The following is a 101,409-nucleotide window of genomic DNA, read 5'->3' on the forward strand; positions in this document are numbered from 1 at the left end:
CGCCGCGGTGCATTGTGGGATATCCCGCCAAAATTGGAGGACGTCATTTTGGACATGCGCAGTAGCGCTTCTCCGACGCCATTTTGGACATGCGCAGTAGCGTCCGTTCTGCCGCGGTGCATTGTGGGATATCCCGCCAAAATTGGAGGACGCCATTTCGGACATGCGCAGTAGCGCTTCTCCGCCGCCATTTTGGACATGCGCAGTAGCGTCCCTTCCGGCAATATAGTTTTATTAGTTGTTAGTTTATTAGTTTATTAGTTTATATTTCCGAAAATATAGTTTTATTTCAATTAGTCTTTTTGATTGGCAATGGAGTCTCATTTATGGGCAATGGAGCCTTACAATCAATACACTCTTACTTATTGGCAATGGACTCTTATTTAATGGCAATGGACTCTTAAGTCTTAAAGGAGTTATATTTATTAGCAATGGAGTCTCATTTATTAGCTATATAGTCTTACTAATTAGCATTGAAGTCTTGTCTGTTGGCAATAGAGCCCATATGGTTTAATGGGGCCCATAGGGTATAATGGGGGCCTGCAATACCATTAACAGCCACAAGGCGGTGCTATAATGGAGCCCATAGGGTTTAATCGGGACCATAGGGTTTAATGGGAGCTGCAATACCCTCAGCGGCCACAAGGTGGCGCTATAATAGAGCCCATAGGGTTTAATGGGGCCCATAGGGTATAATGGGGGCCTGCAATACCATTAACAGCCACAAGGCGGCGCTATAATGGAGCCCATAGGGTTTAATGAGGCCCATAGGTTTTAATGGGGTCCATAGGGTTTAATGGGGGCCTGTAATACTCTCAATAGCCACAAGGTGGCGCTACAATGGAGCCCATAGGGTTTAATGGGGCCCATAGGGTTTAATGGGGCCCATAGGGTTTAATGGGGTCTGCAGTCTCCAGTCTAAAGGGGCGGAGCCCCATATGCTAATGAGCCATGAAGCCACACCCCCGGTAGGCTGGAGTCCAAAGGGGCGGCCACCAGGTGGCGCTCTAACATAAGCTATATGGGACCCCATAGGGTTTAATGGAGCCCATAGGGTTTAATGGGGCCCATAGGGTATAATGGGGGCCTGCAATACCATTAACAGCCACAAGGCGGCGCTATAATGGAGCCCATAGGGTTTAATGGGGCCCATAGGTTTTAATGGGGCCCATAGGGTTTAATGGGGCCCATAGGATATAATGGGGGCCTGCAATACCATTAACAGCCACAAGGCGGCGCTATAACGAAGCCCATAGGGATTAATGGGGTCCATAGGGTTTAATGGGGCCCATAGGGTTTAATGGGGCCCATAGGGTATAATGGGGGCTGCAATACCATTAACAGCCACAAGGCGGAGCTATAACAGAGCCCATAGGGTGTAATGGGGTCCATAGGGTTTAATGGGGACCATAGGGATTAATGGGGCCTGCAATACCATTAACAGCCACAAGGCGGCGCTATAATGGAGCCCATAGGGTTTAATGAGGCCCATAGGGTTTAATGGGGCCCATAGGGTTTAATGGGGGCCTGTAATACTCTCAATAGCCACAAGGTGGCGCTATAATGGAGCCCATAGGGTTTAATGGGGCCCATAGGGTTTAATGGGGTCTGCAGTCTCCAGTCTAAAGGGGCGGAGCCCCATATGCTAATGAGCCATGAAGCCACACCCCCGGTAGGCTGGAGTCCAAAGGGGCAGCCACCAGGTGGCGCTCTAACATAAGCTATATGGAACCGTATAGGGTTTAATGGAGCCCATAGGGTTTAATCGCGGCCATAGTGTTTAATGGGGCCCATAGGGTATAATGGGGGCTGCAATACCATTAACAGCCACAAGGCGGCGCTATAATGGAGCCCATAGTGTTTAATGGGGCCCATAGGTTTTAATGGGGCTCATAGGGATTAATGGGGCCTGCAATACCTATAGCGGCCACCAGGTGGCGTTCTAACATAAGCTATATGGGACCCCATAGGGTATAATGGGGCCCATAGGGTTTAAGGGGGCCCATAGGGTTTAATGGGGCCCATAGGGTTTAATGGGGCCTGCAATACCTACAATGGCCACAAGGTGGCGCTCTATCATAAGCTATATGGGACCCCATAGGGAATAATGGGACCCCATAGAGTATAATGGGGCCTCTAGGGTTTAATGGGGCCCATAGGGTTTAATGGGGCTCATAGGGATTAATGGGGTCTGTAATACCCTCAGCGGCCACAAGGTGGCGCTATAATAGAGCCCATAGGGTTTAATGGGGCCCATATGGTATAATGGGGGCTGCAATATCATTAACAGCCACAAGGCGGCGCTATAACGGAGCTCATAGGGTTTAATGGGGCCCATAGGGTATAATGGGGCCCATAGGGTATAATAGGGGCCTGCAATACCATTAACAGCCACAAGGCGGCGCTATAATGGAGCCCATAGGGTTTAATGAGGCCCATAGGTTTTAATGGGGCCCATAGGGTTTAATGGGGCCCATAGGATATAATGGGGGCCTGCAATACCATTAACAGCCACAAGGCGGCGCTATAACGGAGCCCATAGGGTTTAATGGAGCCCATAGGGTTTTGGTATGGATAGGTATGGATAGGTATTGGATAGGTATTGGCGCATGCGTATTGTGGTTCCGGAATTGGCGCGTGCGTATTGCCGCTTCGCCGATTGCGCATGAGTATTTTCATGCCGAATCTGGCGCATGCGTTTTTACTTTCCGGTGTGGGCGCATGCGTACTGCTGTTCCGGAATTTGCGCATGCGTAGTGCCGTTTCCGAACTGGTGCATGCGTATTCTCGTTCCGGAATTGGCGCATACGGACTTTTGTGCTGAATCTGGCCCTTGGGCGCTCTTCTGCTCTTGGTGCGTCACTGCGGCAATGCGTGTTTTCGTTCCGGTACCGCTGCGTGAGCGGTTGTATTCCGACACCGGAGCACGATGCGGCTGTTCCGCATTTGACGCATGTGTAGTAGCGTTCCGAAACTGACGCATGCGCATTGATATCCGGAAACTGGCGCATGCGTATTGCCGCTCCGGTTTTCACTCATGCGCATTGATTTAATAATACTGGCGCATGCGCATTGATTTAATAATACTGGCGCATGCGCATTGATTTAATAAGACTGGCGCATGCGCATTGATTTAATAAGACTGGCGCATGCGCATTGATTTAATAAGACTGGCGCATGCGCATTGATTTAATAAGACTGGCGCATGCGCATTGATTTAATAAGACTGGCGCATGCGCATTGATTTAATAAGACTGGCGCATGCGCATTGATTTAATAAGACTGTCGCATGCGCATTGATTTAATAATACTGGCGCATGCGCATTGATTTTCGGATTCTGGCGCATGCGCCGTGTTGTATGGCTGGTACATACGGGTGTAGTGCTGCAGTTTGGCCACGCGGTGGCAGCAGAGACCGCGGAAACGATTCGTTCGGTTGGTCGCGTTGCTGGCGCAGCCCGCGCCGGTCCGTTCCGTGCTGCTGACTGAGGCAAAGCACGCGGTGCGGTAAGCGAAGTACCGGAGGAGAAAGAAAAGAAGAAAAAACAAGAAAAAATACAACTAAGAGAATCAAGGAAGAGTTCTCCGAACACAGCAAAGCTGTGCGAATTGCCTGTGAATATCTGTAAATAAATCATCATCGAATTGATGTTGTCGTGCTTTTTGTTTGTTTCTCGCAGCGTCTGGGGTGATGAACATTGATCGTATCAGTTGGACAGATGCGTGCAGTGAAGCCAGGGATGGTTTGGAACGATTAAAAGAGCAAAGCATCGCAGCTGAGCAAGAGCACTACAAAATAAAACATCGTGAGGTCCAAGATTTTCAGGCTGCTCAGACAGCAGCTCCTCTACAGAGATCTGCTTATGGGGTCATGGAATCATTTATGTTGGAAAAGACCTCCAAGGCCACCAAGTCTGACCACCAATCCAGCACTGCCAGCTCTACTACAAAGCCCTGTCTGTGGCCAATCACCTGTGACACAACACCCACCTTTTGTGGCACATCGTCCTGCTGGGCCGACCTCGTGTTGCTGGGGCGCAGCTGCAGGGACTCACGTGGCACGGCATCTCCTTGCTGGGCTTGATGACCTTTGAGGTCTTTTCCACCCTGTGTGATGCTGGATTCTATGACAGTGGGATTCTAAGACTCTAGATTCCCTGATACTAGTTTTCTAGGATTCCAAGTTTATGCATTTTTAGGGCTGTAAGGTTCTGGGTTTCCAGGGCTGTAGGATTCTGAGGCAGTGCCTGGACACTGAAGGGGCTGCACGAGGACGTTTCTTCTACATGACATTTTACAGAACTCTTACACTTTGTTTTACAGTCCGTAACTTAAACTTGAGCCTGGAAAGTGATGTTACAGTGAGAAAGATGTCTTGATGTGTTAACGTTTAATTGACAGCAATGAGCACAACTATGAGATCCCTACTGGACTGATTTGGAAGCACAGACCTGGATGACGAACCATTTCCAAAGGCATTTTCTCCAACATTTTTGGGGGCAGCATCGTGCTGCCGAGAGGCTGTTCTACAACATTGACAGCGGCTCCTTGTCCTACAGCACTGACAGCAGCGGCTCCTTGTCCTTCAGCACTGACAGCAGCGGCTCCTTGTCCTTCAGCACTGACAGCAGCGGCTCCTTGTCCTACAGCACTGACAGCAGCGGCTCCTTGTCCTACAACACTGACAGCAGCGGCTCCTTGTCCTTCAGCACTGACAGCAGCGGCTCCTTGTCCTTCAGCACTGACAGCAGCGGCTCCTTGTCCTTCAGCACTGACAGCAGCGGCTCCTTCCGTTACCTGGGCGGTGACAACGAAGGGCACGGCCGCCCCGTCCCCGCCCAGACCCCATCACGGCGCACGGCGGGGTCTCGGTGTCCCCGCTTCTCTTCGCAGCCCGTGAAGCAGACCCCGCTGCCATCCTCGTGCCCGTGACCCCTCGTAGCCCACGGCGGGGCTCCTGTCCCGGTCTCTGTCTCCACGTTCCCTCACGGTGCGGTCCCTTTTCGCATCCCTGACCCCGCGGCCCTTCGCACCCCGTCCCGCCGCCGTTCCCCTCCCGCCCGCCCGGTACGGCCGCACCGCCGCCATTTTCCACACCTAACGGCGGCTCGATGGCGGCGGCGGCTTCAGGCGGTCGAGGGCCGCAGCGGCCGAGGGCGCCGGGGCGCAGCCCGTCCCCAAACGGCTACCCGAGCTCCAGGCCGCTCGGCCGGGACGGCTTCTCCCTTCGGCGCCAGGAGGGGTCGGTCTCCCCGGGCCCTCGGCGGGAGCTGCCCGGGCACCGTCGGGGTGAGGGAAGCGCGAGGTCCCACCTCGGAGCGGGGCGCTGGGGACGGAGATGGGCCAGGGGACGGACCCCCGGCCGGGGCCGTGCCGAGCGCTCCTCGTCGGTTCCCGTCCGCAGAGCCCCCCCACGGCAGCGAGGATGAGGACAGCGAGGAAGAGGAGCGAGGTGCGTGCGGGCCTCGTTCGGGCTCTGGGGCCGCGCGGCCCGGCGGGGCCGAGTCCGAGTCCCGGGGCCGGGCGGGGCGCCGCGTTGCTGCGGGCTGTGGCGGTGCGAGGGGCCGCGTGGCACAATCTGCAGGTTTTTCACCTTTTTTTTTTTTTTTCCAGACATTTCACACATTTTTCACAATTTCATTTGTTTTTTTCATTACTTTTTCATGAATTTTTTGCATTCGCAAATTTTGCACGAAGTCATTTTTTCATGTTATTCTTTTCTTTTACAAATTCGCGGCGTTCCTTCGTTAGCAGTTTTCATCGTGGTTTCGGCTGGTTTTGGTTTTTTACCCGGTGCATTTTTTGCTCCCACAATTCCCTCGTGAGGCTTTTCCTATTTTGCTGTGGTTTCACACAGTTTTGTTACACATTCACGATCAATTTTTCTCACGCTGCTTTTTTTCAGCTGGCTCGACCCTTTTGCATGGATTCATTGCTGTATGTTATTCTCAGGAATGTATCCATTTTTTCCACGCACGCATTGCTTTTTACAACGCGTGTTTGTCCCCACTTTGCAGAGAACCTGGCTGAGAGTTCACTGCTCAACAAGCTGCTCCACACTTCGCTGGTAGAGAACAGCCACCACGTGGAGGTGCTGCAGCAGGACCCCTCCTCCCCACTCTTCTCCATCAGAACCTTCGAGGAGCTGCACCTGTGAGTTCCCCAGCACCCGGCCTCGCACGCCCCAGTTCCTATAGAACGCCCCGGGTTGTGCTTTTTCACAGGAAAAGGGAGCTTTTACAGGGCGTGTACACCATGGGCTTCAACAGACCATCGAAGATCCAGGCGAATGCTCTGCCCATCTTGATGGCGCATCCGTGAGTCCTGACCCCACAGGAAGGGATGAGTCAGCCCCTGTGTTCTGCCTCCCCTGTGAGGTGCTGGCACAGAGACCCCAGACTTTCACTGTTAACATTTCCATTGCAGACCCCAAAATCTGATTGCGCAGAGCCAGTCCGGGACGGGGAAAACAGCAGCATTTGTCCTGGCAATGCTGAGCAGAGTGAGAGGTGCTGAGAGGTATCCGCAGGTATGCAGCAGGGGCACGGCCGCTGGGTGAGGGCGGAGATCTGGGTTTGCTCCTGTTATGTGTGGCTATGGGGTGTCTGCAGGAAGAGCTCTGGGTTTCTGTCCGTTTTATAATTGCTGTTCATTATAATCTCAAGCATCGTCACTGCTGCTCTTCATAACCTCAAGCATCATCATAAACTCAGGTATCCTGGTTACTGCTTACTGTAATCTCGAGCATCCTGGTTACAGTTTATTGAAGTCTCTAATATTGAACATCATAATTGACACTTATTATAATCTGCAGCTTCCTCGTTGCTGCTCATTTATACTTTTCAATGCTTTTTGATGCCTGGCTAATACTTCTCTCCACCCCCCAGTGCCTTTGTCTGGCTCCCACCTATGAGTTGGCCCTGCAGATTGGCCATGTGGCTGAGAAGATGGGGCGGTTCTGCAGTGACATCAAGGTCACCTATGCTGTGCAGGGCAATAGAGGTTAGTCCAGCCCTGATGAGTGATTACAGCAGTTAGCCATCCCTAAGTGAATATAGGGATCCTTCCTAAGCCCTGAAGTGCCAGGGGTTGTGCAGTGCTTGCTGATGGCGGCTGCATTCATGTGCTGCTGCTAAGGAGCCATCCTGATGACCTTGGGCTTCTTTTTGTCACAGACACCCATGGACATTACCATTCCATGCATTTCCCTTATCTGTCCCATCTCTTTCCTATTTATTTTTGCCCGCCCCTCACCTGTCTCCCATTTTTTTGCCCACTGCTGTGTCTTTCTCCTTTTTTTGGCACCCTTTGCCCCTCTCTTTCCCTTCTTTTGCACCCTCTCTGGCAGTGTCTGCAGGCACTGTGCTGGAGGAGCAGATTGTCATCGGCACACCAGGCACCATGCTGGACTGGTGCTTCAAGCGGAGACTGCTCAACATGAGGAGGATCTGCATGTTTGTGCTGGACGAGGCTGACGTCATGATTGACACACAGGGATTTTCCTCCCAGAGCATCCGCATCCAGAGGTGAGTCATGGAAATATGCTTTTGGCACGGGAAAATGCAAAAAGAGGGAGGAAGAAGGTAAGATTTTTCACAAAGGGCTTGCTTTCTCCAACATGTGTTGTTTTTTTTTTTCCTTTAAGACTTGCATTCATTGTTAAGTTATTCATTGTTAAATTCCTAGTGTAAATGTGTCATCAGTGCTAATGAATTCCATGGGCTAACAAACTGTCAGTGCTCAGGTCCACAGTGCTATGTAGGGTTAGGGTTAGGTCCTCTTTTTAATGAATCCTTAGTGCTAACGAGCTTCTAGGTCTGACAAACTCTTGTCCTGTCCCAGGGCACTCCCGAAGGACTGCCAGATGCTGCTTTTCTCCGCCACCTTCAAGGAAACTCTCTGGAAGTTTGCCCTGCAGATTGTCTCCAGGCCCATCATCATCAAGCTGCGACAGGAGGAGCTCACTTTGACCAACATTAGGCAGTACTATTTTGTCTGCAGGAACTGGGAGCAGAAGTATGAGGCCCTCTGCAACCTTTATGGCAGCATCACCATTGGCCAGGCCATGATTTTCTGCCAGGTACATCTCATCTGCAAGCAACGAGTAACCAGTGATCTGTCTGCCGTGGTCAACCCAAGAGTGACCTTTGCTGCTCCACAGATTGCCACAAATGAATGCAGAAGAGGGATGGGAAGCACACTGATAGCATTTAAAACTCAGTGTGGTAACAGCACCTAGTTGTTGAGACCACGTTTACTTAACTGCCATGGTGGGCATTGCATGGAAACTATTCTGTGTTTCCTCAACCTTTAGACTTTGTGTCTAGCAAAGTCTGCATCGTTTTTGCTCCTTTGTGTCCTAACAAGGCACTTTGTGTCCCAACTTCTTGCTTGTTTTTGCCTTATTTTGAGGCTCTGCCTATTCCAAAGCACCAGGGGCTCAGTGTAAAGGAGCATGATCATTGGGAATGTGAAGGACTGGCACTGAGCAAGCAAGAATTTGGTAAAGTGATGTATTGGCATTAAGTTAGAGGAGTGGTAGTAAGGACTTGGGGAAGTTGAAAAGTTGTCGTTTGAGAGCAGCAGATGCGGAGCTGCTAAGGAAGCTCAGCCTTTTCCCACTTATGCAGACCCGACGGAGTGCAGACTGGCTCTCGATGAAGATGATTCAGGACGGGCACCAAGTGGCCATGCTGACAGCAGAGCTGTCCATTGTGCAGAGAGCTGACGTCATCCAGAGGTTTCGTGATGGCAAGGAGAAGGTTCTTATCACTACCAACGTCTGTGCGAGAGGTCAGTCCCAAAAACAGACACAGTGAAGGGTGGAAATCCACTTGCTTCTCCTATGAAAATTCCTTTGCTCTGAGCCTTGTCATGTGGAAATCCCTTCACTTTGAATGATTTTAAGCACTTAGGTTTCATGCTTCAAGTTTCCAATCATGCACTGACAGGCAGAACTTTATCACGAAAGCTGAGGCTTTTGTCAGTATGATTCTGTGAACTGGGAAAAATTTATCACAGTGGGGACTCAAAGGCAAAAGGGATGATCACAAAAAGAAAAAAATGATCAGAAATGCAAGGGAAGATTGGTCAGAAAGGCAAGGAAAGAGGGATTAGAATGGGAATTGTAGAGAAAAAGTGATCAGAAATGCAAATGAAGCAGTGATTTTGTCCAGCGTGCACAGCAATTAAGAAGCAGCCTTTGGAAGGGGTTGGGAGATGGCTTTTAGGGTGGTAGAAAGCTCTTTTTGAGAATCCTCTGTCACTCAGGGATTGACGTGGCCCAAGTCACAATTGTGGTGAACTTCAGCCTTCCCGTCAACCGTCAGAAGCAGCCAGATTTTGAGACCTACTTGCACCGCATCGGGAGGGCAGGGCGCTTCGGGAAGAGGGGTATCGCCTTCAATATGGTGGACAGCCACAGCGTACACCTCGTGCACTGCATAGAGGAACATTTCCGTGAGTGCCCCCTGCTCCCCGTTCCCTTGTTCCCCTGTTCCTCCAGTGCAGCCAAGGACTAAAAGCTCACCACTTGGTCATCCAGTTTTCATTTCTGCTGTAGCTAGAACATGAGTTTCTGACAATTCTATTCTGTGACTCTGATTCAGTTCCCTCAGCCTGCCCACCCCAGGTGTGTTTTTCTCATGCTTTTCCCAGTTATGAAAGGACAGGGCTGTCTTACAAGGATAAAACATCTTCCAAACGTTGCTTGCTTTTAGGATAGAGCATCTTCCAAATCTTCTATTTTTTAGATTAAAACATTTAATAATGTTTGTTGTTTTGGGGATAAAACATCTTTCAAAAATTGTACCTTAATTGCTAGTGTGTGGAAGCCCGGATCACATCCCACCCAACCCAAATTCATGCTTTTCTATACGCTCTATACAAATCTTGGTTTTTTTTAGCAGTCCCAAAGCAGTGGCACCTCGCCATTGCCAGGAATGTTTTTCCTTCTTGCACTGACATTTTTGCCTTTCTACAGAGACAAAGATCGTGAAGCTGGACCCAGACTGCATGGACAAGCTTGAGGAGCTGGAAAATTGAGTAAAAAGCATGGCTTAGCTCCAAAGAGCTCACATTTTGGTTTAAAATGTATGGGAAATCCAGGAGAAAATCTCCCAGTTTTCTAACTTCCTGGTGGTACCTGGTTTTGTTGTGACGTTTTAGAAGGTGAGGAGGGGAAAAACCCTCAGCCTAAAGAAGTATTCTGATTGGTTTCCTCAGTGTTTTGGGGGAACGTACCTTGGTGTTTTGTGAAAATGCTCCTCAGTTTTGGGGCACCGTTTGCCTGTTTTGGGTACTGTTGCTGTTTGGGATACCATTGCCCAGTTCTGGGCTCTGCTCCTTGTTTAGAAGTGGTGGTTTATGTTCCTGGGGCACTGTTTGTTGTCTGAGGGCACTATTCCTTGTTTTGTTGTGTTGCTTTTTTTTCTCTGAAAGAAAGAAGTTTACAGCAGACAAGTCCCAGCTCAGCCATCTCGGTGTCTGAGGTTTGTGCAGAAACTAGTCTTGAACAGAAGCAACACTGCTGTGTAACGTGGAAATTTCAGGGAGGCGTGAAGAGAAAATGGAAGCTCTGAGGAGCCAAAAAGCAGTTTGTTAAAGATTATGAACAAAAGGGAAAAAATGTTATTTTCTTACTGGTTTCTTTTCCTTTTAAATAAAAGCAATTCAGTGCTAAACGACGCCTTTGTTTTAGAGGGGGTTATTTTTGATGCTGGTACACAGACCCAAGTTCAGTGAAGCAGTGAGAGGCTGCAGCTGCTTTAAATTGGTTTTCCATCAGTAAGAATGTGCTTCCTTCCTCAGTCTTTCCTCCCCTATCCATTTCAGTCTGCTTTCAACTATTCCCATCTATTATCAGGACAATAGATGTAGTACACTTGCTTCTTACCTGTTTTTGTCATTTTAAATTCTTTCTAATGCATTCCTTTCAACTTCCTCATAAAAGCCACGTTTCATGCAGCTCTCCCTGAGCTGCTTCTGCTACTCCATGTTTTTCCCAATTAAGATCTTCAAACAAGTGGACGCTCACTAGTTCGCAGGTGTTCCTCCTATGCCCTGAGCACCAGGTGTTCCTGTGCAGACCCGTTTGGACACAGACACCTTCGCACACAGACACCTGCCGCCAGCGTTCGTGCCCTGCAACCCGCACGCAGCACAATGGCGCCGCCACTCCCGCCCTCGCAAGCAGGGGGCGGTCGCCGCGCCGTGCGTCATCACACCGCGCCGGGTTCCGATTGGCTACGCTGCCGCTCCGGAGCTCTGATTGGACAGCAGGCGCGCGTCGGACGGCGGTTGAACGAGGCGCGGGCCGGAGCGGGACTCGGTGCGCTCGCGCCATTCCTCGGCCCTGGTGGCTGCTGCAGGAATCCTCGAACCGCTCCGCATCATTCTGCATCATTCTGCACCATTCTGCACCACTCCGCATCATTCAGCATCATTCTACACCATTCTGCACCACTCCGCATCATTCTGCACCATTCTGCACCACTCCGCATCATTCTGCACCACTCCGCATCATTCAGCATCATTCTACACCATTCTGCACCACTCCGCATCATTCTGCACCATTCTGCACCACTCCGCATCATTCTGCACCACTCCGCATCATTCAGCATCATTCTGCACCATTCTGCACCACTCCGCATCATTCAGCATCATTCTACACCACTCCGCATCATTCTGCATCATTCTGCACCACTCCGCATCATTCAGCATCATTCTACACCATTCTGCACCACTCCGCATCATTCTGCATCATTCTGCACCATTCTGCTGCCAGCCCCTAGCTGCAGTTGCATTCCCCACCGCAGCTGTGTGCCCCCAGGGCTCTATTCATCACCCAGAGCCCCTGAGCAGGGCACAAAAGCACGGCACAGAAGCACGGCGTTTCAATCAGGAGATAGAAAAGATTGAGCCCGAAGTCCCCCCAGGCCCGGTGCCAGGGATGCTGCTGGGACACTGAACAGCTGGTGGTAGCGTCAGCAGCTCAAGGGGATGAAAGATTTGGATGATGAATATGGTTCGCTATTAGCTGCCAGGTAGCTGTGACTCATGTCAGCTGCAACTGAACCATGCAGACAGCTGGAAAAAGATATTTGCATATTAACCGTGTTATCAGTTGTACAGCTCTGGCTTTAATGGCTTTGCTGGTTTTTTTGTTTTCTTTTAATTTTGTTTTATTTAAATGAATGCTCACAGAGTAATAAGACGCCAAATAAAATGTACTTGTAGCTTATAGCAGTTCCACGTTTACAAAAGGTGTTGACATTCATTGCCCTTCACCTATGGGTTTTTGCACTGCTACAAGCTTGTGCAAGACGAACCTAGAAAGAGAAATTCATCAATAGCCAAAGAGATTATAACCCACAGCCGCTTCCAGTTTCCACCTGAAGCAGAAGACACCTTTGGTTTCAATTGAGTTTTTCAAAATGCTGACAACAGTTATTTTTCTACAAGTGTGACATTTTATCCCTCCTTCCCTTCCCAGTTCATGCTTCTTTTCACCAGGGGTAGAAGCTAAGATACAAGACTTGAAATAGGAAGCTTCAGTCATAGCTCAGTAGCTCTACAGTTAAGGACAACAATTAAGGACAGAAACAAAGCTGCATTACAGCTTCAGGTCTCAAACAGAAAAAAAAAAGAAACAGACTTACAGATAGCTTCTTCATAATGCCTCGTGCCTCCGGATTGAGATGAAGAAGATTCTTCTTGGTCAGATCATCTGCTGTTAAACGAATGCTCTGCAAGAAGCCAAACACCAGCAACTGCTGTTTAGCTGCAGCAGCTAGAAGCAGCAAAAATAAAACTCCACGCACACGAGGAGACTATGTATGCGCCAAGAACCACATCCAGCTTGACCAGCTCATCTCATACCTGCCCTTGGTGTACCAACCGTGAGCAGAAGGTACTTAAAGAGCAGCAAAGCAACAGTCTGCATTCTGCTTAGACCAGATCAAAAAGATCCTGCTTCTGACTAATAATTTCTTCAGGTTCCTTTTAAGCAACATTTACCTCCTGTGGTGGCACAAGTAAGCGGGCAAGAACGGATGAACAGGAGTCCCTTGAAACTGATAAGGCCCGCAAGAAGGTACAAGCTCTCTCTTTGCTGCATGGATTTTTACAGACCCAAGTTTGATTTTACCTCCCCTCCTCCAACAGGAACAGTAATGAAGACATCATTGCCATCAGCAAGGGGGCTGCCATTAGCAGAGATGGTGTAAACACGTTCATTTACTGCGGGCGTGCGCAAACCCGGCGTCTTGAAAACTCTGGAAAAAGCAACAGGTAAGGAATTTTTCTACAACTGCTTAAAGCACTTGGACCAAGTCTTCCATTGCAGGTTCAAGATGCTGCTGGAAAATATTCTGCATATAGACAGCTGAGATGTAAGGAGCAAGCAGCAAGGCCCTCCTCTGTATAAGAAATTAACAGAGAAATGCAATAGTATACAAACCTGGAATCAAACCTGGGTGTGATGATGGAGGTGCCTCCTCGAGCACAGAGATCAAGATTTCTGCCAGTAGCTGGAGTGACAAAGCTGCTTTTGCTTGATCTGCTTAAAAGGAAGCAAATGTAAGTAGAGCCACGCTCTCAGAAGAATAATTTTAACAGATAGGTAAGCACTGTTGTACCAAAGACTTAGATGAAACAACCCAAGGTTCTCACAGATCGCCCTACAGCACAGCATGCCTACAGCATCCAGCATGCTAGGCCACATGCCATCCTATTCAGCAGCTGCGTTAGCACTGCACCATTACTCTCTGGTTCTGAAATCCTGCCACGAAACTCATCGCCATTACCTTTTACTCACGCGTTTCACTCTTGCTGAAGGAGCTCTTCTGCTCCTGGATGCTGGTGCTTTTTTAGTGGATGTCCTCACCTGAAACACATTAGCTGCCAAATCAGTCACTTCCTTCTCCTGTGACAGCCAAGTCTGCACCAAGCAAATGCTCCCATATGTAATACTTGGCTCAGCAGGCTCCTTCCTGCAGTGCGAGAGTCTGAAACAAGCTGAGAACTTCCCCTTTCGAGTGTTATTCTCACATCCTTTCCCTGAAGTTCAGCTTTAGAACTTCAGGAGGATAACAGACCACGTTAACTTCTACTCTGACTCAGGATGGCTCACATATTTATTATTGCCTGCAGCAGAATTCATAAACTAGAAAAATGAAAGGCATTATTGTGAAATATTTTCGACGTGGCCCAGACTGTTCTGCTCTAGGGAATATCACTCCCTACATACAACAACACTGAACACACCTGCTCAGATGAGAAGGATGACTTTCACATGCAGAAGTACAACAGGAATAAGAGCAGAGGTAACTCGCAGCAGTCACTTTGCTTGCCACAAGTAACTGCACTACCTGCCAATGAAAGCCAGCTTCCAGCGTCACCAGAACAATCAGGAATCAACAGCTTTTTCAAAACCACCCTTACAGCATCCTGCACAGCTGCCCCACCATAGGCATCAGCATCATCTCACTACATAGTTTATATCCTGGGAATGAAAGCCAGCACAAAGAGCAGCTACTTACCTTTCCGTTTCTTGGATTAGTGCTCACAGCTGCTTGCTCCAGGAGAAGCTGGCTATCATGTTTCACTTTCTTTGCTGGAGGAAGCAAAGGAACCTCTGCTGCTTCTTCTGTAGCTTCAATACCCTGCTTAGATTTTTCTACAAAGAGGAGAAAGCATTTATTCAAGTTGACAGGAAAAAAAAAACTAACGTGACATAACTGACCATTAGCTACGGTAAGGAAATATACTACAAGCTTCTTTGGCAACAGTTTGCTTCTAAAATCTGAATTCTGATGACAACAGTAAAGAGAACACGGCTATGAATTATTCAGAATACTTTAATTAAAGCAAGTAAAACTACTTCAGGTTGCAGGAGCAGAGGTAGAATTACATCCCTGTCTTTAAACATCTCAAAGGCTGTAGCTAAGAACCAAATCAGTATTCACAGAATGTTAACTACTGACCTTTCCCGACGAATTTTAAAGGAGTCTGGATAAATTCTGCTGTTAGCTTGTTTATTTCTGATATTCCCAAGTCTGCCTAGGATTAAGAAGCCATAATATTGTCAGGATGATCAGTAGTGTGAGTTTGCGGTAAGTCAAAGTTGCAGGCAAAATCTTTATTTCAGCAAAAATATCTTTATGTTCTGTTGTGCTCAAACGAGGTCCTTCCAAGTTATTCTGGACATAATAGTCTCGGTGCCCTTCAGAGGCAGCATGTCCTGCCGGGCAGCTGCAAGCACGCTTCACCTACTCCCTGCTGCTCAACCATCACAGCAGTGCTTTCGCTTACTGAAAGGCACATGCTCTTCCAGAGACCTAGGAGCAAACCCCCACAGTTGAGGACACTTCAGAATGACTCCAGGGAAGCAACGCAACCTTACAGATAGTGGGAGAGAAGGGCTGCTGCATTAGGCAAGTGATCTCCATGTGTGATGATGGAGCAACCAAATGAAAGTGATTACATCGTGTTTAGTTCTTTTTTTCCTTTACGACCATGAAGAATGTTAAAATGCAAAGAGCACTGGGAGAGGTGTACTGGCAGAGGCAGTACTGGGTGTACTGCCCAGAGCGTGCATATATAGCAGAGCACTAAAAGCACAGCTGGGATACCCGTCTGGTGTTTGTAAACAACATGGCATGCTTTAAGCCTCACAAGTTACACTCCCGAGAGCGCTAATGCTTTTACTCCCTCACTGCCTTCCCAGGGAATCTGTCAGTCTCTCCGCTGAGAGATGTTTAAACAGGTTTTCAAGTTTCCCTCCTCTCGCGCTTTTCCTTTTCTCCCCCTCAAAATTTCTGGATGTTTCTGTAACATTCAAACCAATGGAATCACACTGTTCACATCGCCATGTTTTCAGAACGTGCTTTTCATCACCAGTATTGGCTGGGGATCTTCCCCAGAGCTGGGTAACACTGAGTGGCACAGGGTGTGCAGGAACTACGGAGAAAACTTCAGTGGACGCTCCCAGTGCCACGGAACTGCCCTCCTCAACTCCTGCAGAACCCTGAGAGGCTTGGCAGGTATTGAAGAGAGGAACGCTGCAGCCCCCGCAGACCTACGGAGGCATAAATTATTTGGGGCCTGGTTTAACAGCATTTGATGCAGGTTGAGGAGCTGCTTTGTAAACAATCAGTATTGAAGCTCAGCTCCTTTTAGCACCTTGACTACCAGTTCAAACTGGATGTTGAAAGGAAAGGTCCCCTCCACACCACATGCTTCTGATGCTACTTAGAGTAAGTGTGTTGTGGCGATATCACAACTCAGAGGGGTAACCCCGATCACCCAGGAATTTTGGAAGCGATCTGGGAGGTCTTTTCCAGCCTTAACGATCCCATGAAGTAAAGCAGGCCTGGAAAGCCAGGCAAGGAGCAGCACGAGCACACAAACCCTGCATTAGACACCACACAATCTCCTCCTGCTGAGTCTTAACGCGGCACCTGCACGCCTAACCCGCACTATCGCAGCAGCTCCTGCAGATGCACAAAGCCTTCGTCTCCTACCGGAACACACCACGCGCTCGGGAGTTTCCTATTAGCGCCGGATACGTACCGACACCGCCTCTTCCAGGACTCGTCGGCTTCCCCCTTTACCTGGAAAGAAGACATTTCCTTTGGAAGCGGCACCAGCACCCGCCGTAACGCTGTAACGCCGTACGGCCGCGGCAGGAGAGGGCAGCGCACAGCCGGCCTTCCGGACAGAGGGGGCGGCGCTCCCGCCCGCGCCCACGCGCGCGAGCCCCGCGTCCCAGCGCTCCTCAGCCGCAGCCTCCGAGCGCCGCTCCGGGGTCAGCCCCGCCCGCCCCGGTACCGAAGAACTCCAGCCAGTTCATCTCGCGGAGCTCCACGGGCAGCCGGAGCAGCTCCACGTCGTACAGGTTCTCCATCTCCTTCACCAGGCGCTCTCCGTTCGTGCGCAGCTGCTCGATCCGGCTCCTCACTGCGGGGACGGACAAAGCGTCGGACGCGTCCCGGACCCGAGCACCGACGTCGGCCCCGGCCTCGGCCTCCCCTCCCGCATCCCGCCCTCCCGCGGCCTACCCTCCCGGTCGAAGTCCTTCAGGAAGGCTCTCAGCTTCCTGCCGCGCGCGCCCGCGGCCGCCTTCCTGCGGGCAGGAGCCATCAGGACCGAGGAACGGCGCGAGCGCACCGAGTCCCGCTCCCGCCCGCGCCGCGTTCAACCGCCGCCCGACGCGCGCCTGCTGTCCAATCGGAGCTCCGGAGCGGCAGCGCAGCCAATCGGAACCCGGCGCGGTGTGATGACGCACGGCGCGGCGACCGCGGCCGTTGTGCTGCGGCTCTGCGAGGAGCGAGCGGCGGAGCCGGGCCTGGCCGGGGTGCTGCGGAACGGGCCGCGCTGACCGTCGTTGGCCGACGCGCTGGAGGGCATGGGGAACGCGGAGCGTTACTGCCGGCGCCTGCGCCCTCCCGCGGCGGGGCTCCCCGGGCAGCGCTGGGGGTAAGAGGAGTTTTCGGAGACAAATCAAAGGTGTCAAATCGGGGATTAAAGTGCGTGTGTTGGATTAAACACTGTGTGTTGGATTAAACACTGTGTGTTGGATTAAACACTGTGTGTTGGATTAAACACTGTGTGTGTTGGATTAAACACATATTAAACATGTGTAATGACACATCACACAGGGACCTGCAGGACCCATAGAAGTGCATAGGGTAGCATGCTGCCCTGTAACAACCCATAGTGTCCCATAGCCAGTTGTGCTGATGTTCACTCACCATGGGCCAAGATTCACAGCATTCTGGGATAGCCTGAGTGGCCAACTCACACTCTTGGCCACCCTCCATCTCCCATGGCTCCCACACCACCCCCACTGCACTACTACTAAGCCCTGCCCCACACACGCAGCTGCTGCTGTTCAACAATTTTTATTGGCTGAAAGCAGGAGAGTTGCGAGATCCAAAGGGAATTCATCAGAGGTTGGAATGCAGAGCAACTGGAGCTTTCATTCCTCATTGAGTCCTTTCTATTGGAAGAGAAGATGGAGGGAGGTGATGAGGCACATGAGGGACAGATACGGGGTGAAGCTGCGGCAGGGATGTGGGGCAGGAACCCACCTTGTTGCTGATGTCACGGCTCCGTGCCCGCAGCTTGTTAACCTGGGACTCAGCTATGTCGGCACGTTCCTCTGCCTCATCCAGCTCGTGCTGCGCCTTGCGGAACTTGGCCAGGTTGGAGTTGGCCTGCTCTTCCTGCGGGGTGAGGCAGTGCCATCTTGGCAGCTGTCTTGTCATCTATCCATCCACTGGTCAAACATCCATCAGGCACCCAGACATCCACCCAGGCTTTTTCCATCTACCCAGTGATCCTCCAGCTACCCTTTCCCACCCATCCATCTTCTCTCTCCTTCAGTCCCATCATCCTTGCAGCCATCTCAGTGTCATTCTGTCCATCCACGCTTCCCCATCCTCTGTCCTCAGTGCAGCCATCCACCCCTACTCTTCCATTCATCCATCTTCTCAACCACCTGTTTCTCCAGTTTCTCCACCTGAATCTTTATCCAGTGTCTCCATCCATCAATCAATCACTTTCTCCATTTCTACATTCTCTCCAGTTCCTCCATCTTCTCTCATTTCTCCATGCATTCTCCTCCAGTTTCTCCATCAATTTCACCAAGCAATTTCTCAAATTTTTCTGATTTCTACAATTTATCCACCCAGTTCTCCACCCATACATCTGTCCATTCATCCATTTCTCCAACCTTTTCCAGCCAGTTCCACATTCCTCAACCATTTTTTCTAGTTTTTCCAATTTCTACATCTACTTCTCAATTTTTCACAGTTTCTCCCTCCCATTTTCCTCTTCCTCCCCACTGAACTCACCGCTTCCTCTGCCTGCCTCTTATAGGCCTTCACCTTCAGCTGCAGCTTGTCCACCAGGTCCTGCAGCCTCACCATGTTCTTGCGGTCTTCCTCTGTCTGGGGGGAGGGGAGAACACCAAGGTGGGAGACAGTTGGTCCAGGCCCCATAGCCTGTCATGGATCTCCATGCTTTTGGTAACCATGGTGGCAATTAGAAGTGGAGATTATTTAGAGGTGTTCTTGGGAGGAGTGTGTTTTCCCTACAAGCTTGGATGTAGAGGCAGCAAATGGCCATGGTTGTCAGTGTCCACTGGCCACAATGTTCTCAGGCACCCATGTCCCTGTGACCACCAGGTCTATGCTTTAGGTCATCCCTGTCCCTACACATAACAGGTGAACCATGTCCTAGGTCACTCGTCCCCATTGCTATCAGGTCAACCATGCTGTAGGGCACTCATTTCCCTAAAGCCAACAGGTCAGCCACATTCCAGGTTATGTAGCATCTGTGTGAACACAGAGTGGGTGACATTCCAGATCATCCCTGCCTTTATGGCCACCAGCTCTGCTGTGATGTCCCACCTGGTAGCTGAGCTCCTTGACACGCCGCTCTGACTTGCGGAGTCCCTTGATGCTCTCAGCGTTGTGCTTCTGCTCGGCCTCCAGCTCATTCTCCAGCTCCCGCACTCGAACCTCCAACTTCTGCAGCTGTTTCTTGCCTCCCTTCAGGGCCAGCTGCTCAGCCTCATCCAGCCTCAGCTGGAGGTCCTTGACAGTCTGCTCCATGTTCTTCTTCATCCGCTCCAGGTGGGCACTTGTGTCCTGCTCCTTCTTCAATTCCTCCGCCATCATGGCCGCCTAGGCAAGGAAGATGAGACACCAAGGGGGGCATGGAGAGATGGAGGAATGTAGGGAGTCCCAAGAGGTCCACTGATCCCATTGGTAGGAGAATGATTGAGGGTGTCCTCGGTTCCTCAGCCAAGTTCACCATGTCACTCACATCAGTGATGGCCTTCTTGGCTTTCTCCTCAGCATTCCGGCACTCCTGGATGGCTTCTTCCACCTCTGTCTGCAGCTGGGAGATGTCAGCCTCCATCTTTTTCTTCTGGTTGATGAGGCTGGTGTTCTGGAAGAGAGGAGCACGGCAGTCACCTGCTGTCCTCCAGTGGGACTTTCTAGGTCTTTCTGCCCTCCAGTGGAATGTTTTATGTCTTAATGCTCTATCTCTTGCCCCTCCCCAATGGGATATTTTAGGAGATGCAAGGCTGAGTCTTCATCAAAGTGTCCTCACCTGGGAGTGGAGAAGCTGGACCCGCTCACTGGCCTCAGTCAGTTCCTGCTCAGCCAATTTGCGAGCCCGCTCACTCTGCTCCACCATAGCCCGCAGCTCCTCCAGCTCTGACTGGAGGAGGTTGTTCCTCCGCTCCACAATGGCAATGTTTTCTTTCAGGTCCTCATTAGCTCGCACAGCATCGTCCAGCTGTAATTGGGTGTCCTGCAAGGCAATGTGGTGGGAGGAGCATGAGCAGGGGGGTGGGAATTGGGGTGAGCATGCACCCAACAGCCATCTTGTGCCACCCAATGGCCACCTAAGGATCACCCAATGGCCACCCAATTGTCATGCAGTGATCACCCACTGACCCCACAATAGATGCCAGGTTGGCACTCAGTGGACACCAAACAAGCACACGGTGACCTCTCATGGCTACCCAAGGGTCACCAGATAGCTACCCACTGGCCACTCAACAGCTACCCAATAGGCAATCGATGGCTACCCAACAGTCACTCAACAGGCATCCAGCAGCCACACTGGGCTTCCCAATGACCACCCAGCGGCAAGCTAAATTCCAACCATTGGCTGTCCATCAGCTAGCAAATGCCCATCCATCAGCAACCCAGTGATCAGCCAACAACCACTCAAAAGCCACTTAGTGGTTACCCAATGGCATCTTAGTTTCCACCCAATGGACAGCCAATAGCTACCCAGTGGCCATCCATCAGCCAGTAAATTAATATCCAACAGGCATGCAGTGGCCACGCAATGGGCACCCAATGGTCACACAATAGCTTCCCTATGGCCACTCAGTGGCCACCCATCAGACAGCTAATGGTCACCCAATGACAACCTAAAACCCATCATACTGCCACCCAATAGCAAACTTGTGCCACCTAATGTCCAAATGGACAACTTGGCCCATTAATTCCTGATGGGTCAGCAGTCCTATGGATACCTTGAGATAGCCCTGCAGTGCCTTGACTTGCTTCTGGGCTTCAGCTGCTGTACGGTTAGCGTGACTCAGCTGGATTTCCATCTCATTGAGGTCACCTTCCATCTTCTTCTTCAGCCTCAGAGCCTCATTTCGGCTTCGTGTCTCAGCATCCAGTGAGGTCTGCAGTGAGTCTACCACCCGCAGGTGGTTGCGCTTGGATTGTTCCATCTCCTCATCCTTCTCAGCAAGCTTGCGCTCATAGTCAGCTTTCACTTGATTAAACTCTAGCTGGGCCCTCAGGATCTTCCCCTCCTCATGCTCGAGCGATGCCTAGGGAGGACAGGAAAACACTATTGGACACAGAGGACACCAGGACACATGGAAATATATGGGGACAGGAGGGGATAGAGCTTGGCTCACCTCTGCCTCCTCCAGTGCTGCTTGCAGCTCTAGTTTCTCGGCATCCAGTTGCTTCCGGACCTTCTCCAGCTCATGGATGGATTTTTGGCTGGCTCCCAGTTGCTCTGTGAGGTCCGAGATCTCCTCTGCACGGATGACAATCCATCAGATCACGTAGAAATAGATGGATGACATTGGAGTGGCCAGGTGGAGGCCATAGTCTCACCTTGGAGGTTCTTATTCTCCCTCTTGAAGGTCTCCAGGTGCTCCAGTGATTCCTCATAGGCATTCTTCAACTTGAAGAGCTCAGTGCTGAGAGACCTAGCCTCCTTCTGCGATGCCTCCAGCTCAGTTTGTGACTCCTCAAACTTCTGCTTCCATTCTGACAAGATCTATGGGGACACCAGCAGAACACTGCTTATAACCTCTTTCTCCATGGAGAAACTTATCCTCCTAACTCTTACCATATTCTTTCATATTCATTCTGGTGCCCTGACCTTGTCAAAGTTCCTCTGCTTCTTGTCCAGAGCAGCAGCCGCTGCGTTTGACCTCTCTACATCCGCCATCAAGTCCTCAATCTCATTTTGCAGCCGGTGCTTTGTCTTCTCCAAGGAGGAACACTTGGCATTGACCGCCTCCACAGCCTCCTCAGCTTCCTGAAGTCGTTGTGCCAGCTTCTTCCTACCAGATGGACAGACAGAAATCACACATATCCTTTCTGGACTCCTTGAAGAGCCTCCATCCATGGAAGATGACTCACTTGGCCTCCTCCAGCTCCTCAGTGCGTTGGATGGCATCTGTCTCATACTTGGTCCTCCACTGGGCCACCTCGGAGTTGGCCTTGGAGAGAGCGCGCTGGAGCTCAGCCTTGGCCTCCATCTCTTCCTCGTACTGCTCCCGCAGCAGGTCACAATCATGTTGAGCTGATTGGAGGGCATGGGCCAATGCGTTCTTGGCCTGAGGCAAGGAGAAGATGGAGCTGTGTTAACTGGGGACAGCTTGAGGTCCTCCAACTCAGTATTCCTCAGGTATTCCTTAGACCAACTCAACCCAAACAAACTCAACCCAACCTAACTCAACTTCCTTGACTTCAACCAACTCAACTGAGCTCCTCCATCCCATTCCTACCTCACTCCTAACATCATGGCATCTCATGCTCTAAACCTCCAGCCCTACCAACCTCTCCAACAAGGCCATACCTTGGCCTCCTCCTCCAGCTGTCTCTTGAGGTCCTCCAGCTGCTGAGTGTAGGTAAGTTTCCCTCGCATCAGCTGGTTGATGAAAGCTTCCTTCTCCTCCAGCTGCCTTGAGAGCTCGCCTAAGGGGCACAAAGAGGGGTGATCACTGTTGAAGAGAACCCAAGAGCCAACCCACAGTCCCGAAGGCCAGCAGCTGTGTGTGAGATGTGAATGAGGCACTCACTGTTCTCTGTCTGGAGCTTGGCTCGCTGTGTGCTGAGGTCAGTGACAGTGCGCTGAGCCTCCTCCAACTTGCTGCGGTGCTCATTCATCTGGTCTTCTGTGGTGCGGCACATCTTCTCCAGGTTGGCCTAGAGGAAGGAAGGGAAGAAAGATACAAGGGAACATGGGAAGTGTGGAAGAAGAACTGTCCCATCTAGCCTCATCTAGATCTCTGCAGTTGAGGCCCCAGTCTCCTACCTTGGCCTTGATGAGCTGCTCCATGTTGGAGCTGACATCATCCAGCTCCAGCTTGAGCTCACTCTTCTCCTTCTCCAGCTTCTGTTTGACACGTTGCATGTTGTCGAGCTGTTCACTCAGCTCAGCCACACTGTCGGCATGCTTCTTGCGCAGTGCGGCAGCTGTGGCCTCGTGCTGCAATGTGGCCTCCTCCAGGTCCCTCCGCAGCTTCTGGAATTCTGCTTCCCGCTTCTTGTTAAGCTCAAGCTGCACTGAAGTGGCACCGCCTGCCTCCTCCAGCCTCTCGCTGGTCTCCTCCAGTTCCTGCAACAGCTCTGAGCGCAGCTTCTCAACCTTAGCCCGGCCCGTTCGCTCTGCCTCTAGTTCCTCCTCCAGCTCCTCAATCCGTGCCTGTAGTCCATGGACAGATAGAACATCACAGGGGCTTCCCTTGGCCCAACACTTCCACTCAGCCAGTTAGAGACTCTTCAACCCATCTCAACCAGTTGCATATTCTTCAAATCCAATCTGATGGAGAGTCTTGAACCCAAACCAACTCCATCCACCTGAACTCAACCCAACTCAATGGAGATTCTTCAACCCAATCCACCCAAATGGAGACACCTCTACCCAAACCAATTCAACCCAACCTAACAGAGATCAGCACAACCAAGTGGAGACTCTCAACTCCACCTCTGCCTTACCTGAAGCTCTTTCAGTTTCTTCTGGAGCTGGGCGGCAATCGCTTGCTCATCCTCAATTCGAGCATTAAGCGTGTTGAGTTCAAAGTCTTTCCTGGAAGAGAAGAAACACCAATTGCAGTCCCAGGTTCTCAGAGAAGAGCGGGATTATGGTTAAGAGACAAAGGGTTGGAAGAGGTGGTGGGCAGGTTGCTACTTTTTCAGCCTCTCCTCCAACTGCTGCTTGTCATTCTCCAGGTCCATAACGCTCTCCTGAGCTAGCTTCAAGTCACCTTCCAGCTTCCTCTTGGCTCGTTCCAGGTCCATCCGTATCTTTTTCTCCTGTTCCAGTGAGCTCTCCAGCTGCAAACAATGCAGAGACCTCCATTAGCTGACAAAAAAAACTACCCTAGAAGGATGTTTTCCCACAGGAGAAGCAGGTCTCACATCATCTGCTTGCTGTTCCAGCTTCACTTTGGCCTTTGCTAAAGTGTTGACCTTGTCTTCCTCAGCCTGCAGGTCATCCAGGGCTTGCTGGTGAGACTCCTGCAGGGTCTTCTTCTCTTTGGTCAGCTTGGTGATGTTCTCATCCAGTCCAGCCATCTCCTCTGTGAGGTTCTTGACCTGCGTGGTGAGAAACATCAGGCTTCCATCTTGATTCCAAAGGTAGGGCCAAGACAGAAAGAGACTGCTCTTACTCATGGTCAAGCTGAATCTTATTTAGGTGACACAAAAGAACCCAGCCAATCACCCTTGGTTCTTCTCAAACCAAACCTACCAACTTACATCTCATTTCAATGCAACCAAACCATTTTTGGGCCAAATCCAACCCAGTCACCCTTGGGTCTTCTCAATCCAAACACCTTTTGTAGTTTCTCAACACAACTCAACAACTTTTAGGTCTTCTCAACCCAACCCAGCCACCCTTCAATCTTCTCAAACCAAACTACCCGTAGGTCTTCTCAGCACAACTCAACAACCTTTAGGTCTTCTCAATTCAACACAACTCTCCTTGTGTATTCTCAACCCAACCCAACTAATTTTGAGTCACCTCAATCCAACCTAACTGAAATACCTTGGGACTTACCAACCCAACTCAACCATCCTTGGGTCTTCTCACCCCAACCACTTCACCTTGTTTTCTGTGGCATGTTTCTCCTTCTCCACTTTGGCCAAAGACAGCTCCAGGTCATCAATGTCCTTCTTAAGCTCTGAACATTCATCCTCCAGCTTCCTCTTCTTGGCTGTCAGCTCGGCATTCATCTCCTCTTCTTCCTCTAGCCTCTCGGTCATCTCCTTCACTTTGGCCTCTAGCTGGATCTTGTTCTTGATCAGTTGATCACAGCGCTCCTCAGCATCAGCAAGATTGTCTTGTTCCTATGAAGGGGGCGAATTGATGGGAACAGGAAGGAAGGGAGAAGGGAGTCTGTGGGGTTGGGACATCTCCATCACGCACAGCCTGCACTTGCAACTGGAGGTCATTCTTCTCCTGCAGCATGGAAACCATCTTCTCCTCTAGCTCCTTCCGACGTGCCTCTGACTTCTCCAAGGCTTCCTTCAGATGCCCAAATTCCTCCTTCATCGTCTGCATCAGGACACAGAAGACCAATAGCAATAGCAAATGGTTCCACCACTCATTAGCCCCACCCTAACAACGTCCTTGGTGGCCCACACCATAATGGTTTTGTGATGTCCTCACACCTGCATCTCCTTCTCAGTCTCAGCGCTCTTCAGCAGGGGCTTGATCTTGAAGTAGAGCTTCATCCAGGGCCAGTTCTTCACCCCCATGAAGGCCCGGATGTTCCATTGGATTACCAAGAGTGCATCCCTATGATGGGGACACTCAGATGATGCCACCACCCAAGCCCTGTGTAGTGGAGCTGGGTCACATGAAAGCTCCATCCCTGGTAGAAGGACCTATCCCCATCTCACCGGCGCTCCAGGATCTTCTTGAACTCAATGCGCATGAGCTGGCCTCGGGCTTGAGCTTGGATGCGGGTGATGATGAGGGAGAGGCGCTCATCCCGCATCTCCTCCAACAGCCCCAGCAGCCCAGCCTTGAAGAAGACCTTGGAAGAGAAAGGAAGTGGTTGAAAAGAGGATGGAGCAGGAGAAAGGTGGGATGGGTGGGACTGGGTTGGATGGAAGGGCTGGAGATTGAATAGGATGGGAGAGCTGCCTGGAAGGGTTGGGGGACAGGCTGAATGGAAGGAATATTAGATGAGTTGGATGGAAGTGTCAATGGTTGTGTTGGGTTAGAAGGAAGAGTTGGAGATTGGATTGAAGGACTGGACACTGGATTGGATGGAAGGGTTGGATGAAAGAGTTGGATATGGGGTTGGATTGGATGGATAGAAGAGTTGGTGGCCAAATGAACAGACCGATGATTTGACGTATGGATGTACTTCACCTTCGTATGCCCAAATTTGTACTGGTTGTGGTCAATGTCAAGGGATCCCAGGAGCTTCTCAGCACCCTTGCGGCTGTCAATGAACTGCCCCTCGGGGATGGCTGTGGGGTTCAGGATGCGGTACCTAGGTAGAGCAGGAAGAGATGACACAAAATGAGCTCAAAGCCCATCTCCACATCCCCAACACCCGTCATGCTGTCCCCACCGTTGGCGGAAGTCCCCATAGAGGATGCGATTGGGGAAACCCTTGCGGCAGATGCGAATGCCCTCCAGCACCCCGTTGCAGCGGAGCTGGTGCATCACCAGGGGGTTGTCCATCACACCTGTCAGGTAGAGGGTAAAAATGGGTGGAGTCAGCCTTTAACCACACCCATGGCTACAACCACTCTAATCTCCACTCCCTCACCCGGCTCCTTCCTCTCATTAGGGATGAGGCAGCGGACAAAGTGGGGATGGGTTGTCTTGAGGTTGGCCATCAGCTTGTTGAGGTTCTCCTGGAGGAAGACAGAAAAGACTGAAACTAATGGGCCAGAGGGGAGGAGCAAGAAGTCCATGGGGTGAGGTAGTCCTCCCTCTGTCCCATAGCCTGTCCTTTCCATGGGGCACTCACCCGGTGCAGGGCTGAGACAGTCTGGAAGGAGGAACCTTTCTTCTTGGCTCCTTTCCCCTTTCCACTGTCACCACCTGGGGAAAGGAGGAGGGGTAAGGTAAGCAAGGAGAGAATTGCTGGGGGTAGATCTTCCTCATCCCTCATCCAACCATTTCCATCCATCCTCTTACCAGCATCTGCCCCAGCATAGTTGGAGAAGAGACTGGCCAATAGCTTGAGGGCTGACTTCTGGTAGAGCCCCACCACTGTCTCATTGAGGGGATCCTTGTTCTTCTCCAACCAACCGATAATATTGTAATCCACTGTGCCCGCGTAGTGGATGAGTGAGAAGTGGGCTTCTGATTTCCCTTTGACATTCCGGGGCTTCCCAAAATTGGCCGATTTGCCCAAGTGGTTGTCAAACAGTTTGGCCTTGAAGGTCATGTCTGAAGCTTTGGGGAACATGCACTCCTCCTCCAGGATGGACATGATCCCCATGGGCTGTCAAGGAGAGGACCTCGTTGGCCATGGAGTACACCGATCACCACCCAACCGATCATTTTTGGGGTCCCTGGCAAGCTCCAAGTGGAAGAGCACCCCAAAATGCCCTGGGAGAGGCAGTACCTTCTCAATGAGATCAATGCAGGCCTGGAGGTCCATGCCAAAATCAATGAATTCCCACTCAATTCCCTCCTTCTTGTACTCTTCCTGCTCCAGCACAAACATGTGGTGATTGAAGAACTGCTGCAGCTTCTCATTGGTGAAGTTGATACAGAGCTGCTCAAAGCTGTTGAACTGGGGAGAGAAAAGACAGTCAATGCGGTCAATGTAACACCCAACATGTGACCCAGTGGGTCAATACAAGGCTGAATGGAGTCAACAGAGTCAACTGAAAACACAGTGGGGTCATCAGAAAACCCAAGGGGGGCAGTGAAATGCCCAGTAGGATTAATGGAGTTAACTACAGACCTATTGCAGTTAACATAACACCCCACAGTAACAATAGAAGGAATTGGAGATCCAACAAAGTCAACAGGAAATCTGACTTTGTCAATGTAAAGCCCAGTGGGAAGGTCAATTCACCACTCAGTGGGGTAAACGCAGCATCCAGCAGAACTGCATTCCCACTGGAGTTCAACATTACTCTTAAGGACATCCATTCAATGCCCAGCTGCAACAACCCAACACCAAAAAGCACCCATGGTGCTCTCCCACAGCCTCACATCAAAGATCTCAAAGCCTGCGATATCCAGAACACCGATGAAGTATTGACGAGGCTGTTTGGTCTCCAGAGAGTTGTTGATCCTGACCACCATCCAGTTGAACATTTTCTCGTAGACAGCCTTGGCCAGAGCTCCAATGGAGTAGTAGACCTGCTGGACGCTCTGTCCCTTGGTGACGTATTCATTGCCCACCTTCACTCGGGGGTGGCACAGCCCCTTGAGGAGGTCAGCTGAGTTTAGCCCCATCAAGTAAGCCGACTTGTCGGCATCTTCCCATCAAGGACAAGAGAACATGATCAGGTCCCACCTCCTCCACATCTTGGAGGGAGCTGGGGGACCCCAAAATATGTCATCCCATGAACCTTCGGTGCCGTCTGGTTCCGCCTGCTCCTCCCGTTGCTTCTGTTTGAACTTCATATTGCCAAAGTGCATGATGGCGCCCGTCAGCTTGTAGACACCAGACTTCTCCTCAGCAGTGAAGCCCAGGACATCGAAAGCACTCTGTAGGGTGAACAGAGGGAGTCAGTGTGGGCCTGATATTCCCCCAGCACTTTGCTGAGGGCACAGACATTATATGTCCCACTCATCTTCTTTGTTAGACAATCTCATCTACCCACGACCTGCTTAACCATCTAGAATGTCATTCATCCATCTAAAGACTCATCCATCCACCACAGACTCATCCATCCATGCACTCATCCATCTAAAGATCCAAGCATCCATCTAAAGAATCATTCATCCATTTCAGGGCCCAACAACACATGGTTTCTTCCGCCTGACGATTTTATCACTCATCCATTGATTCATCCACCCATGGTCTCCTCCATCTGAGGACTCCTCCATCTGCTTACATCGGTTGCCAACAGCTCTTCCGAGTCATCGATGGAGGCCACTGTCACCTCTCCTTGGGAGACGTAACTGTAGTCATAAGGGTTGTTGGTGATGAGCAGCATCTCTGCTCAGCGGTGGAGCAGGAAAGAGGGAAAAAGACACAAAATAATCTAAATGGCATTCAATTGCTGGGGAAAAAAAAAAAAAAAAAAAAAAGAGTGGAAAAAGAGAGGATGGAAGAAGACCCAACTCACCCAGAAGCTCAGGCTTCTTGTTGGAGAGGATCTGGTAGAAGATGTGGTAGTTCCGCTCAGCCTTCAGCTGGAAGATGACTCGGGACTTCTCCAGGAGGTCTGGGGAGGATGGAGAGGTTTTGAGGTGGATGGTATGAGAGGATGGATAAGATGGATGGAGGGTTGGTATGATGGCTCAAAGATGCATCCCCAAAGCCACTCACAGGTCTCTATATCGGCTGATGCCAACTTCCCAGTAGCCCCAAAGTGGATCCGGATGAACTTCCCCTATGAGAACAGCAGTGTGAGACTTCCCTGCCCCATGGATCCCCAGTCCTGTCTTATAGATCCCACCCAACATCCCCACCACTCACAAATCGCGAAGAGTTGTCATTGCGGACAGTTTTGGCGTTGCCAAAGGCTTCCAAGGCAGGGTTGGCCTGGATGATTTGATCCTCCAGTGTTCCCTGGTGGTCAGTGGAGATCAGTGGAAGGGAACAAGCAGATCCACAAGTGTGGGATGCTAAAAGAGTATGGCCAGAGGACCCACCTTGCTGCTATTTGCCACCTCCTTTTTGCGGTCACCAATGGCAGCAATGCTGGCAAAGTACTGGATAACCCTCTTGGTGTTAACAGTCTTCCCCGCTCCGGATTCTCCACTGAAGCCATGGGACAGTGATGAGATGTAGTGCAGTGCTGCCCTCCCACCCCTCAAGGACCACAGGGCTGGGACTTACGTGATGAGGATGGACTGATTCTCACGATCTGCAGGGAGAAGACACAAGAGATGGTAGTCCCACTAACATAAAGACCAGGCTTTAGCTCTGGGTCCATTTTTTGGTGATGGAATTTGCAAGTCGGAGGTCCCTACCCGTCAGCATGTTCTGGTATGCATTATCTGAGATGGAGAAGATATGGGGTGGGACCTCAGTCCGCTTCTTGCCACGGTAGGCAGCCACCACCTCAGCATTGTAGACCGGAAGCCACTTGTATGGGTTGACGGTGACACAAAAGAGCCCTGAGTAGGTCTGGAGAAGGGGACATGGGACAGGATCATGAAGTGTCATCCCACTAGAAGGGATTCTTGGTGACTCAGTGGGTTTGGAGATGGGACATCCCAGTTCTAGGTGACCAAAGAACTCTGGAGGAAAACTACCACATACTAGTTGCCTCAGATCATATGGGCACAATGTGACCACCCAGATCTTCATGGAGAAACCACAATGCTCCTGCATCTTTATAGGCTGTAGGGCCACCTTATAGATTTGGGGCTGCTCAATAGGCTATGGGGTCACCGCTTTGGCTGTGGATCTGCTTCAGGGGCTGCTGGGAAGGCTCACATAGATCATCCAGGAAGCATAGCGCTCCTTGAGATTGTAGAGAACGGCAGGCTCGTGGAGGAATGTCAGCATGGCCATGTCCTCAATGCGGTCAAATTTCGGGGGGTTTTGGGGGTGCACATCGGCTTCAGGCACTGTCAGGGTCTGCAGAGAGATCCCAAGAATCCCCCAAATGCAAGTTTAACTTTTCCACCCCGGATCCCACCGAATTCCCTCTTTTCAGCCCCAAATCCCCACAAATCCAGTTTTGTCACACTAAGGTATCCCCCAAAATTGCATTTTTTTATTCACTCCACTACATCATGGTTGCCATTTTAAGTGTCCCCCAAGTTACCTTTTTTCACCCCAAGTCCCACCAAATCCTTTTTTTTTTTTTGCCCCAAATCCCAACATTATCTCTTTAAACCTCAAATCTCCCAAATCAATCCTTTCCACCCCAGATCCGCCATTAACATTCTTCTCCATATCGCCCAAGCTGAACTTTTGCCCAAATCTTTCCATCCCAAACCCGCACAGTAACCCTTTCTCAACCATCACCCTCTATAGACCCCACCCTATTGAACCCACTCCATTTACACCACTGACTACCATTGATCCTCACTGACCCCACCCCACTGAATCCCACTGATTCTCACTGACTCACCTCCATTGACCCCACCCCATTGACTCCCACTGACCACACTGAATCAACCAGCACTGATCCCACTGTCCAGCTCCACTGATCCCCACTGACCCCACCTCCTGAAGCCCCCCCCCCCCAACCTCATCTCTCACCTCCCCGGTCTCCGTGGTGACAGTGACCCCATTCCCTGCCCGGGCAGTGATGCGGGCGCGGACGAACTCCAGCTGGGGGTGGGGCACGAAGCAGAGCCCTCGAGTGTCACCTGGTGGGGTTGAATGGGGCCCCTCGGGGGCACGCAGGAAGGGGGCAGCCGCACCCAGCAATGCCTCCATCTGTCAGTATGGCGACAGTGATGCCATCACAGCGGCAGTATCACGGTGACATTGTCACAGTGATGCAGGGACCCATAGGGATACATGAGCTCCATAGAAATGCATGGGCCCCACAGAGATCAGGGGTGCCTCACAGACATGCGTGAGCTCCCCACAGACAGACTGTCCCATAGATATTTGTGAGACCCATAGAAATGAGCTGTGACCCATAGACATGCACGAGCCCAATAGATATGCAGGGACCCCACAGCAATCCACAGTGCCCCACAACAATGTATGAGCCCCATAGACATGCATAGTGCCCCACAGAAATGTATGGACCCCATAGACATCCATGAGACATATAGGGATGGGCGGGACCTCATAGACACACATGAGCCACACTGAAAGAGCAGCACCCCATAGCAATTTGTGAGCTCCACAGCGATGCACAGTGCCCCGTAGGAAAGTGATGCCTCCCCCCTTCCCAACCTCTCCCCTCTGCTCCACAGCATTCATACCACCCCATAGAGCCTTGTCCTGCCCCAAAGTGCTCCCCTGCTTCATCATGTCCCCATGCCCACATAGCGGCATTGTGTCCCTGTGCCACACATCAGCCCTGTACCTTCAGTCTCTGGCTCTAGCACAGGAAACAGGAACAGATCTGAAGCGCTGGGGGAGAAAGGCTGTTACCCACAGCTCCCCCCTGCACCCCATATATCCCCACACCCCCCTGCCCCATAGATTTCCACCTCCTCCCACATTCCCCTGCCCCATAGATCCCCATATCTCCCTCCCCCACAGATTTTCACATCCTCCCACATCTCCCTGCTCCATAGATCCCCATATCCCCTTATCCCATGGATTCCCACATCCTCCCATATTCCACTATTCATAGGTCCCCACACACCTTATAGCCCATAACCCCATATCCCTCATATCTTTGGCCCATAGAGCTCCACGTCCCTGTGGGGTACCTCATAACCCCATATGTGACCCACAGCTCCCCATATCCCCACATCCCACATATCTCCCTGCTGCCCGTAGATCCCAATGTGCTCCCCATCTCTCCCCATCTCCCCACCTCCGCCTGCCCCACACCAATCCTGCTGCTGCCCCACGGCTTTTATGAGCTTTCCCCGCCCCACCCCGCCCCCTTCTGTCTCCCCTAAAAAATTCCTGGAAGAGGGGGAGGGGAGGAGGGCACAGGAAGGGGGGGGAGCCTGCCCCATATCACACAACAGAGCCCATAAGGAGCCCATGCTCCGTTCCACAGAACACACTCTGCCCAATAGTTCCCATTCTATCCCATAGAACTCCCTCTGCCCCACAACTCTCCTTCTCTCACATAGAACCCCCATTGCCCCATAGATCCCATTCTTCTCTGCAGTACACCCTCTGCCCCTCAGTTCCCATTGTGCCCTGACAATCCCATTCTGCCCCACAGATCCCCTAGCAGACCCATAAGCTCTGCCCCATAGTTCCCGCACTGTGCCCCACAGTTTGCCCTATAAGCCCTGCCCCACAAGTTTCTGCTCTACCTATAAGCTCTGCTCCATAGAACCTTATCTGCCCCATAGGCTCTGCCCCACTATGCCTACCCTGTGCCCAAAGCCCAGACCCACAGGTCCTGCCCCATAGAACCTGCTGCAAACCCCACAAGAGACACAGGGAGCAAGCTCTGCCCCACAGGTTCTGCCTCTTAGCTCTTGTTCTGGGTGTGTATGGGACTCTATAGAGCTCTATGGGGAGCAATGGGGTTCTAAGGGTCCATGTGGATCTCTATGGGACACACCATGGCTGCCACCTCTCACTGCTGACAGGGGGGCAGGGATGGGGCTATTTCTGGCCTCCTTATCGCCCAGCCCCACCTCCGCCTCTTTGTCCCCTCTTTGTCCTTTGCAAGTGACAAATTCCTGGGGATGGGGCCACGGTGGTGGCCAGTGGGGGCTGGGGACCCAAAAGACCCATAGAGACTCAAAGAGACCCCATAGAGACCCACAGGAGACCAATGGGGACACGGAGCCTGGGGAACTTGCCCTCCTCCTCCGGGCTGGACACGATCTCCACAGGCTGCTGAGGGGAAACCCTTGTTGCCCGCAGAGCACCACTCAAGTGACTTTTGAGGTCCCTGGTGAGCTCCGAGTGGAAGAGCACCCAAAATGCCCGGGGAGAGGCGGCACGTTCTTGATGAAACCAGTGCAGGCCTGGAGGTCCATGTCAGAATCACTGAGCTGCCGCTCCATGCCCTCCTCCTTGGACTCTTTTTTCCCCCAGCACAAACGTGGTGACTGAATTTCTGCTGCAGCTTCTTGGTGAGGACGATGCAGGGCTGCTGAAAGCTGTTGAACTGGGGAGAGAAGGGACAGCTCGTGAAGTTGATGTGATGCCCAGTGGGGTCACTGGGGCCAACTGGCATCTATTAATATCAATAGGGTCATCTGAACATCCAAGGGGATCACCAGAACCCCCAGTGGGATCAATGGCATCAACTCAGCCCTCAGTGTGGTCTGCATAATGCTCAGCAGAATCCATAAAGTTAACATGGGACCCAACTGACATAACATAATGCTCAGTGGGGTTCATAGAATCTACTGGAGATGCTTAAGGTTCAGTGTGATATCCAAAGGGATTGCTGAGGGCCAACAGAGTGCTCAGTGGGATCAGTAATGTCAACTGAATACCCTGTGGTGTCAACATAATGTCCAACAGGCCCAACCTAGTCAACTCAGCACCTACTGTGGGGTCATAGAACCACAGAATGGCCCAGGTTGGAAAGGACCTCAAGGATCACGAATCTCCAATCCCCCAGCACAGGCAGGGCCACCAAGCTCCACATTTAATACTAGACCAGGCTGCCCAGAGCTCCATCCAACCCGGCCTTGAACACCTCCAGGGATGGGGCTTCTAAAACCTCTCTGGGCAGCTCACTGCTCTCACAGTGAAGAACTCAAGGTCAACTCATAGCCCCCAGTGTCTCCCAGATTGCTCAGCCCATAGCAGCCTCTCAGGGTCTCACACTGAAGATCCCAAAGGAAAAATGCCCAGGACACCAATGAAGTATTGATGGGGCTGTTTGGTCTCCACTAAGACACTAATAAAACTGTAAGGCACCAGTGGCAGCCGTAAGGCACCAGTAGGACACAATTAATACCAGCAGGACAGCATTAAGTTACCAGGACAACAGTATGATAGCAGTAAGACTAGCAATACTAACATCAGTAAGACGCGTGTAAGGAACCAGTAAGGCACCACGGTGTTATCAAGACCAGTAACATGCCAGCTGGACACTAATTGGGCACGAGAGCTTGCAGTCCACCCTCACCTTTTTGTCCTTACTCAGTGAATCCAGGTCCAGAAAAAAAGCATGAACTCACCAGTGTATCCCAGCATATTCCAGTCCCCACCCAGTTCACCTATGGACCCTCCCAATTCCTCCCCAGCTTCCCCATATCCCCCCATATCTCCTCCCCCTATCCCCCTATAGGCACCCCCAGCGCTCACAGTTCCATCCCAGTCCCTCCCAGTTTCCCCATATCCGTTCCCAGTCCTGCCCAGTCCCTCCCATTCTCCCTATCGACCCTTCCCAGTCCCTCCCAGTTTCCCCATATCCCTACCCAGTTTCTCCCATTCCTTTCCAGTTCCCCTATAGGCAAATTCAATCCCCTTCCAGTGCTCCCCGTTCCCAACTCCCACCTGCCCAGGCTCTGTTGCTTCTGATGCTGGGGACTTCTTTTATCTCCCCCCCCCACTCCCCAGAAAGTAATACATCATCAAGGGGGTGTGGCCAGACAGGACCTGCCATTCACCTCCTTCCTCAGACCCCCTGCCCCATAGGCATCCATAGGGAGACCCCCAGCCCTATAGGACCACATAGGGACCTCCCTGCCCCCTAGCTACCCTCTGTCCTATAAAAACTTCATGGAACCCCCCTGGACCTCATAGGAGCCCCTGAACAGCCCCTTAGCTCCCCCTGACCACACAGGTCCCCACAGGATCCTGTTGGATCCTATAAGACCTCTCCAGCACCACCACACCCCCCTACTAAGCCCCACAGAGCCCTCTAAGACCTTACAGAGCCCATGGGATTCCTCGGGCTCCTCAAGTCCCATAGCACCCCATAGGAAACATGAGTTCCTATAGGACTCCACAGGACCATCCCCCCCCCGGGCCCATAGGACCCTACAAGACTATGGAATGCCAAAGAACCTTGTCTATAGTCCCCCAAGACCCATAGGACCCCATAAGGACAAGGGCAAAGCCCACAGACCACCTTGCCCCCGGCCTCTCCACCCCCTCCCTCCGGGCTATTATGGGATGGATGACAGCAGACAAGAGGATCGCAGATGGACAAAGGACAGGTGGAGGTGGGAAGGGCCGGGCTTTGTCCTTGTCCCCGTCCCCATCCCTGTCCCCATTCCCGCCCCCCACTCCCGGGGCTATTTTTAGGACTCCTCCCCCCAAGCCAAGCAGCTGCTGCCCTTATACGGCCACATGGGATACCCCTCGCATTCCCATCTCTGCTTGTTTTCCCCACATTTCCCGAGGTTTTCTTTCATTTCCCACTCATTTACTGGATTTTCCCTTATTTCCCTGGTTCTTCTCCAAATTTCCTTCCAATTTCACACATTTTCCCCCCTTTCCCTTATTTCTCCTTAATTTCCCCTATATATATATATATATACATATTTCTTTTCAACCAATTTACCCGTTTTTCAGTTATCTTCCCCAAAGCTTTCCCACCATTACCCTTATTTCCCCCACTTTTCCCAATTTCATCCTCTTTTGCTCTCATTTGCTCTTATTTCCCCATTTCCCCCCAAATTTCACCCACTTCCCCTCCAAATTTCCTTTTTTACTTAATTTTCCATTTCCCCCCAAATACTCTCCTAATTTACAATGAAAAACCCTATATTCTCCCAAATTTCCACTGATTACCTCGTTTCCCCTAATTTTCCCAAATTTTACTCATTTTACCCCAAATTTCATCATTTTTCCCTTATTTTCTCCCATTTTTCCCAAATTTCTCACTTTTCCCTGGTTATTATCTCTAAGTACCGCCTCATTTAATGAAAGTATACCATTACATGGGTACACTATGATGGATTAGGAAACATATTGTAAGAAACATCCTGTAAGGCTATTGATTGGATGAGACCGTCAGCGAAAGAAAAGCAGACCTCAAACATCAGAGCAGCCACGTCTGCACCGGGCTGCACTGCGCTGCTCCGGGTGGGCTGGGATGCAGCAGGGAGCAGCAATGACCTTCCGAGCTGCCATGAGAGGACAAGCATGGGGCCAAAAACAGCGAGCAGGTGTTGAGTGAGCGAGGGTGACAAGTCAGCTAATTAGTGATATGTATGATTGGATATACAGTACTATGTCAGCTAATTAGTGATATGTATGATTGGATATACAGTACTATGTCAGCTAATTAGTGATATGTATGATTGGATATACAGTACTATGTCAGCTAATTAGTGATATGTATGATTGGATATACAAAGTATGTCAGCTAATTAGTGATATGTATGCATGGATATACAGTACTATGTCAGCTAATTAGTGATATGTATGATTGGATATACAAAGTATGTCAGCTAATTAGTGATATGTATGCATGGATATACAATACTATGTAGGCTAATTAGTGATATGTATGATTGGATATACAAAACTGTGTCAGCTAATTAGTGATATGTCTGCATGGCTATAGAAAACCACGTCTGCCCAGTATCCGTGTGCTTACCTGAGCACGGGGCAGGTTCTGAGCTGGAAGTTCTCAGCCAGCGATGAACCGGGGAGCCCGATTCTAACTCCATTTTAAGCTGCCCGTTGCCACGGCAACGCTGCCAGAAAGCAGCGCCGTTAGCACGGCAACGCCGCCGGAAAGCGCCTCCATCTCCATGACAACGCGGCAGGCGGTGCCCTTCCTGATTGGCTGATCCGAGAGCCGCGGGGCATGCCGGGAAGCGCGACTCTTCCGCCGCCGCGCGGGGTCTGCCGGAGGGCGGAGCGGGTCCATGGCGGAACCGGCGGTGAGCGGGACGGGCGTGGGAGAGTGCGGGGATGTGGGGGTGTGGGAGTGCGGGGATGTGGGGATGTGGGAGCCGGACGTTGCCGAAAGGCTGTAAGTGCCGCGGGGCCTTGGGGCGGCTGCAGGATGGGCCGTGGGAGCTGCGAGGTGGCCGCAGGGGGATGCGGGGAGGCACGTGGGGGTGGCGGGACCTGCAGGAGTGGCGGCGGTGTGGGATGGGATGGGATGGGATGGGATGGGATGGATGGGATGGGATGGGGATGGATGGGGATGGGATGGATGGGATGGGATGGAGATGGGATGGGATGGATGCGGATGGGGTCCTGGAGGCCGTAGGGGAGCCGCAGGGTCCTGTAGGGGATCCCGGAGCAGTGCAGGTCCTGCCGGCAGCCCCGAGAGCTTTGGGGGGGCTCGACGGGTGCGCTGGGCGATCGGCTGGGTTGTGCTGCAGCGTCCCGGGAACCGTCGGTGTGCTTTGAGGGCCCGGCAGCGACTGAATGGAGCAGGACGCTGCGAGGCGCAGAGATATGGGGGTGCTGCGGCAGAGCTGTGGGCACTGCTGGGAGCTGTCGGCCTGGCTGTGGGAGTGCAGCGAGGCACGGAGAGGATGTGGGTTTCAGTAGGCAGTCCTGGGAGCTGCGGGGCGCTGTGGGGTGCTGCCGGTGCTCACGGGATGCCCGGGGGTTATGGAGTGCCTCAGAGGTGCCACCGGGCCGCGTCCAACCCCGCTTCCCCTGTGCAGCCTCCCGGGGGGCCGCAGCCCCGCGCCCGGCGCCTGGCGGCACTGCTGAACCGCAGCCTGCGGGTGCGCATGTCAGACGGGCGCACGCTGGTGGGAGCCTTCCTCTGCACTGACCGTGACGCGAACATCATCCTCGGCTCCGCACAGGAGTTCCTCAAGGCTGCAGGTACGGAGTACGAAATGGGGTCGCAGGGACAGGGGGGACTTGGTGGCTGATGGGGGCAGGGAGAGTGATGAAATGGGGGCAGTGATGGGGAGGGCGGTGGGGGCACCAGGGTGATGGGAACAGGAGCACGGGGAGCGGTGGGGATGGAGACGTGGCAGTGAGGCTGACGCGGGGCTGCCGTCCCCTGCAGATGCGTTCCCGGGCAGCGAGCCACGTGTGCTGGGCCTGGCCATGGTGCCTGGGCACCACATCGTGTCCATCGAGGTGGAGCGTGACGCCGCCGCTGCTCTGTGCTCCTGATGGTCCCCCCGTGGGATGGACCCCCAAGTGTTGTTCAGCTCTTGAGTGCCCTAAATCGTGATGGACTCCAGCCATGCAAAATGACCACCAGAACTGCAATCCCCTCAGACCCAGCAGAGCCCCCACAGTGGCTACTGTCATTCCAGATCCCTGCAAAACAGACGCAGATGCACTTTTCTCCGCCAAATACTCCATTTTCAACCTGAAACAGAGTTGTGCGGGTTAATTTAATCTCAGGTACAAAATGTTTCAGTGGGCGAGAGGGGCGGAGGGAACACACAGCAGTCCTGGTCCCTCCTAACTGTGATAAAACGCTGCGGCCAAGGGGGATCAGGAGGAACAGGAACAAGGGGGTTACACGGAGGGTCTGGGGCAGCCACAGGGTTCTACAGGGCAGCCACAGTGGTGGGGAGTGGTGGGAGGGGGCTGCTGATGGGGCTGCCCCCCAGGTTGCAGTGACAATGAGACACAGCCCCCCAACAAGTACATCCCAGGGACCTGCACTGGAAGTCGGGAATCCCAGAGCTGCCCTCACCTCACAATAAAGCATCCCCCCCCCCCAGCACTTCATATATAGGGTAAAAGAAGTGGCAAAAATGATCATTTACAAAATAAAGATCCCCAGAATGCCCCACCCAGGGATAGTTTTTGGTTGAAATCTGTGCAATGAGCGCCACCTCCAAACACAAAGCAATTCCTACCATAACGGAGACTGAGCACTTCAGAAGTTATGTAGGTACTTTGCATACAGCTGGGCACCAAACCAAAAGTGGAGCCTTGTGTGGATTTCACCAGCTGGGATTTGGAGACTCCAAGAGCCTGGACTGAGGCTGCTTATAGCTTATGGGAAACTGGGGACTGGCAGAAATTAAATGTTAAGGTAGAGGGTGTTTGGGAACATCGGGTAATATCAGTGGAGACTGAAGGCAAAGAATCTGAGGAGATAAAAAGGAGGAGAGCAAGAGCCCCTTTTCCATCTCCCAAAGCTGTGTCAGAGTATCTCCATCCCAACGGGAAGTGACCCGGGCCGCACCTTGGAACCCCTGTTGCCTGGGCACCCGGCATGCCAGCTCGGGGACCATGGAGTGGCGGTGGGTGCCCCTCCTGCTGCTCCTGATGCCCTGGCTTCCAGGGATGCACCCCTGCCTGCTCTGCTTTGGGCCCCCCGTTCAGTGGGCCCGGCTCTGCCGTGAGATCGCCAGGAGCTCTCAGGATTCCCAGCACCAGCACTGCCTGGAGGCCCTCGCGGAGGCTGCTGTGCCACTTGCCCCCGTCACTGTGGGTGGGTGGTGGGACCCCAGGGACCCCCACTCCAATGGGACCCTCTGCCCAAGGGCACCCATCCTGACTGGCACCCTAGGGACCACCATCTCAATGGGACACTCAGACAAGCATTCTGGGGGCCCTCAAGCATACCAGTCTCCCCAGTCCTGTGGTGGACACCCCCAGGTGCCCGTCAGCCCCATCACACTCTCCCAACTCTGATCTGGACCCCGGGGATCTCTGGGAACCCCATGGAGCGCTGGGGATCAACCAGCCCAAGGCAGGGACACGATGGGGACTTCCAGCAACTCCCAAAGCTACCCAAGACATTGGGGATCTTCAGGCATACCTGACCCTTCCCAGAACCCCTACGCCCTGACCAGCACTCCAGGAATCAGCCCCTTACCCTCCCCCAGCTCTTACTGGAACCCTCTAGCCCTGAGCCCCCAGTGCTGACCCTGTGGTGGTTGCAGTGACCTTGTTGTGGTCCCAGGGTCAGGGCAGAGCGAAGCACTGCGAAAGATCATCATGGATGCCTTGCATTTGCTGGAGAAGCAGAAGGACAAGAGTGAGCAAGGATGTGTGTGGGGATGAAATGTATAGGAGGTTAGGGGCACTTGGAGGACATGAATGGGGATCCATGGGAATATAGGATGTATGGAGTTCTGGGGTGGTGTAAGGGCATATTTGGGGAATCCTGAGGGTATATCAGTTTCAGGGTATTGAGAGTCTGGTGCCTCGGGTGGTGTTAGGGGCATATGAAACTCTGGGGTGGGTATATGGGGGTCCAGATGAGTTGCGCGGGGAATGTGTGGGATTGGTGGGGACAGGAGTCTTGACATTGGAAGATTTGGGGGTGGGGGCATTGTCTGACATGGACATACTGTGAGCCCCCAGAGCCTTTTGAGGTGTCTCTGAAGGAAGCCATCCAAATGATTTGGGCGAAGCTGAGCCAGTTGGAGCCAGGTATGGGGCCAGCAGGAACCCCCATCCCGGACTCTGGCCCATGTCAACCCTGGGACCCCACCCCCCCCAGCTTCCCCACCTGGGGCACACGGGCACCCCTCTGGACATTTACACCCCAGAGATCCCCACCCTGGGCATCCCTTTCCTGGAGACACTCCCAGGAAGTCCATACAGTGTAGGCAGGGGCTGAGCCCTTACAGCTCGTCACAGTGATGAGGATGCCTCGTGATCCCCAGTTTAACAACGCTTCCCCCAACCAGCTCCTGCCTGCATCCCCCCCTGCGGTGAGTGCCACTCCTGTTTTGCCACCCCCTCATCCCCATATTCCCCTCCTACCCTCGACGTTTCCATGCACCTCCCTCCCAGGGCACCAGCCAGCTGCCCGCGTCTTCCAGTGCTCAACGTGCCGCCTTGTGGACTGCCAGTTCCCTGTAGACTGCCCAGGTAGGGGGCGTGGGGGACCGGGATCCAGGCCGTGTGTCTGCCCGTGCCTACTGCAAACAGCAGCAGTCGCACAGGGGTGCAGCCGCTCCTGCAGGTGCATGAGCACAGGTGAGCTCAGCTGGCAGTGCTCCCAGTTCAGGACATGTGGGTCCACGAGGATGAAGCCATCACGCTGCACTGCGACGTGCCCTTTGCTGTCCCTTCCGAGCTGGAGGTTACGTGGATGTTTGCCAAGGATGTAAGCAGAACATGCGTGCAGTGTGTACAGATGTCAGGAGGAGCCTGGGCATGGGGGCATTGCTGCTTGTGTGCTTGGCACCAGTGCTGCCAGCTGCAGGGGACATTGCTTGTACGTGATATGAATGTGTGCTCTGTAAGCAGCAAGTGTGAGTGCACAGGGCACAAGTGAGCACCTACACAAAGCGTGCGCACAAGGTGAGTCACCGTGTGTGTGCAGCTTCTCATGCACTTCTGTGAAGGAAGTGAACCATGTACGTGTTGTGCAACCTCGTGCGGCACGTGAGGAGTGTGCGTGGGATGTGAGGTGCGATGCACATGCATGAGCGGAGGACACGAGGGGCACTGGGGACACGACAAGCACACGTGTGATGTGGGTGCCTTTGCATACACACACTGATGGGCCGGGTTCCCCGCACCCCAGATTCGCACGCAGGACCTGGCGCTGTTTGAGGAGCTGCAGAGGGGCATTGGGGAATCGCCCAGCCTGACCGTGCAGGACCCCACTCTGGGAACCATTGCCTGTCGCCTGGGGGCCGCCTCTGAGACGCTGGCCCGCAAGTACTTCTACCTCAATGGTGTGCATGGATTGGAAGCCACCAGGACAGCGTGGGGTGCAGCGGGACCCCGGGATCCCTGGGTTCACAGGGTGGGAGGAAATGGGCTGTGCGGGAGCCGGGTGCCTGCATGCCGGGGGCGCAGGTGAGAGGGGAGAGCAGAGTGGGTGCTCCCTGACCCTGGCTACTCCCAGGGCGATGGGGTGTGGGGGGGCTCCGGGGGCCACCAGGTCTGTGCTGGAGCGGGAACCGCAGGGGCTGCAGGGGCACACGGCTCCTGGCAGGAGTTCCCCATGTGCCTGGCTGGGTCTCTGCAGTGTCGGGGGGAAGCGTGGAGGCCGAGCAGGAGCTCCAGGCCCGGTTCAGAGCTGTGCTGCGCTGGACCCAGAGCAGGGCCCCCCTGCAGCTCACCTCATCCCTGCAGCTGGGGCTGGTCCTTGGCCTCGTGGGGCTCGTGCTGCTGCTGCTGCTGCTGCTGTGAGTGCCCCTGACCTGCTGCACTCACCATTCCCATGTTTGGGGTCCCTCACAGACCCGCATCAGGTTCCCAAATCCCCCTGAAGTCCCAGCGCCACAGGAATTCCTATGGACACGAGGGGACCAGACATCCCCCGCAGCACAGACTGCTGTGACTCTGCACCTGACAGAGCTCTTATTTTCTCCTGGGACTCCTTTTGCCCTCCAACCTGTACTGGGGCTCCTCACTCACACCCAGGACCCCCCACAGCACCCTGCTTCCCCCAGACTCCTGAACTGGCCCTGAGACTCTGTAACTTTCCCTCATATTCCCCAGAATAGCCATAGTCCCTTTAGGGCAGCGCTTACATGCAAGTGACTCAGTTGCCCCCACTACCTCAAGGCCCCATAAGTTTACCCTTAGACCCTTCGGTTGCTTCCAGGACCCACAGCTACCCCATGGCCCTCTTCCCTCTCCTCCAATGGATGGGGATATGAGGTCCCCTTCCCTCTCCTACTCTCTCTCCATCCTTCTTACCTCCTCATAGGGCTGCCTGGCGATACTGCCGAAAATCTCCAGCATCTCCCAGACCCCACTGACTCCTGGGCACCCCATGGACCTGGACACCAGGGCCCCAAAGGGAGTGTGGATTCATGTGGACTTACACCAGGATCTTTCTCCGGGGGCCAAAACATCAGCAGTTGCTCGTCGTGCATTGCCCATGGGCTGTAACGGGGACTCCTGGGCCCTTCTTCTGACTCTTTGCCTGTATGGAGTGGGGGAGAATTTGCCTTTGCTTGTGTTACAAATTATAATCATAATGTCTTACCTATTTCTGGGAGAGAGAAGGAGTGGGATAGGAGGAGATGTTTCAACCCCACAGGGGCAGGAGCTGCTATCTCATTTGATATATGTGCGGGCTCCTTGTCTTCATGATAACTTGTCCCCAATTCAGAGCCGCCCCAAGTACCCTTCTGGATGGGCACTCTGGGGCAGTACTGCTTCACAAGGAGCTCAGTTCAGTAGGAAATCCACAGTGAGAAGGATCCCTGCAGTATAAAGAGCAGGGAAAATGTGAGCTTGCTGGGAAAGACTTGAGCAAGGGAGATTCATCCTTGGTGGAAAGGATTGGGTCCGGGAACACTTGAGCAAGCTGGATGTGGACAAGTTCCTGGGCACTGAGGGATGCACCCACAGCTGCTGGGGGGGCGGCTGGTGTCACTGCATGGCCACTCCCCACCAGGTCTGACTGGCCGTGGCACCTGTGGGAAGCATCCAAAAACTAGAGGAAAGCAAACAGAAGGGGAAAAGGAGGAGGGAAACTACAGCCCCTCTCTGCCCCCAGCCCACGCTTTGCAACACCACAGTTCCCATCCATGTGTGCTTGCATCTCCTCTGCTGCCCTCCATGCACAACCCGGCCCCTGCCATTCCTCACACCCAAACCATACCTCTTCTGTCCCTCCAATCCCATCTGTTGCCTTCTAAGTGCTCTCAGATCCCCATGTCCCACCCCATCCACCTGTGGATTCGTCCAGTTCCTAGCACCTCGGACGCCCTCCATTCTCACCATGACTGCTCAAGGTCTCTCCAGTCCCCAGTGTTTGCTCTCCCCGCTGGATGAGGACTGGCATCCAAGTGTTTGTTCAAAAGCAGCACTCTTCAGAGCTCCCAGCTATGCCGTTCCCAGTGGGAATATCATCTAAGGAGCTGAGTACTCACAGCAGAGAGCATTCCAAGCACTCTTGCTGGCACAGGCGTTGTTTTCTTTGCAGCTGTGTGCCAGGCACCACAGTCACTTCTTCTCAGGCTGTTTTCTGAGGGCCAGAAGGGAACATGCTTTGATTCCACCCCTAGGAGAAAGGAGGCTGCGTGGGTCAGACGCGCTCACCCCACCCACTGCTGAGGGCCCTACAGCTCTCCCACTGCAGCCCCACAGCTCTGTGCATCAGAGGGAGCCCTGTGCCGCAGCCATGGGTAAGTGTGGGGCTGGGGAGGGCACCTTGTGGGGCACTGGGAGAGGCTCTGAGCACTGCCCTGATGGGGACTGCGGGCATCAGCACACGCAGAGAGATGCGCTTCCCTCCACCCCTCCGTGCCAGCCCTGTTGGTGACCACAGCCAGGTCCTGCTTTGGGGCCAGGAACGCTTTCCTGTGAGAACCTGGCTCGGTCGGCTGTTGGTGCTGTGTTGTACCTGACCCTGCCTTGTGCGTGGCTTTGGAGACAGAGAAAGGGCAAGCTGCTCACTCCTTGGGCAGAGGAGTGGAGGCTTTTGGCTCCCCATCTGGCACAGAGCATGGCGTATGTTGTGTGTTCCTGCATCTCATGTGTGAGCGCTGGAGCCAGGGGGTTTCCCACTTCGCATCTCAATGTTTTTACATCTTTTCCCTTTTCTAGTAACCCAGTGCCTTCCACTCCTTGCTTGTGTGCTGGTCTTGGCCACCCCAGTCCCCTCTGTGCCTGCACAGACCCTAAACGCCTTCAAGAAAACCTTCTCCAACACTTCAACAAACGCTCTGAAGAAAACCGGTGAGGAGCATTCCATGGGTATTGTGGTGCTCGCCCCAGCCCCAGTGCCATTCCTTGGTCTGGGCCAACCAAGGAGTGCTCTCAGCATCTCCTTGTGTCAGGTAAGATGTAACACCCACCTGTTTCCTGCCGCAGGTTGGCCCAAGGACTGCAGTGAGATCTCTGCAGGCAGCCCCAGTGGCGTCTACATCATCCAGCCCTCAGGGCTCCACCCCATTGCGGTGTACTGCGAAATGAACATGGCAGGTGGGGGCTGGACGGTCATCCAGAGGAACCAGAAGGACACAGCTGTCACCTGGGCCGAGTCCTGGAGCACCTACAAGTATGGCTTTGGGAACGTGCGCAGCGAATACTGGCTGGGCACCGAGTACATCTACCAGATCACCAAGCAGAAGGTCTACCAGGTCAGATTCGTCATCCAGGATGCCTCCAACAACATCAGGTTTGCAGAATACAACCTCTTTAGTCTGGACAATGAGTCCCAGGGCTACCGGCTGCGGCTGGGCTCCTACACTGGGACAGCGGGGGATGCCATGGACTCGGACAATCCCAGTAACGTGCACAACAACATGAAGTTCTCCACCAAAGATCGGGATCAGGACACTTCCAGGAAGAACTGTGCATCCCGCTATGGGGGCGGGTGGTGGTTTTCGTCGTGTTATTCCGTGCGGCTGAATTTCAAGGGTGGCATGACGTGGGGCAGCCTGTGCAAAGGGGACTGCAAATCCTCCCTCATCCTCATCAGACCAGCTCAGTACAGATAGCGTCCCTTCCTCACCAGACACAGCCAGACTGGGGCTCTGCTGCACTGCTCGTTGCTGGCTGGGGTTCTGGGCATGAATGGGGCTGTTCCTCTATACCAATAGCTGTTTTCCTTTATTCTTTTCCTGGAAATTAGTAACATTCACTGCTTTGTCTGTGGCCTGTCACCTGTGATGGGTTTTTGGGACTTTCATTAGAACAAGGCATTATAAATGTTTTGATTTTCCTGACCCAGCAAGGGCTCATTCTCTTCCTGCTCTGAGGTTATAGATGAAGGCCACAAGCTTCAGCAGAAAAATCTCATTCGTTGCCAGCTAACCCAACCTATGCTGCTCCGCACCCAGACAGAACATACATGAGCAGCCTGTGCTCATCCTGCAGAATAAAAGTGCTTTCAGAACCAGCACAGGTGTGAAAATGTCCTTCATCTGTTGCCAGCTATTAGCCAGGAGCAGACCTAAGGCTCCTGTTCCAGTAAGAAATCAGAGGGCTTTTATTTCTTTCTTTTTTTTTTCCTTTTTTTTTTTTTTCTTTTTTTAATGAAACAAACGGGGAATTACGGGGAATTAAAGACAAAACTCGCACTTAAAGAAGGGAGTTGGGTTTCAAAGTGCAGGTCCTTCAAAAAGAGAATGCAGTACCGTACAGCCTAAAGCGGGAGGTGGGAATGACGGCATGCTGCCCCCCCCCGCCCTTCCCCTTCCAGTCTCACCATTGCACCGTCAGCCGTTTTCCGGCAGGGGGTGACCACAATCCCGGCCGTTTCCAACCCAGCTGGTGGAGGAGCTGGGGCTGAACTCGGCAGCAGCCGGGCCAGCAGCAGACTAAGGGCAGAGCTGAACGCTGTCTGATTCAAGCGAGATTCCGGGAGGCATCAAGCTCAAAACTACAATCGCTATCCGATATGACTACGAGCCAGGATGAGCAGCCTGCACAGTAGCCATGGGAAAGATGTGCTGTGTGTGCTCTAGGGAGGTTTGGGGCCACATGGGTGGCTGTATCTCCTTATCTGGGAGGAGGTCTTTGATAGCTCACCATATAATGTGCCCATTCTCTATAAGGTCTGCCACCCTGGGGACTGGACAGAGTGGTCTTCCTCCATTTATTCACATTACTGATACAGCAAGGAGACAGGAGGCAGCGAAGTCTGGCTCTGTGGTTTATTGTAGCTGATTTTTCACAGTGTGGGTAGCAATTTCGGGACTGAGGAGAAAAGCAGGGAGGTGCTGATTGCATGGAGAAGGGCACTCGCAATTCTCCCATTCACCCAACCCAAAGCAGTGCCTGCGTCCTGGTGCCAGCCAACACAGCAGCACTGGGCAAAGCTGCCCATGTGCCCAGGGCTTCAGGAGACTGCTCCTGAGCCCCAGAGCCGCAGTGTTGGAGCTGGTGGCCGTGCAGGAGCTGCAGGTGGCACCGGGCACCCAGCGGGGCTGGCACAGGGCTGGAAGGCACAGGGATGGGGCACCGGGCTGCGGACAGTGGCACTCCCCCAACGTCTGACACAGTCAGCACACGTCAGTGGGTTTGACCAGGATGAGGGACGATGCGCAGTCGCCTTTATCACAGAATCCCGGCCAGAGGATGTACTTCTTGGCATTGAGCACGACGTTCTGGCACCTGTCGTACCACCACCCCCCGTAGCTGCTGGCGCAGTTCCCGCTGTACTGGTCCTGGTCCTTGTCTACCGTGCTGAACTTCATGTTGTCGTGGATGCCGCCCTTCTTGGGGTAGTAGCCGGTCAGATAGTCATCCCCTTCCCCAGAAAACCGGCCCAGCCTCAGCGGGTACCCGCTGCCCTCGCTCTCCACTCTGAAAATGTCGTACTCAGCGTAGTGAGTGACGTTGGCTTTGTCCCGCACGACGAAGCGGACCTTGTAGGTGCCCTGCTGTGTGAGCAGGTGCAGGTACTCAGTGCCCAGCCAGTAGTCACCCTGCACGTTCCCAAAGCCGTACTTGTAGGTGGTCCAGGACTGCTTCCATGCGAGCTCGGTGTCATGAGAGTTTCTCTGGACAACAGTCCAGCCCTTGCCTTCGGTGTCCATGTCACACCACACCACGCGGGGGGGGGACCGTGCCGGCTGGATGACATACACCCCACTGGGGCTGGTCTTGCGGAGGCGGCTGCAGTCTGCGGGGAACCCTGCAACAGGAACTGCAGCAAACAGAGCAGAGTGGGAGAGAGAAGGTCTGTATGAGTCTGTGCGGGCAACAAGGAGCTCCTAGAAGAGAGTAAGGACTTAGCACAAAAAGGGATGCTTTTATCTGTGGTCTTTTCTGCACTGGCAATGGTTCTTCTATGGGGAGAACAAAGGCCCCCGACAGTGGCCCTGCTGAGCACCCTGCTCATGACTCGCCCTTGTGTTTGGAACTGCTGACATATCTGGCCAAGATGGAGGGGAAAAAGGTCTCCCAGATGCCAGTCATGGCTTCCAGGCAAAGCTGGCCTGTGCACTGAGCCCTTGGTATTCTGAGATGCAGCTCCTGCAAAGATCAGAAGTGTGCAAAACACTCCACTGGGTGAGGATATGTAATGAAAATGTATGTTTACCCTTGGGGTCATAGCACTACAAAAGAAGGGCAGGCTCTACCTTGATCTGATAGGGATCTCCTCCCCTGGCTTGCTTCAGTTCATCTGTTAACAAGGCCTATCTGTCATCATTTACTTGTCAAACTAATCTGCCACCTAATTTGTTTTTCTTGTTTTGTGTCTGATGATGGACAATTTACTACGGATTCTCCAAATTCAGCCCATGAATTCTGCTTATTTTTGGCACATGAATCACATGGAATATTACCCTGCCTGTGTGGAGGGGGTGAAGACTCAACAAGAGCTACAGATAAATACGTAAATAAATAAGTACTGGGAGGACCTCTGATGGAACTGTTTAGGCAGAAGCCCCTCAATTTCAGCCTGGAGCTATCAAAGGACGCCTTGACATGGGTCAGGCTGCTTACTTCACAGGAGCTCGGGAGTATATTGAGGAGTTCTTGCTTTGTGCCTCAGCCAGCCTGCTTGCATGATAGCCTGTCTAGCATCTAGAATCTGAGATCAAAAGCTCTCCTGCCCTTGGTGCCGCTTCCCCCAGTCGGATCCATACTCACCGCTCCGTGAGCTGGCAGTGGGCATTCCTGGACCTGCACTCACACAGTGGAGAAGCATCACCACCACGGGCAGGACAAGGTTCACACGGAGCTGACGTGTCCCAGACTGCAGCCCTGGGGAGGGAAGGGTGCAGCATCATCAGGACCCCTCGGCAGCCCCCCCGCACCTCGGTGGCCTGGAAGCTCTGACCAGGGAATGCAGAGCTGCAGGACCAAGATGCAGTGGATGAGTCCCATGCTACAGACACCAGCTACTGGGTGGATAGGAGAAAATCTCTTGTGTGCGCATGGTGACATGAGCCCACACCTCTGGACTGTTGGTGGCCACCGATACAACCCCACTCTCTGCATCAGCTCAGTGCTGAGTGAGATGCCAGTCCCAGGTGTGGAAGGGCCCCTGTGCAACCGCAAGTGCTGCATGTGCTGATCAAGAGGGCATCAGGAGGGGAAAGTACCAAACTGAAATGCAGGGCTCCATACTAAAAGGACAGGGCTTAGGCAGCCTGCAAAAAGTATAAGGTGCCACCATGGACGTATGTCACCTACTGCTTTGGACTGCATCCCTTCTAAGATCATGGTGCCACCCAGGCCAGGTCATGGCAGCTGTCCTGCTGCTCTCCTTGTGCCTTTGTATACTCACCCCATGCAGGTCTGGTTTGAACCCAGCAGCACACCTGAATGCAGCCTAGCTCTGGGAAGATAACTCACCCATCGCAACAGCACAGCTGAGCAGAGAGCAGGAACCCAGTGGAGCACCCTCCCATGCCAGGTTGTGCATGGTGACTTTATAGGCACCGTGCTCTCCCACTTGTGCTCACACGTGTTGTTTGTAGAGGCACTAGGGGATGCTTGCAGACTGTGACTTAAGAAGCTTTCAAATCCTTTTACAGCACAATAAGGCCCACGGGGGAAGGGAGTCATGCCCTTCTAGCCAGAGAATTACAAAATACTCCCTTCCATGTGGAGAGATTTCATTTATTGACTCTTACCATTACACAAACACTACATGTGAATTGCCCACTTGGAGTAATTTCTGGAGAGCCATGATCAAACTGAAGCGAACAGACCTAGCTTTTTCTAAGGATATAAACGAACTGGTGAGGGAGGTGAAGTTAGGTTTCCTATTTGCCTAGTTCCAAAGGTGACGTTGGAAAGATGAGTGCAGATCCTCAAGAGGCTATCCTGCCTACTTTCCACCCCCAGGCTTCAAGACTGATTGGTGAACTCATTGAGCTGGAGCTGGCGTTGGCACGTGCAACGTCTTCTGGCACTGCAGTCTGCACGATTTGAGCAGCAGGCAGGGGCTGCAGGTGACAAGCAGGTGCCTGCAGGTTCACATCCCATTCTCCTTCCTAAGCCTTGTCCTTGGCCTGGCAAGGTCCTGCAGAGCCAGAAATGCAAGCCAGGAGTGTGGCAAAATGCTCCCAGGACGGGGGTCCATGGGGGCTGCTTTGGGGCCAGAGGGCATAGGCTTTGTCATGCTAACTTAACCAGGTAAAGAAGTAGCCCTTCTACTTTCTTGTTCTGGATGCCAAGTATTGGTTTCAGCATCATACAGAACAGACATATCTTCTTTGTGGCATGGCTTTGAACCTGATGTGCACATCAACCAGCACTAACATAAGGCTCCCACCAAACTCTGTCCTGCAGGAACTTGTGCTAAGTTGTGCAATGTGTGGAGCCCGTGGTACTATGCAGGACTTCGGGCAGGAGAAGGAAGGCTGGAGCTATTTCCTGGGGAGCAGCAAAGCCTGAAGCTGAGGCTAGCCAGGAGCTGAAGCATGAAAGCAGTGCCCTCACCAATGTGGTTCTCTCCTGCAAGGAGCTGAACACAGCAGGCAGCTGAGTGTTGGCAACAGCCCCAGGCAAGGCAAGCCTGGCTAACCATGACCAGGATCCTGGGCAGAATGACATGAGTCAAGAGACAGGGATGGAGATGTAACAATGTGGTTTTAAGTCGTGCATCCAGCAGAAAAGCACAGTATAGTTCTAAGATCCGTCCAGAAAGCAAGGGTAGAGGATGGGACCAGAGCCTAGGGCTGGAAGCATAGGGCTGAGCTGAAATGGGCCTTAGAGACCCACTGCTCCTAGAAGACAGATAGTATGAGTCTTCCTTCCTCTGAACAACACCAGCTGGGCTTTACTTCACCTACAAGACAGATACTTCAGAAAAAAAGGTGATCCTTCCCATTTAGCCATGATACAGGAAAAGTAGGGATAAGGCAGAGCCACAGTGTCACAGTGTCATATATTCATTTAGAGTGGAAGTGACAGTCTGACCCCTCTGCTCAATGCAGATCTACAGTGTGATGTCCTCATCCAGTCAAGATGTGAAAACCTTCAAGGAGGGAAAACTCACAGACTCTCTGAACACCTGTTCTACTATGTGACCAACTGCATGCTATAGATAGTCCCCATGTTCTAGCTTAGATCCATTACTTCTCATCCCGGGACCCCTGAGAACAACTTAGCTCCACATTCTCTGCACCCACCAGACTGTGCAGGCCACAAAGGCTGCCCCTTTGCCTGCTCTTCTCTCTGTGGTACCAATCCACAGAAAAAGGACTGACTAGAAGTTTCTTGAAGAAATCCATGTTGTAAATGCTCCTATTTACATAGAGAGGCTTGGACTGAGATTATTCCATGTTCATTTTGCCCCAGTTCCCAAAGCTGCAGGGGCAGTGTGTCCAGCAGAGTACCACACATTGCACACGGGCAGCGCTGGGCTGCTGGAGTGGGACTCTTTGAAATGTGGTGCTTAGATGAAAAAGGCACCACTTGTCAGGAAAACTACAGTGCCTCATTCCTGAGGGCCAAGATGGGCCCCCCATGGCTGCTGGGCTCAACACCTGCTCTGGAGAGAGCAATTGATGCCCTGACATCTGATTTCCATCCAGGAGGGGAATGCCATCAGGGTGTTTACTTACATGCAGAAATGCTGTGAGGTGCTCAGAGGACATGGTTCCCTGGGGAAACCCTGCGAGCAGAGGGGGGAGGTAGGGGATGGGGGGCAGCCAGGCTGCCTACGTCAGAGCTGTTCCAAGGCACTGTCTCATTGGCAACTTGCTATTTGCTTTGCTTCTGAAGAAAGCTCTTTACCTCGGTGAGATGCAGCCTTCTTTGCCCAAGGACCTGTCACTTCACTATGAAAGCAAACAAGGCACAAAGCACTAGCGCTGTTGCCGAACAGGGGACAAGTGCTGCAGTTTGGGTCTCGTGTTCCCACCCCCTCACCCACAGAGCCCTATAACTTTCAGGCTGCACACCCCTCCCACAGGCCAAATCCGCCCGGCTTCAGCCCCGCAGGGTCCCCTTGGAGGCAGTATGGGTGAGTGCGGGCTGGGCAGGGAGGGGTCCCCGGGCACAGGTCTGCACAGGGCTCCCTGCTCCCTCAGCTGCCCCAGCACAATGCCTGCTGTGCCCCTGCTCCCCTGGGTGGGAGCTGGAGCAGGAGCTGCATGCTTTGCTTGGTGCACGCTTTGTGCAGGCAGAGCACTAGGTGGCCCAATGTACAAGCCAACAATTGGCCAAATGCTCCTCGTAATAGTCTGTTCTGCAGAGAAAATACCTTAGTGAAGGTCATGAACTTTTGTTCTTTTAGATCTTCTTGTCTAAGGAGCACTATTGAAGAGGCATTATGATGTGGGGTTTTGCTGTTTGAATGCACACAGCACACCCAGCAGTGGCTGTTTTATCTCCTGCATCTCCATCCTGCTGGAATTCCATGGCTGTTCATGGGGCAGCAGGAGGAGCATTACTTCTCCAGTGGCCCTAAGGCAAGATGTCTTTAAACATGTCCCTAAACACAAGTCACCAAATGCTCTGCAGCAGCTGAGAAGTGAATTGTTTGGAGAGTGGTTAGAAGAGCTGCAGAACGCAGTACAGAGGCTGGGACAGTCTGGCGCTCCCAGGAAGGGATGCTCACCTCTAGGATGGAGCTCTGCCTTGAACATCTTCCTTCTCACCACCTCAAGGAACAGTGCTGAACTCAGCAGCCTGGGGCAGAACAGGGGAGCTGTGACTCAGCTAAAGGAAGGGATCACATTCGTCATCTGTCAGGGGTGATAGGAGCAGAGAGAAAAGAAGATTCCCCCCTCCCTGCTCACTGTCCAGCCCCAGGATTTGGTTTTCACAGGGATTTCTGATGACTTTTGTTTTTGGATGAGATTTTCACACTTTTTCTGTCTCAAAAAGAAAAATCACTAGTACCAGCTGCCCCTGCCAATGACTCTATGAGTATCTGGTGTTTGTCAATGAATATCTGGTATCTGGGTGAAACAGGACTTTCAGCTCCAACCGGAAGCTTCACAAAGAAAGAATTTAATTTTCCTGTTTTACACTGCTAAGAGTCAAGTAGAATTAACTGAAGTTATATGCTGTTTCTTCTTTGCCTCCCTGCCCCCAATTTCTTCCCATTTCAGCTACCCGGTACCTTTGTCTCCTGATTCTCACCTCCCTGCTGGCCCTGGCAGCACCTCTTGTCTTTGACATAAAAAACTTGCATCTCTTAAATGGAACAATGGATGAGATTATGAATATTCACCCTGAGCCCGTCCAACCTGGTAAGTATTCCTGTGTAATAGGGAGAAGCAGGCAAGGTCATGTTTGATCAGATGCTATGCAGCTCTATGCCCCAGCCCAGCCCAACTCCAGCCCTGTGTCATGGAGGATGGACTCAACATTGCTCTATGTGTGTGGACAATGCCAATATAATTTGTGCTGTGTTGCTGGGACAATAATTATCCCAGAGTCCTCTTATAGTAGCCCGACTCATCCTTTACATGGCATCAAGTTCTTCAGCCCCTCTTTGAGCCCACTAGTCTGAACCCCAGAGCGCCTGGATTTACAGAAGGGACAGATTCATCTGTGGACATACACAACATGCTCTTGTGAGAGAACTGCATTCGTTCACTCCAAACCGTTTTTTCTTACAGCATTCAAATTTCCCTCTGAGCTCCTCTTTCTGTTCCAGGCACCAGAGCCAGTTTTCCTGTAGCCACTCTAACATTTATTTCCCCTCTCATCCTATTTCTGCTTCTGTCCCTTCCTGACCCCTCCTGTAACTTAGCAACTACCTTCCTGGTATTGCTGTCACCTTTTGGGGTCCCTCTCACACACAGGGTGCTCAAACCTTTCTCATCAAGGAAGCACCTGCCCCATGGGGATTCCCCATGTGCTAGTGGCCCCAATACCTGCAGGAACATCCCTCTGGAGTGAGGAGTAGCCACAACAACAGGATCACAATCTGGAGAGGGTCATTTTCTCCTAGCAGGCATCTGACATCCGTTCTCTCTACACTCACTCCTGTCTCCTCTGCTCTGGTCTATTCAGATGAGGGGGACCCCCACGTTCGACAGGTGAGAGATGTTGCCCCACGCCCACCAGCAGCTCATGGTAAGTCTGCACAAGAAGTACATCTGCTCACAAGGTTTCACCTTCACTAATTGCCCAGAGGCTAATGGAGAGTTCTTGGCCCTTCGTATGCACTTGTTCCTCACAGGAACAACAGAGTTGCCACAACTTGTTATACTGGATAGACCCTGGTACCAGCCACGTTCTGCACTTAATATGTGCTGAAAGAATTTTCTATCTGAAGATCCAAACTGGAAATTAATGATTTATTATCTGCCTTTGGGTTGTGACGGCTGATTATTACCTGATTTTGTCTGTGCAGTTCTCCAGAATGGAACCCCTGTTTACTGCACAAGGGGGTTCCATTCTGGAGAACTGAAAGTCTGCGATCAAATGAAACAAGTCAGGAAATCCCTAAAGAGTCACTTGGGTAAGCCCAGTGGGTTTGTCCTAATCACAGAATCATAGAATCACTCAGGTAGGAAAAGACCTTCAAGATCATAAAATCCAACCGCAACCCAACCATACTACCCAACTCTAACAACCCTCTGCTAAATCATGTCCCTGAGCAGCACATCCAAATGGTTTTTAAACTCATCCAGGGATGGTGACTCAACCACCTCCCTGGGGAGCCCATTCCAGTGCTTAGCAACCCTTTCTGTAAAGAAGTTTTTCCTGATATCCATTATGAGCAATACAGATCTCCTGACCACACCCTCTCCAGGGTTTGTACAAGGACCAAATCTCTAAACCTTTCATGCAAGTGGCTTCAGAGTCCAGACTGGCATTTCCCTGTGTGGTGATACATCACCAACAGGCAACATGGGATTCACTGCAGCGACTCCAACCTGGACAAGGTTGCATTGCATCCTGTTAGAAGGCAGTGAGGACCTGTGAGTCCACATGAGGTTGATTCCTGTCTTGGAAACACGTGAAGTCCAACTGTCTTTGATCATTTCAAGACTTTAATTTAATCCTGTGGGCATATGGCAGGAATACATCCCAGGAATGTGTGTGCAATAGGACAGGTGTAAAAGTAATCCCATGTGCTCGGTGTCTCCTTGTGTCAGGTAAGATGTAACAACCACATTTCCTGCTGCAGGTTGGCCCAAGGACTGCAGTGAGATCCCTCCTGGCAGCCACAGCGGGGTCTACATCATCCAGCCGAAGGGCCTCCACCAGCTCGTGGTGTACTGTGAGATGAACACCACCAGCGGGGGCTGGACGGTCATCCAGAGGAACCAGAAGGACACAGCTGTCACCTGGGCTGAGTCCTGGAGCACCTACAAGTACGGCTTTGGGAACGTGCGCAGCGAATACTGGCTGGGCACCGAGTACATCTACCAGATTGCCAAGCAGAAGGTCTACCAGGTCAGATTCATCATCTCGGACAACGCAAACAATATCAAGTTTGCAGACTACAACCTCTTCAGCGTGGAGGATGAGGCCCACGGGTATCGGCTGCGGCTGGGCTCCTACACTGGGACAGCGGGGGATGCCATGACTTCGGACAATCCCAGCACTATGCATGACAACATGAAGTTCTCCACCAAAGATCGGGATCAGGACAACTACAGCAGGAACTGCGCCTACAGCTATGAGGGTGGGTGGTGGTTTTCGTCGTGTTATTCCGTGCGGCTGAATTTCAAGGGTGGCATGACGTGGGGCAACCTGTGCAAAGGGGACTGCAAATCCTCCCTCATCCTCATCAAGCCAGCTCTGTACTGTTAGCAGCTCTTTTCCCTCCCATCTGCACTCGATTCTCTGCAAGGCTGGGGCATTTCTGGGGCAGAGAGGGAGCCTAAGGGTGCTGGGGGTTGCTGAAATATCATCTGCTCTTCCCCTCTCTTCCCCTTCTTTGCCCGTTTCTCCTCGTGCTTGTCAATGATTAATTTTTGTTTTGTTCATAATCACTAAAAAAAGGGGAAAAAAAAAATTGCAAAATGTGTGAGTTGTGTGTGCACCTCCCATGGGGGAGGAAAACACAGAGCCCTGGAGTAACATTTCACCAGGGGTTGATAGTTGTCTCCAGAACTCACAGCAAGCAGGAGGGCCGTGTGTCACAAATGTCCGTGTATCCGCACCTCCCCATGGTGTCTGTTAGAGCAGCCAAATAAATGTGCTTCCTTCAGCTCACTGTGTGTCACTGAAGGTCTGTTCTGCACATCCCACTGCAGCCAGTGAGATCCCACAGTCGGTGCTTGGTTGGAGCAATGGGGCTCAGTGAGGGAAAGGCCCCATGTGCTTCTCACGGGAATGGATGTCAGCTAATTAAAACTAGTTACACTGAGAGAACAGACCTGTAACTGTTTACTTCCTCAGCACCAGCCAGGCAGGAGGACCTTGAGGGTGTAGCACTCAGTGCCTATTTCCTGCTGAGGTACTGGTGGCACTTTGGGGTGCAGGGATGCTTCTTGCAGCTTCAGCAGGGGAGCAGAGGCTTGAGCCCTGCGCTTGCTGAGGACAGCAGTGGGCAGCAAAGTGTTCAGGAATGTCCTCAGTGCCAGAATGTGCGCAGAATGTACAAGTGCAGTACAGGACAACACACTGAAGCAGGATGTGCACAGCACAGTGCTATGTGGGGCATATGCAGTGTGCTGTAGGATGCTGAGCACTGCAGCGCAAGATCCACACCATCTGATGTAGTGGTGCTCATAATATATATAATATAGTGTTGCAGCCTGCACACGGTGGGAGCAGTGCAGGATGCACACAGCAGGTGTGGTGTAGGTTGCATGCAGCAGGTTCAGATGCACACAGCAGGTGCAATGCAGGCTCGACTCAGGATGCACACAGAAAGTGCGGTGCAGAACGAGCACAGCCGAGCACGGCCCCGCGCACGCCGGCGGCCCCTTTAAGGCTGCGGGGCGGGGCGGCGCGGTGGGGCCGGGCGCGGGGTTGCGGCTCCCGGTGCTGGCGGCGGCGGCGGTGGGGGGGCTCCGGCCGTGCCCGGCCCATGGCCCGGCCCCCGGCGCCTCCCGGGGCCCCGCGCTGCTTCGGGGCTCTGAGCACGGGGCAGCTGCGGGCGCTGCTGCAGGACGAGCCCCGGCTGCAGCGCGCCGTCCGCCTCAGCAGGAAGGTAGGGCCGGGCCGGGATGCGGTGTGATGCGGTGCTGTGATGCGGTGCTGTGATGCGGTGCTGTGTGATGCGGTGCTGTGTGATGCGGTGCTGTGATGCGGTGCTGTGATGCGGTGCTGTGTGATGCGGTGCTGTGTGATGCGGTGCTGTGATGCGGTGCTGTGATGCGGTGCTGTGTGATGCGGTGCTGTGTGATGCGGTACTGTGTGATGCGGTGCTGTGATGAGGTGCTGTGTGATGCGGTGCTGTGTGATGCGGTGCTGTGTGATGCGGTGCGATGCGGTGCGATGCGCTCACCGCCCGGCGCCGCAGTTCCAGGCGCTGCAGCGGGAACGGGAGGAGCGGCTGGCGGCCAACAGCGCGCTGGCCCGGGACAACCTGGCGCTGCGGCCGCGGCTGGAGGACGGGAAGGCGGCCCTGGCCATCAAATACCAGGAGCTGCGCGAGGTGCGCGAGGCGTGCCGGGCCAAGCTGCGGCGCCTGGGTGAGTGCGGAGCGACGGGAGAGTGCGGGACTTCCCGGCGAGGGGAGCGCCCGTCGTGCTGGGAGGGGGGAACCCGGGAGGGGAGGTTCCCGGCAGCGCCGCACTGTCCCCGCACAGAGGCGTACCTGGAGGAGTGCGGCCCGCAGCGTGCCCTGGGCCGGCTCCAAGCCGCGCTGGACGCGTCCGAAGCGGAGGCGGAGGTGAGCGGGCGTGAAGCGGCGGCGGGTGAGAGCTCCGCGCCGTGCCCGGCCGCGTGCGGGGCACCGAGGGACTGCGCGGGGCTCGGGGATATGGGGGGACCTCGCCCGCGCAGCGCTCTGCCTGACGCCCCCTCCCTGCCCGTCCCGCAGGCGCAGATGCAGCGGTTCCTGGCGCACGAGGTGCCCCTCGATGTCTTCCTGGAGTCCTTCTGCCGGAGCCGCGCGCGCTTCCACGTCTCTCGGACGCAGCTGGAGAAGCTGCAGGAGCTGCTGCAGCGGGGCCGAGACTCTGCGGAGGAGCCCCAGGGGCTCGACCCGGCGTCGGGGCACGGCGCGGCCTCTCCCAAAGCCCTGCAGCTGCGCTGCGGCTTCGTGCCCGCCGTCCTCGTCCCCGCGGCGGCCGTTGTACCCTTCGCCGTACCTCCCAAGCACCGTCTCCCGGCCCTGAGTCAGCCGCCGGCCGCCCCGCACCCCGCCCCGCACGCGGCACCGCTCAGCCCCCGGCCCTTCCGCCGCCGGGAGCCGGAACCGCTGCAGCCGTAGAGGTCCGGGGCCGGGGAACGGCGGGCGCGGAACTCCGGGACCTGCCGCGTCCGGGGAGGAAGTGGCTGCGTCCGCTGCGGGAGGGTGGGAGAAAGTGGGTCGGTGAGCCCGGGGGGGTGGAGGCAGTGGGGAAGAGGGTCAGGGAGCACAACGCGCTGTGCACTCCCCAAATAAAGGCTCTGTTCCACACCGCGTTGGCCTGGATGTGAGCAGACGGACGGAGCAGGCAGAGGTGGTCCCCTGGTTTGGGGACATCCCTGGGCTGAGGTGTGCTCGGGGATGGCGAGGGCTGCTCCAGGGTGGGCACAGAACCCGTGGGCACGAGGAGTGCAGTTCCTCCCAGGCCAGGCACCAAGTGTAGCCACCCAGCTCAGCCCCGCACATGGCAACAGTTTGGGGCAGTGTGGGGGCCTTGTGCCAAGCAGCTCTCCTTTTGCCCCACACCTATGGGCACAGTGGGAGGTAAGAATGACTTGGGTGCACCCTGCAGTGTTCTCAGAGCCCGCTGCCCTCCAGCCATGGGCAGGCAGAGGAGTGCCCCAGTGCAGGCGGGTGTCTGGAAACCCTGCATACCACAGGGCTGCTCTGCAGGGGGTAAAATCCCTGGGGTGGGGCTGCCAGCAGCAGTGGTGATGTGGCACAGTATCCGCCCTGAGTCTCCCTGTGTGGCAGTGCTGGGATAGAGGCAGGGCTGTTAATGGGGAACTCTATTAACAGAGGTGTGCTGCAGGGCATGCTGTGAATGGGAAGTGAGTGGGCCCACAGGTCCACGGGTGCTGCCAACCATGCAGCTCAGTCCTGGGACCTTGTACCAGGAACCCCTGCAGCAGGGCTGGGGGCAGCGCTCTGTCTAGGGACCCCAGAGCAAAGCAGGGCTGGGGCTGTCCCAGGGTCCCACGGTCCCCTTGCTGCTGCTCAGGACTCTGCTCGCCCAGCCTGCAGCTCCCTCTGGCTGTGCCCACAGGCCTGCCAGGTGCCAGTTCCTTCCCAGCTTCTCCAGATGGTGGACGTGGTCCTGAGGAGACACGGAGCCCCTACACCCGCACACCGCTCATCCGCAGCCAGGGAGAGCAGCCCATGACTGTGCTGGGGGAAGGCAGCCAGCACAGCTCTAAGCACGACGCCTTTGCAGGTAGCTCATGAGCCCCTGTGCCCCCTCTGGCTGCAGCCATCGGGGGTGCTGGCAGCTGGTCCGTGAATCTGGACGAGCTCCAACTTCCAGGCACCTGATTTCCTGACGTGTCCTGCAGCAGCTGATCACTGGCCCAAGCAGCTCAGAGGTGATAAACCGGAGAAATCATTGGCTGTCGGTTGGAGTAGAGCTACATTTCTTCCTATTAGCCGGCATAGTGCTGGTAACATCCCAGACAGAGGGATGTTACAATGTCTCATTGTAATGGCGTGCATACTGTGTACAAAGTAGCAAAAAATAGCACTATACCAGCGAATGGGAAGAAAATCCCCCCATACTCTGCACAACGCGCTTCCCCTCCTCTGACCAAACCCAGCAGCAAAGCGGAGCATTTGCTCGGCTCTCCCAGCAGATGTCACAGCGCAGTCCTTGTACACCAGAGGCGGCACTGAGTGGGTTTGTAGCAGCAGGAGTGAAGTCTGACCACAGAAGCCACCCCACCCACTCCCAGTGACTGCAAGCTGTGTGTCCAGCTCCTTGGGCTCAGCTCAGTATCACAGAACTCCATCACTGAAAAACATGAGATGTTTGCTTTTGTTTGTATTAGGAGAAATCACAACCCTGTGTCACAGCAGTGAGGGGAGGGCATGGTTTTCACACAGTCCAACCCAGCCAACACAGCGCAAAGTACCACAGATGTCGTCCTTGGTGCTCCAGGTGTTGCAACACAGTGCTCCAAAAAGCTTCTCTCTCTGCCAGCAGTACCATGTGGCAGAGATGAAACCTTCACCCAAGACAGGCACTCTTAGATACATTCTTCAGTTCCTGAATCACTTCAGTACTCAATTAGTCAAATACTCCTATGTGCAAAAGGTGCTTCGAGGCACGTCAAACACAAATAATGCCACTGACAAAAGCGTACCGCTCCCAGCCACAGTGGCTGTACGAGACAGTCTTGTGCAAAGCTCCCAGTAAGCCCTCGCCAAGGCAGGCTACTACACAGTGAGGTGCCTGGGGCAGCACCTCCAGGTGATGACCGAACACAGGCAGCCAGGGTCCCACATCCCATTCTTTCAGACTGCTGAAACTGCGAGGTCTGTGCTCAGCACAGCGTGAGGCAGCCCCACGCAGACACACGGGGTCACAGTGCAGCTGGAGACCAGCGCTCCAATAATGTACTAAGTGTGACAGCACAAAGGCAGCAAGCTTGGGATTAACAGAACCACAGAGAGACATTACTTAACATCAGCGAGAGTGTCTCCAGGAACACATGCAGCACACAGACGGTTGGTGATTATTTAATCTGGGCTCAGCAGAACAGAAACGTGGTTCCCACCGGAGTCACAGCGCTGGCGAGATGTCAGAGGTCACAAAGTGGAGTCCGTGTCCCCGCTGGGCGCCTCGCGTGGGGTCCGCCGGCAAAAGGGGCTCGTGGCAGCGCTGGCGTGGGGCCGCGCAGCGACACGTGGCCACACTGCGGGCACGCACGGCGTCAGGAGCGACGCTGAGCCCCCACGGATCCCGCACCGCCCAACGGCCGCCAGCACCGCGCCGGGCCGCCGCTACTTGAGGCCGTAGAGCATCGCGAAGCCCAGAACGAAGACCAGTCCGACCGCGAGGTCCGTTAGGAACCGCAGGCGGCCCTGGGCCTCCGCCTCCTCCCGGTACAGGCGCAGCCGCTCCCGCCGCGCCCGCAGCGCGCGCTCCCGCTCCAGCTGCTCTCCGTAGTGCGCGCGGTAGAAGGCGTCGAAGTCGAAGGGCGGCGGCGCGGGGCGGCCGCGGGCGGTGGCGGCGCGGGCGGGGGGGGACGGCGCGGCGGGAGCGCGGCCCGAAGGTCGCGGGGCGCCGCTCAGGTCGTCGCGGCTCAGGGCGCCCCGGTCGTACTTGCGGCGCAGCGCGGCGCTGCCCAGCACGCGGTAGGCCTCGCTGACGGCGGCGAAGCGCTCCGCGGCGGCCGCGCTGCCCGCGTTGCGGTCCGGGTGGAAGCGGAAGGACTGCTGGTAGTACGCCGCCTTGATCTGCGCCGCCGTGGCGGTGGGCGGGACGCCCAGAACCTCGTACAGCGTGCGGCGCGGGGCCTCGCCGCTCCGAGAGCAACATGCGCGGCGCGGGGCCGCGCCCAGCCCCGGTACCGGGAGCAGGAGGCGCCGCAGGCCCCGCGCCAACGGACCCATCGCTCAGCGCCCGGGCGCCGCCATCTTGCCCGCGGCGAGACGTCACTCGGGCGCGACGGATCGTGACGTCACTCTGCAGCTACTCGGCGGCGCTCAAAAGACGCGTGGCGCCGGGAGGTGACGTCATCGCACAGCATGGCGGGCAGCGGGCGGCGGCCGGAGCATCTCGGGCCTCCCGAAGTGGTGCGGGCCGGGTCGGGCGGGACCTCCGGGTCGGGACCTCCGGGTCGGGACCGCGCTCACGCCTCGCTCCCCCGCTCCCTTTTGTCGTTGCAGTTCTACGATGAGACGGAGGCGCGGAAGTACACTCAGAAGTACGGAGGGCGGTGGGCCCGGGGTGGGCTGAGCGCCGGGGTCGGGCTGAGCGCCCGGCGTGTGCCGCGGTGCCGCCGTTGACCCACCGCCTTCCGCCCGCAGCTCCCGCGTGGCCGAGATCCAGGCGCAGATGGCGGCGCGGGCCGTGGAGCTGCTGGCGCTGCCCGAGGGGCGGCCGTGCCTCCTGCTGGACGCGGGGTGAGCGGCGGGGGGGGTGCGCGACGGGCGGGGCGGGGTCGTCCCGGGAGCACGCGGTGAACCGCCGCTGTTCCCCTCCCGTCTGCAGCTGCGGCTCCGGACTGAGCGGGGAGCACATCTCCGAGGAGGGGCACTGCTGGATCGGGCTGGACGTCAGCCGCGCCATGCTGGGTGAGTCCCGCCGCACCCCCCCGTCTGCAGGGAGCGCTGAGCCGCGCGCTGAGCCCTGCGCTGCAATCTCTGTACAGATGTGGCTGTGGAGAGGGAGGTCGAAGGAGACCTGCTCCTCGCAGATATGGGCGATGGCGTTCCCTTTAGGCCTGGAACGTTTGATGGCTGCATCAGGTGAGTCTGAGCACCTGAACGAGCTCTCCTGATAGTCTGTGTAACAGTTGCCTTCTGCAGTGTGTGCAGTGTGTGCAGTGTGCTCGTGTTGTGTAAGAGGGGAGTGTGACTCTCCTCTCTCTGCTGGTGCGTGCAGCTCTGTGGGCTGTCTGACCGTTTTTGTGGCAGGAGGATGGTTGGACTGGATAAACTAAAGGCGGTGCACTTTCAGGTGAGTTGAGATGTGCACCAAAGCATTTCAGTAGTGACCGAGGGGCTGGTCTCACAGCTGAGCTGAAGGTTCAATGGTTGGTTTGGGGGTGAAGGCCTGGAGGTAATGCTTTGTTAGAGAATGCTTTTTAAAATAACTGGGAGGGAGCAGGGGCTCTCTGTTACTAAGCTTTGTGCCTGGGTCACTGGCAAAACCTGTGTGGCTGCTTATGAGCTATGCAGTGGCCACAACGAAGCACTGTATTATTGGAGCGCGTGGCCTAGAGGAGAGGTCTGGTGTTCCTGCTGTGCTTGAGTAATTGCTGCACCAGGTTGGCTTGTGGCATGGCTCTGCTGAAGAATTGATGGCTCAGTGTCCTGTGGGTCTCGATTTCTTTTGCAGTATTTCTGCAGTGCAGTGGCTTTGTAATGCTGACAAGAAGTCACATAGTCCTCCAAAACGCCTTTATCGGTTCTTTTCAACTCTTTATACTGCCTTGGTAAGTGTCATGCTCTCATTCAGCCCTCAGCCCATTTTGGTATCCCCTCCAGTGCCTTGCAGCAAGACTCTGAGTAACTGAAATGCAATATTAGCTATAGCACCCATTTCTTAACTGCTTCCCTGTTTGCACAGTGGCTGTGTTTTGCAGTTCCTGTGCCTTGGTGTGCTCTGGTGACTCCAGCTCTTCCATTGGAGCTGCTCTCCTGGGAAAGTTCTCCAGGGGCCTTCCTGGGGGTGTGGACTGGGCAACAAGAGGGGAAGCCTGTTCTAAGCCATGCTTGTGACTAACCTGGTTTCTCATAGGCCCGAGGATCCCGAGCTGTACTGCAGCTGTACCCTGAGAACTCAGAACAGGTACAGCAGAGAAGCTACGTGCATGTTTAAGGCTTAGTATGCATTGTGTTTTCCCACAATGGGTCTTTGTCTACATCCTTCCTCCCACCTGAAAAGTTCTGTAAGAACTAGAGGGAAAAAAAAACCCAAAACAATAAGGAGAATGCCTTAAGTCCTTTCCCCTGTTCACAGTTGGTCTTGGGCTGAGCCTTAAAATCTAAGGAATTCACAGGATGTGATCTACAGCTGCTGTGCTGTGTTTCTTTGTGTGATGGGTTTGAAGACTGGGCTGTAGTCATCGGTGCTGTACTGTAATTTCCCAGGGCTGGAAAATCCCTCCCTGTATCCCTCTCTGAGAGTCTGCTCTTCCAGTTAGCCCAGGGTAGGCTGCAGAGCAGGAAGAACTAAGGAAATGCTGCAGGCTTTTATTTGGATTCTTCCACAGAGCTGAGTGCTTGGGACAGGATTTAACAGGAGCAGGGCTGACCTGTTTTTGGCACACACAGTCAGCTGTGTTTGACCATAGAGGGCTGGGCATCACTGGTGATGACTGCTAAATAAATGTCTTTTGTTCTTGCTCCTTTTTCAGCTGGAGCTCATCACAGCCCAAGCCATGAGAGCTGGCTTTACTGGTGGAATGGTCGTAGACTACCCCAACAGTGCCAAAGCTAAGAAGTGAGTCCTGTATCTCTGTGTATGGGCATATAGCATACATGTAGCTTAAGCAGCTATTATTGTGAGCTGCTTCCCTTCTCCCAGGATACAGTCCTGGACAGAGATGACAGCTTGGATCTGACTGTATTATAAAAGCTGTCAGTCTTGCTTCAGAACTGGGAATCACATGTTGACTTCTAGCTTCATGATTCTCACTCTTGTTCTTTCAGGTTCTTCCTCTGTCTCTTTGCTGGGACATCTGGCACGTTACCAAAGGTAAGGAACTCAGCCAAGCAGCAGAAATGGCTGCCAGCTGATGTGAAAGAGCTATGGGCAGGAGGCAGCCCCATGTATGCAGCTACAGCTTTATTCATGTTTCTTTGCCACAATTTCTGGGAGATCAGATTATTTCTGCCACAGTCCTTCCCCTGGTAAAGCACTGCTCCCCGTAACTAGATGGCAGTGACCGCTGGCTCTGTCTTCTCCAGATGAAAGGTCTCAATTTTGTTTTTCAGGGCCTCGGTACTGAGTGTGCTGATGGAGAAGAGATACATCAGGCAAAATTCACCAATGAGAGGTATTATTTGTTTAGTGAAGTTGTCCCCAAGTATCAGGGGGTGTAAGCACTCAGTTTTGCTGGCTGAGAACCGCAGTGCTGCCATGCATGAAGCGGCTGGAGGGAGGGAATGGGGGCACTGGGACAGCTCTGCAGCCCAGATGGGTGCTGCTCTGTCATGCTGAAGGGCATGACAGTGCCCTTCAGGAAATAAGCAGGAGAAGCTGCTTTGACTAGAGAGCTTTGCAGTGGTGTCAGGGAGCTGTCCTTGATGCTCACTGTGAAGCTGCAACTGAGCAATTAGTTGGAGGTGCACTTCTGTCTGGTGCTTAGTGCTGTAGCATAGGCCAGTGAAGGTGGGAGGGGGGTTGTTTACAGTGCTGGCTTATGCCAAGCATTGCTTTTCTTGGTGGAAGGGCTATGTCTGAAGTCTTATATTCCATTCCTTCCTCAGTGAATTTTCTTTTGCTGTGATTACATAGCAACAGCTTGGGTGTTTTTTCCTTCTGGCCGGGTCTCCTCCCATGGTAGCGCTGCAAGGAGGAGCCCCTCCTGCAGCCAGTGGGAAGAGACAGAGAACAAAAACCAGAGGAAAGTCGTCATGGCTGCCAGGAGTTAGTGGTTGTCATGTTTTCCTGCCTCTTACACTGCTGTGCTCTGCCCACTCAGTTCAGAGGGTACCTCATCTTGTAAGGCTGTAGCAGAGCAGAAAACTTGTTGGGAAACTGGGGCCTTTGCTGTATTCAGAGTAGAGCAGACAACGGTGGCTTTGCTTGAGCCTGTATTCGTATGAAATCCCAGAGCTCAGCATGTCAGGTGTCAGATACAGCACATGGGAGTGCTGGCTGTCTGCAGCTGTGAAGGGTAGGTGTCTCTGCTCAGAGCCAGGGGTGGTGGCAGCCTCCCTCCTGCAGCAGTGTCTGGGGCTGGACTGTGGAAATCCTCCACAGCACAGAAGTGTGCCCCCACCCCAGCTCCTCCCCAGCTGCTGTCTGCTCTCCCCATAGGGTACGATTCAGAAATGCCAAGGGCAAGTCTGTGAAGAAAAGCCGGGACTGGATTCTTGAGAAGAAAGAACGCAGGCGACGACAGGGCAAGTAAGTTTAGCTGGGTCCTGCCTCAGCTGCGGCTGACTGTGCTGGCCTGGCTTGCTGTCACCCACTTAGGCCTCCTGCTATGAACTATCTATCTTCCCTTCCTGTTCCAGAGTGACCTGTGGATCACACTGAATTGCTCTTTGGTTTTCTCCCCAGGGAAGTGCGGGCAGATACAAAATACACAGGTCGGAAGCGCCGCCCTCAGTTCTGAATTGCTGTGGACACTGCTGACATGGAAGACTGTGTGTTGGCCTCTTGTAGTGAGACTCTTGTGGATGGCCCCGATGGGCTTCCTAGGCTTGGACTTGCAGGAGCCATGGTGACCTGTCTCAGCAAAAGTTTGGCTCAGGTGCAGCCAAAGTGCTAACTACAAAGCTTCCAGCTGTTTTCTTCATGAAGGGAGGGCAGCACAGCATACTGCCCACTTGGAGTCTGCCGTGACATTGCTTATACTCCCAACAGGGCACTGAGCCATCTGGAGCTTCAGGCAAACCCAGAACATTATATGCAGATTCTTCTCTAAACAGTCAACAGGTTGAAAGAGTTGCTGGTCTCCTGTGTCATGTCAGTCCAGGGGAGCACTGAGGTGGGAAATAGAGTAGCTGGTTCCCTGCCAGCTTCCCCTCCGCATGCAAGGAGGTAACCAGGTAGTATTAGAGGTGTGTGTCCCATGAGTGCAAATCTTCTGTGCAGGTGGGCACAACTGTTACTTGAGCAATTCTGTGGTGGCTCCTCTTGTGTGTTCTTCACATCAGGAACCCCCATCTGTGTTACTGCTCTGGGGCTGTTAGAGTCTCCCTGCCCACGTCCTTGCTCCCTGTCACCTCCACCCTTCCCCTTTGTAACAGAGATGCCAGCCAGAGTTATACAGTTAGAAATGTTTATTCTACATAAAAATTTCACAAAATGGGAAGCTGTTTTGCACCCAAAGCTTTTGGGAGAAGAAAGGCAGGCCAGCAGAGTGGGAAAGAAGGGAAAGGATGAAGGAGATAAGAGGCAACAATACAGTGTCATCCAGCCCAGTGAGACAGAGCAAGCCAGGGTCAAGATCCACATAGAAAACAAGGACACTTAGCTCACAGTACAGCAACAGTACAACTCCACAGGGGGCTCGGAAAGCCTTCAAGTACGTTACTTACTAAAAAAAAAGAAAAAAAAGAAAAAAAACTAAAAAAAAAAAACCAAAACAATCCTCAGTTCAAGTGCAAGCTGTGTGTGCCCCACACTGCTCGTAAAATACTGCATCGACATGCTCCCGGCGCTGGGAGGGCAGGTGGCACTTGGAACAGAGTTGGTGGAATCCAAAGGACAAGTGGGATGAGGTTGGAGGTTGGAAAGAAAAAGTGAAATGTTTCCCCAAAAGCACAACTACACCGTTGGTGATTTGGTCTGTACATGCAATGACAGGCAGGTAAAAAGGAACCGAACGGGGCTTCCCATAGTGCAGGGGTAATTATTGCACCAAAACACCCTCCTCTCACAGTGAGGGCAGTGCGAGACAGCCTGCGGGGCAGCGATGGCAGTGTGCTTCTCTGCCTCCCTCATGTTAGAGCCTGCAGCCACTGCTGCCTGCACGAACCCTGTGAGGTGCCAGTGGCAGAATCACGGCTCCGCTGCTGGCAGTGGCAGCACTCACAAGGAACAAGTGTCAGCTCCCCCCCAGCACTATTCTGAGCCTTGTGCCTCTACTGGGACTGGCCACAGCCCTGATGTCACATGAACTTGTGCCAGAGGAACCACTTGGAAGAAAAGAATCCCCTTGTGCAAGCAGTGGGCATTGCTGTGGGGGGAGCCTGAGATGAACTTTCTTGCCTGCCTGCCTAGGAGCAGCGTTACCAGCAGTAGTGTTATTGCTTCCCATGGTGGGCCCGCTGCTCTCCCTCGCTCGACAGGGCAGAGTGCAAACTGCAGGAGCAGGCACTTGCACATCAGCCCCAGCTCTGTTCCCCATGGCCAGACAAAGCAAGGGCTGTAACCGTGCCCAACTGCCATCCTGGAGGAGAGCTTCACACCCAGCCTGCCCCAGATGGCGGCAATCCCAGTGCCCCAGACCCTCATGTCCACGCAGGGTGCAGCACTGGAGCTCACACCAGTTACCACAGGGCTGTGAAAGAAGGGGGCTCCAGTCTAGGATGGTCTGACAGCTACAGCTGCTGGGGGCTTGGACTGGGCAGCATGGGGAGTCAGGCTGGACACACTCCCTATCAGCAGCCAAATGCAAGCAGGGGACGTGTGGTGGGGCCTTTGGTAATGGTGGCAGGGAGCGCTGTGTCCTAGCTATAACCAATGGCCTGCCCCCTCCATCTGAGAGCACGCCACACAAGGCTGGTGCCAACACTGCAGCACCAGACAGGATGGAGGTGGGTGGGAGCACAGCTCAGCTCCAGCAAGGCCTGCCCTTACCCTGCCACGCAGCTCGAACCCCTCAGCCCTTGGGGAATGCAGAGGCTGGTGCGCTCATCTGGACCTGGTTAGAGTGGTGAAGCAGCATTCTGCCTGCAGCTGGGTGTGCTGCCAGAGCCCCTTTTCTGCTATCAGCGCCTGTGCTCATGTCCAACCTCTGCCCCAGTGCATGGCTGCAAGCCTGGCACCAGGCATCTGCCCTGCTGAAGCTCCTCCACGGTGCTTTGGCACTTTGTGGGCAAGCCACAGCACTGCAGTCTCCTGAGGAACAGAGCCCTGCAACTGTCCTGAGGCAGGAGCACGGGGACGACAGCCCAGTGGCAATGCAGACCCCTCTGCTGCAGCAGGCTCAGGTGGCAGGCAGATGCCAAGATGTGGCAGAGTTGGAAGGAGCAGTCAGGCACTGCCCTGCTCAGGAGCTGGTGGCACGGAAGAGGAGGAGGAGAAGGAGGAGGAAGGCTGCTCCTAGTTTGTGGGGGTGGATGCAACAAAGGCTGCTCCCTGGAACTGTGACAGGAGCAAGCCCTCCTGCCTCCAACCCCCAGCCTGAGGGTCCTGTGTGGAGGTGCTGTGCTGGGCACAGCCTGGCTCCCAGTGAGCACCACCGGGGCTGTGGGTGTCAAGAGTTATCCCCAAACTCTGACAACCAGAGCCCAGGCCTGGGGGTGGTAAAAGCCAGGGTCACCGTGTGCCAGAGCTGAGAAGTCCCTCTGACCTTTTGCTCTGCCAGCCCGGTGCTGGGCTGCAGCACTGAGCCCATCCCCACTGAGCTGTCTCCATCCCCAGGCTTCAGCAATGGACCTGAGCAGCAGCTCCTCACCCCACGCTGCTCCATAGGGCAGGGCTGGAACAGAGCAACCCACCACACAGCACCCACAGGCAGCAGCAGCACACCCAGCAGCGGCAGCGGGCACCTGCAGTGGGGTGGTGGGGATGGAGGGCCTGGCAGAGCACAGCCCTGGGAAGCGCCCTGCAGTAGAAGCAGCCTAATGAAAGTGGTTTGCAAGCACAGATGCGGCTGACAGACATGAGAGCTTTGGCTGGAGGTGATGGGAGAAGCTGGAGGGAGGCTGACTGGACTCTGTGCTCCTGAGGAGTCTATAACACCCCATACTGGTCTCATCTCTGGGTGTCACCGACAGGCTCCTGGCACAGCACGGTGCCCAAAGTTACCTCCGTTCCCCTGCTCCTGGCAGCCTCCCAGGCTGAGCAGTGATGAGAGCTCGGGTTGCCCTGAAGGTCCCCCTTGCGCCCATCACCACCCCCTGCACCCCATCTGCACCCCGGGGCCGGCACTCCCTCCACACAGATGCACCGCACACACAGCATCACAAACAACCATGCATTAGAAACTGAAATGCTGCTGAGGGGCTCCGGGGCTGCATGGTTTGCTCTGGCCCCACAACACACGCAGCTCCGGCCGTCACTCACAAGCAGTCCTGTTGGGGGAGTCTAGCCAAAAATGCCGCCGAAGGTGGAGGCGATGACGATGCCCAGGATCACGCAGCAGATAATGATCATGATCTTCTTCTGCTCAGGTGTCCCAGTGCCAACAGGGAGAGAGGGGAGAAGGGGCCGTGAGCGCTGGGTGCTGGGGCCTGCTCTGCCCCCTGGGCTCTGAGCGGCAGCTCAGGGCCTGACACCCCTTCAGCTTGGAGAACAGGGCAACGCTTGGGGTCAGAGCTCTACCACCTTGCTCCGCTGCCTCCACCTCCTCTAGGCCCACAGCCAACCTGGCCCTTGGGGTCCACCCTGTCCCTTTTCCTCCCCCCATGTGGCAGCCTTGCCCCACAGCTTTCCCCCCCCACTGCTGCCTGCCCGTGCCTGGGTGCTCAGCCCCAGCCCTGCCAGATGCCCCATGCCACCACTCACCCGTCTGGCTTTGCTCTGGTACTTCACCGCTTTTTTGGTGTCAGACACAGCTCGCTCCACGTAGTCCACAGAGTGTTCCACATTGTACTCGATGCGGTCTATCATCTCACCCTGCAGAGCAGGGACAGAGCCCACCCGCCCATGCATGCAGGTGTGAGCTTCTTCCTTCCCCGCTGCTCCCCAGCACCGTGCAGACTTCGCCCTGCCCGTCCCTGCGAAGGAGAAAGGGACCGTCACAACCTGCTGCAGGCACACGGCCAGCGGACACCCCAGGCAGCCCTGGGGTGGGGGCTCAGACCACAGGCTTCGTTGGGGAGGGCTGGGACTTCCATGTGTGGCCAGCAGGGTGGCAAGCAAGGGTCAAGGGGTTCTCCAGCCCAGTTCCAGCCCAGGGGCCACACCAGTCATGGCCCAGGTGAGCACCACGACCACGGAAGAGTGCACTGATATTGTGCTGCACACCACAGAAGCGGGAAGGATAGAGGACAAAAGCCAAGAACACACCTGCAGCACCACGTGGGATGCTCACAAAGCCACGAGCATGCACAGATGACTGCTCTGATCTGCACAAGCACCCTGCAGAAGAGCAGACTCCCAGAGTGAGGCTGGTGAGTCCGGAGCACTGAGTACTGCAGGAACTGCTGCTCTGCCCTACTCTGCCCTGGGATCTGGGGACATGCTCCCCAGCCCACCCTTCAGCACCTACATGTGTCAATGATGTGCTTTCCAGAGGCAAGGAGAGGCTTGAATCCCAACATCCTCCACATGGCCCAGAGCTGGGGGCCATGACCAGTAGATCTACAATGCTCTTTTTTCAGCTGTAACTGCTTCCTGCACCCACCAGTGCCATGTCTGGGGCAGAGCAGCAGCTGCCAAACATACGGCACTCCTCTGCTCCCTGCCTCCCCCGTGCCAGCAGCTCAGAGCCCCTCACCCTTTGGGGTGATGCAGGGCATTGGCACAATCTGGTGGTTACAGCAGGGCAAGAGCTTTGCACAGCTCTGTGCCTCTGCTTCTCCCAGAGAAGGCACATGAGGGCTGGTAGTGCCCCTTCCCACACAAGCACTGCACAGCATCCTTGGGCAGTCCCCAGACCTGCAGGGCTGTGGGGTGGCAGTATTGGTACTGGCAGCACACAAGGTCAGGAACGGTCATGGCGCCCTGTGTCACCCAAAGGGCACTCCTCGTCTCCAACCATCTGTGCGAACCACGGGGGACTCACCGTCCATAGGCCTCATAGAGAATCAGGATGTAGTGGGAACAGGCAGGGTTTCCAGCAGTGGTGACAAGGCACAGGGAGCCCAAAGTAATGGCACAGTGAGGACACAGAACCTGGCAACTCTGAACAAGGTGAGGGCAGCCTTGCACAGACCGACACTCTGCTCACACTCGGGCCAGTTAGGGGGAACAGAAGATAAATACCCTCCTCTTAGAGGCAGACAGCACTGCCCTTGTGACCTGCCCCTGGGAATCTGCCCTGGCCTGGCCTAGCAGCTCCAGCACAATGCCCTGCAGACATCAGGGGAGAGCTGTAGAGATGCAGAGGGCCGGGTGTGCTGTGGGCAGGATGCAAAGACACCTCCACCCTCACCCCATGTCCTTGTGCCGGCCCCAGTGCCACCCGAGAGCCGCAGACATGCAGAATGCAGACATGCAGAGCCAAGCATGCAGCACTGGCAAAGGCCAGGCAAGGTTTTACCTGCACTGATGTCTCCTCGGGCCACGACAGCATGGCAGGCAAGAAGGGGGGTGAGCAGAGACATGGAAGCGTGGGCCTGGGGCTCACCAGGCTCTGCAGTGGGGTCCAGTCCCACACAGATCCCCCAGTGCCGGTGCCCAGCTTCAGGGACAAGGGCTGGTCTGCAGCCAGGTGCTGGACACCTGCTGCGTTCCTACACCACTCCCACACCTCCCACTCCATGCACAGAACCCCACTCTCTCTGCAGCGCCCACCTGGAAGGGGGCTGTGTGGAGCAGGTGAGCCCATGGGCTTCCCCGTGCTGCCTGCCCCTGTGCCCACTGCGCCCCAGCCCAGGAGCTGGGCCCTGAGCCATGGCCATCCCTACCTGGCTCTCCACCAGCATGGCCATGTCCATGAACATGTCATGCAGCTCTCGGATGCTGTTCTCCAGTTTGATGATCTCACTGTGTCGCGTCTCGATCTCATTCAGAGCCTGCTTTGTGATGTTGGAATCCATAATGATCTGCGGTGAGACAAGGCCAGCACACAGCTCAGCAAAGCCCCTCGCTGCTGGGATGGGGCACCAGGAGGGACAAGGGGAGGGCTGGGAAGGAGTGAATCTCCTGGGGCAGAGAGGCCCAGCAACACTCCACACATGCCCATGTCCCTGTTGCTGGGCAGTGCTTGGGGCAGGGCGGCCAGAAAACTCCCCCAGGGATGGGGGCTGGCACGGCTGCAGGCTGGGAGCAGGGCTGACCTGTGGTACTTACCCCAGAGGAGAAGATTGCTGGGTTGCCACTCTCCAGCATGTCCTCCAGCTCCTCGCTGGTGGTGGTCCTGCCAGCTGCAAGTAACACACAGGAGTCAGTGGGAGTAGCTACAGACCCAGTAGCCACACTCAGGGCTACGTCAGCTCCAGCCATCTCCAAGGAGCAGAACTGAGCTCCCTGAGCACAGACAGCAGTGACAGGATGGAGAGCAGAAAATCAAGAGGAGGACGGACTGCACGGCCACCCTGGCCTGGCAAGCTCACGAGGACAGTCAGCTTCACCCACGTACTGGGTGCTGCACCTCTGGTTGGAGCCCTCTGGGAGCCCAAACGCGACGCATTGAGGGGAGAACAGGAATGCATCCCAGCCTGCCTGAAACCAACAGAAAGACCTCAAGGAAGGGCTGAGGTCTGGCATGGCACCACACACTGCCCAGGGGTTCTCTTAGCATGTCTCAAAAGGGACAGCAACGTTCTCTTGTACGAACCCAGGGCATCTCTGAACGGGCCGTACCCAGCTGCAAGCCTCTCCCCTGCAGTACAACCAAAGAGAGGGTGGCAATGTGGGGCTGGACACAACACCACAGTGCAGGACAGGAGCAGGCTGCTGACCCCAGGGACTTCATGTGCACTGCTCTGCCAGTGGAGTATCACGGCTGGCAGCATTAAGCCGCAAACCCTCAGGAAGACAGCGGCCGTCCCTGCTGCCTGCAGACCTGGTGAGCTCCTGCCAGAGCCCAGCAGCCGGTGCAGCACGTGGCCCCGCGGTACTCACTGATCTCCAGCTGCCGCTGGATCCTGCCCTTGCAGCGCTCCCGGTAGTCGGTCTGCGTGGCGTTGTATTCCGACATCACCTCCACGAACTTGCGGGACAACGTTGAGTGCTGCAGAGGGAAAAGCGACAGAGGGGGCTGCTGCCTCGGGTGCCCTGCACACTGCCTGCAGGCTGGGGCTGCCCCGACCACAGCAGGGATGCACAATTTGCAGCCTCAGCACAGTTCCCCATGCCAACCCCATGGCCAGCACTCAGCTGATTGGAGCTGGAAGCCCAACACTGCCTGCCCACCTCCCCAGCTGCTCCTGCAGCACATGGGTCTGACAGCACCGTACTGATCTGTCAGAATAAATGGGAAACGTGCTCATAGGGAAGCAGGGCCAGCACAGCTGACAGACAAAACATCACTGAACACATTTCAAACCAGGCTGTCCTTGCTGGGAGTGGGCAGTGAGCTGGCAGCACCCAGGTGTGCTACCCAAGTCCTCCTGCTCACAAGGCACGGGAAGGGGCACCTGGGCATGGCCAGGGAGAGTGGCTGGGCTAGGGCCCGCCCGTGCTGGAGGTCACACTATGCCCTGCAGCCTCCACACAGCACTGCATCTCCTTCAGTGTCCTGAGCCAACACAGCCCCAGCCCTGGGCACAGCACCGGAAACATCTTCAGACACATTTGCCTTTGCTTTGCAGCTATTCTCAGCAAGCAGCAGCTCGGTATTTATGGCAGAGCCTCAGGCTCAGGCAATCTTATTCCTCCTCTGCTGGCAAAACTCCCACAGAAGCCCAGGGCAGCTCCCACGTCAGCAGGCAGCTTCTGCTCCAGGTGCCACGGCATGGTTGGAGTGGCTGCCATCACCCCCGGCTCATGGCTCAGAACCCCACACAGCTGCCATGAGTGGTCTAAGAGACCCTCGTTCTGCCTTCTCAAAATGGTCTTCCTAAAATCCAGTTCATTCTCATCTTGCTGAAAGCTGTCAACATACACTGGTCTGAAGCCAGATATCCCAGATACCACCTTGGGTGCTGAATGACACTCCTTACTGTTCAGCAGCACAGCGTACCCCCTCTCTTTTACTTAAGAAGTTATTTAACTCGGTGTTTATTTTGTCAGATTGTTATTTTATGTTCCCACGGGCATCCCACATGTCTGCAGAATGCATCTGATTTTCAGGGAACAAGGAGTTTCATGAAACTGGGCTAGAAAAGGCATTTTAAACAGCTTTTAGTCATTAAATAAAAGCCACCTGAATATTCAGAGTAAATAAAAGCACGTCGCAGTGGATCCTGCATTTGGAACAAATTCATTAAACAGAAAATATTAACTGGAGTTCTGAAATGGAGCTGATTCAGCTGCAGACAGAACCAGGGAAGGGTCAAAGTGGGCATGAGGGAAATCCTCCCCGAAGGAACGGCGAGGCGATGGCACAGGCTGCCTGCAGGGGTGGGCGACCATCCCTGTGGGTGTTTAGGGAAAAGGCAGATGTGGCGCTGAGGGATGCGGTCAGTGAGCAGCACTGGTGGTAGGTGGGCGCTGGATTGGATGATATCAGAGGTCTTTCCCAGACCCTGATCCTGTGCTCGTCCTTCAGTGTTTCCGTCATTAAGAAACATTTCTGAAGTGCTCGTCTCGAGGGGCTGCAGTGGGACAGCCCTGCCTTCCCCCTGGGCTCCCCTGTCCCGTAGGGCTGCACAGCTCCCACCTGCTGGGTGAATATTTCCTCCAGCTACACAAATCAAGCGCAAAAGCAATTAAGGCAAAAGCTATTCTCAATAACAAGCACTGACATTTGGAAGAACATAAATGCCAGCATTCGCTCTGTTATGAACTCAAAATTACTTTCATGCTTAAAAGTCCACAATCTTAATGCCTGGCCACTCCTGACTTACAGCCTGCTAACGGGGAATCAGCTCCTTGTTTTATTCAGCGGTTTGCTCACAGCACAAACCAGCAAAGCCCTCACTGCAGAAATACCTACACAAGGACTGCACTTCATGTACCAGACATCTAAATCAGATCTCCAGTTCAACCTGTCCTGACTCCCACGCACAAATGCTCCTCTCAGAAGAAGGATGGCTTCCTTGGGCTTCATTCTATACAGATCAGAGCCTGCTGCTGAATGCATGGCAGGAAAAGAGTTCAAAAATGACAATTTTGACACCTTTGGAGGTTTAGCCAATACAAAATTTTTCTCACAGACTGGTGATTTAAAATTAGTTTCAGTCTGGTTCCCAACAATTTCTTTGACTCCAGATGGCACAGCCAAGTGGAGGTGAGCCTGGCCACACATGATGATGTGAACTCTGGGAACACTCAATACAGCTGGTGATAAGCAAGACAGGATGCATCTGAGTGTGGAACTGACCAATTCACTGCAAATTGCCTCTACATCATCTTCTGAAGACAGAGGTGATCGCAGCTTACCCAGAGGACTGACAAAAGGCAAACGTGAAACCAATCTTTCAGCAGGAGTATGTGTAAAAAGTGGACTCCTCTCCTGTTTGTAGGCTCCCTGCTGGTACTGAAAGGCTGCAGTGAGGTACCCTGCAGCCTTCTCTTCTCCAGGCTGTATGTCACGGTGTTGCACCCTGTCATGGGTGCAGGTAGATTTTAGGGTAACCCATGACACTGTACAAGCCCATCTCCCTCAGCCTGTCTTTGCAGGGGAGGTGCTCCAGCCCTCTGATCATCTTTATGGCCCTCCTCTGTACCCTCTCCAACAGCTACAACAGGGGGAGGGGACAAAACAGAACACAGCACAGAGGAAGCAGTCCAAGAGGTTTCTAGAGTGTATGGAAGCTTGCTTCCTTCTTGTTCCTGCTGGCCTCCCCTCTTCTGATGGAGCACAAGTCCCAAGAGAGACCCCCTGGGGGACACTGAACAACCTTATGGAACAACCTTGCCTCATTCCTCCAAAAAAGCCATGAGAACGCCACCCAGTGCCACCAGGGCAGAGACTCACCTGAGTTTTCCTTATCCTCAGGTCAGCAGATGACCTGTTCAGTCCCTCCTCTTGCTCAATACTCTGCTCAATACCTGGTCAGGGCAGAAAGACACAGATTATTTCAGGCTGGTTAGAAAAGGGATTATTTGCCAAAGAGACTTTAGAAATGAATGCAATGCTTGACTCTGATCTCAGAGCTTTTCCATATCCAAACAAAAAGGACCACGGGGCTGCTCTCCAGCTGTGCAAGAGGAGGGAACTCAGAGCTGAAACACCCCTGCAGAACACCAAAGCACGAGACTTCTTCTGGGACCCTACAGATGGCAGCTGCACGGGGACGGCCCAGCAGCACCGCACAGGGTTGTCCTTTTCATTTTGCTGAAAACCTCCTGCCAGCATTTCCCTGCCATTTCATCAGCAATCGGCCTTCTTCAGCATTTATCATCAGTCATTCCCTGTTCCCAAGGAATGGTATTGGCAAACACTGCACATTTACAATAATTAATAAAGTCACATTTTCCCAAGAAGACAGTAATTAGAATTAGCCACTGCATGAGCAATATCTCTCCTACAGGAGTCAATCCGCTGCAAGCAGATGGTGTTTTTGATCATTCTTGACTGTTTCCTTCCAATGATCACACTGGCCACGAGGTGGTGTGGGACAAGGCACAAGGACCAGCAGGCAAACAAGGCAAACACATCCTGCTAAGTCTTTTGGGAAGGGAAGGGGAACCAGAGCCTGCCCTGCCATTCCTAGGGCTCTCATTCTTAGGGAGCAGAGTAACTCCCCGTGATTCAGGAAGAAAGAGTGAGCGACCTGCTGCTCCACCTGGACTGCAACTCTGACCCAAGAGTGCTGAGGGAGAAGGAGGAGAAAAAATGACTTAGATAGCAGGAGAAAACCGAGGGCACATCTGATGTTCCAGACGAGACTGCACTGTGCCTGGTCACCGCCCAGAGCAGCAGGTGCCCAGGGGGTTTGGGGCTGCCTCTGCTGGCCTGCACCTGCTTCAAGGCCAGGTTGGATGGGGCCCTGGGCAGCCTGGTCTGGTATTAAATGTGGAGGTTGGTGGCCCTGCCTGTGGTGAAGGGGTTGGAGCTTTATCATCCTTGAGATCCCTTCTAACCCAAGTCATTCTGTATGATTCTGTGACGAGCTCACAGCAGAGCTGGGGAAAGCGACTGCCACAGCACAGCAGGGATCAGTGAGAAGTGCTGGTCTCAGGGACATCACCAGAATCCCCCCAGTGCCTCGCAGCAGCAGCACCAGTGTGTACTCACTCTTTAGCTTGGAGCGCACTTTGTTCGCTGTCTTTTTGATGTCTGACATGAGCTCTTCCAGCTCCTCCTTTGTTTCTGGGGAGAAAGAAAAGAGCAAACATGGGCTGCGGACGCTGCTCAAATCTGCTCACCCATCCCACAGCGTGTGGGGCCAGGAGCTGGCAGTACTGCCCCTTCCTGGCCAGAGACAGACGCACAGCTGGCAGCGCTGCTTCCCACAGTGGGAGAAAATGACTGCTGTACATCAAAGCTTTTCTGCACATCAAGTGCCGCAGTGCGGGCCGACTTCCCTACGGCCCCGCCACACTGGGCAGCCTTCTCCAGGATACGTCTGCCCCAGGGACAGCCTGCTGCTCCTTGCCTCGATCCCCAACTGCTGCTGAACAACAAGGACTCAGCCCAGCTGAGCCCAGGCTCCCTTTGCTGTATGGCCAGCATCACCTTCAACACCAGCTGATTAACAGCCACTCCATGCATACTCACTACTTACGGCAAAAACCACACAGACTGCAGTAGCACTGGGTCAGAGAACACCCCCAGTCCCATGTCCCACATCTCAGAAATGGCTCTGGGGAGCACAGTAGCAGGGCTGTGTAATGCAGCCCTCACACTGCAGCGTGCAGGGGCACAGGAGGTACAAACACAAACAGAGGCAAACAAGTTCCTTCCTCCCTGTACCCCTTCACATCCCTACGTGCCCACATGCAGGCCCAGAGCACAGTACCAGCAGCTGCAGGCTCCTGCTGGGAGCAGAGCCCTGCTGAGTGCCTGGAGCCCCACAGTGAGTCCCTGCTGTCACCAATGCCTTCTCCCAAGGACTGCAAAAGCTTTCTAGCAGAGATCCTCCTGGGCTGCCAGAGATGACTTGGCTACAGAGAGAAGGAAACCAAAGTGTACGATACACTTGAGAGCAGTAAATCAGCTGCAAGCCCTGACTCACCAACAAGGTTTGACACATGGCTATCTATTCTCTTTCCCATGTGCAAGCAGCAGAAGTCAAGCAGTAAGGCTCTGAGCTCACCACTAACAACAGTGCCATCATTAGAATGTCTCTAGATACCTGTGCTTTGCGGGACTTCTCCCTGCACTGCAGCACCTCCATACCACCACCAGCGCTCAGCAAACCCGATCAGAGCAGAGCCCCCCCATCTGCACTCCCAAGAACCAAAGTGCTGGTGGCAGAGGCCAGGCCTGCCCCCCATGAGAGCAGGACGGCGTGGGGGAGATCAGCTGGCTCAACAGTGGCCAACTCTGACCTCCATACCCAGCTACATGACCAGCACATCACAGCTATCCACATCCCACGTATACCTGCTGTTCCAACAAGACTTCTCAGCAATGCTGCCCCCCTAACACTCCCTCTTCATTTTGATGAGATGAAGACTTACTTCATTGAATAGAAGTTTGTTGAATAGTCTCTAGGCACATTAACTGAGTCATTTTGATGGCTGTAGTAGCTGTGATGCTGTATGCTTCCAGCTGGCAGTCACAGGCAGAATTAGAAAATCATGATGATGGGAATGTGTTGGGGGAAGGTCACATCCTACTGACAGTTGTACACATTTCTGACTCAGAGCTAAGAGCTTCAGAAGGGCTGGGAAGACGAGGAAAGGAGCGTGTCTGCAAGTACCTCCAGCCAGGCTGCCATGAACACGAGAGCTGGGAGCTGTTTCTGTTCACCTGGAAGCAGGAAAGCAAAGAGGATCCCATGGCCACCCCCAGCTGCACAGCAGGAGTGGGGAGAGACCTGGGGAGGAGATGTTGCTGGGATGTGCAGAGGGACAGCGCAAGAAGCAATGGAGCAAACTGAGACATGGGTCATTCCAACTGGACCCAGCCATCCCACAAGCCCAAGTCCTCCCAGTGGGAGGCTGCGAGCACCATGTGGAGCTGATCAGATCCACTTAAAGATGCCTTGTGGAACTGCGTGAATTGTATTATCCTCCCTTAATTCTCTACTGATCAAATTCCACTTCAAGGAGCCCATTATTCTGCCCAGAAGCAATGTCAAGTTAATCAGTCAATAAGAACTCAGCTCCTTCCCCTTCTCGTGGATGCTGTGACACCTTCCAAGCTCCCGAAGCCTTTCAGGTATTTAGAGTCTTAGTGGAAATCAACACTAAAGGCAAACAAACCACCTTACTCACCTCTTTGCAAGTGTCCCTATTGATGCTTCCAGGTAGACTGGATCCAGCGTGATCTATTTTTGAGGCCTGCTGCTTAAGAACCATCCAAACTCCTCTTGCAATGCAAGAATTCAATCATCATAAATGATTCACTTTTCCCAAGCACTGAAAAAAGACGTTTCCCTTACATTTTCATCCCCTCTGCATTGCTCTACCATTGTCACTGATTAATGCGCTGGAACCACTGATCGTTATCTGCTCATGCTGAAGGGCACGTCAGGCAGGCAGGCCGTCCTTCCAGCTGCTTTGCTGCTCTGTGTCCCCCCTCCACCACACCGGGATAAGCAGAGACAGCAGTAAGAAAATCTCCCCAAGTAGGAGTTATTGAACCTCCCTGGGCAGCCATTCCAGTGCCTGACCACTCTCAGAGAGAAAAAGTTTTTCCTTATATCTAACCTAAACCTCCTCTGGTACAACTCGTGGCCATTTCTTTGGGTCCTGTTTGTTGCTTGGGAGAAGAGGCCAAAGCCCTCCACATCACTACCTCCCTTCAGGAAGCTGTAGAGTGCAATGAGGTCTCCCCTAAGCCTCCTCTTCTCCAGGCTAAACAATCCCAGTTCCCAGAGCTGCTCCTCATGAGGCTTGTCCTCATAAGACTCTTCTCCCTGTTCTCACTGTCCTGCAGCTCCCAGCACGAAGGCAGGCTGTTGCAGGGTGACCACTGCCTCTCCCTGGTCACCCCGCGGCACAGCAGCTCAGCCCTGTCAGCCCTCCCTCCTCCCTGGCACAGGGACGTGCTGCCTGGCACGCTCACCCCACTCCTCCCCGTGTGGTGACACTGCCATCGTCACCGCTGTGTCACCAGCCCCTGCTTCCCTGGTGCTGGCTAATTCATCAGACAGACAGCCCTGCTCTGCTCTGACACAGCATCACCACTGCACTGTCTGGGCACCTCCGAGAGGGGACATGGCCAGCAGCTGTCCTGCAGGAGGGCAGAGGGCTTTTCATCTCCAGCGGAGCTGAATGTTATGGAACACATGCTTGCTCCCAACAGAGCGAGGGCTGCAGCCCTGCTGCCCCAGGAGCACCAGGGGGAGGAGAATGGGGAACCCCAAAAGCAAAAGGGCCACAGAGACCACAAACCTGTGCAGCCACGAGGCAGCTCCATGGTAAACTCACTGCCTGTCTCACAGCTCCAAACCTGACCCCTCCTTGCTCAGAGAAGGGCATGGTAACTCCAACCACCTGAAATAAGAGCCAGCTCTGGGAATGGCAGCAGGAAGGGAAGAAAACCCCAATTGTCCAAGGACACATTTGGGACTGCACAGACCAGCTACCAGCGCTCATCTGACCTCCTCAGCTTCTGCATAGTTAATATTTACATCAACTCTGCTCATGCCTCCTCCCCAGCACGGCTCATCTGCTCCTTCACACCCACAGACACCAGCAGCAGCACGGAGCGCTGTGCTGGGCTCCTCCAGGAGCTGCAGTCTGTCTCCCCTAATTATGGCTTCCCCAGCCTCTCCTTCTCCGCACACTGGAGCCCTCCTTCCACTGCTGCTTCACGTTCTGCATTTCTCTGTGCCAGGATCTGCCTTCACCACTCACAGTGCTGCTCATTCCTCACTAATGGCTGTGCACAGCACCAGGCTCTGCCCCACCAGCCTTCCCACCCCACCACCTGCATCTCGCCTGGCCAAACACTGCTACCTCTCTCATCGTTTGCATGCAAGCATAAAAATCCTTTCAAATCAAACCACCAAGCAAGGACAAAGCCGCCTGCATGTAGCGAGGTAGCTGCAGCCATGGGTCCTCCTTCCCAAATGAGGTTTGAATAAAAACAACATTTGCAATGAAGGTGAAGCAGGAAGGAGAGCTCTGTTAATTACCCTGCAGCAACAGGAATACAGCCCCCCTGCCTGCCCAGCGGGGGGGATCAGATCAAGAAGGAATGATGGCTCTGTAAGGAGCTGTTTGGTTTTTTTTTTACCAGGAGGTGACCCAGAACTTCCACAGGGACTCTATTATTGGAGATGTTCAAACATGACCCTGGGCGGCCCACTGTGAGCAGGAGGTTGGGCCACTGACCTCTGCAGGTCCTTGCCAACCTCAGTCACATCGCTCCCTCACCTGCCCCACGCTGCCTGTGCACCCCAGGAACGAGGAGCTACCAGGGATGTGCAGCACTGCACTCAGCCAGGATGCAGCAGTGAGAGCAGGAAAGGCACTGCCAGCCCCACAGCCCCACACACAGCCAGCTCAGCAGGGATGAACCTGGGCAGTGCTGTTTGGCAAAAGGTTTTGTAGCAAAACACTATTTGGAGCAGTAACTGCTGCTGTTGGTTCTGCCTTTCCATGGTGATTACAGACACAAGTGCCAGCAATGGAGCAGCTCCCTTTCTGGCACACACAGTATCTGGGACAAGCGGACTTCCTCTTATCATTAACTACTGAACATCCTACTAGACATAATAAGGAGCATGAGAAATGTTAATAACTAATTAAACACTGGTGCCCAACCTTCTGCCTTGCCTGAGCCACAACGAGTGAAGTGGGACTGTCTTAGACCCCATTTAGGTTGCTCCAAAAGTAATGCCTCCTGTTTATTTCCACAGAATCTACAACCAATACAACAAACACGGCACCTCTGTTTGATAGAGCAAATTCCAAGCTACAAACTATTTTTCAGCAGTCACCACATTGAGCTGTGCATTTTCACCAGCAACGAACATACATGCTGCGCTCATCAAAACCTGCACCCGCAGAGCTGCTGCTGCCCCACTGCAGAAACACACCACACACCGCTGTCTGTGCTCACACCCACTGGCTGTTCTCCATCGGCGTTCAACAAGCAGCAGTGAATGTCAGTGGGTGCCACTGCTCCCACACCAACAGGAGCACCTGAGCCTTGCTGAGCTGACTCAGGCTGAACGTGGCTTCATGCAGCAAGAGATGCAGTGGCATTTGCCACCTGGGCTCACTGTGCTCACACGGTGGGATGTGCAAATAGTCAAGCAGAACATCCCTAAAGCCCAGAGGAAAATAAGGGAGGTGAGGTTTTGCTCAAGTTCTTCACATCGTTTTCCTGTCTGGCTGCCTCCTGCAGCAGTACCAGCTATTCTAAGCTGTTCTAAGCCCTCGCAGCACTTTCAATGCACAGAATTAACTCCCAGATTGGGAGCTCCGGATTCCTTTTGGTCTCAGTGAGATATGGAATCCACACATGGTGCTGTTACCCACTCCAAGCGCCGCCTTTGCAAGAATCCAGATGGATGCCAAGAATAAGGCACTCCTTATAGCTGTAGCATTTTAAGAGATACTAACATGTCTTGCATAAAACTGCCCTAATTTCCGACTTGAGCTGAACATGCAATAGCTGCATGAGTCACTTGCTGCATTCTTCAAAAACTCATCACGGGATACACTTATACAGCAAACATGGCACTCAGGTGGCCCCAAACACCTGGGGATAAGAGTCACAAAATGGCTCAGGTTGAAGGACCTCAGGACCTTGGGCTGCCAACCACCAGGATGCGCTTCCAGTTGTCTTCCATCAAAGAACAGTGCGTGGGATGTGAAGAAGGAGTGGGGATGGCACTGCTCCTTCCAAGCTCAGCACAAACCAAGCAGCTCTCTGGCACAGGAGGACACCTGAAGCCAGGTGCCCTTCAATTGAGATTCCAGCCATTCTCCTGTGCCTCTCTGTTACAGCTGTGAAAACCTCTAGCAGATATCTGAGCCATCAAAGGAGGGATCACTCCTTTTGTTAGAGCTGCACAACTAAGCAGCTCAGGAGGGGCTGCAGGCAGTAGTAAGCAGTCTGTGCTTAAGCTGTTCCTCAGCTGTGCATCCACTGCATGTGGAGATCAGCAGCCAAGTTCTGACCTGCTGGAATCCACACCAGTTGACTCATTGTGTACCTCAGTGCTGATTAATCACCTACTAACCCTCCACAAGATCTTTTGCCAGCAGGGTGCACTCAAAGCGACTCAAAAAACGTGTCTACCATCTACAGCTTAGAGTAATTAAGACACTCCCACAGGCAGGACAGCCCACAGCACAGTTGCTTCATCACCACTGATGTGAAGTGACACCACTGCACAGCTCTGGCTGGAGGGACAGTGAGGGGATCTGCCCAGAGACGGTGGGGCAGAATGTAGCACTCATGGGCACAGCCAATCCACACCATGTGCCAGGAACTAAAGGCACACCAGGGCAAACAGAGGGAAGCTGTTAACCAGGGTCTGCACCTTGGCTTGCTTCATGAGCAAGTGCTAATTCACTGCTAATCCCCAGCAGGTCAAGCTTTTACAAAGATCACCCCTACCTGCGCCCTCACAACTGCTGGAGTTTTAGGTGAACCCCAAACACCCAGACAGCCAATGCCCCATATGGGATGCGCTTTGCAGCTGCACAGTGCAGTACACCCACAGCTCTCACCGTGTGATTTATGTGCTGAGAAGCTGCAATGAGCTCCTGCTCGTACCTCCTCCTTCTCTTCTGTGGTCAGAAGCAGATTTCAAGCGGCTGCAACAGAATAAGATGACTCTAAACAAAGGTTAAGTCGGCAGCTTGGATTTCTAGCACCCTCAGCCCTGAGAGGGGCAGTGGGGTCCCAGCCTGGAGCAGAGTCCAGGGACACACAGAGCACCTCACCAAGAACAGGGCAGAAAGGAAGGGGAGAGATGCTTGCTCTTGCTCTCCTAGCAGCCTGCACACCCTGCTCAGGGTGATGAACACCCGCGTGGACACCCACGTGCCCTGTGAGCAACAGGGCACCCAGCAGCACCGCAGAGCTCAGCAGAGGCAGCGCGGGGCAAACCGGGGCTGTCAGCTGCCAGGGCGCCGCTCTGCAGGGCTCCCAGCTAACAGCGAGCAGACAGCACCGTCCTCCACTGCAACCAACCTCCTTCCTGGCGTTTGTCACTGCCAAGTGCCGCCGTGCAGCTGCAAAGCAGCCCCCCCTCTGCCGGGCAGCACCCCCAGCCGCAGTCACGGCAGCAGTGGGAGCGCAGCAGCGCCGTGCTGGCTCTGTAGGCGGGAGCGCCGAGCTGCGGGTGGGCGGCGCTGCAAGGAAATAACCGCAAGGAAATAACCGGCCAGGATCGGGGGAGCAGGGAGGGAGGTCGGGGAGGTATTTTCTGTGCGAATATTTTCTCCCAAAACAGAGCGCTGAAAGGTTTGGAACGACAGCACAACACCGCAGCAATTCGAGCAGATCCACTTCAGCACAGCGTTAACAGCTTTCTGGAAAACAAACAGGATTATCTTCCAAATCTTCCTCTAAAAATATTTCTTTACCACGCCGTACTATTAGGCCACCCTTCTGCACGCTATTTCTGAGCACCGAATCAAATATTCCTCTCCACGCCGAGAGCACAGATCCTGTTTCTGCTTAGATTTCTCCTCACATCCCCCCGCAGACCCCCGGGCTCTCTGTCCCTCCGCATGAACGTCTGGGAGCAGCGCAGCCGCAGTGCGCGCAGCGGGGTCAGGAGCAGCCTGGGGGCACAGCGCCAAGGGAGGGGGGGTGCAGGAGGGGAGCCCAGCGTGCTGCAGCCCGGGTACTGGGGGGCAACAGGAGCTGCTACCGGCCAACACTGCCCGGACTGCACCGTCCCTTCACACCACCACTGCACCCGGTAAGGGGGGAGCCGTGAGCCTCCTTCCTCTGCTTGGGGGCTGTCAGATCACCGAAGGGCTCAGAATCCCACCCAACGTCACCTGGCTTTCCACCACGCCACAAAAAGAAACAGAGCACTTCTCCCTCTAAATGCAAACGATGGCACCTTCCTTGCTGCCGGCACAACGGTAGGAAACTGCTCTAAATGGTGATTTTAGGATTTCTAGGGTTTCTCCATGCTACCAAACCTCTTCAGCACTCTGATGTCCTTCTCCATCACCTCGCTCCCTCCTACACCACTTCACTCCTCCTTCCCACCTGAAACACAGCAACCATTTCTCCAGCCACCCCATCCCAGATGGGTTTTCATCAGTAAATCCCCACCAGCTGTTTCCAATTCACCATCCTGCACTCTGGGATTGACAGTTACAGCTCTGCAAAGCCAGTTCTTGTAACCCCCTGCAGTGGGGCCACCCTGCAGGCTGTGGGCAACTGCAAGGTCCCCGGCCCCATCCTGCTGTCCCAGCCATGGCCGCAGCCTGCATTCCTGCTCTCGGTGTGCCTGGAAAGCACAGAGCCCCCAGCCCTGCAATGCGCAGCAGTGCCCACGTAATCCCGGTAACAGGATTTACAGCTTGTTCACCTCAGCCTCACTAAACTCATTTTGGCAAATAAGGGATTATCCCCGGCTGTCAACACCAAGACAAAGGAGATTTCGTGCGAGAAAGCCAAGGCACAGCTGTGGAGCGTGTGCTGCTGGGCTGGGACGCGTTCTGCTGGAGGGATCACCTGCTGCCATCCCGTCCCACCCCATGCTGTGGGATACAGACCCACCCAGAGGCAGCTCTGCAAAGGCCATGCACACGTCTTCCAGAAGGACCGCTATTCGGGCTAAATCAAGCCCAAAATAATTACAGAGCAGACAATTGGGTTTGCTTTTTGTTGTTTTTTTAATGTTGCCAATGAATCAGACTACAGTTAATTGCTATTTACTCTGCGTTCACTCAGTGTGGCAGATCACCCAGCAGCTCAGGATGACAGAGCAGAAAACAGTCCACAAACCTGGGCATGTGAGGGGCTGTGTGCTGAGGGGGAATCTCAGCTGGCCCAGCACGTGACACACCACAGGGGGCAGAAGCAAAGCACAGCTGCGTGGGGAAAGGGGAAACTGACACACCACAGCAAACTGCAGGAGCTGAAGGCTAAATGCACGGACATCCAGGTAAAATGGGGATACAGCTCTGCTGCAACAGACAGCTCCAAGGGGCAAGAGCAGCCCCCAGCAAATGGGGGGGGCAGGTGGCAGGAAAAGGGCAGAGATTGTGTAAAGCCCTTTCAAAAAGAACAGGCTGCTGCACGGACCCGACAGGATGAAGCCAGAAGGGCAAAGAGCTATTTAAGCTAAATATATTTGTTCTTGTGATGACGTCGGTATTTAAATTGATCATAAATAGACTCATGCTGGAAATGAGAAGATGGATCCTGACCACTGGAGGTTAAGTCCTGGAGCAGCCCTTCAACAGGAATTACTGGGACAAGAAACAAAACTACCTCAAGACAGAGCTGGAGAGAGGCAGGAATGCACAGAAGGGTTATGGAAAGCATCTTGGTGTGAGACAGAGGCGTGATGCAGCGAGCCAGGAGCACCCTGGGGCACAGCCCTCTGCATCCTCATTACACGGCAGGCGTTCACAGTGTGGCACAGTGCTGGGCAGGGACCTGTGCTCTGCCCTGGTGCTCAGAGTGCGGGCTGCCAGCTGTGATACACTGCCAAAGGACCTGGCAAGCTGCAAGGTTACCCACAGTGAAAGCGTAGAGCCCCCTCAGCGGCACACAGACAGTGCTGAGGCATTGAGGTGACCTAAAATCACCTTCTTAGCAGCAGACAGCTTTGCTTCAACATGTCAGACAGCCCAGCAGCTCCGATTCACCCCCCTGACCACCTAGAACAGCTCTCTGCCAACAGATGCTCTGTTAGGAACATGAGACCCCTCCCCAGATAACTCGCACCTCCTGCAGCACAAAGCTGCGCAAAGACCTGAGAGCTGCACCGGGGGAAATTCTGCCTCACTGCAGAGCAGTAATGGACCCACTGAGTGGTTTGAGATATCTGCCGGGTCTTCTGAAGCCTGCAGAGAGGGACTGAGCTGACAGGCTGAAAGACGCAACTTCAGATTGAAGATTTATGTTCCCGGAGGCAACTCATTCACCAAACAGCATCTCTTATATAACTCAGCACCAAGGAACTGCGGGCATGGAAGCGGAGAGGAAAGCTGAGCGCCAAGAAGATGAATGGCACAGAAGTCCCTCCCGACAGCTCCAGCAAAACATCATTTAATCCCTCTCCGTGAGGTGACTTAATATTCAAAGCCACCTCTTCTGGGAACCAGCCTGGCCCAAGCACCAAAGGCTAACGGCTTGCTGCAAGCACCACGAGGGGCAGCAGACGCAGCAGCTCACCAGAAAGGCCTTTAAGAACAGATCTAGCGAGAACTGATTCAACCCAGAGGAGCAGCAGCAGCCCCTCTGTGTAGGCACACAGACCCAGTGCCCCTCTGAGTGCCACATGCCTGCAGGTGAAGCTGCAGCAGTGCCTCAATGGTGCAGAGCTGCTTGGCAGGGAGGTGCTCCAGTCCCCCCCACCTCACTGGCATGATGGCAAAGCAAGGCAGATGCCCACCCACAGGGCACCAAAATAAGCACAGGCAGCAGCGGCACTGCAGCTCTGAGAACAGTCTGTGCAGCCAGAAGAGACCAGGGGAGGGAGGAGAGGAGTACGATGACATGAGTGCAGCCCAGCACCACGCAGGCAGGCATGGCAGGTGTCACACCGAGCCTTGACCCCTTCACTTCACAAGGGCAGTAGCTGTGCCCGCCTGAGCACGGCCATCCACAAGGCAGGCTCTGGCAGGACTGTCTCTGCAAAGCCTCTCCTCTGTTAGATGCCCAGCAAACAACTCAGCCACTGTGCATGCATCCATCCATCCATCCTCTTGGTGCTCCAGCAGCATCTCTAACCACCACTGATCCGTTTCCCAGTTTAACAGCCCAGCTCTGCTCCCACCTTCTGAAGCTCTGCTCCAAGGCTGTGCAGCTCCAGCGTTCACTTCCCTGTGCTATTCTGCACCTCCTTGTGCAGGAGCCAAACCACACACAGAGCCAGGCAGCACCACCAGCGGCACAGCTGCCTCCAGACAGCAACTACAAGTCTGTATTTTTTTTTTCCTGAAACGCAGAGAAGTCATTTCCCACCAGCTCCTAAAACACCAACCAAAACGCAGGGCTGAGCTCCAGCTCTTTTTGATCTGCCACTGCTTCCTGGTTTGTTACCTTCCAGCCCCTCTGCACCTTCTGACAGTGTTACAGTGTTACAAAACACAGATTACTTAACAATGCAGAGGCTCTTCTGTGCTGCCCAAATGGTTTCTGGCATCATATGCTGAATTTTCTGCACTATCAAGGCAAGGTAATTTTGTAAAACAAAACCAGAGGCGCTCCTGGTGTTCCTGCTTCTAGAAGTCACACCAATGTCACAGTATCTTGTTCGCTGCAGATCTCAGACTTTCAAACAGATCATACTTTGAGGCCATCAGTGCCCTTTGCAGCCTGAGCAGTGGCTCAGAGCTGAGCCGGCGCCGTGCTGCTGCACACTGCGTGTGCCCAGCAGTGGGAAGCAAAGCAACAACAGCTCCTTACTAACAGCACCCAAACAGAAACCCTGCTAAATCCTACAGTGCAATCACAGAGCAACAGAGCCTAGAGGACAGGCAAACAGCAGCCTGAGATGTGGTGCTTCTCTTTGCAGCTGGAAAGTCCCTCTGCTGAGAACACCAGTTGCCTGCATCAAGCACCTCCAATGAGCACCCCAGCACCTCAGCTGGCAGCCAGGGCATGGTCTGCATCCAGGGAAAGCTTCAAGTCAGCAATGAGACGTCCTGAAGGATGGAGGGGCCAGCAGTGCACACCTGCAGGCTCACGGAGCTGTACTGTTGGCTCCTGATGCCAAGTCAGCATGGACAAGCGGTGCTGGCTCTGCCTGCAGTTGGTGTAATGGATACAAATGGAGATGCAGAATAAGCACTTGGGCTGGGCAGCGCAAGAAAGCAGCCACCCTGCCTCAAAATGCCACTGCTATTTTCAGCCTCTACACCACCCTGTCCTTCAGGAATTCTCCACCAGCCTCTCTGAAACTTCACCTTCTCTCTCAAGGTTAGGAAGCCAGCAGGAATCCTTCCCTCTCCTTTCTGTGTAGTTCTCATCCTTCCCTCACGTGGACCGCTGTTCTGAGCTCACAAAGCAAGGTTCCTGGCCCCCAGCAGGGTGAGGAGCAGGCTGTCCCCCTGCAGCCCATGGACACCAGGCAGGGCAGATCTCCCCATGCAGCTGCGGAAGAGCCCACATGGAGCAGAGGCAGCGGGACAGCAGTAGACACAGAGCAATAGGGGCTGAGCACAGCACCGCTCCCCTTGCTGCTCAGAGGGGAAAGGAGAAAGGGCAGGGTGAGGACAAATGGTAATCACTGACAGCACCGTCACTGTGAGTAGTAGGCAATAAATTACATTAGCCTCCCTTATGCTGGGTCTGTATTGCCCATAACGGCAGCTGACAGTGATCTCCCTCTCCTCATCTCAATTCCTTTTCATATTCTCGCTTTTGAGGAGGGGAAGTGACAGAGCAGCGCGGTGGAGCTGCACTGCCCACCAACATGAGACCCCCACAACTACTGACCACCTCAGGAACAGAGTTTTCCATCAATCACTGCCTGCAGACAAGGGGACTTCCACCTGCCTGCCCACCCCAAAAGCAGCCCCACGGCCAGCAGAAACACGAGCAGCTCCCAGCTCACTCACTCTCATCAGGGTTGGGTGAAGCAAGAATGGCACTATGCTTCCTCTTCACTTCCTCCACATTCTCTGAAATTTTATCGATGAACCCTCGGATCTCTTCCACCTGTGGAGAAAGAAAAGAACACAAGACTGCCATGAGAAGCTATTGAAAGGCAACCATGGCATGTCTGACCCTTAACAAAGGTCTTCCTGACCGAGTGTTTTCCAGCTGGATTCTCACACTGCAGGGCTGACATGAAATCAAACTTTCTACATCACACCAACCAGCTTTGCAGTCAGAGCAAAGCAGTATAAGCTCTGGGTCCTGCATGCCCTGTGATAAACCGACAAACACCGGGGGCCTGTTTAAATGAGCATGAAATCTATGAATTTCCAGACTCTGCAGCTCTGACACGAAGCACGTGGCTCAGGTTGCACCAGCACTGCTCAGCCCTGGCTCAGCCCCCAGCCTTTGCTCCAAGGGCTGAGCACTCTTCTTTGTCCCTCACTCACGGTGGCAGCAAAGCCAAATGAGATGAGGTTTCTCCATGCTGGCGCCTTCCCTGCACCTCAAGGAAACGAGGAAGCGAGCCAGCATCATCAAGACTGGGAACCTCTACTTGTGCCCTCTGCCTGCAGACACTCAGGTCCGTCTTCTCCAACTCACTCCGCCACTTTGCTCATCTTCATTCAACCACATGTCAGATTTTTCATTCCACACTCCATTGCCTGCACAGATACATTTCTACACCCCCTACACACATGCCATGCTAAGGGTAGGCTAAAAAACCGCGTGCATGTCTCACTGCCACCCACATGCCATAAGACAACCTCTTGTTTGGTAACGAGAGGCACAAAATTAAATCAATCCCATGCAGAAAGTGCTACTCTGCAGAGGTGCCTTCAGGAGACACATTAGAGCTTCTCTGCTCTGATGGCACTCTGGAGGCACACATGCTGCAGCAAGAAAGCCTCCTACATGCAGCCTGCATCCACAGCCTCCTGTGCTCCCACTGAGTGGTCAGCTAGCTCAGCTGCCCTGCTGCTTTCTTCAGTAGCAGCCCTGGGGCCAGGGAAGACCAGCACGGCAACCGCTACTCAGTGCTCGGTGCAAGCCTGGGGACCTGGAGGCCGAGCAGCAGCAGAGCAGCATCAGTCAGGGCAGGACAACCAACCCCAAATGGACCACTGCCCGCCTGCTGGGAACCCACATCACTGGCACTTGTGATAAGAGGGCTCTCACCTGTTCAAAGAACTCATCCATGAAGCGGTCCCTGTCCACACTGACAGTGACTTCATCATCGTCATCACTGTCCTTCGCCTGCAACAAGACAGAGAGAAGGATCAACAAGTTCTTCCTGCAAACAGACAGACCCACCCAGGAGCTCCCCTCGGGCACACCACCCCCTGCCCCTTCCCTCAGCAGCTCCCAGCTGCTGGGACAGCACTGCTGCACTGTGAGCAGCACCACAGAGCAGATGGCATCCGGCTCCAGCAATAAAGGCACAACGAGCATCCCTGTGCAGCAGGCTGTGCCAGCCCTCAGCCTGCCGTGGCTAGTGTAGGAGGCTCAAGATAGCCACACAGCCCTAATGGGAGAACTGCATGTGCTCACAGAGCTGTCCTCAGCTCTGCAACAACAGGAACGGGACAACAGGGCGGATGTTACGGAGCGTGGAAAAGATGGGACTAAACAGGAAATATGGCCAAACTGGCAAAAGCTCAGCAGGTAAAGGAGCTGAGGGTCCCTCTCTGGAGCAACACGTGTGTGTCGTTGCCACCTCGTGTCCCAGCAGGGCAGGGAACACAAACACACAGCAGGAAGAAAAATGACAGTCTTCGTGTCTTCTACATAAGGAGACATTTAAAAGACATCATCCAAAGAAGATAGACAGAGGGAAATGGAAAAGTAATGGGGCGGAAAAGTTTCTTCATACTCTGTCTGCAGCAACAAGCGGGATGGGGAGGATCCAACAGTGACTGTCTTTGTTCATCTCATAACTGCCACACTCCTTTCAGTCTGCCACCCTGCTCACTGCCCTGCTTCAACTTCACACAGTTGGTCAGTACAGACAGCGGGGATCCACAGGATTCCTCTCACCCTGAAATCTGCCCGGTGACAGCCTGGCCTTTTTTTTCCTCCTAAAACTGCCTTTTCAACCTAGGATGACTGAGTAAGGTGAAGCCCTCTAGAGCAGATCCCAGCTTTCTATTCTAGCCACTGCTCACCACACCATCTGCTTTGGTAGGAACCCTGAATGCTGGGGTGCCTTGATGGTAACGTCCCCTTCCAAAGGACAGAGCAGGCAATGAGAGGTGCTCTGCTGACCGTGAGGCAGCGAAGTGCCCTCCCAGAAGGAAGGCTGATGGCATCCTGGGCTACATCAGGCCAAGCAGCACCTGCCAGCCAAGCAAGGTCACCCTTCCCTTCAGCTCAGTACAGGGGTCCTGAATCCTGTTCTGCATCCTCCAGCACAAGAGAGACCTGGAGCCACTGGGGAGAGACCCATGAAGGACCGCAAGGATAATTCTGTTCCCCAAAGCCCAGAATTCACGACCTTCCCTCCTCCTCCCCCACTGGTGCGAGTTGCCCATTGGGCCACACAGCAAGTCCCAGGGATGATGGAGAAGGCTCCAGCAGCCAGCCTGACAGTGCAGCACAGGAGAAGTTACAGCATCATCTCCCAGAGCCAGCAAAATGCTCTGGGATCCACGTTTGCATTTTGCTTTACACGTGACCACAAATCCCACTTCATTTGTGCTGTGCTTCATTTTCAGCTTCAACCGTCTGCCACTAATTAAGACAGACGGCGCTGCAGCACAGCCAGGGGAACCCCGCGCCCAGCAGCAGCCACCTCGTGCCCCCCAGCCCTGCACAGAGCAGGGACATTTTGTCAGGAGATCTGCAGCTGAGCACAAGCAACGAGCACCTCTTCTGTCTTCCTTGTGCTGGTGCGACTCTGAACAGCACCAGAGGTCCTAAGGTCCCCCTGTACTCCCCTCCTTCATCTCCTCTTACAACGTGCTGTTATTTAGGGCAGGCACTGAGCGTGGCGCTGCCCTGCTGTGTGCAGGGAAAGCAGCATAGGAGCCCGGCTGGGAAGAGGAAATTACATGGATGGAGCCTGATGGTGGGGAGGGCACGTTTCACTCCCACGAAGTCACTGCGGGCTGCATAAGGGCACCATCTGTCCCAGCCACGTCACTGGAAGCACCCTCTGTGCTGTGCCACGTCCAGCACGCAGCGCCCAGCTGACTGCCCAGCCCCAGGGACAGGCAAGGAGCAGCAGCAGCCCCTGGGTACCCGCGAGGCTCAGCAGGGCTCTGCAAGGACAGAGCTGTCCCCAAGTGAGCAGAGCACACCTCAGCTCCCAGTGATCTGTGGCAGCGCAGCGTGGTGCATAGGTCACACCTTGCCGTTTCACTCCTGCAGCACCGCACTGCAGGCACTGTCACCCCAGGACTGAAGCAGCTTCCCTTACACTGCTGCCAAAGCAGACACAAATCTGAGCAAAGTTCCCCATAGAAACCTAAGCATCGTCCTGAGGGACAGCATGTGGATTTCTCACCAAGAGCTGCTGCAAAAGATTTCCCGGTGTGGCCACCCCAGGTTCCCAAAGTGGTGGTCAGACACGTGCAAAGCTCTGGTCTAGGTCCAAGGGGGGGTCAGCTTGTCAACACAACAGCCCCAGTAACATGCAGGGAGCAGCCGGTGCAGGAGGCAGAGCTGCACCACAAGGCACAGCAGGGCTGGGGAGGGTGCCCAGCACCCCACGCTTCCCAGCATTTGTTAATAGGCACGCTGCTAATACATTCATTAGCGAGCAGGTTACATCCCTCTGCTTCAAACAAGCTTCTTTTCTGAAAGATGGCTGAGAAGGACAAACCCATTGAAAAGGCTGGAAGCCTGCCGCTCCACACGGAAAACCAAGAGGCAGGGAGAGCTGTGACATGACGGTAACAAGGTCTCTATTATCTCTGCAGCAGTCACACGCAAACTCATCCCCTGCTCTGTGCCGTGAGCGCTGCAGATCGATTTCGCTGCATCCGGATGCATTTGAGGAGCCAGCAGCAGACCCTCACAAGGGCATGGTGGGCTCAGTGGCCCAGGGGATGGCACAAACCCATCGGCTGCCCCAGCCGTGTAAGACAGCCTTCTCCTAGGCAAGGCCTGCAGCGGGCAACACGCAGCCGGAGCCCACAGCCACCCTGTGTCAGCACAGCTGCAGGGCCAGCACCACGTGCCAGCCCGTATCACCGCAGGAGGTAATGCAAGCTTTATGGAAGCACAGAAGGTCAGAAAACAGCCACAACAGCACCTACCTCCTTAAAAAGACCATTACATTAGCTTTCCCCTTGGAAATGCAGGCTGCTGCTCTCTATCGTCCCTTCCAGGGTGAGCCCGTTCTCACTGAATGGACACCTCTGCAGCACACAGTCTGCTGAGCTGCACACACGTGTCCAAAAACCATTTGGCTCTTCCTGCCTCTGAGCCCAGGAGCCCCCAGAATCCCCTTCAGCTGCCAGAGAGCTCCTGCCATCCTGCACTGGCTATGCAGCTCCAGCTCCTGGCCATGCACGTCGCTGTGAAGATGGATGAGGTCAGAATAATTCAAAGATGAGCTGCAAGAAAAATCTCCTCTCAGCCATCTTAAAAGCCTACCAGCATCGATGCACACAAACAGCAGGCTGCATCCCAGCCCGGCTGCACACACAGCTCTGCCATGCTCAGGAGCACATGGGCAGGTCACTGACGCTCTGCTTCATACAAACATGGTTCCAAGCACCACGGTCTCCTGCCACCAACCAACCTGAGTGAGGTTCAGGAGTCCAGAGGGAGAAGCGCTTCCAGGAGCTCTTCAGGAGGTGCTGCCAGAGCTGAGGATGTTCTCCAGAGAGCACAGTCGCTCGAGTCCACAGTTCGTGCTATCAACAGCCTGGGCTCTGAAATTTTTGTAACTATATACATGCAGTACAGCTGGAGAGCATAATAAATGGAGTATTTCACAGCCCTAGATACCTTATAGCATGTAGGCCATTATTTAGTTATCACAGAAAGGCTCAGGTTGGAGTGAACTGTAAAGACCATCCAGCACCATCCCCAGCTGAGGCTGCCCACAGCCCTTCTCCTCCGTGGTCTTCCCAGGCACAGAGCTGGGGCTCACGAGCCTGCAGTTCCCCAGATGTCCCTTTCCGGAATACGGCAGCAATGTTTCCCTTTTTCCAGTCCCCGGAGACTTCAGCTGACAGTCACAACATTTCAAATGTGATGGAGAGCAGCTCAGCACCCGCACCAGGCAGCTCCCAAAGGACCCTTCTGTTATGCCCAATTCCAGCATTACTGAAACCAGCCCATATTTTGGACCAGCAACTTTTGATGAATAAAAGTTGAATGCAAAACTGACTACCTCTCACCAGCATCCGCATGAGTCATCACGTGTTTCCGATTTCCAACACCAGCAGCACAACAGAGCACAAGATTTCCAAGAGCTTTGTCCTTAGGTGTTCATTTTCATCATTGCAGAATTACGTTACCAACCTTTGGCTTGAAGCCCGACGGCTCTGTCAGAGCCCTGGCCAACTCCTTGAGAGCCTTTCTGGAAGGAGGCAAGCTCCATCTCACCCGGCAGCTAAAGGCAGCCAGGTGCATCCATGATGCCACAAAGCCTTCAAGGATACCCTAATGATATGATGAGTATCAACAGCTCAGAGCACGGGCTCAGCGTGGCAAGAAGGTGCTCTCCATCCCGCAGCACAGACAAGGCTGAGGTAGGGTTGCAGCTCAGAGCAGCTCTGCCCCACAGACCTCCACCAAAGGACCCTCCCCGCTCATCCTCCCTCAAACACATCCCTGGAAGCATTCAAGGCCGGGCTGGTCTGGTGGTTGGCGACCCTGCACATAGCAAGGAGGTTGAAACCAGGTGATCGTTGTGGTCATTTTCAGCCCAGGCCTTTCCATGACTCTATGAACACAGATTTACTCTGAAACGTTGGAGAAATGGAAATCCTCCCCTTCTGCTTTGTCCCACTGTTCACTTCTCTGGGAAAGACACGAAAGGCAGCGCAGCCTACAACACCCACATCCCTCCCATCAGACACTGCCGGCTATAAACACAGTGATGAAATTTCTTGGGTGCTCTCATCTAGATTGTAAAGGAAACAGCATCATCCACAAAAGACATCAGCCCTCCCAGAAGGCAGAGCTTAAATGTCTCCTGGCAAAATGAACATTTGTTTTGTGCATTGCATGCTGCACGTCTGACAGGTCCCACTGGAAGATCTAAAAGCAACAGAAGACAAAAGGAAGGCTTAATGCTAAAGAATTTGTAACAGACATCGCAGCAGAAGCACCGTAGGAAGGGAAACTGCCAGTGCCAGGATGGGAGCAAACTGCAGCACAGGAGGATCCCCACTCCATCAGGGAGCACAGATCCCCACCTGCCTCAGCCACTCTGCAAGCTCTGCCCCACCTCGAGCAGCTGCTGAAGACAGCAGTCCTGCCTGCAGCGGCTCTGCAGCCCTTCCATCCCTCCTGCTTCAGAAATGGCTCTCGCCATGTTTCTGTACCGATGCTCTCCTTCCTGGCCCAGTGCCTGGGCTGGTATTTACAGCACACTTTTGTTTCTGTTTCCTGAGCCGCACCGCTCCATTTGCTGTCCGCTCTTCGTGGCTTTGCTCTGAGGGTGACCCCACGGCCGCTGCTCAGTGGATGCTGCCTGCACCCACTGCAGCTGCTGGGGCTGGCGCTGGTGCTTCCCTCCTCCTTTTTGTTAGCACACATAATTTTCTGGAAGTAGCAATTTATCACAGTACTTAGCTTAATGAGCCTTACTGTACGTATTCTGCCCGTAGTGATCATTTTGCATATTTCCTGAGCAATCTTGTTAGCGGGGAGATACATGGCAAAACAAACATTTGTACAGCTTCCGAGCAGCTCGCACAAAGGCAAAGACACTCAGTTAAAGCAAGGGCTGGGCTGAGCCTCCATGGCACACCAAGGGACACGGTGTGTCGCAGCCCTCCAGCACAGCAGCTCAGTGGGGACGTGGTGGGGCGAAGCAGTGACGCCCTCTGATCAGCGTGCTGCCTGCAGAGCACAGCTGTTCCCCCAGTGTCCCCCCCATAATCTTGGTCCCATACAACACTCCCAGTGCCCAGGCAGGCAGCAGAAGGAGCAGGGCTGAACAACTAACACCACCCTTCAGGTTGGAGAGTGTGAAAGAACAGCACGCCGTCAAGAGGGTTAAAAAGCAAAAGGAATACAGCACTGATATAAGTACACAGATCCATTCCCGGGGTTAATGGTGCCTTCTGCGTACCAAGAGCTGACACTGTGGGCCACAAGGATGCTCACATGGAGAACAGGGGCACAGGGCTCTGCTACAGAAAGCGACTTTGGTCAACTTTGCTGTGGGAGCGGACCTGAGAGGCATCTCCGCAGCGATCCCTGCAGCACAGCCGAGCAGGGACAGCCACTGAGCACACCCAGCAGCACCCAGAGGCACCCAGCACCGCACCGCGCAGCTCCTCGTGGGGGGCGCAGTCCGACAGCCCGTCGGGCCTTTCCCAGCCTCACTGGAAGGCAACAGCCAACAGACACCGAGGATCTGCAGACACCGATACACCGGTGGAAGCACGAACTGCGTTTCCGACTGCACGCAGCCCATCAAAGGGGCTCCTCCATCACTCCCCACCTCACCCCATTCCCGCTCTGTGACCAGCAATACGCAGGGACGGTTGAGGCGCTGCCCCCAAACGGCGCCGTGGGGCGCTCAGCAGCGGCCCCGCACCGCACCGCCGTACCCCGCCCCGCACCGCCCCTGCGGGCACGCGGTGCTGCCGCGGAGCGGGGATCTCCGGCAGGAGAGGCGGAATCGCGCCCCGCTGAAGCTCTTCTTTATTTTGTTGGTTTTTTCGTTTCCCTGCCCCTCACGTCCAACACGCAGAGGAACACGGAGATGCTCAGCCGCCCCCCGCACCGCCAGCGCCGCTCCGGGCGGACACGGGCCCCGCCGGGAGGAGAGCAGCACGCGTCGGGTCCGCCGTTACCGAACAGCCATTTCCCAGCAGGGACGCAGAGCCGCGCAGGGACACGCTCAGCTCCGCGCTGCGGGGCCGCAACGTGACATCAGCGGGGCGATGAGAACAGCGACGCAAAATGGGCGCGGGGGCCGCGGAGGGACCCGACCCGACCGGCTCCGCGCCGCCCCGCACCGCCGCTGTGGCCGCGAGGACCGGCGCCGACCGCGGGGGGGGCGCGACGCAGAGCAGCCCCGCGCCCCTCCCCGTCTGGGAGCGCCCCGCATCCCGCGCCCCGCATCCCCCGCCCGCACTCACGGCGCGCAGCTCCCCGGTGCGGTCCTTCATCGTTCCCCGCTCCGAACGGCCACGCGGGGGGGAGGGCGGGCGCGGCACATGCGCGCAGAGCGGCGGAGCGGCGCGGAACGGCCCCGCGGCCGGCTGGGAGCGGCGGGGGAGTCACGTGGTGGGGGCGGCACGCGGGGGGGCGCGAGGCGGTGCGGTGCGGTGCGGGAGCCGCCCCCGGTGCCGCCTCCGCCGCGGCGCTGCCGGTTACGTGGCTGCGGAGCCGCCGCCGTCCCGCCTCCCCCGCCCTCCCTCGCGGCGGTCTTTTGTCCTCCGCCGGCCGCAGCCCCCGGCCCGGCCCCGCTCGGGGCGTCCCGCCCCCGGGAGCGTTTCCGAGCGCTCCGGTAGAGATCCCGCCTCTCCTGCGCTGAGCGCCCCCCGTGCGGGCGCAGCGCTGCAGACGAGGGGCGCATCCCTGCCCGCCCTGCTGGCCGCGCTGCACCGAGCGCGCCCGGAGCGCGGCTGTCCGCAGGGCCGTCTGTCTGCAGGGCTGTCTGTCTGCAGGGCTGTCTGTCCGCAGGGCCGTCTGTCTGCAGGGCTGCCAGGACGTGCTGCCGGCTCGTGCCGGCCCGCCTTTACTCCGCGTCCCTCGCGGCAGGGCCGTGCTCCATCCTTCCGCCCCCCAGATCCCCACGTCGGCACCTCCCCCATCTCGGCTCTGCGGCCTCAGACCCCCCCATCGCCGCGCAGCACTGTCCCCCCGACCCTCCCCAGGCCGGGACTGCCGTCCTGCGAGGCGCGGCGGCGGATCCCGCAGCAGCTGGGCGCAGCCGCACGTCGAGGAACGGAACGCCCGGGGAGGGCAGCGCCCGGCACACGCTGTGCGTCTGGATGCCCCCCAGGGGTGAGGACGCACCGTGGGAAACGCACCTTCCCACGGTCCTCATTCCCACAGCTCTGCGAAGCACAAACCCACCCGGAACACCCGAGCCGGGATTCCTCTTTCACTGCAGAAATCCTCGCTACCATTTTGAGAGTCAGATTTTATTTTTTCCAACATTTAAGACGTTGTGAATCAATCACAGCCCGTCACCGCGTCAGCCCCATCCGATTTCCTGCGCTGCTTCAGCACGGGGCCGCGCCAGGAGGGAGGACTCAAAGACCTGCGTAAGGAGCCTCGCCCGAACCGAGGCAGTTCCGAGGCAGAAGGAGTCCACGGCCGTTTCTTTTTTGACCGATCCGATGCAGCGTGCCACCTCGTGCCACCTCTCCGCTCAGCTGCGCTCTGACGCACGGCGAAACGTTGGGCTCGGCTTCAGAGAACGCGGGCGGTGCGTCCAACAGACAACGAGCGTCACCGGCGGCCGCAGAGCAGCGCTGCTCACCCCGGCACGGAGCCGACAGCCACCGCGCGGCCACGGGCGGACTCTGCCTCCGCACGCAGCGCATTGACCCAGCTCGGCGCGCCCCACCCCGCCCGGAGCCGCAGCACCGCCGAACCCGCAGAGCCGCCCGCAACACACGCGCGGGGCCGGGGTGGGCCGGAGGGACGCGTAAGCTCCGCTGGCACGGCGCGCTTTGGGGTTATCGCACCCCACGTCTTCCTCCGTTGAGTAAAAGCCATTGCCGGGATCTGACGGCGGTGCAAAGCCGTCCCCCCGCCGCGCAAATGACTCATTTCCAGTTAGTTCCGTTCTGTTCACGCCGGGATCTCCGAGGGCTGCCGCTCTGCATCCTACGAGCCCTGCCAACCGCCCGCAGCCTTTCCTTCCACCGAGCCAACCTCTCCGCCCTCGCCCTTTGTGCGCGGTGTCTATTTAAGGAGCAGCCCGCGGGGTCCCGGCCGCCTTCAGCCCCGCACAGACCGCGGCGCATCTGCAGGAGCGCGGCAGAACGCAGCAGCCTCCGACAGAGGCCCGCGGGGCGCCGCAGCCGCTCCGCCAACACCGCGGCCAACGCCGCAGTCCCGGCGGCCCCGCAGCAGCAGCGGGTGATGCTCAGAAAGCGGCTCCGTGCTGCAGCCGTGGCGGTACCGGGGGCTGCTCTCCTGCCCCACCGCTGCCCCCCCCAGCTGCTCCCAGGGCGCTCCCAATAACGGCTGCCTTCCCCCCCCCCCCGACCCCCAAAGCTCCCCGCCCCTCCTGTTGACTTTCAAGTCCACATGGCCACAGAGGTGCCTCCCGGTGCAGAATCCAGGGACACTCCTCAGGGAACACCTTCACTCTCCCAGGAACATCAGGGTCCCCCCGCTCTGTCTGCCCATTTGCCATCTGTGATGTGACCTGTGTGCACCTGGGGGACATGCCACCCCATTCCCCCTAGCCAGGCGTCTGTGTGTGCTCTGAACACAGCCCTGCACCAGCTGCCAGTTCTGATTAGAAGATTGGGGACATTTTCCTACATGTGCCCACATACAGAAATGCTGTCATTTAATGTCCAAAACGGCATCTTCAAGGAGCACGCGCTGAAGGTCCTTAAAACATCTTTAGGAGCTGCAGCACTTTGCTGTGCCTGGCTGAGGCTGCGAGTGCCAGGATGGGAACCACCCCCCACGTCCTGCTTTGAAAGAACACTTCTTTGGTTATAACTGGTTTTTATGTTTAAGTTTTGCTCTCATGTTTCTGTAAGATTGGGGGTTTCACTTCTAAACTTGTATTATTGTGCACACTTCACTGCAGCTGCACAACCTCACTGTTCAGCCCACCAGCAACACGCACACGTGGCTCATCAGAGGGGTCTGTCCTCGGCACTCAGTGCCATCCCAACAAAGTG

The 101,409-nt window shown here is 54.5% G+C and overlaps 12 protein-coding genes across 17 annotated transcripts; 7 read left to right on the plus strand and 5 right to left on the minus strand.

Moving 5' to 3' along the window:
• Positions 1-4,171: 4,171 nt before the first annotated feature.
• LOC140260795 (ATP-dependent RNA helicase DDX25-like) lies at positions 4,172-10,684 on the plus strand. 5 transcript variants are annotated; one of them, XM_072353471.1, is made up of 11 exons: positions 4,172-4,990; positions 5,405-5,452; positions 6,018-6,153; positions 6,225-6,317; positions 6,427-6,529; positions 6,888-7,002; positions 7,349-7,526; positions 7,843-8,080; positions 8,631-8,793; positions 9,271-9,459; positions 9,983-10,684. In XM_072353471.1, the coding sequence occupies exons 4-11, from the start codon at positions 6,256-6,258 to the stop codon at positions 10,042-10,044; spliced, it is 1,110 nt and encodes a 369-aa protein (XP_072209572.1). In that variant the 5' UTR covers positions 4,172-4,990; positions 5,405-5,452; positions 6,018-6,153; positions 6,225-6,255; the 3' UTR covers positions 10,045-10,684. The 5 variants fall into 5 exon arrangements, with proteins under 5 accessions (XP_072209572.1, XP_072209571.1, XP_072209576.1 ...); XM_072353470.1 differs by lacking the exon at positions 4,172-4,990 and adding an exon at positions 5,071-5,289; XM_072353475.1 differs by lacking the exons at positions 4,172-4,990; positions 5,405-5,452 and adding an exon at positions 5,530-5,584.
• Positions 10,685-12,121: 1,437 nt separating this feature from the next.
• CDCA8 (cell division cycle associated 8) lies at positions 12,122-17,251 on the minus strand. The gene is made up of 10 exons (XM_072353627.1): positions 17,061-17,251; positions 16,831-16,959; positions 16,573-16,613; positions 14,985-15,060; positions 14,541-14,677; positions 13,806-13,885; positions 13,460-13,558; positions 13,148-13,274; positions 12,660-12,746; positions 12,122-12,329 (listed from the first exon to the last, which is right to left on the minus strand). Exons 1-10 carry the CDS (start codon positions 17,140-17,142, stop codon positions 12,285-12,287), a joined length of 903 nt encoding a protein of 300 aa, XP_072209728.1. The 5' UTR covers positions 17,143-17,251; the 3' UTR covers positions 12,122-12,284.
• Positions 17,252-17,885: 634 nt separating this feature from the next.
• LOC140260889 (myosin-7-like) lies at positions 17,886-32,008 on the minus strand. Its single transcript, XM_072353660.1, has 38 exons — positions 31,160-32,008; positions 30,386-30,529; positions 29,917-30,073; positions 29,783-29,810; positions 29,596-29,704; positions 29,420-29,512; positions 29,270-29,333; positions 29,067-29,165; positions 28,833-28,936; positions 28,344-28,482; positions 27,982-28,250; positions 27,383-27,553; positions 26,950-27,259; positions 26,780-26,853; positions 26,576-26,663; positions 26,375-26,492; positions 26,170-26,293; positions 25,692-25,828; positions 25,461-25,587; positions 25,216-25,344; positions 24,894-25,136; positions 24,207-24,383; positions 23,977-24,122; positions 23,784-23,874; positions 23,101-23,490; positions 22,865-22,991; positions 22,642-22,760; positions 22,203-22,399; positions 21,940-22,123; positions 21,669-21,834; positions 21,464-21,588; positions 21,065-21,373; positions 20,125-20,328; positions 19,834-19,959; positions 19,416-19,691; positions 18,858-18,953; positions 18,093-18,227; positions 17,886-18,001 (listed from the first exon to the last, which is right to left on the minus strand). Exons 1-38 carry the CDS (start codon positions 31,337-31,339, stop codon positions 17,981-17,983), a joined length of 5,796 nt encoding a protein of 1,931 aa, XP_072209761.1. The 5' UTR covers positions 31,340-32,008; the 3' UTR covers positions 17,886-17,980.
• Positions 32,009-37,244: 5,236 nt separating this feature from the next.
• LOC140260876 (N-alpha-acetyltransferase 38, NatC auxiliary subunit-like) lies at positions 37,245-39,197 on the plus strand. Its single transcript, XM_072353639.1, has 3 exons — positions 37,245-37,356; positions 38,098-38,263; positions 38,454-39,197. Exons 1-3 carry the CDS (start codon positions 37,342-37,344, stop codon positions 38,561-38,563), a joined length of 291 nt encoding a protein of 96 aa, XP_072209740.1. The 5' UTR covers positions 37,245-37,341; the 3' UTR covers positions 38,564-39,197.
• Positions 39,198-41,000: 1,803 nt separating this feature from the next.
• SPACA6 (sperm acrosome associated 6) lies at positions 41,001-42,179 on the plus strand. The gene is made up of 3 exons (XM_072353638.1): positions 41,001-41,236; positions 41,371-41,474; positions 41,898-42,179. Exons 1-3 carry the CDS (start codon positions 41,005-41,007, stop codon positions 42,177-42,179), a joined length of 618 nt encoding a protein of 205 aa, XP_072209739.1. The 5' UTR covers positions 41,001-41,004.
• A 2,171-nt stretch (positions 42,180-44,350) lies between these two features.
• LOC140260874 (fibrinogen-like protein 1-like protein) lies at positions 44,351-46,180 on the plus strand. Its single transcript, XM_072353637.1, has 3 exons — positions 44,351-44,463; positions 44,885-45,016; positions 45,152-46,180. Exons 1-3 carry the CDS (start codon positions 44,460-44,462, stop codon positions 45,778-45,780), a joined length of 765 nt encoding a protein of 254 aa, XP_072209738.1. The 5' UTR covers positions 44,351-44,459; the 3' UTR covers positions 45,781-46,180.
• A 996-nt stretch (positions 46,181-47,176) lies between these two features.
• LOC140260984 (fibrinogen-like protein 1-like protein) lies at positions 47,177-49,595 on the minus strand. Its single transcript, XM_072353905.1, has 3 exons — positions 49,592-49,595; positions 48,884-48,997; positions 47,177-47,933 (listed from the first exon to the last, which is right to left on the minus strand). The coding sequence occupies exons 1-3, from the start codon at positions 49,593-49,595 to the stop codon at positions 47,287-47,289; spliced, it is 765 nt and encodes a 254-aa protein (XP_072210006.1). The 3' UTR covers positions 47,177-47,286.
• Positions 49,596-52,207: 2,612 nt separating this feature from the next.
• On the plus strand, positions 52,208-55,966 carry LOC140260985 (fibrinogen-like protein 1-like protein). Its single transcript, XM_072353906.1, has 5 exons — positions 52,208-52,211; positions 53,305-53,445; positions 54,215-54,277; positions 54,421-54,426; positions 55,338-55,966. The coding sequence occupies exons 1-5, from the start codon at positions 52,208-52,210 to the stop codon at positions 55,964-55,966; spliced, it is 843 nt and encodes a 280-aa protein (XP_072210007.1).
• Positions 55,967-57,127: 1,161 nt separating this feature from the next.
• On the plus strand, positions 57,128-58,671 carry VPS37D (VPS37D subunit of ESCRT-I). Its single transcript, XM_072353644.1, has 4 exons — positions 57,128-57,314; positions 57,627-57,798; positions 57,916-57,998; positions 58,149-58,671. The coding sequence occupies exons 1-4, from the start codon at positions 57,192-57,194 to the stop codon at positions 58,539-58,541; spliced, it is 771 nt and encodes a 256-aa protein (XP_072209745.1). The 5' UTR covers positions 57,128-57,191; the 3' UTR covers positions 58,542-58,671.
• A 2,428-nt stretch (positions 58,672-61,099) lies between these two features.
• DNAJC30 (DnaJ heat shock protein family (Hsp40) member C30) lies at positions 61,100-61,940 on the minus strand. The gene has a single exon (XM_072353944.1). The coding sequence runs from the start codon at positions 61,845-61,847 to the stop codon at positions 61,236-61,238; it is 612 nt and encodes a 203-aa protein (XP_072210045.1). The 5' UTR covers positions 61,848-61,940; the 3' UTR covers positions 61,100-61,235.
• BUD23 (BUD23 rRNA methyltransferase and ribosome maturation factor) lies at positions 61,911-66,588 on the plus strand. The gene is made up of 12 exons (XM_072353943.1): positions 61,911-62,030; positions 62,124-62,161; positions 62,265-62,360; positions 62,449-62,531; positions 62,609-62,705; positions 63,298-63,394; positions 63,700-63,750; positions 64,319-64,404; positions 64,614-64,659; positions 64,899-64,960; positions 65,947-66,036; positions 66,193-66,588. The coding sequence occupies exons 1-12, from the start codon at positions 61,983-61,985 to the stop codon at positions 66,245-66,247; spliced, it is 849 nt and encodes a 282-aa protein (XP_072210044.1). The 5' UTR covers positions 61,911-61,982; the 3' UTR covers positions 66,248-66,588.
• A 315-nt stretch (positions 66,589-66,903) lies between these two features.
• On the minus strand, positions 66,904-98,829 carry STX1A (syntaxin 1A). 2 transcript variants are annotated; one of them, XR_011905642.1, is made up of 10 exons: positions 98,671-98,829; positions 91,577-91,654; positions 90,358-90,457; positions 77,759-77,833; positions 76,496-76,569; positions 73,537-73,645; positions 72,763-72,836; positions 72,011-72,515; positions 70,312-70,523; positions 66,904-69,969 (listed from the first exon to the last, which is right to left on the minus strand). XR_011905642.1 is itself a non-coding variant. In XM_072353942.1 (10 exons), the coding sequence occupies exons 1-10, from the start codon at positions 98,698-98,700 to the stop codon at positions 69,892-69,894; spliced, it is 867 nt and encodes a 288-aa protein (XP_072210043.1). In that variant the 5' UTR covers positions 98,701-98,827; the 3' UTR covers positions 66,904-69,891. The 2 variants fall into 2 exon arrangements, 1 of the variants encoding a protein (XP_072210043.1); XM_072353942.1 differs by having other exon boundaries at positions 70,312-70,422; positions 72,378-72,515; positions 98,671-98,827.
• Positions 98,830-101,409: the final 2,580 nt, after the last annotated feature.

This window comes from Excalfactoria chinensis, chromosome 19, assembly GCF_039878825.1.
Source record: "Excalfactoria chinensis isolate bCotChi1 chromosome 19, bCotChi1.hap2, whole genome shotgun sequence".
Taxonomy (NCBI): Eukaryota; Metazoa; Chordata; class Aves; order Galliformes; family Phasianidae; genus Excalfactoria; species Excalfactoria chinensis.

What these genes read in the sequence shown, in the direction of transcription:
- LOC140260795 (XM_072353470.1), top strand. Translation starts at nt 5,112, where the DNA reads ATGGCGGCGGCGGCTTCAGGCGGTCGAGGGCCGCAGCGGCCGAGGGCG. An exon ending in CAGCGAGGAAGAGGAGCGAG is followed by an intron (nt 5,453 to 6,017) that starts GTGCGTGCGGGC and finishes CCCACTTTGCAG; the next exon opens with AGAACCTGGCTGAGAGTTCA. An exon ending in CTGCATAGAGGAACATTTCC is followed by an intron (nt 9,460 to 9,982) that starts GTGAGTGCCCCC and finishes GCCTTTCTACAG; the next exon opens with AGACAAAGATCGTGAAGCTG.
- LOC140260984 (XM_072353905.1), bottom strand. An exon ending in CACTGCCAGCTCACGGAGCG is followed by an intron (nt 47,934 to 48,883) that starts GTGAGTATGGAT and finishes TGTTTGCTGCAG; the next exon opens with TTCCTGTTGCAGGGTTCCCC.
- LOC140260985 (XM_072353906.1), top strand. An exon ending in CCCTGAGCCCGTCCAACCTG is followed by an intron (nt 53,446 to 54,214) that starts GTAAGTATTCCT and finishes TGGTCTATTCAG; the next exon opens with ATGAGGGGGACCCCCACGTT.
- DNAJC30 (XM_072353944.1), bottom strand. Translation starts at nt 61,847, where the DNA reads ATGGGTCCGTTGGCGCGGGGCCTGCGGCGCCTCCTGCTCCCGGTACCG.
- BUD23 (XM_072353943.1), top strand. Translation starts at nt 61,983, where the DNA reads ATGGCGGGCAGCGGGCGGCGGCCGGAGCATCTCGGGCCTCCCGAAGTG. An exon ending in TGCCTCCTGCTGGACGCGGG is followed by an intron (nt 62,361 to 62,448) that starts GTGAGCGGCGGG and finishes TCCCGTCTGCAG; the next exon opens with CTGCGGCTCCGGACTGAGCG. An exon ending in GCAAAATTCACCAATGAGAG is followed by an intron (nt 64,961 to 65,946) that starts GTATTATTTGTT and finishes CTCTCCCCATAG; the next exon opens with GGTACGATTCAGAAATGCCA.
- STX1A (XM_072353942.1), bottom strand. Translation starts at nt 98,700, where the DNA reads ATGAAGGACCGCACCGGGGAGCTGCGCGCC. An exon ending in GCACCGGGGAGCTGCGCGCC is followed by an intron (nt 91,655 to 98,670) that starts GTGAGTGCGGGC and finishes GTCTTGTTGCAG; the next exon opens with GCGAAGGACAGTGATGACGA. An exon ending in ACCAGAGCAAAGCCAGACGG is followed by an intron (nt 69,970 to 70,311) that starts GTGAGTGGTGGC and finishes ACACCTGAGCAG; the next exon opens with AAGAAGATCATGATCATTAT.
- VPS37D (XM_072353644.1), top strand. Translation starts at nt 57,192, where the DNA reads ATGGCCCGGCCCCCGGCGCCTCCCGGGGCCCCGCGCTGCTTCGGGGCT. An exon ending in GGCCAAGCTGCGGCGCCTGG is followed by an intron (nt 57,799 to 57,915) that starts GTGAGTGCGGAG and finishes GTCCCCGCACAG; the next exon opens with AGGCGTACCTGGAGGAGTGC. An exon ending in CGTCCGAAGCGGAGGCGGAG is followed by an intron (nt 57,999 to 58,148) that starts GTGAGCGGGCGT and finishes CCCGTCCCGCAG; the next exon opens with GCGCAGATGCAGCGGTTCCT.
- CDCA8 (XM_072353627.1), bottom strand. Translation starts at nt 17,142, where the DNA reads ATGGCTCCTGCCCGCAGGAAGGCGGCCGCGGGCGCGCGCGGCAGGAAG. An exon ending in GAACTGGCTGGAGTTCTTCG is followed by an intron (nt 16,614 to 16,830) that starts GTACCGGGGCGG and finishes TCTTCTTTCCAG; the next exon opens with GTAAAGGGGGAAGCCGACGA. An exon ending in CTAATCCAAGAAACGGAAAG is followed by an intron (nt 13,886 to 14,540) that starts GTAAGTAGCTGC and finishes AATGTGTTTCAG; the next exon opens with GTGAGGACATCCACTAAAAA.
- SPACA6 (XM_072353638.1), top strand. Translation starts at nt 41,005, where the DNA reads ATGAGGATGCCTCGTGATCCCCAGTTTAACAACGCTTCCCCCAACCAG. An exon ending in GTTCCCTGTAGACTGCCCAG is followed by an intron (nt 41,237 to 41,370) that starts GTAGGGGGCGTG and finishes CAGTGCTCCCAG; the next exon opens with TTCAGGACATGTGGGTCCAC. An exon ending in CGTGGATGTTTGCCAAGGAT is followed by an intron (nt 41,475 to 41,897) that starts GTAAGCAGAACA and finishes CCCGCACCCCAG; the next exon opens with ATTCGCACGCAGGACCTGGC.
- LOC140260889 (XM_072353660.1), bottom strand. Translation starts at nt 31,339, where the DNA reads ATGGAGGCATTGCTGGGTGCGGCTGCCCCCTTCCTGCGTGCCCCCGAG. An exon ending in AAGAAGATCCTGGAGCGCCG is followed by an intron (nt 25,588 to 25,691) that starts GTGAGATGGGGA and finishes TCCCCATCATAG; the next exon opens with GGATGCACTCTTGGTAATCC. An exon ending in GCCGTGACATCAGCAACAAG is followed by an intron (nt 18,002 to 18,092) that starts GTGGGTTCCTGC and finishes CTCTTCCAATAG; the next exon opens with AAAGGACTCAATGAGGAATG.
- LOC140260876 (XM_072353639.1), top strand. An exon ending in GGAGTTCCTCAAGGCTGCAG is followed by an intron (nt 38,264 to 38,453) that starts GTACGGAGTACG and finishes CGTCCCCTGCAG; the next exon opens with ATGCGTTCCCGGGCAGCGAG.
- LOC140260874 (XM_072353637.1), top strand. An exon ending in AAACGCTCTGAAGAAAACCG is followed by an intron (nt 45,017 to 45,151) that starts GTGAGGAGCATT and finishes TTCCTGCCGCAG; the next exon opens with GTTGGCCCAAGGACTGCAGT.